A 144,179-nucleotide genomic window follows, 5' to 3' on the forward strand; every position below is an offset into this window, starting at 1 on the left:
TCACATTTGTCTTCTTATTCTGCCAGTCATTCGTGACGAGAGGTAAAAGTCCATGAACTGGAAAACACCAAATATTTAACCTGGTTCCAAACTCAGATACTAGTGATAGCATTTATTTTAATAGGTGAGAAAAAAACTAAAATCAAACTATAATACATACAAATACTTAGTAATGAAATTTTTAAAAAAATTTATGTTCATAATTTTAGAGATTTTAATCTCCAATATGGCGCTGTGAAATAGTTAAGAGGGCTAAGAGTCTGAGATCTACATTTGGTAGTGTCTTGAACAGGTGACAACAGAACTTAGAAAATCATATGGTCATAAATTTAGATGAATCCTAACAATAAAAAGTGAAAAGAAAAATACTGGGATTTAAAAATCTAAAACTTGGTTCTAAGTCCCAGTTGAAAGCTCAGAAGGTCAAAACTCCAACATAAAAGAAGGGCCACTTACCTGAACAGCTGCTAGCTTACTCCTTGAAGGTAGATCTGGGTTTATGCTTATATTACCATTCAGTTATGTCAGAAAGCCCTTAATCAATTCTAATCATTAACTGAGCAACCTAACCAGCACTTGTTTCTTAGTCTCAAGTTACCAAAACATAAACTTTTGTGACCCAAGATGGCCCTTTAATTGATAAATGTGTAACCCTAGTAAAGAAATACGGAAATGTAAAACACCAAAAAAAATTTAGTTCAAATTATTGTATTGATACTTTTGGGGCATCCTGTATTTATGCAAGTGTGGTATGGTAGCAAAGCATTCTAACATTTAGTTTTCTGTATGTTGCCTATTTTGAAGATGGTTGAAATGAATAAAAAGCTGATTTAATTTAAAGAGCGATTAATTAGATTTGCAAGAGTTGCTTAGATGCTTGGGAAGAAGCTATTCTTTAATTAAAAATTTTTTATAATTTATTATTCAATTACAGTTGACATACATTATATTAGTTTCAGGTGTACAACAGTGATGAGACATTTATATACCTCACAAAGTAATCAATTCAATATTTAGTACCCATCTGACACCATACACAGTTACTGCCTAAGTATTTGAGAAAATCAAATTTATTTGAAATTCTAAGAAAATTGGTAAGTACATAGTAGTATTAAATTTTTGGAAATAATTTATTATGTTGAATAAGCACATTATTCTGTACTTGAAAATAAAACTACTCACAATTATAGGGCCAGGTTTTTTCTTCATTTTTAATATGACCCACTCATTTCCATTTATCAATACTAAATAATGAAGAACTCATTTCAGTATACAACATGAAAGGTTGTCCTAAGTTATTAGTTCTTAAAGATTACTACTAATAATATTTTTCTTAAATGACAGCATTAAGAATTACATACATGTTATGAATAAAAAACAACTATTACCTTATAAGAATAGCTGATATAAAAATTTCCACCCAAGAATAAATTCTTTCATTTTGTTATATGTTCTTTCAGAAAAGAAAATTTTAAAAAGTCAATGTTGGCAATATAAAAAATACATTAAGCATTTATACTTTTAAAATAATTAATGCCTATTTATGATTACATAAAAATACAGTATATTTCATCAAATTCCCAGTACAATCAAGATGAAATATTGTATGACCAACAGGACAAAAAAAACAATGATAACAACCACTCTAAGAATTGTGTCCCAATAAGTGTTAGAACCACTAGCAATGTACTTGTCGTGTTATATTCTAGTTAGTTATATAAGGATCTATCTTCCTTCTACTAGACTATAAGATCTTACAGGGCTAAAATTGATAGCCATCCTCCTATCCAAAGAACCCATTACTTGAAACATAGTCATTAATATGTCTGTTAAATTAACTAATTCTAAAGTATTTTAATAATTAAAATAAAAATATTGGTTTAAGGTAGTTTGTGTCAATTTAAAGAAAGAGAATCTACAGCCTTTTATAAAAAACTGAAAAAAAATTAAAAGTCCAAAATATACACCTAATTATGTTTTTAATTGTTACCAACTGCTTGATTCCTAAGTGCTGCAGGCAGAGGTTGTCTTATTTGTTAGTAACTAGTCACTCAGTAAACTTCTGCCTTTACTCTACTTTTAAAATAGATCATAGATAGAAAATATAAACTAGGTGATTTTTTCCCAATTTTTGCCTAACATATGCATTTATATTTATTTGTGTTGCTATAGAAAAAAGTTTTGTAATTTAAGACATTTTAAAGTAAATATATCTTCATTAACATGAACAGTACACTGTAAATAAACATAGATGTCATATTTGACTTTCTGTCTTCTGAATAGGAAAAAATCTATTACTGTGAAAAAGAGAACAGAAATTCCTATAAGTAATTTAATTTATGATCAAAATATTCACTCTAGGCCCTGGCCGGTTAGCTCAGCAGTAGAGCGTTGGCCCAGCATGTGGGAGTCTCAGTTTCAATTCCCAGTCAGGGCACACAGGAGTGACCATCTGCTTCTCAACCCTCCCCACCCGTCTTTTCTTCCCTCAGCAAGGGCTTGAATGTTTCAAGCAAGTTGGCTCCAGGTACTGAGAATGGCTCCATGGCCTGGCCTCAGGTGCGAAAATAGTTTGGTTGCCAAGCAACGGAGCAGCAGCCCCAGATAAGCAGAGCATCGCCTGGTAGGTGGCTAGCCAGGTAGATCTTGTTTGGGGTGCATGCAGGAGTCTGTCTCTACCTCCCCACCTCTCACTTAATAAAAATAATAATAATGATTAACTCTAAGTATGTAAAAACTAAAAAAAAAAATTCAAATACCTTATTTTAAAATGCACAATAGTAGTAAAGAAACTGAACATACTAGAAAAGAACATGATTAGAACTAGTCAGCATAATCTTAACTTTTACATTGTAGGAAAAAAACTTTACTTCACTGATCACACATTCACAAATTTAAAGTGAACATGACCAACTCAATGCACAAAAGGAGGTCAAGTTCTATTTTAGTCAAGCTCTACTTTAAAATAATACATCTCTCTCAGTATGGTTAGGTTAAAAAAAAATATCTATTTAGTCAGCGCCCTAGTAAACTACAGATAGTTTTATTGTTTACATCAAGTTTAAGTGTTCAAAGTAATACACAGCTACAAAAACATATCCCAAAAGAGAAGACCCTGGGTATTTATATGACTATTAGATACTAAAAGATAGCTCTTTAAATTTATGACATCATTTAGCAATGACTTATTTAGAAAATGCAATGTGTTATTTATTAATTTATCTACAAAGGTGAAGATTTTCTTTCAAATGTGTCTGGAATTATCATGCAGTACACTTAAGTTTGGTACTAAAGACCTAAAGGTAAGACCCTCAGATGAAGAATATAAAAGTCTGATATCATGGGGCAAATGACTGTCACTTAATAATAAAAGATTAAAAACTAGTGCCAACTAAATCTTACAAGGAGAAATAACTTAGCTGTGGGTTGTTAAATCCAAGCAGAAACTGTAAGACAGCTCATTTAGATTATTTTTAATTGAATATATTGGGGTGATATTGCTAAAATTATATAATTTCAGGTGTAGAGTTGTATAATACAGGATCTGTATACTGTATGGTTTGTTCAGCACCCTATGTCAAGTTAGAAGACCGCTGAGACAGCTGGTAAAGTGGGCATCTTTAAGAATGTGGACAGCAGTTACCAAAGCAATGAGGAGACAGGGGGAATGTATCAGCCTTATCCTTTGCACTGAGACCAGAAAGAATACTATTTTAAATCAGCTGCTAGAGTCTAAGATCACAGATACTTTATTACATAGTAGAGCTAAAAGTTCATTAAGTTTTGTCTATTTTAAATAGGTAATGATTTCATTAAAGGGTTTGGCTATTTAAAGTAATTCAGTACCATATTTGTCTGGTTTTGCCATTACCACACTCCCAATATTTACTTTCTCAAAGTTAATATTTTCATTCACCTAGCTGAAATATAATATCAATTAGTATTATTTATAGTATATATTACCTATAGTCCATATGTGGGTTCTACAAGGAAGTATGGTTGACCCTTGAACAACATGGGTTTGAACTGCACCAGGTCCACATCTATGCAGATTTTTTTTCAATAAATACATACAGTACTATAAATGAATTTTCTCTTCCTTATGATTTTCTTTTATTCTTTTTTTAAACCATTCCATTGATCTGAGAGAGAGAGGAGGGAGATGGGGTAGGGAGGAGAAGCATCAACTCTGTTGTTCCATTCAGTTGTTCCATTCAGTTGTGCACTCACTGATTGCCCCTTGTACGTGCCCTGACTGGGGATTAAATTCACTATCTTTGCGCACCTGGACAATGCTTTATCCACTAAGTCACCTGGCCAGGACTCTTCCTTATGATTTTCTAAATAACAGTTTCTTTTCTCTAGCTTAATTTATTTTTAAGAATACAGTATATAATACATATAACATAAAACATGTATTAAATGACTGTTAATGTTATTAGTAAGGCTTCCAGTCAACAGTAGGTTCTTAGTTTTTTTTTTGAGGAATCAAAATTTACACACAAATTTTCAACTGCATGGTGGGGATGGTGTCAGCACTGTTAACTCCCACACTGCTCAAGAGTCAACTGTATTCTGTGAGATTACACTAACCATAACCTTACTTCAACTCAGAGTGATATTATATATGTATAAATTTTACTGCAAACAAAAGAAATGGAACATCAAATGCATAAGTTAGCTATGTCTAAAATCACCTAACAGAACAGGTGTCATTTATTATGATTCATGAGTGGGTGTCACTTCCCACAAACTTCTATCTGCAATGAGATTGTTTAGCTTTTAGGATGCCAACTTTCAGTTTCTTTTAGATACTGAAAAGGAGAAGCAAGAAACTTTTGATTTATGTCTTTTTTCTATGTATTATTTATGTGTTTGTTTTTTATTTACTTTGGGACATACTTATCTAACAAGATTATATAAACTAAAAATAAAGATAATTGCTTAAAATAAAATTATCACTGTATCTTTAAGTCATAAATTTAGAAGCACTGTTGTTGAAAGGTACAAAAGTCATTATTAAATTTCACATACAGACTACAGTTCAATATACTTCAGATATAAACATGCAGCTTCAATTAATTATACATGTTTTATTTGAAAAGAAAAACATACAACCACAGCTTTTAAATTAAGAAACTTAAAAAAATTCCAAATGCTTTCATTCTTCCTCAGTTACCATTCAAATAATATATTTTTAAACCAAAGTTAAAATAAAATGAAAGAGAAATTCAGTAAGCAGACTGAGCAATATAAATTCAAAACACGACTCTGTCTTCCTGTGTTCTTTCCCACCACAGTGTGTTGTTCAAAGTTCCACAGCTGTTATCTTCGTCCTCTTGTTCTTTCGTGAGTTCAATAAGAACCTAAATGAAAATAAATAAATGCAGTATTCTGTATCTCAATTACCTCAAAGACTTTTTAACTAAATCAGAAAGAGTATAAGGCTATATCTAATTATATTAACAATTCAAGTATCATGAGATTTATTACTAAGATATTTAAACAGAATAATCTCCATTAATCCACAAACAAAGATAAATATTTTGGAGAACTAATGGATTATTTTAATTACTATATTTAAGTAGCACTATCATAAAAAATAACAAATATTTAAGCAATGTAAATTGATGTGCTAATATAAAATACCATCATCATGACCTACTACTTTACTAAAAGTTGAGCTATTCAAAACAGATGGAGAACATAGAGTTGTTTAAAATTACACAAAGTTTAGGAATAATGTATAAGGATTTGTCTCTGGTTCACAAACTCCCTCCCTTTCCAATATAAATCTAGACAATTAGCTATTATACACTCTATTCTAAAAGAAATTTTTTAAAATTTAACTTTAAAGTACCTGTTCCAGTGTTGCTTGAGAAAAGCTATATTCTTCAATGGCAAAAGTATGTTTAGCTATTAAAATATGAAAACAATATTTTACATATTAATATTTTAAAGAATAAAAATTATTAAGTAACTACTAACTGGCTAACAATTTATCTTAAAAAACCCCTCTGTAATCAACTCATTTAAATTTGAAGCTACCAAAATACGTTATTCTCCTCTATCCCCTCATCTCGCCTTGTTTCTCTTCCACACCTCCACATCCTCACGGTCTCCTCCAAGCACAATATTCTTAATATTACTTGCCTCTTTTTGAAGCATCTCCTCATTCCTTTATCTTATTCCTCATTCTTCCTTTTTTCATTTCTTTTGATTTCTGCTCTCTCCCATTCCTCAATTCCAAAAGCCTGTTCTTGACTTCTTGAACTAGACTTCTCAAAGCATTCATATGTCCATACACTTTATTATATTTATTTCAGGTACTTTTGCAATCTAACGCCAAATTTTCTGGTTTTCTATTCATTCTTTTAATTTAATCCTCCCTAAGTAGTTCAGGTGTTCTCTTTAATCAGGAAATATAGGTGTTTCATAGTTATAAACACCATAAAATAATCTGCATCTGAATACATGCTCCATCCAAGAGCTTAACTCCCTCTTTAACCTACCTACCATTTATTTTTAAAATGACAAGATTCAATTAAGTTTCTTTAAAGCTTTTTGGAATACTAACCCTCCTGCGCTATGAATTTTCCTTTCCTCTCTACTGATGTGGCTTAACTCTTGCTAACTAACCGTTTCTACTTCCATGGTCCAATATGAAGAAAGGATTCAAGAAACTCAGTGCCCTCACTTCCAGACTGAACTAGTGAGGACTAATTAAACAGTTTTAACATAGACGTGATGAGAGAAACTGTAGTTATGCCTACCAAAATAGTAAAAGGTTTTACATTATAATATAGGTAATCTACCCAATCCCAACAATATTAGTCTTTACCTATATCAGATTAATAAAAGATTACCTTCCTATTTATCATAGTTTCTACAATACACTGAGTCAAAATTTTTAAACTTTTTATTTTTTAAACTTTTTAAATAAAATTCTTTTATAATTTGAAAGCTACTTTACCATATTCTTCAAACACTGCTTACCTTCTTCTAGCTTAGAAAAAGATTGTGAAAGGGACTGAACATCTTCCTTAGGAATTTTAAAAGCCATAATTGAAGAAAAACTGAAAATAGATAAAATACAGAAAAAAATTTGAAATCTTAAATTTTTTCCATGCACAATAACTATCATTACTACTAAATAAGAACGTTTAAAAAGTTTAAATAGTATCTAATACTAAATTAGATACAAAACTCCATTAGCTACATTAGACTACATTAATCCAATTGGTAACTATAAATACACCCCCAATACTTAACACAGCAACAATTTTTTTATGATTATTATTCTTCAAAGAATATAATTAAAATTTTAAAATCTTTACCTTTCCTGACGGGTTGCATTTGGGAAAATATACTGAATTTCTCTTTGAAGGCGGTCTACTTCTAAGTTTTCTATCCAGTCCTTTAATTTAATTTCCAAAAAGTAACCTTTTCCAAATTTACTCTTTAGATGTTGGACTGTCCCAATACATCTGTAGTAATTTTTAAAAGAAGGTTCAGATATAAAATTGACAGTTTCAAAAACTAATTTCCCAGCTAAAGAATGATTTAAATAAAATGTTTATGAGTGACACCCTGATGAACTTAGCTACCCAGACAGGGCAAATGTCCCCAATATTACCATCTTATATTTCTAGCACACTTGTCCAAATTAGGAGACCAGCACTGTATGTTACCATTACCTTTATTTGACTTTATTGGAATTTCACCAGTTTTGCGTCTAATGAATGTCCTTGTTTCGTTCCAGGATCTACCCAGGATACCACATTACACTTAGTTGTCAGGCGTCCTTAGTCTCCACTGGTCTGTACAGTTTCTTCCTGTTTCCTCCTTTTTTATGACTTTAGAAAGTTTTGAAAAGAACTGGTCAAGTGTTTTAGTAGAATGCCCCTTAATTTGAAGTAGTCTGATATTTTTCTCATGATTAGACTAGGGTTATGGTTTTTTGGAGAAAATAGCACACAGCTGAATGAAGTACCCTTTCTACCACATCATATCAGGTGGTATGTGATACCCACAAGCCACTGGTGAAATATAGAACAAAAGGCTTTTAGCAATAGGTGACTTTAAAAAGTTTAAACTCTTTAGCATAAATAGCTTCACTTAGCTTCTCTTCCATCTTACACTCTAAGTGACCCCAGGACTTACTTAGGTCTAAAACTCTCTACCCCCAGTGACGTGTCTGTCAGGGGTGGGTCGTAAATCCTAGAATATTCAGAAATGTTTTTGTTAGACATATGAAACATTTATCACTACTGTGTTATCATCTTCAAAGTTTATAGTCTTAATGTGTAGAAATATTTTTTTTTCCTTAAATCAATCCTATAAACACTGTAGTAAGATTTCATGAGCTTACTAGCGAGATTAATGAATACGTTTTACTAATTTTGTACCATGCTTCGCTGAGCACCCCCTCCTTCCCACCCCAACCAGTATGAGACTTCGTCTTTAAAAGCTAGCCCCAAAATGTGTTCGGGGCCACATGATTTGGATGACTTAGGTCTCCGTGTGATCACCAGCTTTAAAATAAAGACTCCTTAATTTGGCTACTTAATTGTGTGGCAAAACATCTGTTTCTCGCTGTTTCGATACAAAACTGTTTGGTTGAGGTAGTAGTCATTATCAGGTGTCTCCACTGCAAAGTCACCAGCCTCCCCTTTCCAAGTACATTAGAAAAGACTGGCTAAATCCTGATCACATTTGGGAGCTAAGGGATTAAGCTCCCCTCCTAGAGGAAGTCGTAGCTACATATTTATTTGAAATTTTTCTGTAAGAAAGAGGAAGAGTTGCCTCTTCTCTCTTATTTATTTATTTACTTTTAAGCCCCCCCCCCTTGATTTCAGAGAGAAGGGGCGAGGGAGGGAGGGAGGGAGAGGGAGAGAGAGGAATGAAGGGAGGGAGGGAGAGAGAGAAAGAGGGAGGGAGGGAGAGAGAGAAAGAGGGAGGGAGGGAGGGAGGGAGGGAGGGAGGGAGGGAGGAAGAAGCAGCAATTCACTGTTCCACTTAGTTGTGTGTTCATGGATTGCTTCTATTCAATATATGCGCTGACCAGGGATCAAACCTGTGACATCAGTGTGCCAGAACAGTGCTTCATTCACCGAGCACCCAGCCAGAGACCCCAACTTATTTATTCAATCATTTATATAAGTATGAATTCATGTATATTTATTTTATACTTTGGGTTATGATCCAATATATTGCCCATCAATTTAAAAAAATATATCATACTTGAAATAATCCTAATTGTTGATTAAGCCAATTTCAAATGCAAAGTAGCTAGCCATATTTTGGTAAAAAAATTACAAATTTCTGAGAAATCTATAGAAAGCAAACTGATTTCAAAACTCAAGAAAAAACTTTTTACCATTTAACTTAGTACGTGTTTTTTTTACATGATGACATTTAAAATTGCCGTCTCCCATCCCCCAAATGAATGTTCGGACATCTACCTTAATTGTCCAGATACCACGATAGCCACTCGGTCACAGACAGCCTCTGCTTCCTCCATATAATGAGTGGTCAGAAGAGCAGCCCGCTTTTTGTTTTTAAATGCAGTTCTAATTGCTCGCCTATAAAACATAAAATAAAGAGAGAAAATGATCTAAATGTTCATGAAAATACCTGGGTTTTTAAAAAATCCAACTATTTGGTTAATTAGGGTAATTAAAATATCAAATTCTGTTGCTGTAGTTATTCTATTTTACTCAACTATGATTTTTCTATTTTAATTTATTTACCTTTTCTTAAAAGCTTGTCAAATAGGAATTTCATAGTTTCAAATGTTTCTATGCTTTAAAAAATGAATTATAAAAACTGATGCCTTGCCCTGGCTAGTTGGCTCAGTGGTAGAGCGTTGGTCCAGCGTGTGGAAGTTTCGAGTTCGATTCCCAGCCAGGGCATACAGGAGAAGCGCCCATCTGCTTCTCCACTCTTCCCCCTCTCCTTTCTCTCTATCTCTCTCTTCCCCTCCCGCAGCCAAGGCTCCACTGGAGCAAAGTTGGCCCAGGCGCTGAGGACAGCTCCATGGCCTCCACCTCAGGCACATTAGAATGGCTCTGATTGAAGCAGAGCAATGCCCCAGAGGGGCCAAGCATCGCCCTATGGTGGGCATGCCGGGTGGATCCTGGTTGGGCACATGCAGGAGTTTGTCTGTCTGCCTCCCTTCCCTCCACCCCCATTTCTCACTTTGGAAAAATACAAAAAAAAATTTTTTTTTGATACTTTTTCATGTTATAACAAAAACAGCCATAAAATCATAGGAAAACCTTAACATGCAACCAAACCTTACATGCTATAGACATGTAAACCTAGGCTCGTAAATTTGGTCAACTAATTAGCACTGTGAATTCTAGAAAGTTCCAACATAACTTCAACACAATATTATGAGAATAAAATATAATTTATTTGTTAAATGACTAGGAAAAAAATTTTAAAACTATTCAGACAGAAATATTCTTTATTTTAATAATTCCATACTCATTTTTGTTCTGAAATATATATTAATATAATACTTCATGAAAAATATAATAAAGTTTAAAAAGTTTACAGGATTCTCTAGTAATCAAAATATTTCATTTTAATTATATTTTATTATTTGTGTAGGATTTAAATTCAATATGCATATGTAACTAATACAAAATATTTAGTTATAGTAAACTATTCTTTTGTTCTAAAGTAAAATATAGTATAACGTGTCTCAAGTGCCTTTAGTGTTCTACTCACCACATGTGCTGTTTGGCCTTAGGATCCATACCTGTAGATGGTTCATCTAGCAAAGTAATCTGAGGGTTCCCCAGCATGCTTAGCGCAAAACACAACTAGATGGAAGAAATGAGGGGCATTCAAAACAAGGAATTTTATCAGGACAGCATCAGGCACTAAACATACATGTTGTTTAATAAAAGTACCTTTCGTTTGATTCCTGCAGGTAGTTTCTTTATACTTTTTTGAAGATGTTCTTTCAAATCAAGTGCATTTGTTATTCTGCAAAACAGATAATAAAATATGAGTATACTACCACTCATTATCTGTGAACACTGACATTCTTTTTTCTAGAATACTAAGCTGAAGTCTCCTACTTAGACCTTCAATTTACATTTTAAACAAGTTAATTTCTTGATTTAAAAGGTTGACTTTTAATTAAAATAAGTTTCATGACAATTATAGGTAATTTATTCTATAATTAGAAATTGAAAAATTGCCTTTTTGTTTTCATAGCTATAATTCAGTAAAGAATATATGAAAAAGTAATGACCATTTTCTATGAAAATTATGATACATGAAAATGCTTATTATGAAATTTTTAAAATATGAAACTTTTCTCCAGGTAACAAAAATATTCTACATTTTACCCATTTGTGACTTCCTTTATGTCACTTGGACTCATTCCCTTCACAGCTCCATAAATTTCAAAATGTTCCTGCAATGTAATATCTGACCACAGTGGGTTTATCTGAGGACAGTATCCCATACACTTAATGGAATCATCATCTTCAGCTGGGTCTAAAGAATAATCTCCTAGAAATACCTACAGAAAGACAAACCAACTTTATATAATTATTTTTGCTTAATTAACATTGTGAAAGAAGTGGCATGTGAATTAATTCAAATTCCTTCCTAGAGATAGGGTAAGATTTTTACTCCTTTTGAAAAAGGAAGGACCTAACTAGCTAAGAGTTTAGTGACCCGGCCGGGAAAAGTAGTTAGGGATGTGGCACTGTTGGGAAAACAAGCCCCAGTTTCAACTAAGATGATGATCGAGGGCTTCGTTGGAAAGTGATAGATGAGCCAGGGAGGAAAGCACATTTGGTCATTGGAATTTCTACAGGGTTAAGAAATAGTCAACATAAATAATAAGGCAAAAGCCCAAAGGAAATAGTGGGCCTGGCATTTTCCAGGAAAGCAATGAGCCAGTGTGCTTCGTGGGAAGAGAAAAAGGGCGAGAGGTGGAGATAAGACCAGAACAATTTTGTGCAGTTTCCACAAAGTGCTAAATGATATTCTTATAATCAAAGACTGACTGATGGCAGTGTCAAGATTAGCTCCCATACCCCCTAAAGTTAATACTATTGTCTTCCATAAAGTTGGGGGAAAAATCACCCATCCATGTAATAATTATAAAAGCAAAAATACTATACATGTGTGTCATCTACATATAAGTACCAACATTTTACTATGTACATTATTTTTATAGCTAACCAAAAAAAATCAATTTTATATTAAAAATTTAATATTAAAACAATATTTAGCATCAAAGTCCGAATCTATCATTAAAAAATTTTAATGAAAAATACAAATTATAGTCAGCATAGCCCACACTGTTGTATATCATACCTGGCCTGAAGTTGGTTCAATATCACCAACCAGAATATTAATAATTGTGCTTTTGCCTGCACCATTTGGGCCCAACAGTCCCAAGATCTCACCTAAAGGAATTGAAAGAAAAATTATTACATGTAAATCAGATTTAAAATGGAAATGATTCTTCTGAAAACATTATTTAAGAAAAAAAACAATTAAATACCAGCCTTTTTTCACACAGAAAGAGATGTATTTAGTTGCCACTTTCTTTAATTTTCTTGTAAGAAAATCTTTCTTGTCATCGTATTCTTTATGCAAATTGCTGACCATAATGGCTGGTTTCTAACAAGGGAAACAGGATTTAAAAAAAACAACGTTATAAATCAGAAACGTGTTATGAAATAACAAGGCTGCACACAACTCACATCCATATCATAAGAACTATATTGCTAATAAAGGGTATTATATAAATAAATATCTGTTTGCCACTGAGATAGTGACTTATTCAAGTGTGAGTAGATAATCGCACAGTGGTGTCTGGAGCAGATGTGGGACAGTTGCACATCCCCAGCAGAGCAGAGGCAGGGCAGCCCATAAGACTCAGGAAGTTTCTGGTGCCATGAGAGATACAGCCGGTTGGTCAACAGTATTGTTTTAACATGCAGCTGAGTCCTGGTGAGCAGACAGGGAATCAAAGGGAGCCCTACAAAGTGTTGCTTACAAAGTTTTGACTGAATCTACGCTTCCTAAACCAGTTCAGAAACCACCCCAAAGTAATATTAATAATAGGCCAAGTAGTAGAAATCCCATTGTAAAACTGAATGGGCTTGCTATGGAAGGGGGAGAGCCTGCCATCTACAGGCCATTAGATCCAAAGTCTTTCCCAAATTATAGAGCTAATTACAACTTCAGGGCATGCACAATCAGAGAACTTCTCGGAACTCATGATATGCTTATACACATTATAAACCCTCTAGAAATGTATATAATATATAACATTTCCCATACTCATATAGCCTTGATCCTATTATGTTAATGAATCACGTGTGGATAAAGAACAGAATTAGGAACTAAATGCTGGTTCGAAACCATGAGGACGCCGGCTTGAGCGTGGGCTCACCAGTTGGAGCGCAGGGTTGCTGACTTGAGCGTGGGATCATAGATATGACCCATGGTCGCTGGCTTGAGCCCAAAAGTCACTGGCCTGAAGACCAAGGTTGCTGGCTTAAGCAAGGGGTCACTCTGCTGTAGCCCCCCAGTCAAGGCACTTATGAGAAAGCAATCAATGAACAACTAAGGTGCCACAACAAAAAATTGTTGCTTCTCATTTTTCTCCCTTCCTGTATGTCCCTCTCTCTCTCTCTCTCTCTCTCAAAAACAAAAGTCAATCAAGAAAAGGTTAGATTTTTTTTAAATTTTTCCACTGATTTGAGACAAATTGAAGGGAGAGAGAGAGAGAAAGCAGGGAGGGGAAAAAGAAGCATCAACTCATTGTTCTACTTGGCTGTTACACTTAGTTGTACATTCACTGGTTGCTTCTTATATGTGCCCTGACTGGGAATCAAACCTGTGACCTTGGTGCCCTGGGACAATGTTCTACCCACTGAACAACCTGGCCAGAGTCAAGTTTTCTTACTGTAGAATTTCTCCGACCTTGTACTTTATTTTTGTGTACTTTACATTTTTTATATTACTTTTATATAATTCAAGTATTTTTTCAATATGAAATTAATGTAAACATGCAACCCCTGTATTTCAGCACCCAATCTGGCCTTGCCAGTTTCATGCATATCCTTCCAGGATATTCTCTCGATGTGTGTGTATATTTGCTTTAAGAAAGTATCATTCTGTAACAATACTTTTTTAATTTGAAATATAACTAGCCTGACCAGACGGTGGCTGTTGCAGTAATATAATGTTATAGTAATTAAATATATAGAAATATAGAAAAATATGGAAGATATATAGAAATAATTAGGATATGATATTAAAAGCAATTAAGGAAATTAAATAAAGTTATGCCATCTGGATAGGAATTAATATGATAAACAGACTCTGATTTTCAAGCAGGGCCCAGTTAGTGTGTGTATGAAGTTATACATAGATAAGAAGTGGCTTGATGTCATAACTCTATAAGTTAACATAAACAAGAAGTTTCCCTAGGAACACCTTAAAAGTGGCTTGGCCTGACCTGTGGTGGCGCAGTGGATAAAACATCCACCTGGAATGCTGAGGTCACCAGTTCAAAACCCTGGGCTTGCCTGGTCAAGGCACATATGGGAGTTGATGCTTCCTGATAATTAGTTTAAATTTTTATTAAATAAAAAAAAAGTGGCTTGATGTAACATTTCAGTAGATTAACATAAAAAGGGCTCCCTGCGAGGACTGGGGGAGGGGGGTGAGGTGATAATCCTGTAGATTGACACCTGTTAGAAGGTGTTGGCCAGAAAAAGTACTAAAGCTAAGGGGCACCGCCCAGCCTCCAATTCTGAACATGGACTGTCTCCACGCTGCTCTGACCAAATACAGCCAAGAGGAGCACACTGACAGGGCCCCCGTAAGCTGTACCCAGGCACGCCAAAAGGATTTGTGAATAATCAACTGCCTGTGTAATTCTTGCAATTTACTTGTGTGTCGGTCGTGTCTTTCCTCTGGTGGCAGTTGGTCTCAGCACTGATAGTAAGGAGACCCCCCTTTAAATAAGATACTTCAAGAATATTTTATTATTTAGGCCAAGTGTTCAGAGAGATTTTGTAAATATAATTTTGTACTTGTGTAATTTACAAAATCTCAAGATCGTATTCCTGCTTAGGAAGGGCCGTGATAATTTAAATGAAGAGGTTTTCATACTTAGAAGGTTTTGTATAGATAGGAGGAGGAAGGCGGCTTGGACCCCCTCCCTTCTCTACACCTGGGTGAAAGAAGGTAAAACAGCCAGGAATATAGCAGGGGGAAGGGAGACTTGAGTAACTCTTCCCTCTTCCCCTTTCTTTCTCCTTAATGGGCGATCTACTAATGATTACCCTCTGGCATCCTGTAAGCCCCCTCCCATTCTGAAATCATGTAATTGAGGACAAAGGAATCACATGAACTTACATTCTGTAAAAGGTATATAAGATGTAAGAAATCTAATTTTGGGAGCATGTGTCTTTGGAGTTATAGCCCCATATGCTCCACTGGCTTAATAAATTCTCTTTTTTCCTCTTATAAGTTGTCCAAGTGTCAATCCTCCAAGGTTTTGCTCTCCTGCAACAGTAGATTCCTCTGAGTTGCCTGGAGACTAGTCTCAAAGAGGCTGCCAGCACTGCTGATAAGCAGGAGTGTCCCACTGCTGGGGAAGTTGAATCGGGGACGCCTGATCTACGCAGAGCTTGGGCTCTACTGGGACAGTGGCACAGTAGATACAGTGTCGATCTGGGATGCTGAGGACCCACGCTTGAAACCCTGAGGTCATGGGCTTGAGCACAGGCTCATCTGGCCTGAGCGTGGGGTTGCTGGCTTGAGCCAAAAGGTCACTGGCTTGAAGCCCTAGGTGGCTGGCTTGAGCAAGGGGTCACTGGCTCGGCTGGAGCCCTCAGGTCAAGGCACATATGAGAAAGCAATCAATGAACAACTAAACTGCTGCAACCAAGAATTAATGCTTCTCATCTCTCCCCTTCCTGTCTGTCTGTCCCTATCTGTTCCCCCCCCCCTCTCTCGCGCTAAAAAAAAAAAAAAAAATTTAAAGATCATTCCCCCCAAAAAAATGTAAGTAGACAAAAAAATTTTTTCAAAGACCTTTTTCAGATTGATTCATAGAGAAGGAAAATACTTTTCAGATTAATTCCTATGCATGGGAAACTGATCATTGCACATTTAACACGACTTAGCAAAAGGACTAAATTACCTCTTCACAACACTGGCAACTCATCAGCTCTCTGACCTTTAGTCTTTCTGCTCTGACATCTTCATCTTCATTCTCATTGTTGGGTGGTTCTGGAAACTTCCTATTTTTGGACTTTGTTGAAAGGGTCCTAAATATATCAAGATAGTATATTTTCAAATAATTAAAATAATAAGAAATTCAAGCACTGCATAGAGAAAAGAATGAAAAAAAATTACCAATATGAGAGCTATAGTTATCCCTAAAAGATGGAATTAAAGAACTATTTTTTCTTCACTTACACCATTTAGATATTATCTAATTTCATATCAATATTATTTATGACCAGTATGTGTTAGGCACTACTTCACAAAAAGACAAAAGGATAAAAAAACAGAAAACAATAATAGCGCGCCCCTCACTCAAAGAATTTCCAGTCTGTATGTCAGTGGGATTACCCTGATTAGATGTAGAGTGCTGATGTCTGAATCCACAGAAACACCACAGAGGTAGGCAGAGGAAAAAGTGCTTCCAAAGGAAAACCAGACTGTAAGTGGAAGTAAGGTAAAAAGGAGAATAGGAGTTGATATATGGAAAACAATGGAACAAAAGAAAAGTATAAGGAGTGATAGATATGTGTATTTCAAACTGCCCTCTTGATGTTCCACTTATCTGTCAGACCTCACCCTTACTGGACTATTGCCCCTGAGACAGAGGAATTCCAAAAAGCTGACAAGCCACCCCAAGGAGGGGCTCCGGACATACCAGGACTTTTGATTCAATACCCACAAGCTCAAAATTCTTCTTGACCCCATATAATTTGTCCCCCAAGCTTGTACTGGTGCACTTCTCCCAGAGGAGTGCCCCGGCAAGTCTTTCTCCTCTAATAAAGCCTGCACACCTGGTGATCGAGTGCCGTCTCATTCTTACATCTGGTGCCGAAACCCGGGACAAGGTACTAACTGCCTGGACGATCCCTCTTTGCCGTCCAAACTTACAACCAGGGAAGCAATGGGCAGCGGCAGCTCGTCCTGGGCTTACTCCATTCCGTTTAGTCGTGTAATTGTAGGTCGATTGGCTAGCAGTCTAACCCTGTCCTGAACCCCTGCTGGACCAGAAGCTAAGGAGTTTCTCCCTTCCCCTTCCCCGGTTGGCCTCTAAATTTCTCTCTAAAAACACCCCTTCCTGGTTGGACGGTTTTCTCTGACACGTCTCACATTTTGAGGGGTTTGACTTTCAGTCTCAGTGGACTGCACGGAAAACTAGGCACCTAGCCAAACCTCTCCACTCTCTCGGACTTCTCGTCCTCGGAGCTCCCTGACAGGTGGTGACGACCTCTATCAGGGATGACTCCCCCACACGGAGATTCTCTCCTCTTGGGACAGTGACAAAAAGAGGAGACGCCCCCTCTTGCTCACCTGTCTCCACTATGGGCTCTTTAGAGTCTAAGCCTTCCGACCAGACCTCTCTAGGATGTTTCATAAAAAAACCTCACCAAACTCGGTCTCTCAGACCTCAAACCGAAGAAATTAATCTTCTTCTGTAACACAGCATGGCCTCAGTACAGACTAGACAATGACTCCCATTGGCCTGAAAATGGGGCATTCGATTACAATATCCTAAGAGATCTTGACAATTTCTGCCACCAGATGGGGAGGGCATGAGAAATTCCTTACGTGAAGGCTTTTCTTCTCCCTTCTTTCCTGTTCTTAATTTCTGTACCTCTGTTCTACATGCAGGCTGTTTTTGGCCAAAAAAACCTCACCTAAAACCTCTGATCCTAATCTTTTCTTCTCCATGGACTCTCAACTCTCTCCTTCTCCTGTCTGACCCCTGAGGGCACCCCTTCTCTCGGGACCCCTCTCTGGTCTTTCTGAAAATCTTTTCCACTTGAGTCTCTCCCCTCCAGAAAGCCCCCTCCCTTTGCAGAAACCTGTTTTCTCATTCACCTACAATACCACACTCTCTCTTTCTCTTCCCCTGCTGGCCAGGGGCCCTTCCCTTCTCCACAGTGTTTTTAAACCCCTTCTCCCTCCTTACAGATGGACAACTCTGTCCCTTTTTCTTATTTGACCCATTCCCCCACCCCACCGGCTTCGGCTCTCTTTTTTTCTTCTTCGACCCATCCTTCCCCCTCCTCAGAGACTGACTGTGCCTTCCACTACCCCTCGTCCTCTCCCCTTTCCTCAGAGCTCTAAATCCTTTTGACTCCTCTGACCACATGGTGCCACACCAATACTTTAACCTCCTTCCTCCTCCTCCTGCAGATTCTGACCCTCATTCTTTTCCATCCAGCTGCTCACATTGTCCATCTGTCTGCTTTCTCTCTTCCTCCCCTCTATGCTGGCAACTCCCTGCCATCTCGAAAAACATAAAAATCAGAATTGTATATTAAGCTATGGGAGTAAGTAATCTGTCTTGTCTTTGTCAGAAAATACCTCTAGTATAATTTTAATTGAAACAAGTAAAGCGCGCTCATTTAAATTCCTTAATTCATAATACGTATGTGAAGTCTTTGTTTAATGTGTAAATGTGTCTGTTTCTAAGGCCTTAAACCAATAATTACCCACCTCTTAAATCAAGGCTTACCCATCCCCACGGACTCTCTCTGCAATACCCATACCCTTCCTGTTCAAAAACCTTCAGGAGCTTATTGCCTCGTACAAGCCTTACACCTAATCAATGAGGCAGTAATTCCCCTCTATCCAGTAGTCCCTAATCTCTACAAGTTAGTCACACATTTTCTCAAACACCACTCACTTCAGGGTCCTAGACCTCAAGAATGCCTTTTTTACCATTCCTTTACACCTTGATTCTTACTTTCTGTTTGCATTTACCTTTATTTAAACTGACCCAGACACTAATGCAGCCCAGCAATTTACATGGACTGTCTTACCCCAGGGGATCAAAAACAGCCCACACCTGTTTGGGCAGGCACTAGCTCAGGATTTAGCAGCGTGCAATCATAAAACTAGTACTCTCTTACAATATGTAAATAACCTACTCCTCTGCAGCCCCTCCCTGCCTGCCTCAAGGAGACACTGCCACCCTTCTTAACTTCCTCACTGTGAAGGGATATTGTGACTTCTCTGCTAAGACTCAACTTCACTCTTAGTTAGTCCATAGTCTATCTGGGCATCGCTTTAACCCCCACCACTTGAGGTCTCACCCTAGATCTAATTCAGACCCTCCACAGTCTACAAACACATACCACCTGCAGATAAAATCTTTTCTTTCCTCAGTCTAATAGAATTCTTTAGACACTGGATTCCCAATTTTTCTCTCTTAGGCAAACCCCTCAGTGAGATCTTCTGAGCATGGCTTTTAAGGTCTATAATGACCAAGGAAGTAACAGAAAAGGCAAATAAGGCCCAAAAGAAGTCAGGAAATACCAGCTTTTGGCATACACTCTTAAAGGCTCCAGTGCCCTAAAGGGCTTCATAGAATTCCATCAGGGCCCTACTTCAAGAGTGAAAAGAAAGGTCATTGAACTGAAGCCTGTCAGGCTTCCCGGAAACATCAAGGGACACACCTCTGCTGTGGAAAGAGGGAACATGAGAAGTTAAGCTGCCCCCTTGCTCCATGGAGGGAGGGTTCAGTCTCTTCTAGCCCTGCTCCAGCTACCTGTGACCTGACCTTGCCCAGCATGCTGGGAATTGCCACTGAAGACCCAAGGACATCGTTCAGGTGCCTAAGGTATTTCTTCCAAATAGCAGATAAGCTAATCTCATTTCTTGTAAACACAAGGGCCATCTACTATGCCTCACTTGAATATTTAAGTTTTATTTATCCCCAAAAATCTCTACTGTGGGTATTGACAGTTTGATTTTGTTACTTTATTTAATGTATAATATCTTCATTATTCCTCTTATCTCAATGCCCCATGCCTATTATAGGCTGGGACCTGCTGCTAATTCCAGCTAGAAGCAGTGGCCACTATGACTTAAACTCTAACTGCAAAGTGTAGAAATGTAACCACCCTTTCCCTAAGTACTTGCAGGATTTACAGGTCACTCAGCAAACTGTTCAAAGACTGTCCAAGAGATACTTCCAGTATTACATCACTCAAGGACTAACATTCACGTAGACAGGTCCACACACCGTGATCCTGACAACTCCCACTGTTGCTAAGGGCGACTCTTTCCTCCACCCTGACCATCTGGAGCTCAGAAACAGAGAAACGAAACTGACCCCTTGTCCTTCTATTCTCTATTCACCTCTCAGCCTGCCTCACCCAATCAGGGGCTCTCTACTTATATGGGACCAACAACTATATGTGTCTCCCTACTAATTGGACAGAAACCTGTACCCTAATCTATCTCACCGCAAATGTCAACCTAATCCCACCTCATGAGCCTCTTCCAGTTTCTAGTACACTACCCATCAATCTAAGGACCAAACGAGCTATACAGGTTATTTCACTTCTTGTTGCTTTAGTAATCTCTACAGAAGTAGGTCTAGGGGCAGGGGGACTGGCCACTTCCGTCTTATCCCCCCCCCCAAAGCCCTGTGAATTCATAAACATGGAATCAGTGGTTTCACACAAACTGGGTGTCTTGACTATTGCCTTTCATTAATCCACTCACTCTCCTATTTATTTTTCTAACTATTAGACCCTGCCTCTTACATTTGTTCACTAGTTTCTTACAGAACCGCACGCAGACCTTCGCCAATCAGAAAATTGGAAAAATCTACCTAACCCTACACACCAACCCTGAAACCTGCCCTTGCAAAACAGAAAAATCTGAAACCCTGTATCAGCAAACCTCCTAAATCCTATCTTTCAACCCCTACATGTCCCCTAACCCTAAAACTCTCCCATATCCCTGAAGAACTAGGAGAATAAATAGCAATCACCTCTTAATGCTTCTCAGTCTTTTTATCCTTCACATAGTAAGGGGACAAGATCGCTGGGTCTTCTTGGCTGAAGAAGAGCCTACAAATGGACATGAAACATTTCTTTTAACTCAAACTAACTGCTCTCTCCAGGGCTGCCAGGAAAGAATATCTCTAACTTTACCATGGAAGAACTTTCACCCCCGCTATACAACCCTCCTTATCTCTGCATTCCTAATCTCCATATACTTGCCCCCTTCTTTATCAAGTTCCTACAGGCCCAGATGAGAGAAATCTCTAGGATTACCTACAGTCAAATGCTCCTACACTCCTATTCTCCAATACCCCAAGGAGAACTTCACGAGAGAAATATCAAATAGGTAGGGATGACAGCAGGAAAAAGCCGCCCCTCAGCCCAAGAAGTTCCCTCCTGAATGTTCTCCAAACCCCCTTCCTTTTAAACCACACATATTCAGTCCTTCTAAAAACTTACACCAACAGGTTCCCTGTCTCTAAAAATCTCCACATTTCCTCCCACTCAAGAGGAACCAGACCAGCACGTCTCATGAGGCTCATCCAGGAGACCACGTATCACCATGTCACCCTGTTCAATCAGCACTCACAGCAAACAATTCACAATTATTACCTCGCAAGATTTTTTTTACTTCTTCACTCAGGTGTTCGAAGACATCGCCTGGTTCAGATCTGACAGCATGGAAACTGACGACCTCCTTAACTGGATGAGGGACTTGGCTTGGCAAGGTTCCCTTCTTGAGTTCTCTCCAGAAGAAGCAATAATTTTCCAATTTTTTCTCCTTTTTCTCCTCATCACTCTTCACCATATATTATAAAATAATAACTGCCTTTCTTTTATATGTAACCACAGAGTTGAGAAATGATAGATATGTGTATTCCAAACTGCCCTCTTGATGTTCCACTTATCTGTCAGACCTCACCCTTATTGGACTATCGCCCCTGAGACAGAGGAATTCCAAAAAGCTGACAAGCCACCCCAAGGAGGGGCTCCGGACATACCAGGACTTTTGATTCAACACCCACATGCTTGAAATTTTTCTTGACCCCATATAATTTGTCCCCCTAGCTTGTACTGGTGCACTTCTCCCAGAGGAGTGCCCCGGCAAGTCTTTCCCCTCTAATAAAGCCTGCACACCTGGTGATCAAGTGCCCTCTCATTCTTACAAGGAAAAGTCAATCAAATTAAAGGCTGCTTAGTTAAATAAATTGAGCCTACTTGACAAGACAAAGAGGAAGTCATTAGTTACCTTACTGAAAATACTATTAATAGAGAGGTAAGGGTAAAAACACATGAATCATCAGGGAAATGCAAATAAAAACCACAATGAGACACCACTTCAAATCCACTAGAATGGCTAAAATAAAAAAATAAACAATAACCCATATTGGCAAGAATTGGAGGAGACAGAACCCTCATACATCCCTAATAAGAATGTGCTGTGCACCCCCTTTTAAGCAGTTTTGCCAGTTTCAGTTACCTGAGGTCAACTGCAGTCCAAAAACATTAAATGTAGAATTCCAGAAATAAAAATTCCCAAGTTTTAAATTTCATGCTGTTCTGAGTAGCATGATGAAATCTCAGTGTCCCACTTTGTCCCACAGGGAACGTGAATCATCTCTTTGTTATCAAATCCCTCTGGGCTATCAAACTGACTATTTTAGAATCATAGCACTGTACTTTTGTTCAAGTCACCCTTATTTTAGTTAATAATGGCCACAAAGCACAAGAGTAGCAAAGCTGGCAATTTGGAATAGAAGCCATAAAGTGCTTCCTTTAAGTGAAAAGGTGTGTAGTTATAGGGAAAAAACACAGCATACACAGGGTTTGGCACTATTTATGATTTTAGGCATCCATTTGAGGTCTTGGAGAGTAACCCCCACAAATAAGGAGTAACTAAAGTAAAAAGGTGCAATCACTTTAGAAAACAACAGTCTGTCACTTCACCAAAAGGTTCAACATAGAGTACCATATGTCATCAATTCCATCACTAGGTATCCACCCAAGAGAAATGAAGACATATGTCCACCCAAATACTTGTACACAAATATTCATAGCAGCATTATTTGTAATAGCCAAAAGGTGGAAACAACTCAAATGTCCATCAACTAATACACATTACTCAGCATAGATAAAGAAACGAAGCACTGCTACATACTGCACCAAGTATGCACCTTTAAAACATTATGCTAAAGTAAAGGAAGTCAGACAAAAACAGACTCTGTATTGTACTCTGTATTCCACTTATATGAGTATGTTCAAAACTGGCAAATCTGTTATCTGGAGACAGAAAAGTAGATTAGTGAGTGCACAGGGCTAGGAAGCATGGGTGGAGGGGGGAAAGAGTGACAACTAAGGGGTACAGGATTTCTTTTGGGGGTGATAAAATGACCTAAAATAAGGTTATAGTAATAGCTGCACAACTCTGTAAATATGCTGAAAAACATTAAAACTTAAAAAGGAATTAACTGACCAGAAAAGGGGATCCTTTCTTATTGATCTGCCTCCATATTTTTTCTCATAGTACTGTAAGAGGAAAATCCATAGTATACACTGCAGGTAAGGCTGAAAGAAACCACACAGAACAGCTCATGATTGATAGAGAGAACAAAGACCACACACATCAGTTTCCTGACTGACACCAACAAATTAACCACAATTTTTCTTTGCATGTCATATCATTTAAGAATAGATTTTAATACAAACTAACGTAGATTTTTTATTTTTTTATTTTTTGCATTTTTCTGAAGCTGGAAACAGGGAGAGACAGTCAGACAGACTCCCGCATGCGCCCGACCGGGATCCACCCGGCACGCCCACCAGGGGCGATGCTCTGCCCACCAGGGGGTGATGCTCTGCCCATCCTGGGCATCGCCATGTTGCGACCAGAGCCACTCTAGCGCCTGAGGCAGAGGCCACAGAGCCATCCCCAGCGCCCAGGCTATCTTTGCTCCAATGGAGCCTTGGGTGCGGGAAGGGAAGAGAGAGACAGAGAGGAAGGCGCGGCGGAGGGGTGGAGAAGCAAATGGGCGCTTCTCCTGTGTGCCCTGGCTGGGAATCGTACCTGGGTCCTCCACACGCTCTACCACTGAGCCAACCGGCCAGGGCTAAACTAATGTAGATTTTTTTGTAAGATAATCTTTCATCTTTATTTCTATTTCTGTAAAGTTCACTGTTGTCAGTTTCATAAAATACAAAGGGAAAAAAAAGCTTTGTTTTTGATTCTAGAAAAACAGAATCATAATTAAATAGAATTGTTAACATAAAAAAAAGCCAAGAATATTAAAATGGACATATTCAATAAATGAAAGGTATTACCATCAAAACTCACATTAGCTAGTATTAACACACTTGACTTCTGATGCACCTTCATTTTATGCAACAGAATAAGAACTAAAATGAGGTAAAACCATACAACCAAACTATCCTTCAGGTACAAACTAACAGAGCATTTTTGTTATTTCTTACCGATATGACAGCCACGAAAAGCCTATCCCATGGATTATAGGTATCCTCATTTTTTCGAATATCCTTCCAAGAAACCTAAGATAAAAATTATTGAAAATATATATGCTGCTGTGATGTTTTAAGATGGCATTTGATCTTTGACCCTGGTTCCTGGTACATAGCTTCTAACACCCTTGGAATTTCCTACATGTCAGAGATGAAAACAGTATTTTTTGTTATTTAAAACGAGCCCCTTTCCACCAAAGCTGAGGTGACTGTAGGAGGAAGATGAGGGCAGGTTGTCAGAAGAACCAACCAAGTGATTAGAAGGTTGGAACTTTCAGCCCCATTCACCCACTGACCACTAGAGGGGGGAAAGGGGTTTAGAGATGAAGTCATCATGCCAAGTCATAGAACTTTATAATAACCCTAAATACAGGGTTTGAAGAGCTTTCAGGTTGAATACATGCATGTGCTAGGGAATGGTACACTCCAAACTCCACAACGACAAAAGTTTCTGCACCTGGGTCCATTCTGGATCTTGCTATGTATCTCCTAACCTAGCTGTTCATTTGTGCATCTGTTGTAGTAAGTTGGCAATAGGAAATAGTGCTTCCCTGAGCTCTATAAGCCATAATAGCAAATTACTGAACCTGAGAAGGCGTCACAGAATCCTTCTGTCTGATTTGGGTTTGAAGCCAAATCAGACAGAAGGATTAATAACAGCAGATCCACTACTTATAACTGGCATCTGAAGTGTGGGTGGGGAGGGAAGTCTTAGGGGATAAGGCCTTAAACTGTGGGTCAGCGCTAACACCAGGTAATGAAAGTATTGCTTTATTTGAGAAAAAAAACCCCACACATTTGGGGTCAGAAGTGTTGTAATTTTATTTTAGCTGCAACTTGTAGAAATATTTAGATTAAAATGAAAAATATGCATTTTGTTCAGCAAACATGTATTTTGTACAAAACGTTAGCCACTACTATTAATAGCTATGATTTGTATACATCCCAAAATATGGGACAGATAATATAAACATATTAAACTGAAACAAAAGGGACAGGGGAAAAGAGGTTAGTGAGTAGAATTAATCAGCAAACATCTTAAGCCAATAATTAATCATTTATCTTTTTAATCATATAGAAAAAATTTTTTTCAACTATCCAAGCTTAATAAAACTAATCTGTGGTTTTCTTCTTAGAAAAATCTCTACAATTTCTATTAACCCTTTATTGGACAATACATTATTTAATCCTTGAAAAACTCCCCCAAATAGTAACTGAAGTCAGATCATACTCATAATTTATGTACATATACCATTTGAGGCATCAAAGCGCTCATAATAAACATAGTCCTTCTCCTTTCAGAATTTAAGGTTTAAAACATGTTTTTAAAATTCCACAGTGATTTTAAACTGCTTCATTAATAATATTTAAATCAAGCAGCAGCAGCTAACATATGGGTTATTTCATTTTTTTACTATTTTCAGTATAACAACTAAAATCTCAAAGATTAGGTACTATTAATGAATTTTAGATATCAAAACACCTAGTATACCACACCTAGTATACCTACCTTTATGAAACAAATCAGACAACCTAGAAGTGGATAGATCGGAATGACGATGCAGAAGGTATAGTGGAGAATAGCTGTAACTGTATAGCCCAGAAAGAAAGTGATTTCGGTGATTACAATGCAGGCCAATGCTGTCTAGAGAAAAAAATAGGAAAACAAGTGAAAAAGTGGTTAGAATTTTCATAATCAACATTAAGTATGTTTTCAATCTTCTAGGAAAACATAGAACCAGAGATGATACTTCGCCAGGAAGCACCAGTACATGGTCCCAGTTGCTTTTAGCTGGCATTGCTGCCATGCAGTTGTTAAATGCTTTCACTATCATCCCTTCATGAAGTGGATAATGGAGAAGACAAAAACAGAGACAATAAGATGGTGCCAACTGTATGTATAAGGCCTGTGCTTAGAAAAGACACAGTGATATTTTTTAGTGTAATCCTGAAAGAGTACATGGCTCCCTTTTCTCCAGTGAAAACATGAAAGCGTTTCAACTAAGCTGCTATGAAAAGTAAAAATGAAATCATATAAAGTCTGACTTACCACAGAATAGATAAATGACCAAATTTCTTTGGTGTTTAAACATTTTTTAAAAGTGAAAGAAGTAATGTAGGTAAACAGAATAACTGACGGAACGTAACCAATAAGACAAAAAACCTGTAAAACAAAAATATGTAATTTCATATAAAAATATAAGTAACTAGCAATACATAGATATAAAATGGCAGTAGTATTAAAACATTAAGGAATAATTATTCTTCAAATTTTATTTCTCAAATCACTCCAAAAATTGAAACTATAGTTATTTAAGTTACCATTCTCATTGCTCCTAAACCAATGAAACTCATGCTTTTAACTAATTAACATAATCCTGAATAATTAATTTAAACCAAACAGTTTTCTTTGTCAACTTAAAATGCTGTCTGTTATTTTATTTATTATATAAACAGGTGTAGCTGGTTAAAACTTCTTCCAGTAATAGCTACCATTTCTTTTTAATCTTTTTTAAAATTTATTTATTCATTTTTAGAGAGGAAATGGGGGCGGGGGCAGAACACATCAACTCCCATATGTGCCTTGACCAGGCAAGCCCAGGGTTTTGAACCAGCAACCTCAGCATTCCAGGTCAAGGCCTCATCCACTGCACCACCAGAGGCCAGGCAAGTTACCACTTAACACATTTTGTACATATTTTAAGGAAAAACTTTCTTAATTTTAAGGCAGAAATTAAGTTACAACTTTTTCTCAATCAACTATTAGCTACCATTTTAATATACAGGACTTAATGCATTTTATAAATTTTTAAGGAAAGCATTTATTTATAAGGCAGAAGATATGTAAGATCAGTTCAATCTCTGGCTAAATAGAGAAATTTACTTTCAGCAATCCTGACTTCATCTAGCTCTGTTTTCCTTATATAATAAAAACATTGATATAAAAGGGTCTAGTTACAGTAATTTAAGTGTAAACATGAATGCAAATCATAGTCTTCTTTGGTATTTTAAACCATATTTTAAATTATTAAATAAAAGAGCTTCCTTGTGAAATTTTCAGACACAGAGACAAGGAAAAAAGTTTAAGGAAGACCTGTTTAAATATTTCTTTTATTTTTATTTATTTTTTTATTTTATTTATTCATTTTTAGAGAGGAGAGAGAGAGAGAAAGAGGAGAGAGAGACAGAGAGAGAGAGAAGGGGGGAGGAGCTGGAAGCATCAACTCCCATATGTGCCTTGACCAGGCAAGCCCAGGGTTTCGAACCAGCAACCTCAGCATTTCCAGGTCGACGTTTTATTCACTGTGCCACCACAGGTCAGGCTAAATATTTCTAATTACATATAAATAGGTAGTCTATAGAAAAATCTGCTTCAATTTCAAGGAATTATTTTATAATGGTAGTTATTGCTTTTAAATATTGGTTATAGTAATATGATTTGCACTGATTACAGATATCATAAATAATAATTAAATAGAAACTGGTTCTATTTACTCAATCAGCTAATTGTCAAATGTTTACAGACTTCATTTTTTAAAGTAGCATTTTATTTATAAATATAATAAATAAACAGATGGTAACTTACCACAGAAAGGAACTTTACAGGGTAAAAATATAATCCATAATGAAATGCAAATAAACTTCCTAGCATCAAAATCAGAACAACAAAAAATAAGGGAATATCAACAATAGCTTGTCCAATCCAATATGCAGACGGCAAAAGACCTGAAAGTTTCAGTTGAGTATAAGCTTTGATCTAAAAGAAAAAGAAAAACAATTGATTATAATTTTAAACATTTTGCAAACAAAAAACTAGCAAATTTGTTTAAAACTCTTAATATTACATCAACAAACAACAAAGTTCATATGCAAGGTCTATAAATAATAAAAGCCTTCCTTCCATCTAAATTCCTTTCAGCCTTTAATTTAGATAATTATTTAACAATTTAAATGAAATTTTCAGAATCAGATTACAGCAGTGCTGCTAAGAAACACCAAACTAAAATAAAACAAAAGGTTGGTTAATGGGGTTATAGCTGTGCAGGAGTGATTCTCTATCACTGTAGTCAAAACATGATTGTTTGTGAAACTGACCTTGCATGAAAACACTAATAAACTACCAAGTACCTTATAGGGCTTTCAGCTTAAGTGAAATTTTGTTCAGATAATGTATTTAAAAGCCTTTATATATTCATATGCAGTACGTAAATGTAAGCCGTTATTGCTACCACAGTAAATAGCATCTTCATGAGTACTAAGAAATAGCTTAATGATGATAGTTTCACTAACTCTAGTGCTCTCATTACTTAATTTGAAATTTAAAGCAATCTTTTGCAAATCCTGCCTGGCTTGGAGTGGCACAGTTGATAGTGACTCAATCTGTAGCACTGAGGTCGCCAGTTCCAAGCTTTCCTAGTCAAGGTACATACACAAAGCAATCTAATGAACAACTAAAGTGCAGCAACCATGAGATGAAACTTCTCACTCCTCATCCACCCCCCTTCCCCTCTCTCTGTAAAATAAAAAAATAAAATCTTTTAAAAGAATTAAAAAAACAAACTTTTACAAATCCAAATTCCTAACAATTTTATTCAGTTGATTCCTGTCATCTATGAAAACATCAATTATAATAATTAAAAGTATTATATGAAAGAATTAGCCATAGAGAGAGGTAAAGGAAGCATGGAATATAGAGTTAAGAAGAGGAGAAGTGCCCTGGCCGGTTGACTCAGTGGTAGAGCATCGGCCTGGCGGGCAGAAGTCCTGGGTTCGATTTCCGGCCAGGGCACACGGGAGAAGCGCCCATCTGCTTCTCCACCCCTCCCCCTCTCCTTCCTCTCTGTCTCTCTCTTCCCCTCCCGCAGCAGGCCGAGGCTCCATTGGAGCAAAGATGGCCCGGACGCTGGGGATGGCTCCTTGGCCTCTGTCCCAGGCGCTGGAGTGGCTCTGGTCGCAACAGAGCGACGCCCCGGAGGGGCAGAGTATCGCCCCCTGGTGGGCATGCCAGGTGGATCCCGGTCGGGCGCATGCAGGAGTCTGACTGTCTCTCCCCATTTCCAGCTTCAGAAAAATACAAAAAAAAAAAAGAAGAGGAGAAGTGATTTTAAAAAGGACAATTTTTGTGTTCAACAAAATATAAAAACACAAATATAAATTCCAATTAAGTATAAAAAATAAATTGAGTCAAATACAATTATTTTTAATAATTATTTTATTTCATAAAATAATAAGTAAATGCTTATGTTATTCAAACATTGCTGGTGGGGATGACAAACAGTATAACTACTCTGGAAAACAGTTCAACAAGTGTTTATAAAACTAAACTTTCAATCACCATACAGCATTGTACTCTTGGACATTTATCCCAGAGACATGAAAACTTATGTTCTTATAAAAACCTATATGCAAATGTTCACTATTAATTCATAATTTTCAAAAACTGGAAACCATCCAGACCCATACCATGAAATACTACCCAACAGTAAAGAGACTTAAGAACTGATACATACAAATTGGATGAATCTCTAAAGAAGTACAGTGAGAAAAGACAATATCAAAAGAAAATACAATTGGTTTCCTTTAATCATTCTTAAATAATCAAAATTACAGAAATGGAGAACAAATTAGTTGTTGCCAGAGGTAAGGAGGGGTGTAGGATGAGTATGTGGGCTTGAAAAGGGATATTTGTGGTCAAGTACTATCCCGTCTCTCGATGTCAATATCCTTGTTTTGCATTGTATGATAGTTTTGCAAGATGTTTTTATTAGGATAAACAGGATCTCACTGTACTTTTCTTTTCCTCTTAAAAAGTTGTTCTACTGATTTAAAAGCAAAGAAAGGAGAGAGAGGGGTAGAAGGAAGAGAGAGAAGCATCAACTTGTTACTCTACTCAGTTGTTCTATTTAGTTGTGCACTCATTGGTTGTTTCTCATATGTGCCCTGAGTGAGAAGCGAATGCACAACCTAGGCATGCCAGGACAATGCTCGATCCACAGAGCAACCCGTCCAAGTCCTCGCTGTATTATTTCTTACAACCTATCGTAATTCTACAATTACCTCAAAATAAAGTTTTGAATTAAAAATCATTTAAGTGGAAACAAAAGAGAAAAATACCAACTGTCTAGTAAGTTTTATCTTTGAGTGGCGAACATTATAAATCATTTTTATTTAATTTCCTATATTTTTAAAATTAGTACAATGAATATATATATATCAAAAAAATTAAATATATTTTAAAGTATCTCCTAAGACTTATGTATTAATTTAATATGAGGCTTAACCTCATTATTAATCATACTATATAAATTGATTTAGACAAATTTGCCTCCATTGGTAAGAACAGACATAGAGAGAATGGTAATTTTGATTAGAGGAATAAGAAAGAGACAATCTCAGCAGAGTCGAAGAGTGGAAGGTTTTTAACCGTCAAAAACTACATAAGCCTGACCAAGTGGTGGTGCTGAGGATCCAGGTTCGAAATCCTGAGGTCACTGGCCTAAGTGGGGGCTCACCAGCTTCAGCGCAGGGTTGCTGGTATGAGCATGTGATCATAGACATGACCCCATGGTCACTGGCTTAAAGCCAAGGTCGCTGGCTTGAGCAAGGGGTCACTGGCTCAGCTGGAGCCCCCTGGTCAAGGCACATATGAGAAAGCAATTAAAGAACAACTAAGGTGCTGCAACAAAGAATTGATGCTTCTCATCTCTCTCCCTTCCTGTCTGTCTGCCCCTGTGTGTCCCTGCCCCGACTAAAAACAAAACTGTATAAGATCATCTGCATATGCCTGGATGGAGGACATTAAAAAGAGAAAAGAACAGAAAAGAAGGTGAAAAAATACCAAAAAATCTCTGTACACACAGCAATTTTTCCTAGGCCCTGATGATGACAAACCATTTCCCACCTTTTTTTTCACTTAACATCAAGTGCCTTATACAATCAATACATTCCATTAAAGGTTAAAGGGGGCCCTGGCCGGTTGGCTCAGCGGTAGAGCGTCGGCCTAGCATGCGGAGGACCCGGGTTCGATTCCCAGCCAGGGCACACAGGAGAAGCGCCCATTTGCTTCTCCACCCCTCCGCCGCGCTTTCCCTCTCTGTCTCTCTCTTCCCCTCCCGCAGCCAAGGCTCCATTGGAGCAGAGATGGCCCGGGCGCTGGGGATGGCTCTGTGGCCTCTGCCCCAGGCGCTAGAATAGCTCTGGTCGCAACATGGCGACGCCCAGGATGGGTAGAGCATCGCCCCCTGGTGGGCAGAGCGTCGCCCCTGGTGGGCGTGCCGGGTGGATCCCGGTTGGGCGCATGCGGGAGTCTGTCTGACTGTCTCTCCCTGTTTCCAGCTTCAGAAAAATTAAAAAAAAAAAAAAAAAAAAAAAAAAAAGGTTAAAGGGGAGTGTATCAATTACAAACCTAAGGACCACTGTCAGTTTCCAGATTCACTACTTAAACAAGATGACTCAATCTGGACACATATGAATGCTCCCAATTCTCCGTTTCCTGACCTATCGAGTGAGTAACATAAAACTTACCTCACAATGTTGTAAGGATTAAAGGATGTAACTTTTAAGGAAATGGCAAGGCTTTGAGTAATAAATGATAGTTATTACTATAGGATGGGACAAATATAGGTTTACAGTTGTTCATATGGAAAATAATACAATAATAAATAATAATGCAAGAATAAACTTTCACATACTCACAATTGTAAACCTACTGTGCCTCACCCTGTATTACTATAAGAAATTATAATAAATTTATATTCCATTTACTTATTCCTGAAATAATAATTATACATAAGTCTTAAACTCAGTCAAAATAAATTATTTTTTAATGAGACTGATTAGAAAACTATATACCTTTAATTTTTTAAGCAAGTCATTCATTACCTTATGATTCTCTGCATTTTCCATGGCAAAGTAAGGTGGCATTGCAGTAACAATGATTCCAAGTAACGCTGCTTGAAAATACAGCTCAATTTTAAAAACTATGTCTGTAATTTCCTGAAAAACAACCAAAGAATAAGAAATGGAACTGAGAACCACCTGGTATCATCTTAGTACTTTCTAAAAGACTTAAAACCCCTGAATAAACACATTAGTTTTCCAAAACTAAATAACCATACTAGGCGTAGTCTATGTGAAAGAACAGGTAGCAAAGCTCGCTTTGCCACTTACAAAATAGCTATAGGATCCTGAGCAAATCACTGTACTTCCCTTTTCTTTTCTGCAATACAGACTAATATGGCATATAAAGTAAACATCATTTACTTAAAAGTAGTAACTACATGAAAAGCAATGAAGATATCCATCTCAGAATGACTTCTGATGCCTTCATTAGGTTGCCTGGACTATAAGCCAGCTGGGATCTTGGGGCCCTATTTTCCTCCAGATATAAACCCAGACAGAAACCATCCCCAACTCAAGTTTTAAGAAGAATAGGAGATGTCACATATGAATTTCTTCACATTTTGTTATCATTTGGCATTGGCTTTTAGTACTTATTTTACACACACACACACACACACACACACACACACACACACACACATTTTAACTTTGCTTACTTGAAAGAATGGAGTATTCCAGACCTGGATGCTTTCAGTCACATTTAAATGATAAAGGTAGTAGTTACTAATGATATTCATCAATACAGGTAAAGAATAAACCATGGTACTATTGAAAACAGCTGTAAAAACATAGTCCTACAATTTAGAAAAGAGAGACTTATTACATACCATATATAAATATAAATGGATATACCATTGCTAAGTACCAAGTTTTTCTCATCCACTAAACTAATTCTCACTAACTAGACTAAAAGCTAGTCAGTTAATCAAAGAAATCCTCAATGATAAAGACAACCTGGTTTGGAATCTACAGATATTTTGACATTTTAAACACAAATATAACATAAATTAAATTCCTTTAAGCTTTATTTTTTGGTCATCCATCAGTGCATAAACTTTATTATAAATAAACACAGCTACTATTTCCAAAACTAAATTCTAATTTCCAATTAATGAGGCCAAATCAGCAAATGATTAACTTTAGAGGAAATATCTTAATCTTTATAACTGTCAAATGGGTATTCATTTACATACATTACTCTTACCTTTTCTGAATCCATCACATTTAAAGCTGCACTATGGGGAGCAGCAGATACATAGTCACTGTCATTAAACATGGTCACCATTATGTTCTGGTTTGTGAAAAAGCTAATAAGATCACCGATATCTGACTCTGTTATTGAAAAATAAGCAAATAATAATGAATCAGTTTAAATGAGAAACAGATACAGGCAGTTAATAACATTAGAAAGAGCTCTCTCTTCTTTAAAGAGTTTTTCCTCTAGGCCCTGGCCGGTTGGCTCAATGGTAGAGTGTCGGCCTGGCGTGCAGAAGTCCCGGGTTCGATTCCCGGCCAGGGCACACAGGAGAAGCGCCCATCTGCTTCTCTACCACCCCCCTCCTTCCTCTCTGTCTCTCTCTTCCCCTCCCACAGCGAGGCTCCATTGGAGCAAAGATGGCCCAGGCGCTGGGGATGGCTCCTGGGCCTCTGCCCCAGGCGCTAGAGTGGCTCTGGTTGCAACAGAGCGACACCCCGGAGGGGCAGAGCATCGCCCCCTGGTGGGCAGAGCGTCGCCCCCTGGTGGGCGTGCCGGGTGGATGCCGGTGGGGTGCATGCGGGAGTCTGTCTGTCTCTTCCCATTTCCCGCTTCAGAAAAATACAGAAAAAAAAAAAGGCAAAAAAATAAATAAATAAAGAGTTTTTCCTCATTAGCTAGGGAATGATTAAGAACACTGGCTCTGGAGCCCGTAAGTCTGGATTCAAATCTTAAGTCAATACATAAATGGGCGTTAGAACAGAACCTGACAGTAACTGCAAATTTTAGCTATTGCTATTACTGCTATGACTATTACAAAAGTCTATTGGCAATTTGGCATTAGGTTTTACTACTTTGAAGAATACAATCCTATATTAGTTTTACTTGACAATTATGTAATAACAATAATAGCAAATCCAAAAATGCCCATTACAAATATATTTTGATTATAAATATTTACATCTTAGGCACCTTTGCTTTTTTTTTTTTTTTTTTTTTTTTGACAGAGAGTCAGAGAGGGACAGATAGGGACAGACAAAAAGGGAGAAATATGAGAAGCATCAATTCTTCATTGCGGCACCTCAGTTGTTCATTGATTGCTTTCTCATATGTGCCTTGATGGGCAGGGGGGCAAAAGCAGAGTGACCCCTTGCTCAAGCCAGCGACCATGGGGTCATGTCTATGATCCCACACTCAAGCAAGCAACCCCATGCTCAAGCCGCAAGCCCACACTCAAGCCAGTGAGCCCAAGCTCAAACTGGCAACCTCAGGGTTTCGAACCTGGGTCCTCTGTGTCCCAGTCTGATGCTCTATCCACTGCGCCACCGCCTGGTCAGGCTACAGCACCTTTTCTTAATTCTAACTTTTCAGATAGCCCTTGAAAATTTAAACATTTCTATGCATAAATATTATATGTGGTAAACTCTGATGATGGTTTTTTCAACTTCTGAAGTTTATTTTGCTCATGATAAACTTTGAGGTGAAACACACTCCTCTGAGAAAAATACTGCTACTATTTAAAAAGTAAATTTTATGATTATAAGCAATGTAAATTAGAATATTTTTTGTCATTTATACTTTAACCAAAATCATTTAATATATTGCTCAGCATTAATAAGGAGTTTTATTTAATTTAGATCTGTGCAGACAGAAAATGACTTTACCTTATCTAAAGTCCGTATCTCTGACCTACATTTACCCCTCATCCCCAAACCCCAGCCAACACACATTCACACACCTTCACACACTCTCACCAGTAGAATTTTGAAGAAGCAGACTTGTTTTATATTTATGAGGTTTATCTCCAGGTTTTAGGAAATATAAGTCTGGAACAAGTTTGATGGGAACCACAGCATTTTTGAAAGAACGATGCACCAAAAGCATAAAAATCTGAACAGCAAAAAATGTTAAAAGCAGAAGCAACCTGAAAGAGGAAAAAAATACAGCTCAAGGCACAGTAACATATAAATCTGTTTTTTAAATCTTTCTTCAAGTAACCATTAAAAGGTACTTACTTAAAAATATATATAAAAGAAAAAACTTGAAAAAAATAGCACTTGGGAATATAATTCCTATTCTCCACAATGATCTCATGACAATATTGGACAGAAAGTCAATATTCAATGGGAAAATTAAAAGTTATAAAAGTATATTTTAGATCAGAGTCACCCTAAAATTTTTATAGAGTAGCTGAACCCTTACTTACAACTTTTAAAGAACAAGATGCTATCACATTTATTTCTCTATTCTTTTTTTTTCTGGGGGTGGAAGAGACAGGGATGAACAGACAGACAGGAAGGGAGAGAGATGAGAAGCATCAACTCACAGTTGTAGCACTTTAGTTGTTCACTGATTGCTTCTCATATGTGCCTTGACCAGGGGTCTCCAACTGAGCCAGTGACCCATTGCTCAAGCCAGCGACCTTTGGGCTCAAGCCAACAACCATGGGATCATGTCTATGATCCCACCCTTAAGATAGGGACCTCGGGGTTTCAAACCTAGGACCTCAGCATCCCAGATTGATGTTCTATCCACTGTGCCACTACTGGTCAGGCCAAAACTCTTTTTCTTAAGTTTTGTTTCTACTGCCATTTTGGATCTAACAAGATAGGTAAATGGTGTATGAAAAGAACTTAACATTATTTCCAAATAATTCAATGTCTGCTACTCTGTGGGAACCTAAAAAAGGCAAAGCTAGAACAGTTTCATCATCTAATAAGTAGGGATAAACTTATTCTTCCTTCTGTTTACTCATAAATATTCGTAACAGATGCAAAACATTTGTGAAAAAATATGAATGCAGAATAAAATTTAAATAATTCAAAAATTACACATTAGAGAATATTGTCACTCCCTCATTTTATAAATATGATAAAAAAATGCTAGTTTAGCCCTTCGAGTAGTACAAACATTCATGTACGTCCTCGTGCCTCCTGACCATCCAGAGTACGACCGATTTATTTTTAAAATATGTAAGATAACATTAAAAAAAGGCAAATGTATGTTCTTGTTTCCATAAATTGGTTATCAAACAAACATGATTTTAAGTTAATAAAACTGTAACTGGAACTAATTTCATTTTTTGAAAAAATACTCACTCCTGGGGGTCAGCGAACATGAAAAAAACTCACTACCCCAAGGGTTAAAAAATGAGTAAGGCTGTAATAGTATTTGATGAAATTACCATAAGCATATTTTTTCTCTTAAGTGAAATCAAAGTTTATAGTTTTAATCTTTCAAAACTACAGAGATTACTTACATATATTGACATTTTAAGAAGTAAGATGGTAAACCAATATGTATCCTTAAAAAAAGAAACTCATTAGGTAGAAGAGTGATTATACTTACACCGATCTCACTGATTTACTTTCCCGTTTCAAGTTAAGGAAATGAAACTTTGCTATTGTATACACCTGCTGCTTCCAAAGGCTCATGGTGCTCATCAGAGAAGCCTTGGTTTCAGAAAAAATGAGTAAGCTCTGCTCCATTTCATCAAAAGATTTTGAACCCACTTCTTCCTCAAGTGGTTGCTGAGTAAATACACTATAATCTATTTACCAAAATAAAATAGAAAATTATAACATATTCCTTAAAAAGATGAAAATCTTTCTGAAGCAGGCAAATTTTAAAGAAGCAGAGATATAGGTCAAATGGTCATACACTTTGGCAATACAGGTAGTATTAAAACTGAACAGATGCACAGCTTACAACCCAGGAAATTCCATTAGGTATAAACCCAACAGAGACTGTACAGATGTTCACCAAACACACGCAGAAGAACATTCTTTTTCTTTTTCAATTTTTCTTTTATTATTTTTTTAGAGAAGAGAGAGAGAGAGAGAGAGAGAGAGAGAGAGAGAGAGGAGGGAGGAGCAGGAAGCATCAACTCCCATATGTGCCCTGACCAGGCAAGTCCAGGGTTCCGAACCGGCAACCTCAGCGTTCCAGGTCAATGCTTTATCCACTGAGCCACCACAGGTCAGGCTAGATTCTGGAAAGGGAGCTAGTTAAGAATGTTCTTCTATCGGCTAGAAGAACATTCTTAACTAGCTCCCTTTCCAGAACAGCCATAAAGTGGGAAGAACCCAAAAGGCTATCAGCAGGTGATAAATAAGTTGTGAAATATTCCTGTAATAAAATAGTATAAAACAATGAAAGTAAACAAACTACCAATGAAATACAATAGTATGAATTTTACAAACATAATATTAAGTAAAAGAAGCCAAACTCAAAAGAGACATGCTATGACTGATTCCATTAGACCAAACACAAACAAAATTAAACAATGAGGATAGAAATCAAGATGTTTTTATAATCGTGATTTAATTTCAAAGGTTAAAAGATAATGAAGAGAGATGAAAATTGACAAGTATGAGAGCCACAAAGAACACTTTTTAGATTTATGCAAAATATAAAAAATGAGTAAACATTAAATATTTTGAGTGGAATGGCATAATGCTTAAAATAGTATTTCCGTACAACCTGGTCATCCTACCACCCCACCAATTCACAGTTGAGATGAATGACTTAGTAAGATGAACTAGTGTCATCCCTCTCTTTCCCTGACACCGGGGACCAATCAAACTAAAAACAGGTGCTCAATATTGTATGTCACAATCACAGTGTTTAGAGAGCACCAGTTTACCTTTTACAAATTTGATATATATTAATCTTTAAAAAAAAATCAGCCAAACTAAAAGTAAAGCTGATGTTAGAAGTAAATTTATTTATTATGGTGGACTAAAGGTACTATAGAAAAAAATCAGAAATACCTAAATAGAGCACATCCACCCTTCTTAACTTTATTCCTACTACCCAAACTCTGCTAAAACTACTTTGTATACCTCAAAATATTTATGCACAAGGTCCTGGCGGGTTGGCTCAGTGATAGTGTTGGCCCAGAGTTTGGATGTTCCAGCTTCGATTCCCGGTCAGAACACACAGGAGAAGCGACCATCTGCTTCTCCACTCCTCCCCCTCTCACTTCTCCACCCTTCTCCCTCTCGCTACTCACTCTCTCTCTTTCCCTTCTGCAGTCATGGCTCAAAAGGATTGAGTAGGCCCATGGAGCTGAGGATGGCTCCACCGCCTCCACCTCAGGTGCTAAGAAGAGTTTAGTTGCTGAGCAACAGAGCAATGCCCTAGATGGGCAGAGTATCACCCCCATGGGTTTGCCCAGTGGATCCCAGTAGGGGTGCATGCAGGAGTCTGTCTCTCTGCCTGCTCTCCTATCACTGAATTAAAAAAATAAATTTAAAAAAATTTATATACAAGCATCACATGTACAAGCATCTTCTCCATGTAATTCTGTCTTCCATTATCCTATTACAAACATATTCGTTGATAATGCATTCTACATCCTGACCTCTAACTTTCATTATTTCCTCTATCCCTACACTTTTCTCTACTCAATTTTATCAAACTGAATGTATACCATAATTTAAGATCCTGTTCTTTCTCCAACTGTGTAAGATCCAAAATTTTTATGTGAACTTTCCCTCTGACTATAATCTGATATTATGTCCTCATCATAAACTTGACTTTTACATTGTCTCCGTGTTTGAGGGAGACATCCCTGTTTTCTTCTCTCTCCTGAATTACGACTGCAACCATCTTGCCACTTCGATCATAAGAAATTCTTCAACTCATATTCTCACTTTAAACTACACAGATTTAGCTCTGATCTTTACCACAGCATTAAAACAGCTCTTGTCAAGGTTACCAAAGGCTTACACTACTACAAAATGAGCTTAGTCGAATTTACTCATGCTCAGGGTGATGACAGCCTTAGCGGTACCTGCAATAATTCTATTTTCATTGGTCCTCAAGTGTAAAAAGGTTGAAAATCACTGATTGAACTTACCTGCCTCCCAAGAACACCCATTACTTCCTGCATAACACCTATCACTATCAGTAAATATCTCAATTACTTATTTACCTATTTGTTTAAGCCCTTTCTTACCCAAAACATAAATTTCACATGCTTATATAACTACTTGTCTTATTTGCCATATGTCCAGTTACTGCCTAAAATATTTTGCTACTTTTGTTTTTACCTGCTTGGTCTATTTCTGCTTCAACTTCTAGCTTTAAGAATACATCTTCCAAAGTCGTCATAGAAACACCGTAAGAAATAACACCCAAACTTGAATGAGTGTCTAAAGCAGAAAATAAACCTAAAAGAAAATATAAAAGAATACTGCATAGTTAACATACTATCATGAATTATTCTAAAATACCACTTAAAATATTTTAAAATAGAGTATGTCTAAATTTACTCTGCTGCCAGAGTAGTTCTCAAAGTTTTTGGTCTTAGAACCCTTTTAACATTCTTACAACTTATTAAGAACCCCAAAGAATGTTTGTTTATAGAAATATACCTGGTAGATATCTATCATATTATAAATTAAAAGAAATATTTTACAGACAGAATAGGCAGGTACATTAAGTTGGCATATGTACTTCAATCCAGTTAATTAATAATTTTATTTCTTGAAAGAAAACAATTAATACAAGATATTTCTGTCTGATTATGAGATAAATGCCATGGGAATTCTGCATGACAAATGTAGATTAGTAATATCCTTTTGATTCTTAAAGAGATCTCTAAATAAATACAGGAGAGACTGAGTTCGAGTTTCTCATTATAAAGTGGAAAACTAATACCACAATTAAAATAATTTAATCGCTTACAATAGAATGATAAATTTTATTATAAAATTATGAAAATGGAAAAAAACTTGAGTACACAATTATACATGTATGTATACATATATGTATATGTGTTATATATACATATATGTATGCATGTATATATATGTACATGTACACATGCACAAATCTTATTCTTAGGAAACCTACAAGCAAATGAAGCAATTTCTTTCTTGACAACAAAGAAAATACAATTATTTACTCAAGTTAACATGTTAGTTTCTTCCATGCTGTTTGTAAAAAAAAGAAATATGTTAACTAGTAGTATTTCCAATTTTCTAAAATAAAATAAAGCAGAAACAGATTATTACCTCTAGCTACCTGGGAGCAGGTGAATAGTACACAGAAAAGTAAAGTAAACCAAGAAAACCTATTCCCAATGCAAGATAACTGGTCAACAACCAAGCAACGGAAAGTAGACTGGCTGTACCTGCGAATTTGTCCATGTCCTTGAAAGGCAAGCTGTATACAAGCTGCTGGTCATTCTGTTGTAGCAAAGCAGCTCCAGGCACATGCTGTTTCACCAGAGAAGAAAGAGACTCTGTGGCACAGTATCTGTCTACGTACATGCTAGAGAAAACCAAAAACCATCATTCTTTGTCTGATTACTCAGTAAATAACCAAAAGTAAACTCCTAATGCTTTCAAGTGTCGTAAATACTGGCCAAAAAACATCATGGCAAGCCCCAAATACAGCAACATATCCAGAATATAATAAAGAACAGAGCCAATAAAGAATGAACAGGTACCTCAGGCGGTAGCCGATCCCCCATTTACTTTTGAGGAACATTGAGGAACCGACACATTTCAACATTCCTTGTGATATGACAGCTTTCCTATCTGCAAACAGATTGGCATTCCAATTGTTAGTAACAGCATTACTAAGTGGCATTCGTATTTTATGAATTACCATGAGAACCAATGTATTGGCTGATTAAATTATTACAACTTTATGAGACAGTACTAGATTATCATCATCTGTTTTTAGGTTGAGGCCACTGAGGCAATGAGAAAATAAACAATTTGCCTGTGTTTCACGTATGAAATGACAAAGCTAGGAACCGTACCCAGGCAGTCTAACTCTGTCTGTTTTCCTATACTGCTCCAAATATCTCATACTCTTCCTGAGACTTACTAATGCAAGCACTTCCACAATTTCCTTTATAACCAAAAGTAAAATCAATGACAAAAAAGGCAACAAAAACACAATGTGGTTTTTTTTAAAGAAGATACTACTGAAAATAATCAATTATATACCAAATTGATATATTATGTAAACAGAAAGAGGCTGCTCTAGAATTTCAAACTCTTGGATCTTGTCACAGTTATTAAAAATCATGTGTTGGATTTTTCCTATACATGTGTTTGTCTTGAGAATTGTGCAGAGAACAGTTAACACAGCAGACCTGAGACTGTTACTCTTAGAAAGCCCTGCTTACAATGTTGGCCCTTAACTAGTGTCCGGAAACCTGGATTTTAGGAGTGTTACCTCCACTCCCAGAACAGTTAAAGGTGGCTCACAGAAACGGAAGCATGGACACATGGAACAGACTGACAGTATGAGAGGGGAGGGGACTGAATGAAAGAAGGTGAAGGGATTAGCCAAAATATATATATATATATATGTAATACATAGATACAGACAGGAAAGTGGGGCGAGGTGGAGGTGGGCCCAGAGGGTGGGGGAAATGGGGATGAAAGACACTTTGCTTGGGGTGGAGGAGTGCACAATCACTGTGAAAATGGTGTTATATTGAATTGTGCACTTGAAACACATATGGTTTTGTAATCTAATGCCATCCCAATAAATTCAATTAACTTTAAAAGATGTAGATTATAGTTAACAGCTGCTTTTTTTCTGGGAGTCTGTAACTTGGGTATATGCTAGACGGAGGGTGCCTACATGACCAGCACCCAATGAACACCTTGGACACTGGGTCTCTAATGAACTTCCCTAGTAGACGTTCCACATGTGTTGTGAATCATTCACTGCTGGGCAAACTAAGCACATCCCGTGTGACCACACTACAGAAGATTTCTGGGAAGACTGCGTCCGGTTGTTGCCTCCAGACTTGGTCCCACGTGCCTTTTCTGTCTGCTGACTTTGCTTTATGCCTTTAAGTTTCACTGTAATAACTCATATGCATCAATATGACTATGCTGAGCCTATGTGTTCTTCTAGCAAATGACTAAACTTTTAGTCTGAGAACATCTCTGACACAAAAATGCATAAAAACAATTTTAAACCCTTTTAGTTAAGAGCACTAGCTTTTTTATTCCTCAAAATCTGACATCTCTTACGTCCAATCTCCCATTTAGCTCCACGACCTCATCCTTCAAATATAAAGTAAAAATCTCACCAGCAAGAATGTCAGCTTCATCCATGAAATGAGTACTAAACACTGTAACTCGATTAGATTTTCTGTATTTTAGAAGATTCCAAACAATACGACGAGAACAGGGGTCCATTCGAGCTGTTGGTTCATCTAGCAATAGTATCTGTGTGAAAAGAGGTAGGGAGAACAGGGAATCTTCGTGAAAACTAAAATATATAAAATTTATGTAAACTGAAAAGCTTCCCCATTTCAAGTTATTATTTCTGATAGGAAATCTACCAGATCTGAGTTTGTCACTCATATGTGAGAACAGACTTTAAAAATTATCAGTCTGGCATAGGCATGTACCTAGCAGTTTTCAATCACTCTGCAAAGCCTTGTATCAGCTAGCTCTCGCTTCCACAGGACAAAGAACAGCACAAAAAGGGCACATACAAAATTAAATTAGCAGGACAATGAAAATCTAAACTATTCCTTTGATTTTGTTTCTATTTTGGAAATTTTATTATGAACTATGACAAATATATAGAAAACTACAGAGAATAATAGAACAATACTGTTGTAGCCGCCAGTAAAATTTAACAGACCTTATTGCCGGCCATATTTTCCTCAGGTCATTTTTTAAAGAAATAAAACATTGCAGATACAACCACCGGCCATCCTTTCCATTCCTCTTCCTAGAAGTGGCCACTATCATAAAGACATTATGTGTCTTTCTGACTTCCCCTTATTCCTATAACTACATTTAAATAATATATTGTATTTTAGGTATATTTAAACTTTACATAATGTGTATATATCATTCTATAACCTGCTTTCTAATTTAAAAACTATCTCATCAGTGACACTAATAATACTTGTTTACCTTTGGGTTCCCAAGAACAGCAATTCCTAAAGACAGTTTTCTTTTTTGACCACCACTTAACTTTTTAGCTTGGTTATCTTTGATAGCTTGCATGTCTAAATCTAGTAAAACCTTCTGCACCTGTAAAGGTAAAGAGGGAACAATGTTATTTTTTAAACCACAATATTTACACAATTATCAATATTAGTTTTAAGTGTTCCAATTTTAATATCAACTTTTAAAATGGTACTTTAGTACCATTTTAAGTTTAACATATAGCCATATCTAATTTTGAAATAACAGATAAGAGATTACTGATGATAAAGTCTGCTTTACTTTTGTGTGACTTCCTGGGTAACGGGAAAGAAGATCAGTGCAAGGCTGTGTGTGCACGGTGAGCGGGGATGGGGGAGGTCTGTGAAAGTGCAAGGAAAGGAAAGGAAGAAGAGAAATACCTATACCGAGAAACTAGTAACCCCAAGATGAAACAAGGGCAATTTTGTACATGCAAAACTTTTACTCAAAATTCTAATTCTTTGTAATGATTTTGTTCACTGACTCAGAATAAGTTATATTTAGATTTTAAAGCATATTTTTATTACACAAGTTATTACCAAAAGCTATTAATTTACAGGGAATAAAAGTAGAGATTTCAATATGAATAACATACTTCTTGTATTATATTATTAGCTGGTATTCCTTTAATTGAAGCCAAAATGGACAAGTTTTCTTCTACTGTCAAAACATCAAAGTGTATATCTAACTGTGGGCAAATGCCAATCATTTTTCTTGCTTCAAACATTTCATCTATTTCTGAGACGCTGTGTCCATATATAGATGCAAACCCTAAAATAAAATAACATATCCCACATAAGAACTGTGAAATCAATGTAAAAATAGTGTGTAGAATAACAAAAATCACACACTCTTATATAAATATAAAATACACTGAGGAACAATTTTTTTTCATTTCCTATTGCATTAGGTTTTAGAACTTTTTCTATATATTTCTGCATCACTGATTTCAAATCTGAAATCCGTTTTTTGGTGCATGCTCTAGTTTTCATGCAATTTTAATTTCTTTTTGTTATAGTTAATGGCATGCATTGGTTTTTAAATTGGAGTTAAAGGGCAACGACTCTTGGATTGAACATAACCACAAGGCAATTAATGTTTTACAAACATCACTTTTACATAATTGTAGTTGTTTTTAAGTGCAAAAAATTATTATCTGATAAAAACACCCTCTTATTTTGTTTTAAGATTGAATCATGGCTTCTTCTAGTAGGCGTAAATGTAAGAATAGTCCTGACACCTTCTGTTATATATGTGGAACCGGACATTGACCATCTCATTAGCCAAAAGCAGGTCCATAGTTCCCATTGAAATACTAGTCAGTTTGTTGATTTGAATTTACTTGTTCTTTATTTTAAATATTATATTTGTTCTCGTTTTGTTTTTTTACTTTAAAATAAGATATGTGCAGTGTGCATAGGGATTTGTTCATAGTTTTTTTAATAGTCCGGCCCTCCAACAGTCTGAGGGACAGTGAACTGGCCCCCTATGTAAAAAGTTTGGGCACCCCTGGCCTAAATAGAATTTAAATAAGTTTTGCACACATTTTATGATTAAAATAAGTGTTTTAATATGTTCTAATTTGAAATTGTAGACAAATTCTGATGCAATCATATCTTTTAGTGTATTAGTGTATTTACTGCATTATATAAATTATTATATTTTCACAAAGATGATGCCCAAGAAGACATTCTACTTCATTATGTTAAACTAAATGTTGAAAATTTTACAATAAGATGAAAACCTAAAATCTTGAATTGCAAAAAAAACTGTAGCTTACAGAGAAAAACTAATGTCAGAATTGAGATCAGCACACTCGAATTAGGTAAGAACAAGTGTTTTTGTGGATGCAACAAAAATTTTGTTCCTCAGGATTATTAATACTACCATCAGAGTGACAGAATTATGGATAAACAACAAAGTTTTAAAATTTAAACATTTAAAAAGATGCAAGTTCAATACATGGAAATTTGGCCCACTGTTATTGTAGAAATATGGAAATGCCCATATATGATAATTACAGGTTTGAGGTATTATTCTTAAAATTCTGTTTTAGGAGATAGTCTTGACATTTATCACTCTTTCCCTTTAAACTACTGTCATATAGTTAGAAATCTGTATCTGTTTTCTCAATCTGAAGTATCTACAGGTCTCATTTAATATCCAACTAATTATTGATTTATCCTTCCTTGGAAATGAAAAATCAGCCTATTTCTGATAATAGGTACAAAATTAGAACCTTCTTACTTTATTAAACATGACTGAATCGGTTTTTATTTCCCATTGAAAAACAAATATGTGCAATCAGGAAAACATACCTTTAGAGATACAGAAGTTGGTCCAAAATCATTGACAAAAACCAATCAGTACATATTTTGAGGATAATTATGTTGTCACACTTTAGTTAATAATACAAATAAAACAAGTAAGGGATATTTTTCTTAAGTCAGAAAACTCTCACCATCAGAAGGTGGGCATAGTCCACAAAGAATATTCACCAATGTACTCTTTCCTGTCCCACTGTGGCCAAGTAATGCAGTAATCTGACCCTCATATATGTCGAATGACAAATCTAGTTCAGGAAAAATGGAAAAGATTCAGATATAATTTTTATTTTTGTTGAACTACACAAGATAATTCATAATACCTGAGTAATTCTGAAATCAATAAATATAGAGACAGATTTAAAGTTACCAGCATACTTAAGTGCATATTTAATATGCACAATAATACAGTATATTTAATATTATAACACAATATTACCGTATTTCCCCATGTATTAGACAGACCTTAATTTGGGGGCTCAAAATTTGAAAAAAAAAAAGTATTACATAAAGTTATTGAACTGAAGTTTTAGTCATCATAAAATTCATTCAAGTCCTCATCACCGACAAAACTCCCATCCATTAGCTTGTCCTCATCTGTGTCTGATGATGAATCAGTCTTCAACAATGAGCATAAAAACAAGCGTGAAAAAGCAGGAAATGAAAGTAAAAAAATCTACAACCACTGTATAAGATGCACCCAGTTTTTAGAACCCAAAATTTGGGGGGAAGGGTGAGTCTTACACATGGAGCAATACGGTAATTCTTTGTTGTAGATAATGGTATGAACCATAATAAAACAAACTTTCAGTTTTTGTTAAACTGATTTAGAAGGTGCACAAAATATTGAGGGGAAGTCTGTAATACCAATATTTCCAAGGGAATTAAAACAAGTAAACAAACATTTGTTCCCAAGGGTACTTATAGGATATTAAATATATTGGCAAAAAACTGGAAACTGACCAGTAGCATGGGACTAAGTTAATACCTGAAAGGTTCAATTTAAGTAAGAGAAAAATGGAACAAAGAAATGTCACTGGATGGATATGTCAATCATTAAAGGAAGACAGGAATTTAAAAACTCAGCTTCAATACAGACATGGGCAAAAGTAGGTAGGTATACAGCTATAAGTATGTGAGACACAGTTTATTCTTGCATTTTACTTTATTAAAGTGTAGTATTACTGATTTATATTACAACTGTAAACCCTATTTTTGCCCACCCGTGTATGTAGAGCCTTTCATTTAACAAAGGTGATCTGGAATTTAGTATACCTAGAGCTGCAGGCGTGAAGTAAAAATGAATCCTCTCTGGAAGATTACATTATCAAATGCATATAATTATCTATATAATTAGTCATATACAATATGTAAACAGTCAACCAAAATAACCAGGCAGGAGAAAGCAAGATAGGACCAAAACCAATAGAAAAGACAAACAAAAGAAATAGACCTAGAGAAAATGAAGACATTGGTATCATATGAGAAGATTTAAAAATAATTATGTTGCCTGACTAGGCAGTGTCGCAGTGGATAGAGCATCAGACTGGGATGCAGAGGACCCAGGATCGAAACCCCGTGGTCACCAGCTTGAACAAGGGCTCATCTGGTTGGAGCACAGCTCACCAGCTTGAGCCCAAAGGGTCACTTGGTCTGCTATAGCCCCCCGGTCAAGGCACATATGAGAAAGCAGTCAATGAACAACTAAGGTGCTGCAATGAAGAATTGATGCTTCTCATCTCTCTCCCTCCCTGTCTGTCCCTATCTACCCCTCTCTCTTCTCTCTCTATGTCACCAAAAAAAAAAAAAAATCATTATCTTTACAAGGAAATGTTGGCAAAGGACTAAAACTTATATAAAGAATCAAGTGGAAAGATAAAAACTGTAATAGATGAGTGAAAAAGATTTCAGTTATACCGAACTATAATATAAAGAAAATTAGTGAAAGACAAGAAAAGAAGAAAATACCTAGAGCACAGAGAAACAGAAGTATAAAACACTCAGGGGAGCATAAAAACAAACAGGACAGCCTGACCAGGCGGTGGCGCAGTGGATGGAGCATCGGACTGGGACACAGAGGACCTAGGCTCCAGACACTGACGTCGCCAGTTTGAGCATGCGCTCATCTTATTTGAGCAAGGCTCACCAGCTTGAGCCCAAGGTCGCTGGCTCGAGCAAGGGGTCACTCGGTCTGCTGTAGTCCCCTGGTCAGGGCACATGAAAAAGCAGTCAATGAACAACTAAGGTGCCACAACGAAGAATTGATGCTTCTCATCTCTCTCCCTTCCTATCTGTCTGTCCCTATCTGTCCCTCTCTGACTCTGTCTCTGTCATAAAAAAAAAGGATAAAGTGAAAAGTCATAGCATGTAATAATAAACATAGAGGGAGAGAAGAGAAAACAGGGCAGAAGCAATATTAAAAAGCAAATGGCTGAGAATTCTCTGAAACAGAAGACAGACATCAAGCCACAGACTTAAGAAGCACTACATAACCAAAACAGAATAAACATAAAAATATCACCAACACATATTATAGTAAAATTGCTGAAAACCAAAAATAGAGAGCTCTCAAATCAATAGCATTAGTTAGGTAAATGTAAATTAAACCAAATTAACAGCTAAAGTTAAAATCACTGACAATACCAAAGATTGGTGAGGATACCAACTTTAGAGAAATGTTGAAAGTATACTTACTAAAGTTAACATTTGACCTAGCAATTCCACCCATGAGTACTACTTATGACTTAGATATACTCTATTCAAGAATAGTCGTGCATTATTTAATATGGCCATACATTCTGAAAAATACATTGTTAGGCAATTTCATTATATGATCACAGAGTGTACTTAAAGAGCTGTCATACAATTGATAGTGCAGTAGGTTTGTTTACATAGCATCACCACAAACATGAGTAATGCTTTATACTATGTTATAACAGCTACTATGTCACTAGGTGACAGAAATTTATAATCTTATAGGACCACCTTCAGATATGTGGTCCATCAATAACCAAAACATCATGACTGTAAGGAAAAATGATTGGCCTGACCAGGTGGTGGTGCAGTGGATAGAGCATCGGTCTAGCATGCAGAAGACCCAGGTTCGAAACCCAAAGGGCGTAGGCTTGAGTGCGGGCTCACCAGCTTGAGCACAGGGTCACCGGCTTGAGTATGGGATCATAGACATGATCCCATGGTCGCTGGCCTGAGCCCAAAGGTCATTGGCTTAAAGTCCAAGGTCTCTGGCTTGAGCCCAAGGTCACTGGCTCAACTGGAACACCCCTCCCCGTCAAGGCACATATGTGAAAGCAATCAATGAATAACTAAGGTGCTGTAGCAAAGAATTAATGCCTCTCATTGCTCTCCCTTCCTGTCTGTCCTATCTGTCCCTTTTTCTGTCTCTGTCTCTCTAAAAACAGAAAAAATTATTGTATATTCACACAAAAGGAAACTGAACAGCAAAAATAGGGAAAAAAGTACTGTGACAGAAAGCATGATGGATAGAGCACTTAGACATAAAACTGACTCCACTAGTGGGATATTCAAGTATAGACCAAACTTATTCATACTGACAGACCTCAGAAGATTGGCTATATTGGGGTAGGATGACACTGATTGGAAAGGAACAAAAGCAAACCTTTAGAGGTAGACCAATTTTATCTGAGTGGTGGCTATATAGCTGAATACATTTGTAAAAGACTCATCAAGCCATATATTAAGTTGTAAATATACAATCAAAAAAGGCAAGGAAGGTAAAGAACAACTGTAAGACAGGGGAGACAAACAGTAACAAAGTAATTAGATAATTAAAATTCAAGTATAGTAATAATCTCATTAAATGAAAATGGACAAAACATTCTAATTAAAAGATAAAGATTTTCACATCAAATTTTGAAACTAACAGATTGAAAGAGGTGAGAAACATGTATCATGCAATCAATCACTAACCTAAAGGAAGCTATAACCCTGAATATATAGGTATTTCACTGCACGGTCTGAAAAATAAGTAAAGGATGACAGAAGTACAAAGAAAATAGATTTTGGCCCTGGCCGGTTAGCTCAGTTTTAGAGCGTCGGCCTGGCGTGCGGAAGTCCCGGGTTCGATTCCCAGCCAGGGCACACAGGAGAGGCGCCCATCTGCTTCTCCACCCCTCCCCCTCTCCTTCCCCTCTGTCTCTCTCTTCCCCTCCCGCAGCCGAGGCTCCACTGGAGCAAAAGATGGCCTGGGCGCTGGGGGTGGCTCCTTGGCCTCTGCCCCAGGCGCTAGAGTGGCTCTGGTCGCAACAGAGCGATGCCCTGGATGGGCAGAGCTTCGCCCCCTGGTGGGTGTGCCGGGTGGATCCCGGCTGGGCGTGTGCGGGAGTCTGTCTGACTGCCTCCCCGTTTCCAGCTTCAGAAAAATACAAAAAATAATAATAATAATAAATAGATTTTTATTTTTTATTTATCTCTCTCAATAAATGACAAAAACACTTTCACAAAAAATAAATCACTAAATATACAGAAAAGATTTCAAAAACACAACTAACCAACTTGACTTGTTATGGAACACAATACACAATAACTGCATAATATATATTTGTACAAGTGTACACAGAATATGTACAAAACTGAGCATATGCTGGACCATCTAATCTCAATAAATTTCAAAAGACTAAAATGAATTGTAAGATAATATTGTTTTACAGTAGAATTATGTTAAAATTTTACAACAAAAAAATTAACCACCATACAGTTAAAAATCAAAACATAAATAATCCACACAAAAAAAGAAACCATAGTAAAAATCAGGAATATTTAAAACTGAATAATAAAAAAAAACCTGTCAGGAATTGCACAATGCAGCAGAAGCCATGCTTAGAAGAAAATTTATGTATGTAAAATGCAACATTATAAAATGACCTATGCATCTAGCTCAGTCTTGCCCGGCTAGGGAGGAGAGGATGTACAAAAGTGGTCAAGCCCAGCTGCGGACCGCCTGCAATCCAGCCAGCAGGGGAAGGGAAGGAGCCCCAAAAGGGGTGGAGACCTGCCCTTGAGCAAGGGCGCAGGAGCACAGCCCTGCCCCACCCGCGGAACCAAGGTTTGTGGCCTGACTTGGGAGCTGGCTCCTCCTGCGGGGGTGGAGCCAAGAGCCCAGAACAGGCGGAGTCCCGCTACTGAGAGTGGGCACGCAGTCTCGCCCAGCTGTGGAGCCAAGGCTTGCAGCCATCCCACGAGTGGGTTCCTCCTGCAAGGGCAGGACGAAAGCCCGGAATCAGGCGGACACCCTCAACTGAGCAAAGGTGCTCAGAATGACACCCGCGGGGGTGGGGCGAAAGCCAAGGCCATTGTGCTTGGAATGCCACCCACGGGGGCGGGGTGGAAGCCAAGGCCACTGAGGCTTGTACACCCGAGCACGTGATCACAGCCACTCCCTGAAGGAGAGGCGGAAACCACAGCAACAGCACCAGAGGGCAGGCACCAGCAACAACCATACTGGAACACCCTAGGCAGCAACAGCAGAGGGGGTGGCGGGCCTGCAGAGAGACCACACGTAGAGAACACAGAGGCCACATCCAGTGGACTCCAGTAGCCAAAACCTTCTTTTACACAGACAAAATAAGAAGGCAGAGAAATGCAACACAAATGAATCGAGAAATCCCCAGAAAAGGACCTGAATGGGTCAGCTATAACCAAATTACCAGATGCAGAGTTTAAAATAACAATTATTAGGATGCTCAAAGATATTATAAAAACAACAGATGGACATTATGAACACCTAAATAAAGAGATAGCAAATATAAAAAAAGGACATAGAAATAATAAAAAAGAATCAGTCAGAAATGACAAATAAAATATCAGAAATGAAGAACACAATGGAAGGAATTAAAAGCAGGATGGATGAGGCTGAGAATCAAATCAGAGAGTTAGAGGACAAGATAAATAAAGGCACAGTAGCAGAGCAGAAAAAAGAAACGAGACTCAAAAAGTCTGAGGAAACTCTAAGAGAGCTCTGTGACAACATGAAGAGAAATAACATCCGCATCATAGAGGTTCCTGAAGAAGAAGAGAAAGAACAAGGGATAGAGCCTTTGTTCAAACATATCGTGGCTGAAAACTTACCTCAATTAAGGCAGGAAAACGTCTCACAAGTTCAAGAAGCACAGAAAACTCCATTAAAGAGAAATGCAAAGAAATCCACACCAAGACACATCATAATTAAAATATCAAAGCATAGTGAAAAAGAGAAAATATTAAAAGAAGCTAAAGACAAAAAGACTATCACACACAAAGGAGCCACCATAAGGATGACTTCTGACTTCTCAACAGAAACATTGAGGCCAGAAGGGAATGGCAGGAAATATTCAAAATAATGCCTACAACCAAGACTACTTTATCCAGCAAGGCTATCATTTAAAATTGAAGGAGAAATAAAAAGCTTTCCAGACCAAAAAAAAAAAAAAAAAAAAAAACTCAAGGAATTCACTACAACCAAACCAATGCTGCAAGAAATGCTAAAGGGCCTATTGTAAACAGATCAAAGGAGAAAAATAATAGAGCAAAAGAGGAATACAGTTTTAAAGAATAAAATGGCTATAAACAACTACATATCCATAACCTTAAATGTAAATGGATTAAATGATCTGACCAAAAGATATAGGGTAGCTGCATGGATAAGAAAACAGGACCCATACATATGCTGTCTAAAAGAGACACACCTTAAAACAAAAGATGCACATAGACTGAAGATAAAAGGATGGAAAAAAAAATTTTCATGCAAATGGAAATGAAAAAAAAGCTGGGGTAGCAATACTTATATCAGACAAAATGGACTTTAAAACAAAGGCTATAGTAAGAGATAAACAAGGTCACTACATAATGATAAAGGGAGCAATCCAATAGGAAGATATAACCGATATAAATATCTACGCACCTAATATAGGAGCACCTAAATATATAAAGCAGACTTTGATGGATTTAAAGGGCCAGATCAACAGCAATACTATAATAGTAGCGGATTTCAATACCCTACTAACATCACTAGATAGATCTTCAAGAAAGAAAATTAACAAAGAAACAGCAGACTTAAAGGACATACTACATCAACTCGATTTAATAGATATCTTCAGAACCTTTCATGCTAAAGCAGCAGAATATACATTCTTTTCAAGTGTTCATGGTGCATTCTCTAGGATAGACCACATGTTAGGGCACAAAAGCGGTCTCAAGAAATTTAAGAAGATTGAAATCATATCGAACACTTTCTCTGATCACAATGGCATGAAAATAGAAATCAACCACAACACAAAAACTGAAAAATACTCAAACACTTGGAAACTAAATAGCATGTTACTAAATAACAAATGGGTTAACAATGAGATCAAAGAAGAAATTAAAAAATTCCTAGAAATGAACGATACCGAGCATACATTAACTCAAAATTTATAGGACACAGCAAAAGCAGTCCTGAGATGGAAGTTCATAGCATTACAGGCATACCTTAAGAAGCTAGAAAAAGCTCAAATAAACAACTTGACCCTGCATCTAAAAGAACTAGAAAAAGAACAGCAAGTAAAGCCCAGAGGTAGTAGAAGGAAGGAAATGATAAAAATCAGAGCAGAAATAAATGACATAGAGGCTAAAGAAACAATACAGAGGATCAATGAAACCAGGAGCTGGTTCTTTGAAAAGGTAAACAAGATCGATGAACCTTTAACCAAACTCAACAAGAAAATAGAGGACTCAAATAAATAAAATTAGAAATGAGAGAAATAACAACTGACACATCAGAAATACAAAATATTGTAAAAAAATACTATGAAGAACTGTATGCCAAAAAATTAGACAACCTAGATGAAATGGACAAATTCCTTGAAACAAATAATCTTCCAAAACTTAATCTGGAAGAATCAGAAAACCTAAACAGACCAATTACAACAAATGAGATTGAAACAGTTATCAAAAATCTCCCAAAAAAGAAAAGTCCTGGGCCTGATGGCTTCACAAGAGAATTCTATCAAATATTTAAAGAAGAACTAACTCCTATCCTTCTCAAGATATTTTTAAAAAATTCAAGAGGAAGGAAGACTTCCAAGCTCTTTTTATGAGGAGAGTATAATTCTGACTCCAAAACCAGACAAAGACAACACAAAGAAAATTATAGGCCAATATCCCTGATGAATTTAGATGCTAAAATCGTCAACAAAATATTAGCAAACCGGATCCAGCACTATATGAAACAAATCGTACACCATGATCAACTGGGATTTATTCTTGGTAGGCAATGCTGGTACAATATTCGCAAATCAATCAATATGATTCATCACATAAACAAAAGGAAGGAGAAAAACCACGTAATAATTTCAATAGATGCAGAAAAAGCATTTGATAAGATCCAGCACCCATTCATGATCAAAACTCTCAGCAAAGAGGGAATACAGGGAACATACCTCAACATGATAAAGGCCATCTATGACAAACCCACAGCCAACATCATACTCAATGGGCAAAATTTAAAAGCAATCCCCTTAAGATCAGGAATAGGCAGGGGTGCCCCCTTTCACCACTCTTATTGAACATAGTTCTGGAAGTTCTAGCCACAGCAATCAGACAAAAAAAGAAATAAAGGCATCTAAATTGGAAAATAAGAAGTAAAACTATCATTATTTGCAGATGATATGATATTGTATATAGAAAACCCTAAAAGTCTCAGTCAAAAATCTACTGGGCCTGATAAATGAATTCAGCAAGGTGGCAGGATATAAAATTAATACTTATAAATCAGAGGCATTTTTATACATTAACAATGAACTATCAGAAAGAAAAATTAAGGAAGCAATCCCCGTCACCATTGCAACCAAAAAAATAAAGTACCTAGGAATCAATTTAACCAGGGAGATTAAAGACTTGTACTCGGAAAAATTATAAAACATTGATTAAAGAAATCAGGGAAGATACAAACAAGTGGAAGCATATACCGTGCTCATGGTAGGAAGAATAAACATCACTAAAATGTCTATATTACCCAAAACAATTTATAAATTCAATGCAATACCGATTAAAATACCAATGACTTACTTCAAAGATATAGAACACATATTCCAAAAATTTATACTGAACCATAAGAGAACACGAATAGCCTCAGCAATCTTAAAAAGGAAGAATAATGTGGGAGGTATCACAGTTCCGGATATCAAGTTATACTACAAGGCCATTGTACTCAAAACAGCCTTACTGGCATAAGAACAGGCATATAAATCAATGGAACAGAAGTGAGAACCCAGAAATAAACCCACACTTTTATGGACAACTGATATTTGACAAAGGAGGTAAGAGCATACAGTGGAGTAAAGACAGCCTCTTCAACAAATGGTGTTGGGAGAATTGAACAGCTACCTGCAAAAAAGTGAAACTAGACCACCAATTTACACCATTCACAAAAATAAACTCAAAATGGATAAAAGACTTAAATGTAAGCTGTAAAACCTTAAGCATCTTAGAAGAAAACATAGGCAGTAAGCTCTCTGACATTTCTCGCAGCAATATATTTGCCGATTTATCTCCACGGGCAAGTGAAATAAAAGACAGGATAAACAAATGGGACTATATCAAACTAAAAAGCTTCTGCACAGCTAAAGACAATAAGAATGGAATAGAAAGATAAACTACACAATAGGAGAATGTATTTGACAATACGTCTGATAAGGGTTTAATAACCAAAATTTATAAAGAACTTGTAAAACTCAATACCAGTAAGACAAAGAATCCAATCAAAAAATGGGCGAAAGAAATGAATAGACACTCCTCCAAAGAGGACATACAGATGGCCAATAGGCATATGAAAAAATGCTCAACATCACTAATCATTAGAGAAATGCAAATTAAAACCACAATGAGATATCATCTCACACCAGTCAGAATGGCGCTCTTCAACAAAACAACACAGAATAAGTGCTGGCGAGGACGTGGAGAAAAGGGAACCCTCCTGCACTGCTGGTGGGAATGCAGACTGGTGCAGCCTCTGTGGAAAACAGTATGGAGATTCCTGAAAAAATTAAAAATTGAATTGCCTTTTGACCTAGCTATACCACTGTTAGGAATATACCCCAAGAACACCATAGCACTGTTTGAAAAGAAGAAATGCACTCCCATGTTTATGGCAGCATTGTTCACAATAGTGAAGATCTGGAAACAGCCCAAGTGTCCGTCAGTGGACAAGTGGATTAAAAAGCTTTGGTACATATACACTATGGAATACTACTCAGCCATAAGAAATGATGACATTGGATCATTTACAACAACATGGATGAACCTTGGTTAACATTATACTGAGCGAAATAAGTAAATCAGAAAAAACTAAGAACTATATGCTTCCATACATAGGTGGGACATAAAAATGAGACTCAGAGACATGGACAAGAGTGTGGGGGTTACAGGGGGGGTAGAGGGAGGGGCTTGAGGAGGAGAGGGGCACAAAGAAAACCAGTTAGAAGGTGACAGAAGACAATTGGACTTTGGGTGATAAGAATGCAGCATAATCAAATGTCAAAATAACCTAGAGATGTTTTCTCTGAACATATGTACCCTGATTTATCAATGTCACCCCATTAAAATTAATTAAAAATAAAAAATAAAAATAAATTAAAAAAGAAAAAGAAGACTACAACTTCAACTCTTGCCTGAGTTTCCAAGCTGCCAGCCTGTCCTACAGATTTTAAGTTGTAAGGAACCTTAAATCATATGAACCAATTTTTTTTATTTTTTTTTAAGATTTTAATTTATTGATTTTTAGCGAGAGAGGAGAGAGAGAGAGAAAGAAAGGCGAGGTTGGAGAGAGGAGTGGGAAGCATCAACTTGTAGTGGCGCCTTGACTGGGCAAGCCCGGGGTTTCGAACCAGCGACCTCAGCATTCTAGGTTGATGCTTTATCCACTGCACCACCACAGGTCAGGCCCCAAATCCTTAAAGGTAAGCTCCCTTCTTCTCTCCTGCCCAATCCCATTCAGCTCTGTAAGTATGTGTGTATACAAGCATAGATACTCTGTTGGAACTAAAGATCCCAGACTTACACACTGCTATACATTCTCTGACTCTCAAGTCAACCCCTCACAAAAAAAGAATTATTAGGCCCAAAATGTCAGTCGTCGCAAGGTTGAAAACCCTGTGTTGTGCCAAAAAAAAAGCAACTAACCTGTATACACATGCATAAAAATAAAAGGAAAAAAGAACACAGATTTGTACAAATAATTGAATACTTTTTATCTTTAATAGATAAAACTTCTATTTTACTACTTTGATGTTAGTTTTATTATAAATATTAATCACATACATAAATGTAAGTATCCCTAAAGGAAAGAGAAAAAATTGTGATAAAAGTTTTAATTTCCCACAATTTATGCACATGATTTTTCCATTTGTACTATAATACCATAAACTGAATACTAAAAAAGCTACTTACTTCTCAGAGCCTCCACATTTTCACCTTTCTTTCTGTATGTCTTCTGAATACCACTGATTCTGAAAAACATCATTTTCTACTTTAAGTATTTAAAGCAGTTTATAAATGTATTTCCATGTACTTTTATCAAATATGTCATGTTTTATAGGAATAATAATAATGCACCTTCCTACTAACATAATTAACCAAAGAAAGTAGGCAATAATTATAAAAATATTTTAGAGACTACAGGAGAAAAATATAGCATTAGTCTTTATTTTAAACGTCATTCACTCATTTTTCATAAGCCAACTTCAAAAGACAAAGTGAAGCATTAGATGCAAGCATTTACAGATTTCCTTTTATCACTGCTATATTTGTTTGCAACTTATTATAACAGTTAAGGGAGATTAAAAACCAAATGTTATTTATTTCACATCAGTACACATTTCAAGCTCTCTATAAATGTGAAGTGATTCTTTCATTCCATTTTAAATACTTTATAAAATTTTTAAAAGAATTAATGGTTTTATTGACCTGCTTGAATTTTACCCTTAAAAACCAGCCACTGGCCCAATAATTACATCCTAAGTATTTCACTCTCCCCAGCTTTTATACATTTTTCTCAAATGTAAAAAACAAATTGTACTTCACTCTTTCTTTCACTTTTATTTTTCTCTTTCTCATTATTTTTTAATTTGGCTTTGACTGATCTAGCAAGATAGTGATTAATTTCTTTGGTACTTAGAAATTAAACTGATATTCATTTGTCACAATATATAATGGTCTATGAAATTAACAGAGGACAATTTAATTTTTATTTTTATTTTTTGTATTTTTCTGAAGCTGGAAACTGGGAGGCAGTCAGACAGACTCCCGCATGCACCAGACCAGGATCCACCCGGCATGCCCACCAGGGGGCAATGCTCTGCCCATCTGGGGCATTGCTCTGTCGCAACCACAGCCATTCTAGCACCTGAGGCAGAGGCCACAGAGCCAACCTCAGCGCCCGGGGCCAACTTTGCTCCAATGGAGCCTTGGCTGCAGGAGGGGAAGAGAGAGACAGAGAGAAAGGAGAGGGGGAGGGGTGGAGAAGCAGATGGGCGCTTCTCCTGTGTGCCCTGGCTGGGAATCGAACCTGGGACTCCTGCACGCCAGGCCGACGCTATACCACTGAGCCAACTGGCCAAGAAAGGACAATTTAATATTTTATATAACTTAGACAACAAATCCTAAATCAAATTACAAAAATAGCATTTATTCTGTTTTACTCTACATAACAGAGAAAGTTTAAAATATTGTAACTTAACTATGTAAATACCTGGTTTTATTAATTTAAAATGTTTTCCTTGAAACAAAATTTCAAACCTAGCAGCAATCTTATTCTAAATGGTTGCAAAGAAAATAAGAACTGGCCCTGGCCGGTTGGCTCAGCGGTAGAGCGTCGGCCTAGCGTGCGGAGGACCCGGGTTTGATTCCCGGCCAGGGCACACAGGAAAAGCGCCCATTTGCTTCTCCACCCCTCCGCCGTGCTTTCCTCTCTGTCTCTCTCTTCCCCTCCCGCAGCCAAGGCTCCATTGGAGCAAAGATGGCCCGGGCGCTGGGGATGGCTCTGTGGCCTCTGCCTCAGGCGCTAGAGTGGCTCTGGTCGCAACATGGCGACGCCCAGGATGGGCAGAGCATCGTCCCCTGGTGGGCAGAGCATCGCCCCATGGTGGGCGTGCCGGGTGGATCCCGGTCGGGCGCATGCGGGAGTCTGTCTGACTGTCTCTCCCTGTTTCCAGCTTCAGAAAAAAAAAAAAAAAAAAAATGCAAAAAAAAAAAGAAAATAAGAACTTAAAAGACAAAAGCTCTTGCCATGACCAGTTGGCTCAGTGGTAGAGCTTCAGCCCAGTATGTGGATGTCTGGGTTTGATTTCCAGTAAGGGCACACAGGAGAGGCACTCATCTGCTTATCCACCCTTTTCCCTCTAACGTCTCTCTCTCTCTCTCTCTCTCTCTCTCTCTCTCTCTCTCTCTCTCTTCCTCCTGCATCCATGGCTCAACTGGAACAAGTTGGCCCCAGGCACTGAGGATGACTTCATGGCCTCCACCTCAGGCACTAAGAAGAGTTTGGTTGCTGAGCAACGAAGCAATGCCTCAGATGGGCAGAATATCATCCTCTAGTGGGCTTGCCAGGTGGATCCCAGTCAGGGCACATGCAGGAATCTGTCTCTCTGACTTCCCTCCTCTTACTGAATTTAAAAACAGGGGGGGGGGGGGGGGGGGGAATAGCTCTTATTAACACTGTTTTAAAAATCATGAAATGTGTATCAAATCTTTTAAAATAAATTACTTACATAAGTTACTTAAAAAAATAGTATTTAAATGAGGCATGTTCCATAAGCACTTCTTATGACTAAATTGCCAAAGATTAAATCATACCGTATGGCTTCTTTTCCTATAAATTCTGAAGAAACAGGCTCAACAATTTCACTAAAACTAATATTCCCGTTATTGTTGCCCTCTGATAACTCCTTATAATTTCTTTTGTTCTTTGACCAATATGCTGGCTTCAGAAAATATAGAGATGATCTCCGTAAGCCAAATTCCCCTGAAAAATAAAAAACCTATGTTATCATAAATTATTTCTGAAAATGAGTTTTAAAATCATAAAGGCAGTATGTGAAATATTTAACCTAAATCTAAAGGTTAGATATAAAGTACTAAATCAATATTGTGTGGAAAATAAGTTTTATTAACAAATAACTCAGTCTGGAAATAGTTTCAGCGTTGCTGAGAGTACACAGGAATGTGAAGACGAATAAAGCATGTTTTCTGCACTAAAAAAACTTAAATCTTTATGAGTACACATATATACCAAGTAGCTAGAACACAATGTGTAGCAGGAGGCACATCCTCCATAATGCTAATAAGAGTCCAGAAGAGGGAAACTTTATGTCTAGAGAAGGGATATATCCTGAAAGCTTGAATGTATCCTCTTAGTCTTTGAAAATAGAAAGCATTTAGGAAAGTAAATATAGTTAATAGAGAAGAGATTTTAGAATTAGGAAAATCATACAACAACAGGACAGGAGATTTACATATGGTAGACAGTGATAGTTGTCCACATAGCATGTACCCATTTTCCCCTTTCCTCCCAAAATCCAACATTCGCATTTTTAAAAATATCTACTCTTCTAGAAGGCAATGTACTTCAAAGACACCTAATCCCAATTACACAGATTTTAATCAATCTAATCAGTTCTTGGCATGCTCTAGGGCTATTGTTGCTCCAGCCATCAGCATGTAACCAATCAGACAGAAGCAAAGGTCTTAGCTGGGAGCAAGGTTCACCAATCTTCCTCCACTGGCCATGAACAAAGAAGCGTAACACCCGGTGGCCATGAGGTGAGCAAATCTGCCAGACTCTAAGACAAAGATGGCAAAGAATGGAGAAAGCGGGTCCCAGCTGACACAGTTGAGCAAGTCAAACAACTTGGAGCCCATCTATCTCTAGAATTCCTTTTAAGTCAAACAACTGATTTCCTTCTTGTTTAATCCAATTAGAAAGATTTTGTTAGTAGCCAAAAACAATTTAGTTGATACCCTGGAAATGTGTTTAAATAAGTAAATAGGACTATACAACTGAACATTAAATACAATGAGGAAGGGGAGAGTGATAAGGAGAGACTAAGAATATAAAACTATTATAGAGGACTTTAATATATAATGAGTTTCTAATTAGATATACCTATTAGTAAGAATATGCCTACTAAGGCTTTTGAGCAGGTGATTAACTTTGATTAAAGAAAATGGTGAGCCCTGGCCGGTTGGCTCAGCGGTAGAGCGTCGGCCTAGCGTGCGGAGGACCCGGGTTTGATTCCCGGCCAGGGCACACAGGAGAAGCGCCCATTTGCTTCTCCACCCCTCCGCCGCGCTTTCCTCTCTGTCTCTCTCTTCCCCTCCCACAGCCAAGGCTCCATTGGAGCAAAGATGGCCCGGGCGCTGGGGATGGCTCTGTGGCCTCTGCCTCAGGCGCTAGAGTGGCTCTGGTCGCAACATGGCGACGCCCAGGATGGGCAGAGCATCGCCCCCTGGTGGGCAGAGCGTGGCCCCTGGTGGGCGTGCCGGGTGGATCCCGGTCGGGCGCATGCGGGAGTCTGTCTGACTGTCTCTCCCTGTTTCCAGCTTCAGAAAAATGAAAAAAAAAAGAAAATGGTGAAGTTCTTAGACTTAAGGTAGGTAATTAGGTGAGAAGTATTACAACAGTTTAGACTAGTGCTGCACAGTACAACTTTCTGCAGTGATGGAAATGTCCTATCTATACTGGACAATATGGTGATTAACAGCCATATATGGCTACTGAGCACTTGTAATGTGGCCTGTGCTATGAGGAAATGAATTACTTTATTTAATTCTAATGAATTTAAATTTAAAAAGCCACATGTGCTTAGTGGTTACCATATAAATCAGAGCAGGTCTAGAACACAGACAAAAGTAATGAGAAATTGAAGGGGAAAAGTAAAGAGGCTACTGGATATTTCAAATTTTGAATCTATAGGAGTTTGCTATAGATCAGTGATTTTCAACATTTCTATTTCATGGCAAACTTACTAAAATTCTGTGGTACACCAAAAAAATATACAAACACATATGTATGTATGTATATGTTTTGCTGATATGGAAAAAAATAGGTATAATTTTGATTCATTTACAACAGAAAGCTATTTTTGTGTTGGCTGCGATTTTTTTACTTGACCATCTAAGAGAAAAGAGGTCAGTGCCCCTGACTAAATATACAATGCTGCATGTTTTAAGATGGAAAGGTACTTGACTTGGGATGGTGAACAAACAATGCAATGTACAGATCATGTGTTGCAGAGTTGTACACCTGAAACCTGTATAATTCTGTTGACCAATGTCACCCCAATAAATTCAATGAAAAAATAAATTCCTGCAGCACACCAGTTGAAAATTACTGCTATAAACACAGGACAACAGCAGAGGAGAATTGAAGGAGATACAAAATTGCTTCAGAGTTTGGACCTTCAGTGCAAAAAATGCAACAATTTAGCCAAAGAAGATTGACATAAAGTTAAGAAGTTGAGTTAGGGACTTAAGGCTTTCAAAACAAACTGCTCTTTTTTTATAGAATCTTATATTCACTAGTGGTCAAGACATAAGGTACAAAATATACATATTTGAAATTAAATTAAAAGCTTTAACAATGAATACAAGTTGGGCACTCTGGCTAGAAAAAATTAAATTTGACCCAGTATGGACAAAAATACCCTAAAATCTTTAAAGTTAAATCCAGTAATTATCGGCTTACCTGGAATGACTTGATCAAGATAAACAGCCAACAGGCCATAGAATATACTATTAAGTGCTAACATGATAATAGTAATAATTAGAGGATGTGGACCTTCAGTCATATTAGAAAATAAAGCACCTTCATTAATATCTTCTAAATGCATGACCTGAAAAAATGAAACACGAACTTTATTATATAAAATTGATAAAAATAAGTAAAAGCTAACACTACTTAGAGTTACTCATATCCAGAGTAAGAGTAATCAAACTGAGCCTTGCAGGGGTCGTCCAACTTTCTAAAAACCTCCCACTTTTGCAGTGCTGGTCAACCTGGTCCCTACCGTGCAACCAAACAGCGCCGCGATTGGCCCATCATGAACGCTGGAACGCCCACTGGTGGGCGGTAGGGACCAGGTCTACCAGCACTGCAAAAGTGGGCGGTTTTTATAAAAAGTTTGACGACCCCTGGAAGTCTACCAAATTAGTAATATAAATTTATAAGAAAAACAGTAAGAACTTTATCAAACTATAAGCTTATCACAGCAATCCCTTTCAATCATGTTTTTAATGCTGTACTTCTAAAACTAGTATGCATTCACTCCTGGGCCATTTAATTCTAATATTATTACTATCAAATGAAATAAAAATAACGTTTGATTTTAATACTAACTAATGCAAACAAAAGATTTATGGTCCACATAGAAGGCAAACAAATTAAACACTAAAGGATAAAATGATGGTCAGCATCTTTTTCAATATTGAAAAGGAAGAAGTACCATACTTCATTTACATAGGCCTTGGCTGGTAGGCTCAGTGGTGGAGCATCAGCCTGGCATGTGGATGTCCAAGGTTCAATTCCCAGTCAGGGCACACAGAAGCTAGGAGAAGCACCCATCTGCTTCTCCACCCCTTTCCCTCTCTCTTCCCCTCCTGTAGCTTAGGCTCAGTTGGAGTAAGCTGACCCCAGACACTGAGGATGGCTCCATGCCTTCTACCTCAGGTGCTAAGAAGAGCTTGGTTGCTGAGCAATGGAGCAAAGCCACAGATGGGCAGAGCATCACCCCCTACTGGGCTTGCCAGGAAGATCACAGTCAGGGTGCATGCAAGAGTCTGTCTCTGCCTCCCTTTCTCTCACAAAATTGAAATTAAAAAATTAAAATGTAATTATTAACACAATTATTAAATTACTCATAGTAGATATATGTGATAGAACAGAAAGAAATGTACTAAAGTTTGAGCCTTCATTTAGGTCCTAGACTGTCATTAAGTGATTCAATTTTAATAACATTCTGAATTTCAGTTTCCTTATCTATAAAATAAAGGAGACAGGCTAAGTGACATGAAAAAATCCCTTCCACTCACAACAAAAACATATGAATCTATAATTCTAGCTTCCTATGTGAAAGGGACTCAGTGGATTTCTAAAATGTATAACAGCTCTTAGGATTTAAGTAATTAAAATCTGTTTAACTCAGTATTTCTAATCAATCGATCATTAAGTCTCACAAATCACAATATTCTACCCAGCTAACATAAATAATCTGTTAAACTATTTACCTTTCTTTCCATTACATTAACCAAACTAATGTTACTACATAAAAGTTTCTTATAAGAAGTTTTCCTTACAACTTGATAGCCTCTGTAAAGACTACTAAAAATTAAATCTATAAATCTAAGTATAAAATATTATTTAAGTGACTGATAATCCCATGAATCCTGGAGCAATAAAATCTACCAGTTCTACTTATTTTACTACTACAGTCATGAAAAATCTGTTCTCCTCCACACACAATTTTCTGCAGGCACTCATCTGAGAATATGTTACAACAGGTAGCAATGTAACCATAAAGCAATCTAAATTACCTGATGCTTAAACTTCTAATGACTCCTAACAATCTGAGTTATTACAATAACTAAATTGCTCAGGTACACTAAAGTAGAAAGCAGAGAACTTAACAGATGATATAATGAATGAATTAAAATTGAAGAAAATATAAATAAAACCAATACAAAATGTACTTCAGTATTCAAATATCATTCCCTCCTCATGTTGAAATTTTATTTTAAGATTTTATTTATTCATTTTTTGAGAGGGGAGAGAGAGAAAGAGAGAAGAGCAGGAAGCATCAACTCCCATAGGAGCCATGACCAAGCAAGCCCAGGGTTTTGAATCAGGGACCTCAGAGTTCCAGGTCAAGGCTTTACCCACTGCGCCATCACAGGTAAGGCTCATGTTGAAATTAATTTTTTTTCTTTTTTTGCAAATCAGAGGTAGTATTCACGGTATTATAACATGCTGCATGGAATTGGAAAGAAAAATATTTAGTGAAAGCAACATAAATATATTACCTACCTGTGCAATACCAATCAAAAAAGTACACTGACAGAAGGGACCTAAAAGCCACACTAATGATTTTGGAAAACTTTCCATGAGGACTATCAAGAGGCCAACAAATCCAAAAGCCACAGTAACTAAAAATTCAACTAATCCGACATGTTTTGACTTTTTAAAAAGAGGCGTCAGCATTAAAGCAAAAAATACCTATAAAATATAAATATTAAGGTTAATGCATTGTTCATATACATTGGTATTTAAACAAATACAATGAATTTCTAAATGCTATGGTAGAATATTTTATTTTCATACAAAGTTATATTTAAAGTGTTAAACTGACAAATTTAAAAACTACATTTTATCTATATAATAGGCAAATATGACCACTTCTACTCTATAGAAACCATAAACAGCTAGATATCTCTGCACTTAGCTATGTACATACATGAACAAAACAATCAATCAATAAGCTTTTTAATATAGACCCCATCTTTAAAATTTTATGTATTAATATGAAACAAAACCAGGCAGAAACCAGGCAATTATAAAGAGAAGTATATGAATTATATTTTAATTATTATGTTAAAGAAAAGAGGTAATAATAGTCAAAAATTTAATGACTGGTACAGCATGGGTGCGCATAAAACAGAATTCAAACTGGAACCACTTAAAACAAAGGCTGGTCATTAACAGCCAGCATTCAACCAATATATCAAAGAATATCAACACTTTCAAAGATCTGTATTTATATTATTATCAAAATAATATCAAAGACATGTTTTTATTAATCATCCTGTAATATAAATTAACTTGAAACAGGATTTTCTGAAAACAAAGGAATAAAGAATCCACTACACAAATCTTAATTATTCATATTATAAGAAGATGGTAATAGATAGACTCAGAGGATTTGTGTGTGAAATACATCATATGAAAAAAGTTAAATCTAAACTTTAGACTATTTTGTACTTCTTCTAAAACTATGGAGGTACAATGATGCTATATGTAAGTCATTCATCAATAACATCCTAACAATCTGTCCTTCCTGGAAAGTTGACTATAAATAAACCAAAGTATATATATAAGATTTTGCAGCCCTGGCCAGTTGGCTCAGTAGTAGAATGTCAGCCCAGCATGTGGATGTCCCAAGTTCAATTCCCAGTCAGGGCACACAGGAGAGGAGACCATTTGGCTCTCCACGTCTCCCCTCTTGCTTCTCTCTCTCTCTCTCTTCTCCTCCTGCAGCCATGGCTTGAATGGTTTGAGCAAACTGCCCCTGGCACTGTGGATGGCTCCATGGACCCCACCACAGGCACTAAGAAGAGCTCAGTTGCTGAGCAATGGAGGAATGCCTCAGATGGGCAGAGCATCACCCCCTAGTGGTCATGCGGGGTGGATGCCAGGTGGATCCCGGGTGGATCCTGGATGGGGTGCATACAGGAGTCTGTCTCTCTACCTCCCTTCCTCTCACTGAATAAAAAAATTAAAAAAAAAAAAAGATTTTGCTATATTAGTCAAATATTTTGGCAGTTCTTTATTCCCACTGCAAGTTGAAATACTTACAGATGATAACCCATACAGGAAAAAAAGTAGAAATATCACAAGGCAGCTGCTTTGCGGGAATAACGAGGAAGCTGTAGCAATGATTGCCATAAGAGTGGACATAAGAAAAATCAAACTGGTATAAAGAAGAACCCAGGAGAGCCTAAAATGAGAATACAAATACATTTATGGTTAAAAGCATAGGTCGTAACAGTTAAAAACAAGTATCTTTAAACAAAATTTCATCTTTATGCCAACCATTTTATTCTTAATCAATTTACCTATTTCGGTGAATGTTCATGTATTGAAAATTAATGCTCTTACAAGTAATTAAAAATATAGTACTGGTTAAATTATACTCTAATGTAGATATAAAATGGTAATTAACTTTGCAAGAGTCAAAAAACAAATAAATAGCAATTCATGATTAAATTAAATCTAGAATTTCAAAAGTTCAAAATATAAAACCTGATTTTCTTAAAATACAAGTTTAATGACTAACAATTTTCTTCATGGCATGTGCTATAATAAAACCTCTGATAACTTATAGTAATTTAAACAATAAAGACTACCTCACTAATCAACAACATAATTACTACATATTGACATATGTCCAATCAAGAAGATCAACAATAGGCCCTGGCCGGTTGGCTCAGTGGTAGAGCGTCGGCCTGGCGTGCAGAAGTCCCGGGTTCGATTCCCGGCCAGGGTACACAGGAGAGGCGCCCATCTGCCTCTCCACCCCTCCCCCTCTCCTTCCTCTCTGTCTCTCTCTTCCCCTCCCACAGCAAGGCTCCATTGGAGCAAAGATGGCCTGGGCACTGGGGATGGCTCCTTGGCCTCTGCCCCAGGCGCTAGAGTGACTCTGGTCGCGACAGAGCGACAACCCGGAGGGGCAGAACATCAACCCCTGGTGGGCATGCCAGGTGGATCCTGGTCAGGCGCATGCGGGAGTCTGTCTCTCCCCGTTTCCAGCTTCAGAAAAATACCAAAAAAAAATACAAAAAAAAAAAAATCAACAATAGAGTCACAACAATAGAGTCACTCTATTTGTTCAAAATTTCCCTCAAATCAGAGCTCAGTGGAATTTCTACAGTATTAAGTGTCATTTTAGTCTTTATTTTTCAAGTTAGTAGATCATGGTTTAATGTATGCTACCATAAAAGCACTGAAAAAGGGCTAAGATTTCTAATTTACTGAAATCGAATCCATCAGTTTACAAAGGTGAATCATGAAAGATTGATTTGCCTAAATTATTCCAGCTACTGTTTTTTCACAAAGTAATTTAATAACCCAGTGCTTCTTAAATACTGATCACTACTAAAATGAAACGAGGATAAAAACAAAGAAAATATGTTGTATGTAATGACAGCATTAGGTAAAGTAATAATTAATTATTATATCGCGCTAAATGAGACAAAATTTTGTAAAATGGACTGTAAGACCAATTTACATGCTTATTAACTAATTTTTCTCCCAAAATGAGGTCAAAATAAATTTTCTTATAACATAGTGTGAAAATTACAGAAAACACATCTACAATTACTAATAAAAATGCAGGCCTTTATAAAATTATCACTGCATAACAATGCTCACTTGTGAAACATTTGGTTCTCCATAAATTATTTATATATCATATTTTCATATTAATTTACATGAATAATCTTTTTATTTTTCCAGGAAAAATGCCTATAAACTATATACACAAACTTCAATCATTTTAACTAAATTTTTCATATTTCATAACATGTATATGCTGTGATATTGGAGAAGCACTATGCCAGGTGATTAATTTCTACATTTCCAAAACCTCACATATGCTATGAATTAAAAAATACACTGAAATACATGGAGCACATGCCATCAATTCAAACAAAATGTGAAAGAAAATTTAAACTTCTAATACCAATGTGCTTTGCAAATCCTACTTTCCTTATGTTAAAACAAGCCAATCAATTACTGAAGCTTGTTGAGTAGTCTCAAATTTCAAGACAAAGACAATCACTGTAAGAAAATAGTATCAGTAGGACCTCTCTTACCAAGTCAAAACAAAATAAGAATTCTGAAGATTTGTGTATTTAATATAATTATTAATCATACTGAATAAACTTTGAATAACATACCAAAAGGCAGTATCATGAAGTCCCATTATCTTTAAAAACTCTTTTAACTTTTTCTCTTTTTCTGCCACAATATGAATTGCCAAAAAGTATCCAAAGGGTGAAAATGCTATTACTAAGTATATTAAAATTACTCCTCGGGGAAAGATATCTATTTCTACAACCGCAGTTTCTCCCATAATAACAGCTTTAGTTGACTCCAGCTCCTTCCATACAGAAACATTGGTCTTCAACTATAATTGGAAAATATAAATACATTTGATTAATATAGTTCTGACAGTAGCCCCTAAGAAATGTGACACATATACACAAAATTTATATAACCTACTACAAATACTTTTCAAGAAGCTACACATCTGGAATAATGTGATTGACCCCAATACCATGATAGAGTAGAATATTGCTCTTATTCATTGTGGAAGCAGACTATAAAGTTTAAAGTCTAAGTTGGGAAGTATACAGACTTTGATAAAATAATTTGTCAAAAAATAATAAAATTTCACAATTATAATCTTAAGCAGACAATTATATATGTATATTAACAAAGATATGCATTTATAAAATTGAGGAATTAAAGAATGATTATTAGTATGATGAAACTCTCATTAAAATTATTTTAAATAATATTTTTTAAAAGTAAAAGGTATGTCCTTCAATTGTTTTATAAGATATATATATTTATATACAGCACGTATAGATAATCAAACTATGCCTTATGACACTTCTATCTAACATTCAACTGAATGTGTAAAATGAGATCAGCTTGGGCTATTCATCTTGGGTGGTCTGGGTTGTAGATGTCTAAGGTCTGTTGCCAAAACACAAATAAGTACTAAAACACCATCAAGGTGATATATCGGATATTTCACTGTTTTTATCTTAAACTTCTGTATTACTGAATTTGTATAATATCTATTACATGTCTGTTAATACATGTACCATGTGTGACAGCTTACAAGACAATTCTACATATGTCACTTCATTTGGTTTTATAACCCTGTCGAGTAAAGCACTATTGTAGTCATTTTACAACATATATAGCAGTCTAACAACTTAACAGAGATAGGTCTTCTGTTCAAGGCCTTCTGTTCATTTTTAGAAAAATGTGAAACACTAAGCATGGTTTAAAATATAATTGTAACATGTATATGCAATCTTAGTGGCAGGATAGTATTAAAACAGACTTGAGAGTCAAAAAGCTGAAGTTTGAACTAGTTTTGCCATTAACTAACTGAGTTTTTGAAAATCAATCTCCCTGTGCTTCAGTTTCATATGTAAAATGGATGTAACAGCACCAATCTCATAGAGTTGGTAAAGATTAAATATTAGTACACAACTTAGAATGTTTGGCAAATAAGTGATGTTAATTTAAAAAGTAAAATCTACTATAATTAGGATAAAGATACTCACTTTCATTAAGTTATTTTTATTCAAGGGGAAGTCTGCAAATAGAGACATTTCATAAATATACTTACTGCTCACAAAAATTAAGGAATATTTCAAACTGAATGAAAAGCAATGAAATATCCCCTAATTTTCGTGAGCAGATTATTATGGTCGGCCCAGATAAAATAATACAGATATATATTTAGAATGTTGAATCATATCTTTAAAACCATCCAATAAATGTGGGTTTCAAAATATTGAAACAAACAAAAAAAATATTGAAACAGAAAATATGACTTCTTCCTTATCCTTTTTTTTTTAAAGAAGTTGTAATAAGTAATGTATTTTGTACATTTGACAGCAGTCAAACCAAATACTATTGTAAAGACTTAGGACATAATTGTTAAAATACAGTTTGGCTTTATTTTTCTTCCTTTATCATATTTACCTGAATAATGGCAGCATCTATGGATGCCTGTAAAGCTGTGAACCCTGAGGACCAGTACTGAGCAGCCTCACATGATTTTGAACAGCCAGCTATGGGGATAAAATGTGAGATACAAAATTCTGCGTTTGTAAAAAAAGACTTGCAAATGTCTTCTTTGAAAGATAACATATGGAGGTCTACCAAAGTAGTATGATAACTCAGTCTCTACAGGACCAAAGAAAATAAGCAATTACCCTTCAAAGACAGTACCTATCACATTCCTAACTGTTTACTTGAAATTTCTGAAATAAATAAGTTACATGTAGTAGGATACTGAATAGTAAATGACTACAAATGGAAAGAAATTCATTGTAAACAGTCATCTAAAATAAGTCACTTTTCTGTTTTAAGGTAAGTTATTCTACAGTGACTTATCAGCTTCAAAGTACAGTCCAGTGTAAGACAATAGAAAAAAAAATTATTTAAGGGCTTTTTGGAATCAAGTCACAAATTCACTACTTAGCATAGTGACTTCAAAACTGCTCTACAGCCTGACCAGGTGGTGGCACAGTGGATAGAGCGTCGGACTGGGATGCGGAAGGACCCAGGTTCAAGACCCCGAGGTCGCCAGCTTGAGTGTGGGCTCATCTGGCTTGAGCAAAAAGCTCACCAGCTTGGACCCAAGGTCGCTGGCTCCAGCAAGGGGTTACTCGGTCTGCTGAAGGCCCACGGTCAGGGCACATATGAGAAAGCAATCAATGAACAACTAAGAAGTCGCAACGCGCAATGAAAAACTAATGATTGATGCTTTTCATCTCTCTCAGTTCCTGTCTGTCTGTCCCTGTCTATCTCTGCCTCTGTAAAAAACAAAAAAACTAAAAAAAAAAACAAAAAGAAACAACTGCTCTACAAACGAACGTGTGTAGTTAATGTCTCTTCACAGGTTTAAGCAATGAAGGCTGTTTTCCATGTTTCAAACATAAAATATAAAACGGTGATGGAAAGCCTTGAGATTTTTAAAAATACATAATATGCCATTTGTGAAAACTACCATATTCTCCATGTATAAGATGCACCTTTTCTCAAAATATTTGGGGTCTAAAAACTAGGTGTGTCTTATAGAGTGGTTGTAGATCTTTTTACTTGCATTTCCCACTTTTCTTGCACTTGTTTTTGCACTCATTGCTGAAGACAGTGATTCGTCATCAGACACAGATGAGGACAAGCTGATGGATGGGAGTTTTGACAGTGATAAGTTGTATGAATTTTATGGGGAATAAAACTTGAGTTCAATAACTTCATGTAATACATTTTTTTTCAAATTTCAGGCCCCAAAATTAAGATGTGTCTTATACATGGGAACGTCTTATAGATAGAGAAATACAGTACATGAAAAAAAATAGATTTAGGAAGTCATTAATTCAAGACACATTTTTGTTTTGTTATTGTAATTGATATGAAAATGTATTAAAATAAAAAATAATATATATTTTATATATGTAGATATAGGTATAGATAGGTAGTTATTTGAGTATACGTATATATTTTTATGCTATACTTGACAGTTTTCTTATTTGAACAATTAAGTATAATGAAAAATGCCAATGTTGGACCGTACTAAATTTTTGTATATGAACTAAAAGCAGCAAAAACATGCATTTAACTGATTTCAATTATTTTTTAGGGCTATTTACCTCTTGAATCCATATAAATAGAAGATACTGGAATCATATCAGGAAAAAAACGGAGTTCGTAGGACATGAGGTCTTTGAAAAACACACCTACAAAGTTGTTGGTCTTGAAAAGACTAGATGCTAGCAATTCTTTTTCATTTGTATATTCTTCGGTAATTATGACTATAAAATATTACAACAATATAGTTAACTCACAAATTAAAATAGTTTACCTAATACAATAGACCAAATTTACCACTGTATTTGATGAATGGCAATATTTTATAAGTACTTTTGTTTTATGCTCTAGCTTCCTAGAAAATAACAAGAACCCTTCTAAAAAAGATACTAAAAAAAAAATCAAATAGTAAAATTTTACACATGCTATTTCATTTAATTACATAAATTATGTCAGTATAATACTTAAGTTACTAGAATAAGAGTATACACTTTGTATGTATTACGTGGAATTTACTTATCTATCTCCAAGTAAAACTACAAATAACTCCTTGATAAATAAGTTGTATCTTATTTTCAAATATTTCTTCTCTTGCCTGACCAGGCAGTGGCAAGAGATAGAGCATCAGATGGGGTGCAGAGGCCACAGGTTCGAAACATCAAAGTGTCTAGCTTGAATGTGGGCTAAAGAGCTTGAGCGCAGGCTAATGAGCTTGAGCACAGGGTCACTGGCTTGAGTGTGGGATTACAGACATGACCCATGGTCGCTAGCTTAAGCCCAAGGTTGCTGGCTTGAAGCTCAAGGTCATTGGCTTGAACAAGGGGTCACTCGCTCCACTGTAGCCCTTCCCGCCTCGTCAAGGCACATGAGAAAGAAATCAATGAAATAAGATGCTGCAACAAAGAACTGATGCTTCTCATCTCTCTTCCTTCCTGTCTGTCCCACTCTCTGACTGTCTCTGTAAAAATATATATATATTATATATATATTTCTTCTCTTGTCCAACCTGGAGTGGCACAGTGGATAAAGCGCCAACCTGGAATTCTGAGGTTGCTAGTTCAAAACCCCGGGGCTTGCCCAGTAAAGGCACATACAAGAAGCTACTACTATGTGTTGATGTTTCCTGCTTCTCCTCTCCCCATTTCTCTCTTAAAAAAAAAAATTCTTCTTGAGAAAATACCACAGTCATCATTCAGCTGCTTTCACATCAGGAAAATCCTAATTTTTTAATATTTTCTTGAGGTTTTATATATTTACAAGCAACTGTATATAGTTTTCAGTCCAGAAGCTTTAGCACATGTGGTGAAATGGTAAGAAAATATGATTAGTATTTAACTCTATTACTTATTAGCTGTGAAAGCACAGATAAACAGTTCTCCAAACTTTAGTCTCCTCATCAACAGTAACTACCTGATTATACTGCATTGTTAAGATCAAATGTAGTCACAAATATGAAAATGCCTTGTAAATTATAAAATATTACTTAAATGTTAATCATCATGATTTTCCAGACCTTTAAGGTGGATGTGCAACTACAGGATTGACGTGAAAAAGGATGTCAGTTCAACTTCCTGTCAGTCACGTTACCATATATGTAAGTATATATATCCCACTTTCACATAATTCTTTTAAGAAGATAGAACTTTCAAAAATCTGTATATGTTTCTATTATTTTGACATCTAAGTTAATATACATTGACTTGAATTTCTTTGGCATATAAGTTTTTCCCCTACTTAAGACTTACCAGTGAATTTTGTTCTCAACATTTCTGATCAATTTTTTGAGCTGGCATGCTAAATTCTTATGGTTATCCATGCTACTTGTCCTTACCATGATAAATCAACAAACCAGTTATATACCAATAGGATATGTATTTGATAAAAATATTAAATAGCAATAAGCCAAAAAGAAACCAATGAGAGAAAAGTTGACTCCTGATTGTATCAACATCTTCTATTCAATGATACACCATATAAAAATGTGGTAACACTAGAAGTTAATTATAACTATCCTACATAAGACATGTGAATTGGTTATTATTTACAATTCAGCATGTCACTGAATCAATCCTCACAGTATGAACACTTCTATCACTTTCTGCAGCTTCGGCCTTAAGCTCTCTCACAGCTACTTCAGACTCATTAGTACCTCACTGCTTGCTCAGCTCTCTAGTCCATTTCCATGTGACAAGTACAAACTGAGAAACAAGGCTTCGGTACTTCGCCACAAAGTCTCCAAGCTAAGTACTTCTTCAGTTCACACTATACACCTCCAGAAATGAGAAGAGCAATCTGAAAAGAATACTGCTTTATAATCATGATCCTATATTTACAGCTTAATTATTACATGAGACAGAATCAAAATGAAATTTCCCTTCAAATTTCTTACTCTGTAGAAATATACTTATTTAATAAATGGCCTAAGAATTAAATATAAACAATTAAAACATAAAAAATGTTTCCTATTACCAAGAATATAAATAAAAATTTCACCAAAAAAAAATAAAGGAAAAGAATCAAATTATTTTAATCATTTGATATAGTTATATAACTATGCTTTGGTGAAGGGGCATGTCTCTAAGTGTTAAGACTGTATTTACTAGACCATGGCCAGTTAGCCCAGTTAGTATTGTCCCAAAACACCAAGGTTACAGGTTCAACACCTGGTCAGGGCACATATGGGAAGCAAACAAACAACACACAACTAAGTAGAATAACAAATGAATGCTTCTCTCTCTCTCTTTCCCTTCCTCTTCTGTACCTCTAAAATCAACCAAATTTAAAAAAAAACCACATTAGTTATGCAATAAAGCAAGCAGAAAAATGCTGAAGAGGTTTTCTGTAACAGATAGAATACATATATAAGCTCATAATACCATCAGAAAGGTGATCAGTAGAAACCTTTTGCATGATGTTTCTTGTAATATTAGTTGCTGGAGTATATCCAAGAATTAGATTAGAGAGAATAGATTTGTCCATAGATTTAAGTTCCATATCAGGCACTTCTTCATATTTCTTATTTGGATGCATCATGCTAATTAATATTAACCAAAATAAAAAAAATAGTGGAAAAAGAATTTCCTATAATAAAGGAAACAAAATGATTATGAAGTATAATAAGTTCATCAAGATTTCTATGCAAATAATATAATTACTACTACTAAAAAACATGAGAAATTTGGTTCTTCAGTGCAAAAAGTAAAAGCAATTTTATCCTAAAAGAAATCTTGTATTGAGCATTGTATTGAGCACCTCACCTAACCCAACAAGCATATTAATTTTCCTTGACATTAAGTTTTACTGTAATATTTTAAAATTCAAGTCTCATAATAAATTAAAAGAGAAATGTATTTAAACACCTTAGATTACTAATATATTTACTCATATATAACTTTATTTAAATAACTTACCAAATATCCCTAGTAGGGATCACCATAAAAATGTTTTTAATTCTAAAATAAAACTCATGTTTTAATTATACCTAAATTTCTATTTCTAAAACTACACTCAGTTAAATTCAATAGTCCACTTTAATAGGGATGAACTAGCTATATATTATTTCATCTTTTTTATTTAATTGTTCTGCTCGTTTCATAAGAAGATAAACATATTTTCATCCTTTAAAATTATTATTAACTGGTTAGCCAGAGTTCTTTCTTTTGCCTTTTAAAGTAATGTATGCTTTAAAACATTACTTTAAACAAATATATGACATCGTTATGGTAATGTTAGGCAATTCAATCCGGAGTCCAAAAGATGGGAGGTTACGGGGAATCAACTGTGAAATAATGTTCCACAAAGTTGTCTGTTCGATTTATTTTTCATGCCATGAAAGTTAGAAAATGCATGGCTTAAATTTCAAAATCAAGCACTGAAATCAGAAATTAATTAAATTTAGGAGTCATTAGAATTTTTAACATTTATAAAATAGATAATTTAGGTACTTTATTGTGGCTATTTTATTTCACAAGCAAATTAAAGAAACCTAAAAATGTAACATTAATAAAAATGTATCCAGCAAAATAAACACCTCTTAAAGATGGAACACAGAATAAACCGCAACAAGGCATAAGAAAAATATTTAACTTACCTGAACACTACTTTTTTTAGTCCTGCATTTAATTAGGTAATTCTTTAGTAGGAGTGTTCTGGTCTGTCTCCAGACTCCCACCTCCCTAATTGCAGTAGCCATGTTTTCAGGATCAGTCTGTTAAGAGTGGGGGAGGGGAGTTTAAAAACAAAATAAAAACTGAAACCACACAGTTAAGAACATGCCATTTTTAATGGCAAAACAGACAGATGTCTCTGTCTCATGCTAAGTGGATTTAGGCATACTCCAAGCTGTCTCTCCTACCTGGAGGGCATGCATGGAATGCAATTTAAAGACCCTGGAAAGCAAACAGTGGCATATGAAACAAGAGGGAACTAGAATTATAACTGCCACATGACCAAAGTGAGCTTACCACTTCTTCTCTGGCATGTACTGGAAGTAGGCACCAGGACATCAACCTTTATTTCTTTTCTACTTTTTCTTGTGTCCCTGTCTCCAAATAATCCTACAATAGTAGTGTCAAACTGCAATAACTAAAGTTTAATACAGCCAATGCCTGACCTGTGGTGGCACAGTGGATAAAGTGTCAACCTGGAAAACTGAGGTCCCTGGGTCGAAACCCTGGGCTTGCCTGGTCAAGGCACATATGGGAGTTGATGCTTCCTGTTCCTCCCCCCTTCTCTCTCTCTCTCTCTCTCCAAAAATGAATAAATAAAATCTAATTTTAAAAAGTTTAATACAGCCAAAACGCTGAGGCAGGGAAACCTTTCTCTCCACTAAGTGGAGCTATGGTTCCAAAAGAGTGGAGCCAAACCCCACTGCTTTCCTCTCTACTTCCCGCTACCAGGCCCTGGGTGCAGTGGATGTGGCTGCAGAAGTGTGTAACCCAATGATGCAAAAAAATTAGCTGGAGGATGGAAAAGAGGATAGTAGCAGGGAGAGCAAATAAAAAAGAGCTCAGGAAAGAAATACAGTCAAGTTATTTATTAACTCCTGGCCTAACCCCCAAAGTGGGCATACATGGATCTAATTCTATTCTGGGTACCACAGACTTGAAGAACTGAAGAGATGTCGTCAGACCACTGCCCAGATACAGACCTGACAACTATGTGTCCTGTGGCACACACAGGTCAGATCCAGACTGCATTGCAAAGGCTTTTGAAAACAACTGAAATTAGAACCACAGCTTAAAGAGTGTGAGTAGAAACCTGCAACCTGAACCTAACCAGCTTGATAGCAGGCTAAAAGAAAATATCAACACTCTCCATAGGGTTAAAACAAAACTCCAAGTCTCATACAATCCAAAATTACTTAGCAAATTAAGCATGTGGAAAATATCAACTCTTTTAAGAAGTGGGAATCAACAGAAGCCAAATGCCAAGATTTTGGAATTATTTGACAAAAACTTTAAAGCAGCTATTTAGAAAGTGTTCCAGTGCTCTGGCCAGACAGCTCAGTCGGTGGGAGTATCATCCTGATTCACCAACTTTGTGGGTTTGATCTGCAATTGGGGCACATGAAGAGTCAACCCATGTATACATAAATAAGTGGAGCAGCAGGCTGATGTTTCTCTCCCTCTCTCTCCCCCATTCCTCTCTCTCTCAAATCAATAAATACATTTACTTTTCTTTAAAGTGCTCTAGCAAGTGGGGGTGTTCAAAAGAATAAAAGGAAAAGGCAAGAAAGGATGCCTGGCCTGCCCCACATATGCAGACAATATCCAGGAGTCTGCTCACTAGTGAACTCAAGCACACAGTAGAGTTGAAAATGGTGGAGAGGACCATACAACATTAAAGAGCAGCTTTTTGAGTAGCCAACCTATATTAGACCTTCTCTTTTGCAACGCATGTTAGATGATTCTTGAAAGTACAAATTGACAGTTGAAATACAATACAACTTCCAATGGCATAATTTAACCTATCATAATTTTTGGAAAACTTATAATACTTGAGATAACTCAGACTCAAAAGTTTACCTTTAAACTCTTTAACAAACCCAATTCTGAACCACTGAAGAGCAATGACAAAGACACAGAAATAAGGGTACAAAATTTTTTTTAAATTGAAGTTACTTTCCACTGCTTCACAGCATACCTGGGAATTCATTAAGTTTACTATACAGCTTAAAATAATAATTAGGGCCTGACCTGTGGTGGCGCAGTGGATAAAGCGTCAACCTAGAAACACTGAGGTTGCCGGTTCAAAACCCTGGGCTTGCCTGGTCAAGGCACATATGGGAGTTGATGCTTCCTGCTCCTCCCCCTTCTCTCTCTCTCTCTCTCTCTCTCTCTCAATCTCTCTCTCTCTCTATCTCCCCCCTCCTCTCTAAAATGAATAAATAAATAAAAATTTAAAAAAAATAATAATAATAATTAGGTAAGTTTTAAACACCTAACATAATTAAAGCTATTAAATCAAATATTTAACATTCCTAGATGAATATTTTCCTAGATAAAATAGTTCATACTAAATTTAATAAATGCAAGAAAACTGAAAGCCCACTAAAGCCCACCATTCTTTTCTAATGTATTAATAATTGACTTAAAGATTAGAAGTTACATAATCTGAAATTCACTATCAAAATTTCATTTATTTATTAAAGAAATATTATTACATTAACATGCTATGAAACATATTTCAGCTTCCTCAAAACAATACAAAATGTATAAGACCTTTAGAAATAATTGTTAGAAAAAATCCTCTGTAATGTATTAATTTTTACTTCTCAGAATGTTTTATTTCTGAGAAACATGAATTCAGATTATATCCTATAAAATATAGAAACTGAATCATCCTGATGTTCACAACAACCTGGTAAAATCACCTTAGCAAGTTTTAAAGATTCTCAGAAAAGCTCTCAGCTGAAAATGTTCCCTATCTCCAACAGATGACTATCAGAGATTACTTCTTCTGGCCCACCCAAGCAAAGCTCAGGACCACTCCTTCGGTCCACACCTATATCCAGTAAATGAACTGTAATTGTAGTCACCAAACCCTATCATTATTTATTTGTTTACATGTTTTAATCTTGAATTTGACTATGAGATCCTTGACAAAAAAGACTGCTATACTTATCTTTGCTTTGCTATCCCAATGGTAGTAATACAACCAGTATCACCTTCCTACAAATTATTTTATTGAGGCCTGCTGAGAGTGCCTATAATTCAACGCTCTGCAAATCACAGAGGAGGAGGTGGTGGCTACATTCAGACTGTTCTGTACAGCCAAGTTAAGAGTGTTTTTTCACATTTTTTAATAACTGAGGGGAGAGGAATCAATAAATATTTTGTGACATGTTAACGTTAGGTCCGCCTAAGGAGGGATGCACAGCCCGATGAGTTTTATATGCATCAGAAGTTTATTTCCGCATCTGTAAAACAGATGAGCTGAGACCCTAGTGGTGCCAGTGGAGAGCTGAAGGAAGCGGGTGTCTGATACAGGGGTTGCTGCAGGCATTTGCTCGCATGGGGTTGGGTGCACCTGGACATGCTCAGATTAGCATATTTCAGTTTGTTGCCTTGATCATAGACTGTCTCCCTTTCCCAACCCTCATGTCCCTCCAGATGGCTTTGTCCCAAGGATGTTTCCTAGAACGTTGCCAGGGTTGAGGGGTAGCTGCTTACAGGGAGGGGGAGGTCGGGTGAGGGAGATCCTTAAATAAAGAAGGTTGCCCTAGTAGGAAGTTGGGTGAGGATAATTTGAATTTAAAGGGGCACTGGATTTAAAGGAGCCCTGAACCCAACCTAACAGTTAAAATGATATGAAATTCAAATTTCACATCTATAAATAAAATGTTATTGGAATGCAGCCATGCTCACTCATTTCTGTATTGTCTATGGCTGTTTCTGTGCTACAACAGCAGAGCTAAGTAACTGAAACAGGGACCAGATGGTGAAAAACCTAAAATATTTACTATCTGGCTCTTTACAGAAAAAGTCTACTGACCCCTGTTATAGATTAAAGGAATAAGAAAGAATAAAAGTGGCACATTCATTTAACATTTACTGAGATATTTACGCACTAAGCATAATGACAAAAATAAGTTAAACACTGTTAGTACTGACTTTACAGATAGACAAAATTTCATGTGATAAGTGCAACTGGGGGAAAGAGCTTGTAAAAGACTGGAATGGAAATTCCAGGCAGAGAAAAAAGAATGGAAAAGCTAGACTCCCAAAAGGGCTTACCTTGCATAAAGAATAAGTATACCTGCAATATGTCAGAGGCACCAGCAACGTGAATTAGGACAAAGGGTGCAGGTATCTGCTCCAGACAACACTGTGAAGACAGGCAACAGAAATGGGTTGTGAAGTACCTAGTATTGTGCAAAATCAAATTAGACACTCTATCTTGTGCACCCATATTTCCTCTACTGGGCTTTTCATACCTACGTGTGATTGTTCAATTGCTTGGCAATTGTGTATTTCACTAGTGCGCTCGCTCTCCCAAATCCCTAGCCCTCCCAAGGGTCCACCTGCAGCATCACCCTGGGATTATGATCTGATTCCTTCACTGAGAAAACTGAAACTATCAGAAATTTCCAGAATGTCCCATTCTCCCTTTTACCCACCTACCTGTATATATGTAGGTACACAGCTGTGCCGAATGTCATGTTATATTTCAACAACGTGCTATTTCAGTTCTAAACTGAAGACTGTGTTCACTAGAACGCTGAGCCATAAAAGCTTAAATGGAATCTGGTACTAATGGGGTAAAAGTAGGGTTACAGTTGTGAGTACACAAAAGTTTATTCTTGTATTATTTAATTGTTCTATTATTTTACGAACAACTGTAAAACCTAATTCTGCCCCACCCTGTACTTTTAACATTAATTTTCAGGAAGAGATTAAGAACATACTTGGCAGATGACTTTAAAAGAAAGCCTGCCCACATGGCTTCTCAACCAATAAAAGCAACATAAATCAAGCCTTGTAACTTAACTGGGAAGAGTAAGTGCTCTCTTCTCCACTATTTCAAAACTTACTGAAGGTCGTGTAATGACACAACAAAACAGTAATTTACCCATATGATTTAACCTAAATTTTACCGCAGTCCTCCTTGTTGAATGGGAACGGAACAAATCAACGCTCCCTGAGAAGTGATCCAACACCTCTTCTTAAATGGACCCTCAAAGCTTGCGCTTCAATCTATGTAAATCCCATCAATTCACACACCAGTGAAGAGGACCATTTAGTAAAACGTTACAAAACGCTTTCCATGAGACCATCTCAAACACCAGGGCTGTCTTCATCTCGGCGCACAGTTTAGCGTCTATCATGAGACGCCCTCAAACAATGTGGAAATGAACAGCTGTTTGTTTTTCCTCGGACGTACGAGGTCCCTATAGGAAACCCCGCGCTCAGGCAAACACGATTAAAACAGCCCCTCCTCAAGGAGGAGCGCCTTGTTGGTGACATTGGAACCCCAGGACCCCCATTGGAACCCCTAGCCTGACGCCGTGCTCCCGTACGGAGTCCCCTCCTAAGCATCCGGCACAGCGCTCCCCGGGCGCACAAGCAGTACCGAGAACCAGCTGCGAAGCGTGGCGTCCGCGGGGGACAAGCTCAGCCTGGCTCTCCCTTGCAGCTGTCCGCGCCCTTCCCGAGCGCCTTACCGCCCTCCTCCGCGGCCGCACCCGGGGAGCAACACCCCACCTCCCGGGGCGGCTGTCGCCATAAATGGATATGAACAACGAACCTGGCTCCCAGCTGCGAGAGCAGCATCGCCCCTCCTCCCCTTCAGTCCCCTCGGAACAGCCGGGAAGGAGAGCAAACGGGACCACCTTCCTTCTTTAAGGCTTCACGTATTTAAGATGGACACCGGCCCCCGCCGGACGGCTCGGCAGGCCAGAGCATCCTCCCGAAGCGCGGAGGTTGCCGGTTCGATCCCGGTCACGGTGCATACGGGAACGGATCAACGTCCCTTTCTTCCCTCTCTCTCCCGCCCTCTCTTTCTTTCTAAAATCAATACAATAAGTTTTTTAAAAAAATAAAATGTACACTTAAGCGGCAGGGGCCGGGACGGACCGTCCTCGGGCTGCTATCGCCTCGTACCGAGCCCCATGCTTTCCTGTAGGCGTGAAATGTTTGCACGCCTAGAGTTTTCCTTTATAAGAATCGGAGTATTTCGCCCTAAATCCTGTCCTGGGACGCGCGCACTCCCCCCCCACCCCCCAGCAGGCACGGCCCCGAGAGGCACGCGCCCCTAGGAAGGCGAGCAGACTCCCGAAGGGGCAGCCGCGCGCAGGCAAACGGACCTCCCCGCATCGCCCGCCCCCCACGACGCCCCGGGGGGACACCACCGCGTCCGCTGAGACGCGGCCTCGCGGTCGCCACGGCTGCTCGCGGGTCCCGGGGCCGCTCAGCGCGCGGCCTCCGCCCGATGCTCGCAGCCTGCACGCCTCCACCAGTCGAGCTGGCCCTCCCGCCGCTGCCTGCGGCCGCTGGGCTTGACCCCTCCATCACCCATGGACGGTGTCCCCCGGCTGAGCCTCGCACATCGCGGCCCTGGACGCCGTCCTCACCTCGAGCCGGGGCCGGGGCCGCAGCGTAGTCACGCCCGGGACGCTCTAGGTCTGTAGAGACCGCTCGGGTGGCAGAGCTACGAGAAGTCAGTGAGAGCGCGGCCCTGCACGCGCGTCCCCGCCGCGGGCCCCAGCGCGCCCCAGAGCCGCAGCAATGGCAGCGCTCCCGAGACAGAGGTGCCCGGCGCCGGAAGCCGGGCCCCGCCCCCGCCGAATGCACCTGTGGGCGGGGCTCCCACGGACGGGGCCGCGGACGCGCGCGCTCCCGCAGCTCCGCCGCGAGCACCCCACGGCACTCCAGCGGCCGGGCTCCGACGGGGCGGGGCGCGCTGTGACCCGGAGCCCGCATGCGCGCGCCGAGCTCTGGCGTCCTGGTGGCCCTGCGTCCTGTAACTCTGCTGCGGGGACGTCCCCGCGCTCCCCCGGGAGGCACAGGCACAAACCACAAGCTTGAATTCAGGAGCTCGGGCGTGAGTTTGATCCCGTGCGATGTTGCCCTGCGGCCCTCCCCGCAGCTGCTTCTCCGGGTCACCGCTCGTTTTCAGAATCCGTTCTTTTCTGTTTCCCGGCATTTGAACGGTTCTCGCCGGGACTGCATTCAGGTTCACGCCACAGCCCCTTCCGCAGTGTCTGGGGTGTAGTGACCTCGTTTTCCTGACTGCGGCCTCGGTGCACCATCAACAACCACCTGGGACATCTGGACGTTGAGGATGCTTTACGTTCCCCTGAGAGTCTGGGAAAGTGGCAGATTCTGAATTTCATAAACGACCTGAAGTGGATAATACCCTTGAGACGTTCTGTGCCACTCTTATTTTTGCTAAAAACATAAACTGGTATTTTGAGTTGTATTATCCTAAAGTGACCTAACTGTTCTTCAAAAGTTTCCGTAAAGGAAAGAAAAACAAACAAACAAAAAAACCAAAAAAAAAAAAGGAAAGAAAAACCCCCAACACTAGCATTCCAGGTTTTCCTCTAGATTTCTGTATGGTCACATTTCTTTTCTTTTTTTTTTTTTTTTTTTTACAATTTTGGTATTTGTTTTAAATTTTGTTATTTGGCTTAAGTAGAACATACATAAATTTTTTAAATAAATACTTTCGATGTGGGTGACTTTTAGCTTAAATAAAATACATATGATAAGAGTCCTCCAAAACTAGAGACTATCTGTCAATAGAAGAGACTATCACAGACAGTTTTTCGAAAAGAATATAAAGCTACGGGTGTTGTTGGGGTTAGAAAATAGTTAATTTGCTTGCTATTCTTGCTTAATAACTACCTGGCCTTCCTCTTTGAAATTTGGTAAGAAGTTTGTCTTTGCAGGAGGGCCTAGGAAGGCTCTTTATAAGCAAACATCTAGGAGGAGCCTGAAGATTAGGAGAGGAGGGATAAATCACAGTAGTTTCTTGTAAGGGTTTAGTCACAGAATTTTCTATAAAGAGTTAAGGCTCTAGCCTGACCAGGTGGTGGCACAGTGGATAGAGTGTCGGACTGGGACACCTGGAGGACCCGAGTTCGAAATCTCGAGGTCACTGGTTTGAGCGCAAGCCCCTCAGGCTTGAGCGCAGGCTCACCAGCTTGAGCCCATGGTCACTGGCTTGAGCAAGGGGTCATTCACTCTGCTGTACTCCCCTCCCCCCCATAAAGGCACATATGAGAAGGCAATCAATGAACAACTAAAGAGCTGCAACAAAGAATTAATGCTTCTCATCTCTCTCCCTTCCTGATTATCCCTAACTGTCCCCTCTGACTCTCTCTGTCTGTCAAAAAAAAAAAAAAGTTAAGGCTCTAGAGATAATTAGGACTCTTAGTTCATTACTCTTAAATCTTAACTTTGTCTCCCTAGGAGAGCAGGCAGTCTCCCTTGCAGATGGTCCCCAGAGACACAAATGGCTCTCAGAAGCACCAGGCCCCAGCTCTTCCTCCAAATGCACCACCAAATGGATTGCCAAACAGACCACTGATTGACCTGTGCTAATTGGATTTGTGCTAACATCAGAAGAATTGTCAGGGAGACATTCCTGCAAACTGGACTCCCACCTCCTGTGTGCTGCTGCATGACTGTGTGCTCTTCAATAAATCCCTAACCTTCCCCCAAAGTATGTTAACTGGTCAATCAGTGAAAACTATTAAGGCAGGATTTGAATGCATTCTAGGCTCCCTTCCCTCTCAGGTTGCTGTCCATTTGAATAAAAAACACTCTTATACCAATTGGATCCATCTCTGTGATTGATTAGCAGCAAGGACAACTCAAACCCTGGCTTGTTCCAATAACAGTATCAAAGCGGATAAATTTCATATGTATTACATGGAATTAAAAAAGGCAGATATAGTTACATAATTTTAAAACAGTTGAAATGCTATGTATTATAGACAAATGTAATTACATTGCATTGCAATGATAAAACTGAAGTTTGAAATATGGTTGTTTGTAGAAATGCAATTAAGGACAGAAAGAGTCCAGGGTTCCAACACTCCCTTAGTATTTTATGTAGTAAGCTAGATAGTAGACATATAGATGTTCATTGTTTTGTTTTTTATATTTTTCAGATGACTGAAACAGTCATTAAAAATAATGGCTTCCAATCACACCCCTAAGTAAGAGGGAGAGAATCATCAATAATCAATCATAAATGAGGAATAGAATGCATCAACATGTGATTCCTGTCTCTCTGCTATAGTTACACTCAAGGAAGAAACTAAGATAATGGTCCTGAAAGGGACTCTGACTCCATCAGCACTCTGGATAATTTCTGAGATGAGTTCTTTTAGTATAAGCTATATTTTTGTTTCTGGTTTCAGCTAGTAACTGGTATAAAATGTCCAACAGGAATGTCATTTCAAAAATATCATCCTTTTTCCCATTCAATTAGGATATTTTGGCACAATAAGTAAAAGCAACCGGGGTTGGAGAATTGGGGGGCAGTTTCCCAACCTCTTTCACATTATGGCCCTTGAGAAAATGACAGTATGTGTATGGGAACTGAGGTAATTGGATGAGGCTGCTTGCTGAAGGGATCAATACCGTGGCATCTTGTAAACCACTGAGGGCTATCAAGGTGCTATAGCACATTTATTGGAAAGCTCTGGGATATAGAATCTGAGAGCCATTGACACAAGTTAAATTAAGATTGCAAAGGCTGATTCTTGAAGCCTTGTGCAAAGAAAGGCAATTATATACTCCTGTTCTTAAAGATAATTCAAAAGGAAAAGAAAAAGATTTTCCAAATACCTACTTGAACCCATTCTACCATTTATCATATATGCTTGTGTTGGTATAAGAGGATAGGATAAACTTTCCCAACTGAGCCCGCCACCCACTGGAGAAGTAAAACACTTCTTGACCAGCAGCAATAATGTGTATGATTTAAATTCAAGATACTATTCTTACATAGTGAAATATGAGGGACAGTAGAGAACACTTCGATGCTGCTTTAATGTTTTATTTATTGAGCTAGGTAGTGGGTATATGAATGTTCAATATCTTATTTTCTATACCTGATCTGTCTGAAAGAGAGGGGAGAATAGGAGATTAAAACTGGATCTTGGTTCATATGTCAGACATCGGCTCCCAATGGCAAGTTTTTAACAGGGCCAGTCCCGAAATGCCATGAACACACTAATGGTCTTGCCTTTCTGGCCTAAGATACATACTTCTTCAATAACTTCTGTAATTTTGCACTTCAGATTTTCCAGTTCAATTGGTGATATTTTCTTTTCCTTCTGAACAAATACAGTATGATCTCAAAGTTCTTTGATTTGCTTCTTTTTTTTTTTTTTTTTGGCATGTGGGAGAGTCAGAGAGAGGGACAGACAGGAAGGGAGAGAGATGAGAAACATCAGTTCTTTGTTGTGGCTCCTTAGTTGTTCATTAATTGTTTCCTCATATGTTCTCATATGTGCCTTGATCAGGGATTTTAGCCGAGCCAGTGACACCTTGCTCAAAACAGTTTTGGGCTTCAAGCCAGTGACCATGGGGTCAAGTCTATGATCCCATGCTCAAGCTGGTGAGCCCACACTCAAGCTGGATGAGCCTGTGCCCAAGCTGGCAACCTTAGGGTTTCAAACCTGGGTCCTCTGTGTCCCAGGCCGATGCTCTATCCACTGCACCACCACCTGGTCAGGCTTTGATTTGCTTCTGATACTGTACTAAGACAATTCTCAGCAGTAACCTCTGGGTCTGTAACTGAATCTTCATTATCAATATTTCTCTTCAGTTGTTATATCAGGTTCCAGGTTGTTCATGTATAAGATGACCAATTTTTTTACAATGAAAAATAGGACAAAAATTAATTGAAGAAAACAATATTGTAAATAAAAGAAACATTTTATTTATTTATTGCAACAATAATAGATTATAAAATGATAAATGCATAATAACATTTGTAATATTTTATATTATAATTATGCTTATATGCCTATTAATTTTAATAGTAATTGTAAGAAAAAAGTACTCATTTAGATACAAATATGTCACATCACACGCAATGGATCGACTCTGCATTGATCGAATATGGACATTTATAGATTAGTCTTCCAATATCTAAAAGGAGGACACTTTTCAAGGGAGGACAGAACTTACAAAAGAAGGACTGTCCTCTCTAAAGGAGGATGATTGGTCACCTTACCATATATGACGTTGATTCTTTTCAATGTCTTATTTTCTTTATTTAGCTTTGTTGCCAAAGCTTCAGCACTTTCTTGACAAGTCTTCTCTATTTCAAAACGGTTCTGCATAAATTCAACTACCTCTATAACGATGTGAGAAATTTTCTGACATTCCTACAGTTTTCTAACAACTTCATCTTGTTCTTGCCTAATTTTGTCACTCTTCTTTGTTTTCTGGTTCTCTGCTCTAAGGTCTTCATATTCACCTATTGCTTGCTCCTTTAGGTTGGTGACGAAGTACAACTGCTTCTCCTCATCCCAGCTGTTCGTTTTGGCAGGTGAGGTGGGGGGATGTGAAGGATACAATAGGGGGACAGGGAGGAAAAAGGCTGTATGGTCATATTTATTTGCACAGTTCTTTACTTTGGGGAATTTAACTTAAAGAATCTTTTTTTTTTAATTTTTATTTATTGACTTTAGAGAGAGAGAAAGGAGGGAGGCATTGACTTGTTCCTGTATGTGCCCAGAATGGGGATAGAACCTGCAATCTCTGCACTTCCAGATAATGCTCTAATCAACTGAGCTATCCAGCTCAGGCTAAAGAATTTTTTAAAATTAATGTCAAGCCTATGTATGTCATGTATTCTTTAAAATTTTACTTTTATTTTTCTGTTCAAATTTAAGCCAGATTTCCCCAACAGTCTCAATGCTAAAAGAAAAAAATCAAGGAATTAAGTTTTATTTATCCTACCAAATATGGATTAAATAGGAAATACAAAACGGTTTAGCAGAATCCATGATGATTAAAAATCTGGTAGTAGAAGTTGGAGGAAGAGAAACAGACTGTTCTAGAAACTACACCAGAATACTGAAGGAGGCAAGTAATAAAAATTATTCATGACAGGCCCTGGCCGGTTGGCTCAGTGGTAGAGTGTCGGCCTGGCGTGCGGGAGTACTGGGTTAAATTCCCGGCCAGGGCACACAGGAGAAGCGCCCATCTGCTTCTCCACCACTCCCCCTCTCCTTCCTCTCTGTCTCTCTGTTCCCCTCCCGCAGCCGAGGCTCCATTGGAGCAAAGATGGCCCGGGTGCTGAGTATGGCTCTGTGGCCTCTGCCTCAGGCGCTAGAATGGCTCTGGTTGCAACAGAGCAACGCCCCAGATGGGTAGAGCATCGCCCCCTGGTGGGCATGCCGGATGGATTCCAGTCAGGTGCATGCGGGAGTCTGTCTGACTGCCTCCCCGTTTCCACCTTCAGAAAAATACAAAAAAAAAAAAATTATTCATGACATATTCTTTTCTCTTTTGAAATACCTAAAATATTTTTGTTATAAATTTGGAAGAAAGCGTTTTTTTATTTTGCATTATATTTATTAAAAAAAAATTTTTTTCAACCCCAGTTTACATTCACTACCATTTCATACCAGTTTCAGATGTATAGTAAAGTGACCAGAAAACCATGCACTCTGCAGAGTGGGCCTCTCGCTGCCCCAAATACCCCCTTAGCTCCATACTCCGTTATCTCAACATTATTATCAGAATGTATTCTTTTTTTTTTCTGAAATGAGAAGCAGGGAGACAGACAGACTCCCGCATACGCCCAACCAATATCCACCAGGCATGCCCGAGGGGGTGATGCTCGGCCCATCTGGGGCATTGTTCCTTTGCAACTGGAGCCATTCTAGCACCTGAGGCAGAGGCCATGGAGCCATCCTCAGCGCCCAGGCCAACTTTGCTCCAATCAAGCCTTGGCTGCAGGAGGGGAAGAGAGAAATAGAGAAAAGAGAGGGGGAAGGGTAGAGAAGCAAATAGGTGCTTCTGTGTGCCCTGACTGGGAATCGAACCCAGGACTTCCACACGCCAGGCTGATGCTTTACTATTGAGCCAACCAGCCGGGGCCTCAGAATGTATTCTTAATGGCTTAGAATTTGTGGGCGAATAAATAAATGTAGATCAAAGATAAACTTGGTAAAAATGTCTTACTTAATTATACATTCACTCCATTTCTCCAATTATACTACTGACTAGTAGCCTTAACCTGCTTTAATGTCAGAAGTTTACTCATCATTTCTATCACTATTTAAGGCAATTGTTTCCTGAGTTTCTTACTTTTGTGATGTTCTCTGTCATGTGTTGTCAGCTTATGCCTCTACTCTTGCTTCAAGATAACTTGACCAAAACCCAATTATTCTGTAAAACTCTCATTCTCCCAGACAAAATGATCTCACTTCACACCTGCTACCATCTTGTTCATATAGTTTTACTTACACGCTGTCTTCAATTACATTGTAAGTAATGTGGGGCTAAGAGCTTTTTCTCACACCAATTTAACTTTCCAGGTTTTTTGCATCATAGTGTGCAGTAAATGTTAATAGCACTACTGATGAGAAAACATATGTACAAGAGTATGCAAATATTGTTGTTGTTATTATCCCTACAAAATGTCCACTTATGCAACAAAATCTACCTTAAAAAGGAAGGGAAAATACTAAATTATTCTCATGAAATGAGTAACAAAATTATAATGATAATGTGGTTGTAGGAATAACAACAGAAAGAACAGTAAAAAAGATCTTTTCATAAAATGACTACACAGAGTAACGTACTGGCCATAATATATTTTGTCTTTTTTTTTTTTTCTTTTTTTTTTTTTTTTAATAAATTTTTATTAATGGTAATGGGATGACATTAATAAATCAGGGTACATATATTCAAAGAAAACATGTCTAGGTTATTTTGTCATCAAATTATGTTGCAAACCCCTCGCCCAAAGTCAGATTGTCCTCCGTCACCCTCTATCTAGTTCTCTGTGCCCCTCCCCCTCCACCTAACTCTCTCCCTCCCTCCCTCCCATGTCCTCCCTCCCCCCCCCACCCTTGGTAACCACCACACACTTGTCCATGTCTCTTAGTCTCATTTTTATGTTCCACCAATGTATGGAATCATGTAGTTCTTGTTTTTTTCTGATTTACTTATTTCACTCCATATAATGTTATCAAGATCCCACCATTTTGCTGTAAATGATCTGATGTCATCATTTCTTATGGCTGAGTAGTATTCCATAGTGTATATGTGCCACATCTTCTTTATCCAGTCTTCTATTGAAGGGCTTTTTGGTTGTTTCCATGTCTTGGCCACTGTGAACAGTGCTGCAATGAACATGGGGCTACATGTGTCTTCACGTATCAATGTTTCTGAGGTTTTGGGGTATATACCCAGTAGAGGGATTGCTGGGTCATAAGGTAGTTCTATTTGCAGTTTTTTGAGGAACCACCATACTTTCCTCCATAATGGTTGTTCTACTTTACAGTCCCACCAACAGTGAATGAGGGTTCCTTTTTCTCCACAGCCTCTCCAACATTTGCTATTACCCGTCTTGTTGATAATAGCTAATCTAACAGGAGTGAGGTGGTATCTCGTAGTTTTGATTTGCATTTCTCTAATAACTAATGAAGCTGAGCATCTTTTCATATATCTGTTGGCCATTTGTATCTCTTCCTGGGAGAAGTGTCTGTTCATGTCCTCTTCCCATTTTTTTATTGGATTGTTTGTTTGTTTGTTGTTGAGTTTTATGAGTTCTTTGTAAATTTTGGATATTAGGCCCTTATCTGAGCTGTCGTTTGAAAATATCAGTTCCCATATAGTTGGCTGTCTGTTTATTTTGATATCAGTTTCTCTTACTGAGCAAAAACTTTTAATTCTGATGTAGTCCCATTCATTTATCTTTGCCTTCACTTCTCTTGCCATTGGAGTCAAGTTCATAAAATGTTCTTTAAAACCCAGGTCCATGATTTTAGTACCTATGTCTTCTTCTATGTACTTTATTGTTTCAGGTCTTATATTTAGGTCTTTGATCATTTTGAATTAATTTTAGTACACGGGGACAGGCTGTAGTCGAGTTTCATTCTTTTGCATGTGGCTTTCCAGTTTTCCCAACACCATTTGTTGAAGAGGCTTTCTTTTCTCCATTGTGTGTTGTTGGCCCCTTTATCAAAGATTATTTGACCATATATATGTGGTTTTATTTCTGGGCTTTCTATTCTGTTCCATTGGTCTGAGTGTCTATTTTTTTGCCAATACCATGCTGTTTTGATTATCGTGGCCCTATAATATAGTTTAAAGTCAGGTATTGTAATGCCCCCAGCTTCATTCTTTTTCCTTAGGATTGTTTTGGCTATTCGGGGTTTTTTATAGTTCCATATAAATCTGATGATTTTTTGTTCCATTTCTTTAAAAAATCTCATAGGGATTTTGATGGGAATTGCATTAAATTTGTATATTGCTTTGGGTAATATGGCCATTTTGATTATATTTATTCTTCCTATCCAAGAACAAGGAATATTTTTCCATCTCATTGTATCTTTTTCGATTTCCCTTAACAATGCTTTGTAATTTTCATTATATAGGTCCTTTACGTTCTTTGTTATGTTTATTCCTAGGTATTTTATTTTTTTTGTTGCAATCGTGAAGGGGATTATTTTTTTGAGTTCGTTTTCTAATATTTCATTGTTGGCATATAGAAAGGCTATGGACTTTTGTATGTTAATTTTGTATCCTGCGACCTTACTGTATTGGTTTATTGTTTCTAATAATCTTTTTGTGGAGTCCTTCGGGTTTTCGATGTATAGGATCATATCATCAGCAAAAAGTGATAGCTTTACTTCTTCTTTTCCGATATGGATGCCTTTTATTTCTTTGTCTTGTCTGATTGCTCTGGCCAGAACTTCTAGCACCACGTTGAATAAGAGTGGAGAGAGTGGACAACCCTGTCTTGTTCCTGATTTAAGGTAGAAAGTCCTCAGTTTTATGCCATTTAATAGGATGTTGGCTGATGGTTTATCATATATGGCCTTTATCATGTTGAGATATTTTCCTTCTATACCCATTTTGTTGAGAGTCTTAAACATAAAATTGTGTTGTATTTTATCAAAAGCCTTTTCTGCATCTATTGATAAGATCATGTGGTTTTTGTTCTTTGTTTTGTTGATATGGTGTATTACGTTAACCGTTTTGCGTATGTTGAACCATCCTTGAGATTCTGGGATGAATCCCACTTGATCATGATGTATTATTTTTTAAATATGTTGTTGTATTCGGTTTGCCAGTATTTTGTTTAGTATTTTAGCATCTGTATTCCTTAGAGATATTGGTCTGTAGTTTTCTTTCTTTGTGCCATCCTTGCCAGGTTTTGGTATGAGGGTTATGTTGGCCTCATAAAATGTGTTTGGAAGTATTGCTTCTTCTTCAATTTTTTGGAAGACTTTGAGTAGAATAGGAACCAAGACTTCTTTGAATGTTTGATAGAATTCAACAGTATAACCGTCTGGGCCTGGACTTTTATTTTTGGGGAGATTTTTAATAGTTTTTTCTATTTCCTCCCTGCTGATTGGTCTGTTTAGGCTTTCTGCTTCTTCATGACTCAGTCTAGGAAGGTTGTATTGTTCTAGGAATTTATCCATTTCTTCTAGATTGTTGTATTTGGTGGCATATAATTTTTCATAGTATTCTACAATAATTCTTTGTATTTCTATGATGTCTGTGGTGATCTCTCCTCTTTCATTTTGGATTTTATTTATTTGAGTCCTGTGTCTTTTTTCCTTCGTGAGTCTTGCCAAGGGTTTGTCAATTTTGTTGATCTTTTCAAAGAACCAGCTCCTTGTTTTATTGATTTTTTCTATAGTTTTTCTGTTCTCTATTTCATTTATTTCTGCTCTGATTTTTATTATCTCCTTTCTTCGGCTGGTTTTGGGTTGTCTTTGTTCTTCTTTTTCTAGTTCCTTAAGGTGTGAAGTTAAGTGGTTTACTTCGGCTCTCTCTTGTTTGTTCATATAGGCCTGAAGTGATATGAACTTTCCTCTTATTACTGCTTTTGCTGCATCCCAGAGATTCTGATATGTCGTATTTTCATTTTCATTTGTCTGTATATATCTTTTGATTTCTGCGCTTATTTCTTCTTTGACCCATTCATTTTTTAGAAGTATGTTGTTTAGTTTCCACATTTCTGTGGGTTTTTCCCCCTCTTTTTTGCAGTTGAATTCTAGTTTCAAGGCTTTATGATCAGAAAATATGCTTGGTACAATTTCAATTTTTCTAAATTTGCTGATATTGTCTTTGTGGCCCAACATATGGTCAATTCTTGAGAATGTTCCATGTACACTAGAGAAAAATGTATACTCTGTCGCTTTGGGATGAAGTGTCCTGTAGATGTCTATCATATCCAGGTGTTCTAGTATTTCGTTTAAGGCCACTATGTCTTTATTGATTCTCTGTTTGGATGACCGATCTAGAGCCGTCAGCGGTGTATTGAGGTCTCCAAGTATGATTGTATTTTTGTTAGTTTTTGTTTTAAGGTCAATAAGTAGCTGTCTTATATATTTTGGTGCTCCTTGGTTTGGTGCATATATATTAAGGATTGTTATGTCTTCTTGATTCAACTTCCCCTTAATCATTATGAAATGACCATTTTTGTCTCTGAGTACTTTTTCTGTCTTGTAGTCAGCATTATTAGATATGAGTATTGCTACGCCTGCTTTTTTTTGGGTGTTGTTTGCTTGGAGTATTGTTTTCCAGCCTTTCACTTTGAATTTGTTTTTATCCTTGTTGCTTAGATGTGTTTCTTGTAGGCAGCATATAGTTGGATTTTCTTTTTTAATCCATTCTGCTACTCTGTGTCTTTTTATTGGTAAGTTTAATCCATTTACATTTAGTGTAATTATTGACACTTGTGGGTTCCCTACTGCCATTTTATAAATTGCTTTCTGTTAGTTTTGTATCTAGTTTGATTCTTCTCTTTTGTTTTTCTATCATTTGTTTTTGTTTGTTTGTGTTCCATACTTCTTTCCTCTGTTGCTACCTTTTTTAAGTCAAGTGTTTTTGTGGTGGTTTTTTTAAGGGTGGTTACCATTAAGTAATGAAAAGGGTACCTACCATATTCATTGTAGTACCCTATCTTATAAGTATTTCTGCACTTCATCATCCTTTGCTACTGTTAATCTCCATCCTCTCCCCCCTTTTTTTCCTTTGTTGTCACAGTTTAAGTTTGGTTTTATTGTGTTCTTGGTGGAGCTGTTACTTGTGGTGTTGTTTTCTTTTGTTCTTTGAATCTGGTTGGAAAACCCCCTTTAGTATTTCCTGGAGTGGGGGCTTTCTGTTGATAAATTCTCTCATCTTTTCTGTATTTGTGAATGTTTTTATATCTCCTTCATACTTGAAGGATAGCTGTGATGGGTATAGTATTCTTGGCTGAAAGTTCCTCTCTTTCAGGGCTTTAAATATTGGGGTCCACTCTCTTCTAGCTTGTAGAGTTTCTGCTGAGAAATCTGATGATAATCTAATAGGCCTTCCTTTATATGTTGTACTCTTCTTTTCCCTGGCTGCCTTGAGAATATTTTCTTTGTCATTGGTTTGTGTCATCTTTATTATGATGTGCCTTGGAGTGGGTTTGTTGGGGTTAAGAAAACTTGGTGTTCTGTTTGCTTCTTGAATTTGAGGCTTTAGTTCCTTCCACAGGCTTGGGAAGTTCTCGTCTATTATTTGTTTGAGTATATTCTCCATTCCATTTTCTTTCTCTTCTCCCTCTGATATACCTATTATTCTTATGTTATTCTTTCTGATGGAGTCAGACAATTCCTGTAGGGCTTTCTCGTTTTTTATTATTTTTGAGTCTCTTTCTTCTTCTCTCTGTTGTGCCTCAAGTTGTTTGTCTTCTATTTCACTAATCCTATCTTCAATCTGGGCTGTTCTGTTAGCTAAGCTTGTTACCTTGTTTTTCAGCTCGTGAATTGAGTTTTTCATTTCTGTTTGATTTGTTTTTATAGTTTCAATTTCCTTGGTAATATATTCTTTGTGTCCATTGAGTTGTTTTCTGATCTCCCTATATTGCCTTTCTGTGTTTTCTTGTATATCTCTGAGTATTTTTAAGATTTCTATTTTAAATTCTCTGTCATTTAGCTCCAAGGCTTCCAATATGTTAAGTCTTTTCTCCATAGATTTTTCCCCATCTATTTGTGTTACCTCTCTTTCTTTTGTATCCATAATATTCGATTTCCTCTTTCTTATCGGCATCTGAGGGTGGTCTTATTGATAGCACTAATTAGAATTAATAAAGAGTAAAAAGAAAAAAAAAAAAGGTAAAACACCCCACAAAAAAAAAACAGTAATAATTTATTATTTCCCCCTTTTTTTCTCTCTTCTCTTTCCCTCCTCTCCCCTCCTCAGGGAAATATTGTGCCTATGATGGAGGGCCTGATTTGGGGTGAAGAGTTCAAGGGGCAAAGAAAAGGAAGTAGGGACCTACTAAATGCAAAAAAAAAGGAAGAAAATCTTAGACAAGCATAAGATGATTTGCTTGTAAGTGATGGTCAACTAAGAGATATAATGAGAGGGATAAGAGGGAACCAGAAAAAAGGACCAAAAAAGAATAATAAAGAAGAAAAAATAAAAATAATAAGTAAAAATCTGTTGTATTAAGTGGAGCGAAGACTAAATACAATGGAGACCTTGGGTTGGGAGGACCCAAAATGCCACAAAAATAAACAAACAAGAAAAAAAATAAAAACAAAAGCAAAAAAGAGAAATAAAGCCAAAAAAAAGCCTTGAGTCCCAAATTAACTAATTAGTTTATGATTGAGGATTATATGAGAGGAAAGTAAAATGAGAAAAGAAAAAACGAATAAAAAGGAAAAAATAAGAAAAAGAGAAAAACAAAGGAAGAAATAAAATAGGAAGAGAAAAAAACAAAATAAACAAGACAAAAAAAAAAAACAAAAGAGGAGAGAGTGAGAGTTAAGTGTTTTGGAGTGTAACCTTAAAGGAGGGTGAGGATGAAGAAAAGAAATAAAATGCAACACTCATGAGTAGTGTAGTTCAAAAAAGGGGAAGCATAAGATGGACAGAGAATAGAAGGACCGAGGTGGAGGAAATAAAGGCAAAAAGATAGAAGAAACAAACAACAACAACAACAACAACAAAATTAGTGGATCAAGTTGTAAAGTCTGTGGGTTTTTCTTGATTTTGAGAGGTTAACTTCTTCCTTTTTCTTTTCTCTCCCTCTTCCTGGTCGGTGACTCTGTACCCCAGGCTCTGCCCCTGTGTCACTCTTAGGTAGGGATTTGCAGTTGATGGGATTCTATGGCAATATCATATAATTGGCTTTAGTCTTGCTGGAAGTAAAGGCTTGTTGGCGTTTGCAGGGTCCAACGATGAGAGAGTTTGCTTTCCTGGATTCTCTCTCCTAGTCCCCCCTTTCTGAATTAGCAGCCTGGTAATCCAGCTATAAGGCTGCAACTGCTTCTGCCTTGGGAGTAAGAGGCTCAAAGAGCTGGGAAATCCCCACTCTATCCCCACTCAGTGCAAGGCTTTGGGAAAGGCTCTGACAGTCAGGGCCTCCAGTGTAATCAGGCGGGGGTGGGAGTCAATTGTTGTCAAGGTGACTGTTCAGCGCCTATCATTTAGTTGGACCTCTCAACCCAGGCTTTCCACACTTTGTAGCCTGTTTTTGCAGGGAAGAAGAGGCACTAGTCTCTGCTTACGACTAGTGTAGTATAGACCTTATTATCTGCCAAGTCCTTCTTGTTAGCGTTTATCCCTGAATATGGAGGCTCTATCAATCAGAAGTTGCCCCCGCCCCTTTAGCGAGAGGCACTAAAAAATATCACGCCTCTTGTCTTGGATCGCTGAACTGAGAGAGATCTTATCAAATAGAACCGAGGGTGTGCAGATTTCATGGGTTAAGCTAATTTCAGTGATTGGGACGCAGCTGTGCTTCCGAAGGTATTTTAGGCTGCCTGCGCGCGCCCCTCCCCCAAGGCTTGATTGTTAGCTTGAATGGCTGGGTGAGGTGCCCCGCCCACGGAGAGAATCTCCCAAGCCTCTCCTGCTCGCCCTGCCGCTGGCGGCTGGACCGCACCAGGCGCAGGATAATGGAGCCCCCTGGGTGTGCGGGCCAGCAGGGCGCCCTGGGCATGTGGAATGCCCAAGGCACACACGCGAATGGTGCGCTCCGGGCACCGGTGGCCGGCGACCTTCACTCGCAGTGTGCGGGCCGCTGGGAACGTCAGCGGTGCTCAACCGGACCGGGCGCGCGCGGCGGCCGCTCGCGGTGGTGGTTCGCGGCGGCCGCTCGCGGCGGCGTCTGGCGGGGGCTCGCGGCGGCTCGCGGTGGCGGCTCGCGGTTCCCAAGTATATGGGCTGACTCACCACAGGCGCACTTCCTTGCGGTTTGAAAGAACGTCCCTGTGGTAGATTCCTCCACACCCTCGTCTCTCAGATTCAAGTGATAACAGTCCTTTCGCTATCAGTTTGTGTGGAACTCCGGAATGCTCCGAGGATAAATTTTTCTGTTTCTAGTTGATAAATTTGTTGTGATTTAGGGGAGAGCTGTCGGACGCGCTGCTCACGGCGCCATTTCCGTCATATTTTGTCTTTGAGTGTGGGATGCTTATCACCTCACATGTACCTTGTAGACAATTTAGCCATGTACTCTTACTCTACATTGCCATAGTTACCAGGTCCATGTATTAAATAAGCATCCACAGGGGAGATTTTACTTTACAAGCCTCTGTATCCAGGAAATAGCAAACAAACCGTACAGCTTGGTTGTCATGGTAGCAACCTAAATCCCCATATCTCATTAATAGATTCTTAGACAAATAAATCACATGGGAATACATAGATCATAGACGTCATAGATTGAGATTTAACAAGCTGCCTATCTGAAATAAAATAAACAGTGAAGCAAAATTTTGAGAGGGTTTAATATAAAAAAAGAGACTCAGGCTTGCTACCCTAAACACTAACCTATACCATAACCTTCTGTTAGTGAACAATGGATTCTATTTGTGTTGATTTTGTATGTGCCAGTAACCAAAGCTTTATTAATGGATTTCTCATGGAGTTTTTTAGTCAAAACTAAAAACAACGTTTCTAAACTGTTAGGGCAATTTTTTTGATGTCTTATCAGTATATTATTTTGTATGATATCACTATATTAAAAATTCCATATACCATTATTTCAATCTATTACTATTAAACGCTATTATTGTTTGTTTTTAAACATTTGCCATTCCTACAAGCTAAAAAATAAAATGCCAAGAGAGTGATGTGGTTTCTAAATTCAAGGTTTAAACTAGGAATAATTTGAAAGAATTCAAATTGGTACTTTTTCCTAGAACAGGACAAGACAAGTAAAAAAACATAGGCTTGACTGAGAAAGTAGAAAAAGAATCCTACATCTTTAACAATAGAATTCCAAACTATCATTTCAAATGTGGTTGGGATTGTTATTAAATTGCCTAAGGAAATGAATAATTAATAACTGGTGGAAAGTTGGAGAAGGAAACGACTTCTGAAAGTAGCTGTAGTTTGGCTTTTATTACTACTACTGATATTGTTGTTGTTCTTGTTACATTTAAAAGAATTCCAAGTATTATATTCTTTCTTTGTGTTTCTCCAAACAGAAACATGATTCAAGGACATTAATATTTGGAGAATATCTTGCTAAAACTTATTAATTGATTGATTTTTAGAGAGATAGAAGAATGGAAAGAGAGAGATTGAAACATCAACTTGCTTCACTTATTTATGCATTCATGGGTTTGATTCTCATATGTGCCCTGAACAGGAATCAAACCCTCAGCCTTGATGTACCCAGCCAGGGCCACCTAATTTGATGTTTAAAAACTCAACCAGGCCCTGGCCAGTTGGCTCAGTGGTGGAGCATCGGCCTGGCATTCGGGAGTCCTGGGTTCGATTCCCGGCCAGGGCACACAGGAGAAGCACCCATCTGCTTCTCCACCCCTCCCCCTCTCCTTCCTCTCTGTCTCTCTCTTCCCCTCCTGCAGCTGAGGCTCCATTGGAGCAAAGATGGCCCGGGCGCTGGGGATGGCTCTGTGGCCTCTGCCTCAGGCACTAGGGTGGCTCTGGATGCAACAGAGCGACGCCCCAGAGGGGCAGAACATTGCCCCCTGGTGGGCATGCCAGGTGGATCCCGGTCGGGCGCATGCGGGAGTCTGTCTGACTGCCTTCCAGTTTCCAGCTTCGGAAAAATGCAAAAAAAAAAAAAACCCAAACTCAACCAATCAACAAGTATATACTGAGTGCCTAGTATTTTTGCTTAACAAGAACGTCAACTTGCAGCTGAACCAGAAAAGGTAAAGAAATCAACCATGCCTGACCAGGTGGTGGCGCAGTGGATAGAATGTCAGACTAGGATGCAGAGGACCCAGGTTCAAGACCTCGAGGTTGCCAGCTTGGGCTTCATCTGGTTTGAGCAAAGCTCACCATTTTGGACCCAAGGTTGCTGACTCAAGCAAGGGGTTACTCTGTCTGCTGCAGCCCCATGGTCAAGGCACATATGAGAAAGCAATCAATGAACAACTAAGGGGTTGCAACAAAAAACTGATAATTGATGCTTCTCATCTCTCTCCTTTCCTGTCTTTCTGTCCCTATCTATCCCTCTCTCTGACTCTCTGTCTCTGTAAAAAAAAAAAAAAAAAGAAAGAAAGAAAAAGAAAAGAAATCAACTATTATTCTGAGAGGCCAAAAAAAAAAATTAAAAGAGTATCAGATAGAAGATAATACCATTTCCCCATGTATAAAACACACCCTTTCCCCCCGAAAACTCTGGGGTCTAAAAACTGTGTGAGTCTTATACAGTGGTTGTGGCATTTCAAATGCCATAGATGGAACTGAAGATGAGGCAATATATTAAGAAAGTGATTTGTCATCAGACACAGATGAGGACAAGGTAATGGATGGGAGTTTTGATGAGGACTTGTATGAATTTTATGATGAATAAAACTTGAGTTCAATAACTTTATGTAATACATTTATTCTCTAATTTTGGGCCCTTAAGTAAGGTGTGTCTTATATGTGGGAACGTCTTATACATGGGGAAATATGGTATTTGTTTCACTGTTAAACTATATGGTACAAACTATAAAATAATATAGAGAAATCACTGATGACTGGAATTATCTGGTACTTTCAAGAATAGTTGGGGAGATTGGTTAAACCATAGGGAATATATTATAGTTAAAGATAAGTAAGCCTGCATAGGTTTTTATAAACACAAAATTATCAGTGTACCAAAGATATAATGCAAAGGCTAAAAAAGAGACTTGACTCTATTTGTATGTTCTTTCCCTACTCAGTAAGAAAAATTGACTTGAAAGTGGCAAAGGGGAAACAATATAGAAAGAGAACTGAAACTTGAGGTAGGTGAAGAGACAGTAAGCAAACACCTATCTATTTCAAGTCAGTTCAGGTGTTCCAGGCACAAATTACATCCCACAGCTGTTTATTGGTAACCTAAGACCCATTGTTGTTAAGTTCAAGGAAACTAAAAAAAAATTTAAGGATGATAGATCATCTGCTTTTAAAAATTGTTTGAAAGGTAGACACTAAAAACTTTAAAACAGAAAAGTAAAATTTCAGAGTACATAATTAAATATATTTTATGAACATTTATAAGAAAGTTTGGAGGTCACCAGAAACCAAACTACCTAAAGATAAGTCATATGATACTTCTTTTTAGATTTTATTTTTGAATTAAAATGGGAATTGTATAGTCATTATATAAATTAATTTCAGTAATGCATTTAATCCAGTCGTTCATAATATTTGTGGATAAGACTCTAAAAGTAGAGCTTGATATAATTAGGTAAAGTCAAAGTGAGTTGGATAACTGTAGCCAAAATTTTATTTATAATTTTTCACAAATTATATAGATTAAGCCACAGTGATCATTCTGGTCAAATCAGAGGATGAAAAAACCTATATGACATAGAAAAATATTGTCGAAGACAGAATCAGGACACAAAAGTATATTATCAATTTAAACTCTCACCTAAAATCTAAAGGTAAAGTTTAATGAAAATATGGAGAAATTCCTATGTTTGTTCAAATCGAAAATAAAACTGCAGAAGTATAAAATAGGATAGATTTCAGTTTGGCTATGTAAAAAACATCTGGAGGTTCTAGTGTCTGCCAAGATCAATGTGAGTTAATAATATATATAAGTAGCTTGCAATGATCCCTCTAACACTTTCATTTGAAAAGCTGTGCCCACAAGCACCTGCCTCTTCCTTTCATTTGGGAGATCTCTTTCTTAATATTCCCCCATAGACACCACTATTCCTCTAGAATAGGTAGAATAACGACCTGGGTCCACTCAGAGATGTCTACATCCTGATCCCTGGAGTCTATGAATCTGTTATCTTACATGGAAAAAGAGGATGAAGTTTGCTAATCAGCTGACTTTACTTTTTTTTAAGATTTTACTTTTTGAGTTTAGAAGAAAGAGAGAAAAGGGGTAGAAGCGGGAAGCATCAACTCTGAAGTTGCTTCTCATTTGTGCCTTGAACAGGCAAGCCCCAGGTTTCGAACTGGCGATCTCAGCATTCCAAGTCAACACTCCATCCACTGCGCCACCACAGGTCAGGCAAGCTGACTTTATTTTTATATTTTTCAAAATGTTTATTGTTTTGATTTGAGAGAGAGAGAGAGAGAAAGGAAGGGAGAGAGGGAGAAAGAGACAAGAAGATCCATCTGCTCCTGTATGTGCCCTGACTGGGAATTGAATCGGCAACCTCTTGCACTTCAGGAAGAATCTCTACCAACTGATCTATCCTGCCAGGGTGGGCAAACTGATTTTAAAAAAGGGAGATTATCCTGGATTATCTGGGTGGGTACAATGTAATCACAATGTCCTTAAAAGTAGAAGAGGGAAGCAGAAGAGAAAGTCAGAGGAATGTGATGTGTGAAGAACTCAACCCACCATTGCTGGCTATGAATGTGGAGGAATGAATGCAGGTGGCCTTTAGAGATGCTGGAAAAAGCAAGCAAACATTCTCCCCTAGAGCCTCCAGAAACAAGGCAACCCTGATTGACTGTATCCTAGAAAGACCTGTGTGTTGGAAGTCTAACCTACTGAACTATAAGGTAAGAAATTTGTGTTCCTTAGATTGTGGTAGTTTGTTAGAGCAGTAGTAGAAACATAACACAGCTCTTACAACTTGTTTTCATTTCTGCAATGTAGATGTTATTATTTGGCATCCAGATGTCCGTAATTTTCTTCTCTCCCTGTAGGTAAACAACATAATGCCATAGAAAGGACAATGAGCTATTACTTAGTTATTGAGGATTAAGAAATTTAATAACTGATGAGATTGCATAATCACATATGCATAATTAGCTTCTATAATCACTAGTTTTCTAATTTGTGAAATAAGATTTTAAAAATACCTTCTTTGACTCTCTGGGTTGCTTCACAGAGTTTTTAAGGTGAAGTATGTACCATAAAATAATAAAAGCCATCTAATAAAGACATGTGCTACACATTTTTCTGTATGCTTTATATGTAGTCTTTTATTTAATCTCTACAATGACAATGTGAGCTGTGTACTATTGTTTTTCCTCCATTGAATTAGAGAGAAGTTAAGTACTCTGAAAACTATAAGCACCAGAGATTACAAATAAATTGGCATCGTGTAGAAAATATCGTTTTGTGTGCATATATATATATACACACACAATGAATAACAAAAGGTTTTTTTCTACTTGTAATTTTCCTAAAAATATTTTCTATTTTCATTTAAGCTTTACTGATATTAACTTTCAATATTTCTTCTTTGCACATTTTCATCACAGTTATTCTCTTCATTAATCCACTCATTCTGTAAATAATATTTGTGGAGTGCCTATTATGCTACATCAGGCACTATCCCAAGCATTAGGGATAAAACAGCAGATAAAACAGACATGGTACTAGCTGTTAAGGAGTTTAAACTGTACTGAAGGCTACGGATAAAGACAGGAAGTGACAATGGAATGCGCTCAGCAGCATCCTGGGGACTGCAGTTGGCAGGAGGACATAATTGACTCATCTAACACAGACCTGAGAGGCCAAGGAACATCGTGCAGAGGAAGTCATATCTTTATTAAGATCTGAATGCTAAGCAGGAGTTAGGTAAAGAGGAAGAAGAGAGGATTCTGGTAGAACACTGTTACCTTCAGGATTTCAGCCTCTTCCTCATTTACAACTCTCAGCTGTCTCTAAAAACATGAATAAAACCTGCTTCAATGTTCATTCCGAAATACAATTTGATGGTAAGTCCCTGGTATGAAATTTTCAAATGTTTCATATTTAATAAAACCTTTGTCTATGATCTATTTTTATCTGATCCCACATTTTCTTAATCCAATGATCAAGCAATATTTTCTTAGACTACTTTATCTGTCAATTTAGTTAGAACATGGCCCACTTTTATTAGCTAATCATAATATAAATAACAAGTGACAAATAAGCAAGAAAATGTTTTCTGTATAGAGTAGTGGTAGTCAGTCAACCTGGTCCCTACCGCCCACTAGTAGGCATTCCAGCTTTCATGGTGGGTGGTAGTGGAGCAACCAAAGTATAAATAAAAAGTTAGATTTAACTATAGTAAGTTGTTTTATAAAGATTTATTCTGCCAAACTTAGCGAAAATCTGACATAAACTACTTGGTAAGTAATTATTATTATATGCTTTAACTTGCTATAACTTGCTTTATAAATTTTATAAAGTAAAGTTACTTCCCTACTTTATAAATCACCATTACTGTGGAACCGGTGGGCGGTTAGAAAATTTTACTACTAACAGAGATACAAAAGTGGGCGGTAGGAATAGAAAGGTTGACTACCCCTGGTATAGAGAATATCATTCTGGTGATAGCCTTCTTTTTCCACTAGATGGCACTTGCAAACCTGAAAGACAAAAAATGGTGATCTCATTTATCTTCCTGGAAATCAGTGAAACTAACCAATCAGGATCAGGACATTGAGAAGCAGAAGATCTCTGAACTAGAATTTACGTGATCCTGCTTCTTGCATTTAACTAGAATTTATGTGATCCTGCTTCTTCCATTTAACTTTAACAAATAAATCCAGCTTCTTCCTTTCTTTGGATATATAAGACAGTAAGAAATTTAAAATAAAATCACCTTTACATGCTTGCCCATCTTGTACTTCCTCATCCCCACCCATGCTTTATTTTCATTTATTTTTACATTCTAATAATCTGTCGTTCTAACATCTCAATCTGGTAAATTGGATTATTTGTTCTCTATTTATGCCCTCTACCCTCGCATCTTCTTATTTAAGCTTATGATTTTCCCTCAACTTGGAAAAATCACTCCCTCTTCTTTTTTTCAGTTTTCTTTTGTTTCGTTTATTAATTTTTTCTTCTTTTCCAAGTGAGAGGAGGGGCAATAGAGAGACAGACTCCCGCATGGGCCCCAACCAGGATCCATCGAGCAACCGCTGTCTGGGGTAGATGCTCTGCCCATCTGGGGCCATGCTCGCAACCGAGCTATCCTTAGCACCTGAGGCAGAGGCTCCATGGAGCCATCCTCAGTGCTGGGGGTGATGCACTCGAACCAATTGAGCCATGAATGCAGAAGGGGGAAGAGAGAGAGAGAGATAGAGAAGTGTGAGGGTGAGAGGGTGAGAAGCACATGGTCTCTTCTCCTGTGTGCCCTGACTGGGAATTGAACCAGGACATCCACATGCCAGGCCAATGCTCTACCACTGAGCCAACTGGCCAGGGTCCACTCCTCCTTTTCTAAAACTTACCCCTCTACATTACTTTTAGAAATCTCACTCATTCTTCAAGACACATTTCAACTTACAGTTTCCATGGAGTTTTTTCTATCACTACCACAAGAAGGTGCCTTATTTATATTCCCTTTTTGTTCTTATCAGAAGCTTAGTATTTTACTTAATAATAAATATAGCATATATTATTCTAAGCCTATATGCATCCGTGTAGCACTTAAAGACTTTCTATCTGTGTGGCCAGTAGGCACGGCCACCATCACAGCTGCCTGGCCCATGCAGGTTCACATTGGATTCGAACAGACAGTAATGAAACAATGGAGCCAAGAACTGGTGGGCCATCATCTTTAATCCTAGCTTGCACCCAGTGGGCAAGTAAAAACACACACTGGGCTCCAAAACCTACTCATTCAGTGCTCACAAAGCTACTGACTTATCCGAGTTTCCTAAAATCAAAGGTTTCTAGCTCACCAGACTTATTCACCTCTGTTCCCCATCTCCTTCCTTCTCCCTGCACAAACTCTGCACAAACTGGCTTCTCACTCAGCACTCCACCATCTTGGCTGCTTCTCCTGGCCTCCTCCACAAGGCCTTCTCTGCTCTCCTCTCTAATGCTAATCTCAGGAACCGAGAGAGCAAGCTCCCAGTCTGCCCCACTTTCTGTACTTTATAGTGCAGAAATCAAAACCTTTAGCCCAATATACAAAATAGGGAAGTCTCTAATACAAAGTCACTTATCTGAGGCATGATGGGATTGCACCACCCCACATCAAAAAAGGGTGGGAAAGGCTTAGTCCTAAAACCAAACCCCAGGCTACAAGGATCCTGCCTGCCCACAGCCCGCCCCCAACACACATTAATATCACCTGGGTGACCAGCTTCCATGTGGGCAGCGCCATCTTTAACAAAGTGAGCATAATATATTTTATCTGCCCGACACTGTCTTATGATTATACAGTGTGTCCGTAAAGTCATGGTGCACTTTTGACTGGTCACAGGAAAGCAACAAAAGATGATAGAAATGTGAAATCTGCACCAAATAAAAGGAAAACCCTCCCAGTTTCTGTAGGATGATGTGGCAGCATGTGCACATGTGCAAATGATGACGTAACACCGTGTATACAGCGGAGCAGCCCACGGCTATGCCAGTAGAGATGTGGAGGGTACAGAGGAAAGTTCAGTGTGTTCTGTGGCTCGCTAAATTCGAATCTGTGACCAAAGTGCAACATGAATATCAGCGCATTTATAATGAAGCATCACCACATAGAAATAACATTACTCGGTGGGATAAGCAGTTGAAGGAAACCAGCAATTTGGTGGAGAAACCTCGTTCTGGTAGGCCATCAGTCAGTGATGAGTCTGTAGAGGCTATACGGGATAGCTACCTAAGGAGCCCTAGAAAATCTGTGCGTAAGCCCATATTGAACTGCACTGAATAGGTATGAAACTGGGAGAGTTTTCCTTTTATTTGGTGCAGATTTCACATTTCTATGGTCTTTTGTTGCTTTCCTGTGACCGGTCAAAAGTGCACCATGACTTTACAGACACACTGTACATGAACATTTCTTAATCTCTGTCCTAAATAATATTTGCCTCTGGAGTGCAGAGACTATCTTAGTCATTTTTCTATTTCCTAAAATATTTAGCACAGTATTATTTATTAAACTGATTTGAATGTTAACATCCATAAGAACATTGCCAGAACCCAAAGAATCAAAAACGAGATGATGATTTTTAGTGATTGGCTCTTGGATAATTTGGATAAAATAAAATAGCAAAACCTGTGGAACCAAAATCATCTTTCTACGTAGAAATAATGTAAGGTATTTTTCGCCGCCAAGAAGGAAGGAACAGCCGGAGCCACGAATTGTGGAATAGTAAAAGGCTTTATTGAGTACAGAGTGCACATCCCGCCCAGCAAGGTTCCCTGGCCCAGAGGTAAGATGGAGGCCAGGGAAGTTGCACAGATTAAAGCACGTGGGAGATATTTAAAGGGGTCCCCCTAGGGAAGTGGAGCTAACATGACGTGGTGAAATCTCACTGGCTGGCAGATGGTAGCTTTTTTCCAAAGGGTTCCTGCGAAGCCTCCTTTGGCGCACTTGGCTGTGAGCGGTCCTAGCCAAAGTTCGTGGGTCTGAGTTCCCCACATGACCATCCCCCATTATCCACCGACCTTACAAATAAGTTATGGCATGAGACTCCCACCCCCTCCAAATTTATAGTTATGATAAATAGAGTATACTTATTTTAAAGTTTAAATCTGAGCTCAAAATTGAGAAAGCAAAGTTTCAGATACCAGATATGAAGAAGACATTCACAGTCACAGTAGTAGTGAGGAAGGATAGTAAGAAGCTAGGAAAATTCCTTGACAAGTGGAATGGTGAAACTGAGAGATAGCTGAACAAACTGGCTGAGCAATTTACAGCCAGATACAGGTGACCAAGTAGAAAGTCCCAGTGCCAAGCAATGCACAAAACTGATGCTGGACACCCCTCCCCCAGGGTGGCCATTTCTCCCCTGGCCTATCGCTGGTCATGTGCTTTAGACCTAACTTTTCATATTCCCGGTCATGCAGTTTGGATCCCCTGACCTTTCCTTCCCAGAGATAACATTTGGGCCTCAGTTGTATTTTAGCCCCAGGCCTGCAAAAGCAGCAAAACCAGGCCAGTGAGACCAGGACCAGCTGCAGTGACTAATGACTCCCTGCCCCTGGTGCTGACCAATCAGTAGAGACCACAGCCCTACAGGGCATACCTGGAAAAGCTGATGAATATTCTATTCAGACTCTCCCCTAAATCCTCCCTTAAACTCCCAGCTTTTTTTTTTTTTTTTTTTTTTGTATTTTTCTGAAGCTGGAAATGGGGAGAGACAGTCAGACAGACTCCCGCATGTGCCTGACCGGGATCCACCCAGCACGCCCACCAGGGGCGATGCTCTGCCCACCAGGGGGCGATGCTCTGCCCCTCCGGGGCTTCGCCCTGCCGCGACCAGAGCCACTCTAGCGTCTGGGGCCAAGGCCAAGGAGCCATCCCCAGCGCCCGGGCCATCTTTGCTCGGGAGCCTTGGCTGCGGGAGGGGAAGAGAGAGACAGAGAGGAAGGAGGGGGTGGGGGTGGAGAAGCAAATGGGCACTTCTCCTATGTGCCCTAGCCGGGAATCGAACCCAGGTCCCCCGCATGCCAGGCCGACGCTCTACCGCTGAGCCAACCGGCCAGGGCCTAAATTCCCAGCCTTTAAAAAGCCTCAAAACAAAGATCCCAGAGCCTCTCTCCTTGCCAAGAGCACACCTTTCCCTCCCCCCTTTTCCTTTCCCACAGGCGACAATCTCTTAAAGTCTAAGGGTCCCTAGGAGACTTGCAATCAGAGGAGAAATGGGCAGTGGCAGCATCCTGGGCTAAGTTCCTGAACCTGTCGCCAAGGCCCTCTTTCCACTGACTCTCCAGTGAGCTGCCAGCAGCCCTGCCTAGTCTCTCTCCTCTGGCTTCTTCTATCCTAGTCCTTTTCTTGTTTCACTGTCCCCAGCTTTAATAAACATACTCTCAAAATCACCTGGACTTGTTTTTTGAAAGCTTTCCTGCAGGAAGTCAAGAACCCACACATGTTAAGCCAACCTTAGGCAGACCCACTCTGGGCCTGATTCCTGGCTGGTAACAGTAAGGGCCAGGAATTGAGATTTTAACCCCATGTAGGACCAACACTTGTGGCCTTAGAGCCACCTAATGAGGAGCTGAAACTGAAATTCCTGTGTAAATTAGAACTCTAAAAAGCTTTCACATATTGAAGGCTAACGAAGTTGCCAATCTTATCTTCTACCCAGTAGTCTAGGTTGGGTAGGTGTGGAGGGTAACGGTTCACATGAAAATTGAAAGTCCAGTTTATGGAAATCCAAATTTACATGATCACTTGGAAACAGAATCCCAAGCTTAGAAACAGAGAAAACTGCTCAGCCCCTAGAGAACCAAATACAAAAATCCCCCAAAAGGACATTTGCACAACTTAGGGTACAAACAATCCCCACAGAATAGACAACCTTCACTGAAGATGAACTCTAAAATTTGCATACCAGGTAAGGGAACAATCCACCACAAGGAAGAGATAGCAGATCTATTAAATTGAAAAATATTTGTACCCAGTACTTCAGTTAATAAAACAACCTGAAATGACTGCAAAAGAATAAAATGGTTAAAGATATAAAATAAAAGAACACGATTAGATTTAAAAAAATAGAAATCTTTAAAAAAGAATAGAACTTTATTGTGTGTGTGTGTGTGTGTGTGTGTGTGTGTGTGTGTGTGTGTGTGTCAGAGACAGAGACAGAGAGAGGGACAGATGGGGACAGACCGGAAGGGAGAGAGATGAGAAGCATCAATTCTTTGTTGTAGCACCTTAGTTGTTCATTGATTGCTTTGTCATTTGTGCCTTAATGCGGGGGGGGGGGGCTTCAGCAGAGTAAGTGACCCCTTGCTCAAGCCAGCAACCTTTGGGCTCAAGCCAGCAGCCAGGGGGTCATGTCTACGATCCCACACTCAAGCCAGCAGCCAGGGGGTCATGTCTACGATCCCACACTCAAGCCAGCAGCCAGGGGGTCATGTCTACGATCCCACACTCAAGCCAGCAGCCCTGCACTCAAGCTGGTGAGCCCACACGCAAGCCGGATGAGCCCATGCTCAAACCAGTGACCTTGGGGTTTTGAACCTGGGTCTTCTGCGTCCCAGTCTAATGCTCTGTTCACTGCGACACTGCCTGGTCAGCCTGATTCATTAATTTTTTAAACATGTACAGTATTTATTGAACGTCCACAAAGTTCTAGCACTATTTTAGGTGGTGGAGATAAAATAGTGAAGACATATAAATTCTCTATCATCGTAGAGCTTATATTCTATTAGAAAAAACAAAAAAACTAAAAACAAACCCTCAACAGATGGGTTAAACAGACAGGCTAGAAACACCAGAAGAGATGATTATTAAACCAAAAAATAAATCTGAGGTAATTACCCACAAACAGAAGATTTTTTGAAAATGGAAAATATAAAAGCAAAATTAAGCAATATGGAAGACAGAATAAGAAGATCCAACACACATGTAGTAGGAGTTTCAAAGAGAGAAAAAGAGATAACAAAGGGAGGCACTATTCAAAGAGAAAATGACAGAGAATTCCTCAGAAACAAAGAAAAATACAGCCTATGGAATAATATGAGTCCTCAACAGGATAAGTTTTTAAAAGGAAACCAGTATCAGCCTGATCAGGCGGTAGCACAGTGTATAGAGCATAGGCCTGGGATGCTGAGGACCCAATTTGGAAACCCCAAGGTTTCTGGCTTGAGCGTGGGGTCACAGACATGACCCATGGTCGCTGGCTTGAGCCCAAAGGTTACTGGTTTGAAGTCCAAGGTTGCTAGCTTGAGCCCAAAGTCGCTGGCTTGAGCAAGGGGTTATTGGCTCAGCTGCAGCACATACTCCCCACTCCTTTCCAGTCAAGGAACATATGAGAAAGCAATCAATAAACAATTCAGGTGCTGCAACAACAAATTGATGCTTTTTATCTCTCCCCTTCCTGTCTGTCTGTGTCTCTCTCTCTGACACACACACACACACACACACACACACACAAAAAAAAAAAAAAAAAAAAAAAAAGAAAGAAAGAGAAAGAAATCAATTATCTGGATACTTCAAGTTAAAACTGAAGAGAACCAAATGTTCGTGAAAGCCTTGGGCAGTATTTTTAGCAGCAGCAAGCCAGAATCCAAGTGCACACATTCTTCCAGAGCCCATGCAACCCACGCAGACCCAGCCCAGCTCCGTTGCCTGAGAACAGGAACATGGTGCCCAGGAGCGAGACACCCTCCAAGGCTGCAACAGAAGCGCCTACGAAGACCACGATAAGGTGGCCCATATCCACTTCAGCAACGTCTCCATGGCCAAAGCTGTTGCTGATGCTATTAAGACAAGCCTTGGACCACAAGGAATGGATGAAATGATTCAACGTAGGAAAGGTGATGTGACCATTACAAACGATGGTGCTACCATTCTGAAACAAATGCCCATGTTTCATCCAGCAAGCCAAAATGCTGGTGAAATTGTCTAAGGCACAAGATATAGAAGCGGGAGATTGTACCACGCCAGTGGCCATCATTGCTGGCTCTCTGTTAGATTACTGTATCAAGCTTCTTCAGAAAGGATTTCATACAACCATCATTTCCAAGGCATTCCAGAAGGCTTTGGGAAAGGGTACTGAAATCTTGACTGACATGTCTGGACCTGTGGAACTGAGTGACAGAGAAACATTGTTAAATAGTGCAACCAGTTCATTGAACTCCAAGGTTGCCTCCCACTATTTAAGTCTGCTTTTTCTAATGAGTGTCAATGCGGTGATGAAAGTGACTGGTCCAGACACAGTGACTAACATAGATCTTAGAGATATTGAAATAGTTAAGAAACTTGGTGGGACAATTGATGACTATGAGTTGATGGAAGGCTGGTTCTCACTCAAAAGGTGGCAAATTCCATTCTGTAGATACTGTACTTACATAACAAGAGAGAACACAAATTTGTGTAATTTTTCATTGATGGAATTTAAAATATAGTACTAATAATTGAATGGGATTTTTTATAGTACTACAGAGCTGGATTAGGGAGGAGGCAAAATGTAGACAGCTAGGGGTTGGCCGGCAGAGATGAGTGAAACAGAGATAGTTCTTTGGGAGAGGAAACAGCACCAGGAACAAAACCAGACAGCAGCTGTTGCTGGTAGCCCCACCCACACCTCCAGTCCTGGTGGGGTTCTCAAGTGTTTTGCTGAGTTCAGAGAGCTAAGGTAACTTCAGAATGCTTTCAGTTAAACCTGACCAGGTGGTGGCGCAGTGGATAGAGCGTCGGACTGGGATGCGGAAGGACCCAGGTTCGAGACCCCGAGGTCTCCAGCTTGAGCGCGGGCTCATCTGGCTTGAGCAAAGAGCTCACCAGCTTGGACCCAAGGTCACTGGCCCCAGCAGGGGGTTACTCGGTCTGCTGAAGGCCCTCAGTCAAGGCACATGTGAGAAAGCAATCAATGAACAACTAAGAAGTCGCAACGAGAAACTGATGATTGATGCTTCTCATCTCTCTCCGTTCCTTTCTATCTCTGCCTCTGTAAAAATAATAATAAAAAAAGAATGCTTTCAGTTAGGGTGAGTCTGGTGAGGGGGCAGATCTAGGAAAGAGTCAAAAATATATAGATGAGTAGGGAGGAAGAAAAAGGGCAGGAACGTTAAACCTGGTCTCAGTAGTGACTACTCAACTCTGCTGTTGTAGCAGGAAGGCCACCAGAGACAAAAGATACATGAATTGGCATGGCTGTTCTAATCAGACTGTATTTGTAGACACTACATTTAAGTTTTGTACAATTTTTATACATGCCACAAATTTTTTTTATCACTAAAATTGTAAACATCACTCTTAGCTAGCGGGGCCAGACAAAAACAGAATTTGGGCTGGATTTGGCCCCTATATTAGATACTCAAGTGGAAGAAAGAAATAAAGGAAGTGTTAAAAGGAAAAAAATGTAATGGTGCACTCATGAGCCATATACAAATACACAATGGACAGATGTCAAAGATTTTATTTAATTCATTATTAAATAATGGTGGGATCAGTAAGATGTTACAACTGGTTAAAAAGAGAACTCAAGGCACACAGATACACAATCATGAATGCTGAAGTAAATTTACTCATGGATATAAAATTGGTTGATACCCATGGGGATATTGATCATTTGTACCCCTTTGGACAAAATTCTTTTGCATTTTTAGAGATGAGAACCATCAGCATTATCCTAACTTTTCTATAATTTACAGAATTGTAAAACAGTTCAAAGGCAACAAGAGACCCTCGCTTTTACATTCACAGCTACATTAGGGAAACGAAGACTACTTTCCAGTTAAAAAATCAGTCCTGATGAAAACTTTAAGCATGTTTTCACTTCAAAATATCAAATTTACACCTTGTGTTCCTTTATAGAGAATGTTAAAATTTTATTTGTATCTAGTTTGTATATAAAATATCATAACTGTTACTAATATGGGCATCACAGAAACATTATATTTCAACTCCTCCATTACAAGAGTACTGTCTGTAGCCAGTGGACTGTGTGTAGGATCAGGGGCAATTAAATGGCTTTCAAAATATAGATTCAAATCACAGTTCTAACACCTACTGGCTGATTGACCTTGGGGAAATAAATCAACATCTCTTAGTCTCAGCTTCTTCGTCTGTTAAATGGAAATAATAATAGTAATTATTTCATCATGTTGTTATGACAATGAAATGATATAAGTGACACATGTAGCATAGACCCTGGCACAGAGTAATTCCACATGATGGTTGTTACTCGTCTTTTAGTTAAGGGCTTGATAGCTTCTAATTTGTCTAAGGCACATATTGTTTTGATCGGTCTTGATAAAGCTGTGAGGTACTATTTTATGGCACGTTCATATATTATTAGACAAAGTTTCCTTTTCTGAGGGAAAGGGAATCCCAGTACACTAATTCTCCAGCTCCTAGCTGGTATGGAGTGATGTGTAATTGCTGTAGCTTGCCTTGGTTACCCTTCTATCAGAAGTATACCTGTCAACAGAAGGAGGAGAACCATTATCTGATTTTTCAGAAGAATCAAATGTTCTTTGAATTCGACACATATCTTTTCTAAAAGTCTCCACTGAAACTGTGTGACTATTATTTCCCAGCATGAATTCCATTGTATTAGTTCCTGATATAGGGAAACATTATTTGTCTATTTTATACACACACACACACACACACACACACACACACACGTATATGGAATATAAAAATATAAGGAGAAATCATTTTTCTATTTTTTTAAAAAATGGCATTTTCCCACACTACAATAGGCACAGAGGAAGAAGGAAATCTGAACCTAGTTTCATTCCAAGTCAATTATACACACCTAATTACATATTTTTTGTTCAATTTATAGAGCATTAGACATTTGAGAAATTAGAATTGCTATACCTGCACTGCTAAATTGATCAAAACAAGGAACACTGAAATGACTTTTTTTAGATCCACAGAAGTTTTGTTTTTCTGAAATAGAACATTTTTCTATATGAAGAACTGGTGTTTTTATTCTATACCCTACCCACTCATCACTCTGTTCAAATTATCACTCCAATTCCACAACTCAGTGGTTTGCTGGTACTTCCCTCTATTTATGGCCACTGAAAACCAACATAGATGCTATAAAAATAACCTCAGGATGCAAACTCAGAGCCCATAAGAACAATTTTGCTGGGCTAAGGGCATTTCTGGCTGAGTTTTCTATAAAACAAACATCCGTTAAGATGGTTTTGAAATAGCCTTTGTTTGACATTGGATTGTCCTTGTCTGTCACTTGGCCAGCACAGGTGAAGTTAAATTACTCTTCTCTTTCTTCGATTATCAACTCCACAGGCACCTCTTCCATAGAAACCCAACAAGCTTTGTGGGGACAGAACTGCTGTTGAAATGCTGAAATAGGGAAAACAGCTTGAGAATGTTGTGAGGCAAGACAGACTGATGTGAAAGATATTTTCATTTCCACCCACTTGGTGTCAACTCAGGGCAGAGTTAGGAAAACAGTGCATGATGTGCTGTAAAGTAATACTGAACAGAACAGGTGAGTTAAGAATGGATCAAGAATGGAAAAGTGAGTCAGACATAAAGTCACAACACTGAATTTGTCCTCAAGATAATTGTCAGTGGCAATGATGGTCAAATTTCTGTTACTGTTTAATAGCAAATTAATTTATGCTATAAATATTTGCATACTCTGCAGAGCACAGTAGAATGTATAAAAGTAGACAGGGAAGTGGAATTTAGTTCTTAATTCCATTCTATCTTTTAAGTCAGTCACTGATTTCTGTTGCAAGCTGAAGGAGAGAAAATTATTGTACACAGACACAACAATTTAGCATGCATATTGGGGGAAGAGTGTTCTGTTAGTATGGCTTTATTTAAAAGCATGATGAAAAGTTACTGAGGGAGAGTATACTTTGTTTCTATAGCAATTTTCCTGTATTATTGTTTTCTAATAAAAATGGCGTCTTTTTTTGCAAAATAGGTGAGGGCTTTAAATGGAAAAGAATCTGTACCATAGGTCTTTGAGTGTTGATTCTATTCATAAATGGCACTAAAACCTCCTCAGATTCTTAGTTCTAAGCTTTTCTTTCCTATAAACATAAAGATTGAGACAATGAAGCGATGGAAAGTCTTAAATGTTTTTCAAATGTGTTTGTTTGCTTTGTTTTGGGATTCCTGAGAGGATTAGCTGGAAACGGGGAGGCAGTCAGACAGACTCCCGCATGCGCCCGACCAGGATCCACCCGGCACGCCCACCAGGGGGCGATGCTCTGCCCATCCGGGGCGTCGCTCTGGTGTGACCAGAGTCAGTCTAGCACCTGAGGCAGAGGCCATGGAGCCATCCCCAGCGCCCGGGCCATCTTTGCTCCAAAGGAGCTTTGGCTGCGGGAAGGGAAGAGAGAGACAGAGAGGAAGGAGAGGGGGAGGGGTGGAGAAACAGATGGGCACGTCTCCTGTGTGCCCTGGCCGGGAATCGAACCCAGGACTTCCGCACACCAGGCCGATGCTCTACCACTGAGCCAACCGGCCAGGGCCGAGGATATTTTTATCTCTATGAAATATACCGACACTGAGAATTTCAAAATATAGTGGCACATCCATGAAGCAATGTCATGGAAGCTAAATCTAATTTGATGAGATAGAACTTTAAAAGAATGAGCTTTAAAAAACTTTAAGAGGATAGAAGATAATAGGTAGTCAAGCAGATAGGTGATAGATAGATAGGTGATGGATAGATAGATAGATAGATAGATGATAGATAGATGATGATAGAAGATAGATAGATAGATAGATAGATAGATAGATATTTGAGTAGCTTTATCTTAAAAGTTTTAAATATGCTGGTGAGGGTTCCGAACAATTGGGCTCCATACATTAAGAAATATATAACACCAACACTGAGGTGTTATATAATCAACACTTAATGATTTTCTCTATGCATCTAAATATCTGTTTTACATAGTTGGCATCGCAGTACATAACTAATTCTTTTTTTTTAAGCGAGAGGGGAAGGGAGAGAGAGACAGTAGTACAACCATTATGGAAGAAAGTATGGTGGTTCCTCAAAAAACTGAAAATAGAACTACCTTATGACCCAGCAATCCCTCTACTGGGTATATACCCCAAAAACTCAGAAACATTGATACGTAAAGACACATGCAGCCCCATGTTCATTGCAGCATTGTTCACAGTGGCCAGAACATGGAAACAACCAAAAAGCCCATCAATAGATGACTGGATAAAAAAGATGTGGCACATATACACTATGGAATACTACTCAGCCATAAGAAATGATGACATCGGATCATTTACAGCAAAATGGTGGGGTCTTGATAACATTATATGTAGTGAAATAAGTAAATCAGAAAAAACCAGGAACTGCATTATTCCATACGTAGGTGGGACATAAAAGTGAAACTAAGAGACATTGGTAAGAGTGTGGTGGTTATGGGGGAAGGGGGGAGAAGGAAAGGGGGAGGGGAAGAGGCACAAAGAAAACTAGATAGAAGGTGACAGAGGACAATCTGACTTTGGGTGATGGGTATGCAACATAATTGAATGACAAGATAACCTGGACTTGTTATCTTTGAATATATGTATCCTGATTTATTGATGTCACCCCATTAAAAAAATAAAATTATTTTAAAAAAAAGAAAAAGAAATATATAACAAAATATTAGCAGTGACTATGTCTGGGTAACAGGATTATACTTCAAATTTTCTACAAGAACAAATATTAACTTATTTAATCTTCATAACCCTTGTAGGAGGCAGTGAGCATTATTATCCCCATTTTACAAAAGGGGAAACTAAGGAACATAACTCCCCAAGTTCTCACAGCTACTAGAAAGCAAATTTAAATCTACAAAGAGGCACTTTCTTTTCAATTATTGCAACAATGTAGAAAAGCTTTGGGACAATAAGAAGCCTTATGATCTTTACCAACCACATGTGGGACCCAGAACTCAGGAGGTTTCTGTGCTTACTGATTCACTAATTCAGGACTTAAAAGTCATTTTACCCTTCTCAAAAATAAATCACCACTTATTTATTTATATACTTTTAAAATTTTTATTTATTCACTTTAGAGAGAAAAAAAGAGACAGTGGGGAGGAGCAGGAAGCATTAACTCACATATGTGCCTTGACCAAGGACATCAGGGCTTTGAACTGGTAACCTCAGTGTTCCAGGTTGATGACTACACCATCACAGGTCAGGCTAAATCTCCATTTAATTAACCTCTATGTTCTATATTCTAAGGTGACCAATCGTTCTTTAGGGAGGACAGTCCTTCTTTTGTAAGTTTTATCCTCCCTCGCAAAGTGTCCTCCTACACATCCTCCTTTTTGATATTGGAAGACTAATCTGTAAATGTCCGTATTTGATTGATTCAGAGTCAATCCATTGCGTGTGAAGTGACGTATTTGTATTTGACAGGATGATTTGTCAAGGATCAGGACAGTGCGGCCGAGATGCGATTATGAGACACATGCACTCCACACGTGAGACCTTGAGAGAGTGTGCGATAGAGCGTGCAAATGGCTTTATGTACTTCTTACTGAAATACAACACAGCACATACAACATTGTAGACTCACGATTATTTCTTTCTAAGTGAGTATTCACTCCTAGACAAGTAAGCACAATTCATGTTTTATTAATTCATTATCTATTTAATAATTTTCAAATACATATAATTTTATTTACAAGTATTTTCCCAAAATTCAAGTTTTAAAGTGGAAATATAACCTTGAACCATATCTATTCATAACGCATTTTGATTAAATAGTTGCATAAAACAGACTTTTTTAACTAGAAAATGATACACCCAAATATCACTCCAAATTAGTGGTTTTGTTTGATATTTAGTTTTACTAAATGAGTACTTTTTTCTTACGATTGTTATTAAAAATTAATTGGCATGTAAGCATATTTACAATATAAAATATTACAAATGTTTTTATTGTACATTTATCATATTATAGTGTATTATTATTGCAATGAATAAAATGTTTCTTTTATTTATGATATTGTTTTCTTCAATTTATTTTTGTCCTCCTTTTCACTGTGAAAAAGTTGGTAACCTTATATATTCTCAAATCCTAGTTTGCAATTTTAATGATAGTTTTTCCCAAGACCCAAAGTTTTCAATATAACATTCAAACTGTAGTATCTAAAATTCAATGGTACTGTAAGGAAGACCATCAAAATTACAAATACAGTAAGTCCTCACTTAATGTTCCTACAACATCTCATCAACATTATAATGAAACCATTATTCCAGGACCTGCTGCCCTGTGAGAAGATTTTACAGCAGTACTTTCTACTTTTAAATTTTTTCCAAATGCAAGTTATACCTGGAAAGAAAATCTCTTTGTTTGGAAAGGCTGTGCCCTTGCCAACACAAGTGATTTTCTAAAAATCACTTAAAGCCAAGCATATATTAGCACAGGACAGGCAATTTTTATTCCAAAACGAGGTTGCAACACTCCTTTTCCTTGTTCGCCAGATGTGTGCAAGCCTTTAGGTCCTGTATAAGTGAAAGTTTTTTTCCAGTTTGATCAGTTGCTACTATGATCAAAGAAAAAATGCTTTCTCGAAGTCACAGTAAATGGCTTTGGAGAGGCACAGGGTATACATTGGATGAGTGCAAAGAACAGAGCTATTTGACTCCATCATGGGAGCCTTTGCTTATTTCCCTCAACAGGAAGTTATACTTGCTGAAGTATGTTAAATGAAGCTGTGTTGATTATCTATATTGGCCTTACAGTAGCCTAAGAATTGTTCTTAGCCTAGCTAAGAACAACAATTCTAACAAATTGATTTGTTTTTGTATATACATAAATCAAACTTGACTTGATTTTTGATTTAAATATTGCAGCGCTCAGGGTTAGCTATCTGTTGGATTAAATGTCAGGCACATCCTTAATTTACTAAATCAGTGTTCAAGTCTGTAATTGAAGTAACCGCTTTGCTAATGTATCCTTAAGGCAAGGGAATACTTGAATTTAATTAAAAGGAGAATGGCACTTGATGAGTATGTCTTCTCAGAGAATGTCTCCATGCAGATTTGCTGAATCAAACAATAATCCGTTCAGTGACAATTTACACATAGAGAACATATTGGTAATTTTTAAATGAATATACTATTTGTGTAATTGAGCAATGTGAATTTGTCACATTAGCCCTGCTGGGAAAAAATAGGATTTCCGATACTAACACAGTCTCTGATCTTACCTTGAATTCTGATATTAGGGAATTTTCCTAACTGATGTTTGCTGATTCATTTGTATCTTAGAGGGAAAATTCATTAAGTGTAATATACAAGAGTGGGCAAAAAGTAGGTTAATAATTGTAATAAATAATACAATTATTAAGTAAATAATAGAATAAACTTACATACTCACAACTGCAAACCTACTTTTGCTCATCCCTGCCTTTAAAGGTACAAGGGGTCCTCAAGTTACGACACAGTTCCATTCCTACTACAGTGGTGTAACCCAATTTTCAATTACCTATCATAACACAGTTGTAAAATCATAATCTATTGTAGAACATAAAAACACAACTAGGCCACAGAAAGAGAAAAGGACATAAATATACTGCACTGTACATGGTACCGCATATTCTTTTCGCTGCACACAACCAACCTAGTTCACCCACATAGTCCATAAGTATGACGCTAATGGCAGTGTAAGCTGAAACACTCATGTCTCAATTTTTTAAAATTTTTATGGGAGTGAGTATTGTAAACTCAAAATGTTGTATGTCTAGATGTCGGGAACCTTTTTGGCTGAGAGAGCTATGAACGCCACATATTTTATTTATTTATTTATTTATTTATTTTTATTTATTTATTTTTTTGTGTGTATTTTTCCGAAGCTGGAAACAGGGAGGCAGTCAGACAGACTTCCACATGCGCCCGACTGGGATCCATCCGGCATGCCCACCAGGGGGCGATGCTCTGCCCATCTTGGGGCGTCGCTCTGCCATAATCAGAGCCATTCTAGCGCCTGAGGCAGAGGCCACATAGCCATCCTCAGCGCCCGGGCAAACTTTGCTCCAGTGGAACCTTGGCTGCGGGAGGGGAAGAGAGAGACCGAGAGAAAGGAGAGGGGGAGGGGTGGAGAAGCAGATGGGCGCTTCTCCTGTGTGCCCTGGCCAAGAATCGAACCTGGGACTCCTGCATGCCAGGCCGATGCTGTACCACTGAGCCAACTGGCCAGGGCCTCACATATTTTAAAATAATTCCATAAGAGCCATACAACGACCCGTGTACGTTATGCATTATCCAATAAAAATTTGGTGTTGTCCTGCAGGACAGCTGTGATTGGCTCCAGCCACCATCAACCATGAACATGAGTGGTAGGAAATGAATGGATTGTAATACATGAGAATGTTTTATATTTTTAACGTTATTATTATTTTTATTAAAGATTTGTCTGTGAGCCAGTTGCAGCCATCAAATAAGCCACATCTGGTTTGCGAGCCATAGGTTCCTGACCCCTGGTCTAGACTGTCATAACCCAAGTACTCCCTATAATTTTAACACACAAGGTTTTTAAAATTTTTGTATCTGTCTACTGTCATAATACTCTAGGACAGAGGCTTCGTTTTTCTGTTCTTTCCTTGCTCTGACAACAGCTAGCTTTATGCTATTTTGCAAATTATTTAACTTCGAGTTCTTATGTCTATAATATGCGAAGTTTGATCTGCAGTGTTTGATCTAAATCTAATAGTCTGTGATTATTTGCTTTATTTAGAAATCTTAATTTGTTTTTCTTTTTTTTTTTTTTTTTCTTTTCATTTTTTCTGAAGCTGGAAACAGGGAGAGACAGTCAGACAGACTCCCGCATGCGCCCGACCGGGATCCACCCGGCACGCCCACCAGGGGCGACGCTCTGCCCACCAGGGGGCGATGCTCTGCCCATCCTGGGCGTCGCCATGTTGCGACCAGAGCCACTCTAGCGCCTGGGGCAGAGGCCAAGGAGCCATCCCCAGCGCCCGGGCCATCTTTGCTCCAATGGAGCCTTGGCTGCGAGAGGGGAAGAGAGAGACAGAGAGGAAAGCGTGGCGGAGGGGTGGAGAAGCAAATGGGCGCTTCTCCTCTGTGCCCTGGCTGGGAATCAAACCCGGGTCCTCCGCACGCTAGGCCGATGCTCTACCGCTGAGCCAACCGGCCAGGGCTTTTAATTTGTTTTTCAAAAGTTGAAGATCGCCTGACCAGGTGGTGGCGCAGTGGATAGAGTGTCGGACTGGGATGCAGAAGAACCCAGGTTTGAGACCCCGAGGTCGCCAGCTTGAGCACGGGCTCATCTGGCTTGAGCAAGGAGCTCACCAGCTTAGACCCAAGGTCCCTGGCTCCAGCAGGGGGTTACTTGGTCTGCTGAAGGCCCGCGGTCAAGGCACATGTGAGAAAGTAATCAATGAACAACTAAGAAGTTGCAACGCGCAACAAAAAACTGATGATTGATGCTTCTCATCTCTCTCCGTTCCTGTCTGTCTTTCCCTGTCTATCTCTGCCTCTGAAAAAAAAAAAAATAGTTGAAGATCTTATATACTTATTATGCTGATTTTTTCTTCCTATGTGTTGAGTGCTAAAGTCTATGAAGTTGGAATAATACTGCCAGGAAAACACTGAATCAACACAATGAAAGACTTTGAACTGGACACAGTATGTACTGGGTGTCCTGTTTAGAACTCCCTTCTGGGTTATCTCCACCTTTTGTCTTTGAACTATTTTATAACTCTAGAAGATGTAAACTATTGATTGTAATTCAAATGATCCATGTCCCTAGATATGCAAATTGTGACCACTGAAGTGCAATTGCCTCTGGATATTAATCTGTGTTACATTTATTTGTATATTCGTTTCAGCAATCCTAATTCTCTCAACATGTGTGGTTCTTTGAATTCTCCTGTAAATCAGTTATAACATCTTATTGGTTTCCTCATTAATTAATAAGTTAAACTTTTGGACATGTGTTGAGGTTACATTTGTATTAATTAGGTCATGGTTTTAACATATATATATATATATATATATATATATATAGTATATTACATTTTTCCAAAATGAGAAGCGGGAGGAGGGGGGAGGCAGACAGATAAACTCCCCCATGTGCCCAACCAGGATCCACCTAGCATGCCTACCAAGGGGCAATGCTCAGTGCATCTGGGGTGTTTCGTTGCTGCAACTGGAGCCATTCTAGCACCAGAGGTGGAGGCCATGGAGCCATCCTCAGCGCCTGGGCCAACTTTGCTATAGTAGAGCCTTGGCTGTGGGAGGGGAAGAGAGAGACAGAGTGAGAGGAGGAGGGAAGGGTGGAGAAGCAGATGGGTGCTTCTCCTGTGTGCCCTGGCCGGGAATTGAACCAGGGACTTCCACACAGCGGGCCAACTCTCTACCACTGAGCCAACCAGCCAGGGCCCATGATTTTAACCTTTAAAAAATTATACTTTAATTTACTTAAATCATTAGCTTACTGTGGGGATTGAATAAGGTGATGCATGTTAAGAACTGGGAAAAAACCCTGAGACGTAACAATAATAGTAATTTATACAAATTCTACAGACCAAATAAGTTTTGATTATAGTTTATAAGTGTCCTCTTCACAGCTAACTGGTAAGAATTCAAAATAACATAAAAATTAACTGAGACAGTTTGAAGATAATTAAGACTACAGTATACTTAAGAGGACGGCTTATGAATCATTGAGCTATATTTTGGTATAAACTTTCAAATATTCATGTCACTTAAAATCCTGTTTTGATTTCATATTAATTACTTCTGCAATCTGTGAAGGTTTTAGCAGAAATTTAGTTACTACCTGAACCCCCTAAAGATGCAGATGGTTAAGAAAACTACCTGCAAAAGCAAGCAATAGATTTTGAAGGGAACCAACTTCACTCTGCTCAGAGCCCTGCCACTTACAGATGTTACCCACTTGCTGATTAGTAGTTAACCTAATAGCTTTTATCACCATAAGGGAAATATAAAAAAAAGTAACAAATAAAAGAATGAAAATAAGGCCTGACTGGTGGTGGCACAGTGGGTGGAACATCAACCTGAGACACTGAGGTCCCGGGTTTGAAACCCCGAAGTCACCGGCTTGAGCTCAGGCTCATCTGGCTGGAATTCAGGTTCACCAGCTTGAGTGCGATATCACTGGCTTGAGTGTGGGATCAGTGCCATGATCCCATGGTCACTGGCTTGAGCCTAAAGGTCACTGGCTTGATGGCCAAGGTTGCTAGCTTGAGCAGGGGTTACTGGCTGGGCTGAACCCCACTCCTCATCAAGGCACATATAAGAAGCTATCAGGGAAGAAGTAAAGTGTGGCGATTACAAATTGATGCTTCTCATCTCTCTTCTTTCCTGTCTCTCTCTCGCACATGCACATGAGCATTAGTAAATAAATAAATAAATAGTCAAAATAACTTCCAACTGCCCTTTATTCCCCTTCCCCCATCCTATCTTACCACCTTGCAATGCAAAGGAGTGAAGGATTTTATTTTTGTGTGTGTGACAGAGAGAGAGAGAGAAAAGGGGGGGGCAGATAGGAAGGGAGAGATATGAGAAGCATCAATTCTTCTCATCTGTTGCAGCTTGTTGGTTGTTCATTGATCGCTGTCTCATATGTGCCTTGACGGGGCAGGGGTGTGCTCCAGCAGAGCAAGTGACCCCTTGCTCAAAACAGCAACCTTGGGCTCAAGCCAGTGACCGTGGGCTTTAAGCCAGCAACCTCTGGGCTCAAGCTAGCAACCATGGGGTCATATCTATGATCACACACCGTATGGCCAGTAGCCACAGCCACCGACACAGCCATATGGCTTTTGCAGGTTCACATTTAATTTGGGCAGACAGTAATGAAACTGTGGAGCCAAGAACTGGTGGGCCATTACCTTTATTCCTAGCTTGCACTGGGCAAGTAAGTAAACACAAACACTGGGCTCCAAAATCTACTCATTCTGCACTCACAAAGCTATTGACCCATCCAAGTTTTTCTAGAATCAAAGGCCCCCACTAGTCTTATCTCCTCTGGTTCCCCATCTCCCTTCTCCTCTCTGCACAAACTGGCTTCTCCTTCAGCACCTAGCCATCTTGACTGCCTCTCTTCTCCAACCACGTGTTCTCTCTTCCTTGGAACAACATGGTCTTCTCCTCACTCTACAACAATGTGGTCTCTTCTCCAAAATGGCCTTCTAGCTCCTCCTTTTAAAACCTTTTGGCATGAAAGCCCTCCCCCAGCACACATTAGCATAACCAAGCCCCTTCCCAAGCAAGAATGTACCACATGAGAGCATCATCACGTGAGCAGCGACCACTTTTAACAATCAAAGTGAGCAAAACCAAATAATACAAATTTTACAACTCATTTGCCCAATACATGCTCAAGCCAGCGTCCCCGCACTCAAGCTGGTGAGCCCACACTCAAGTTGGTGAGCCCACACACAAGCTGAATGAGCCGAGGACAACCTCGGAGTTTCAAAACTGGGTCCTCTGCATCCAGTCTGACAATCTCTCCACTGCACCACCTTCTGGTCAAGCTATTTTATTTACATATGTATTTCTATGTTACTGCACTGAACAAAGAAACTGAGCTGGCTATGGTTAAAGATGTAGTTAGAATAAATAGGAAAGAACTCTGATTACTAGCTTATTACACATTGAAGGAGGATTCCTAGGAACAAGACTGACCTTTATCACAATATATTAAGTAGATTGTACAGAAGATTAGGTGAGAAGAGTTAAAGGGGCAGGAGGAACGACCTTAAAGGCCTTCTCTCCCTTGATTGCATGATGTTGGGCAGATAAAATATATTATGCACACTTGGTTAAAGATGGCGCTGCCCACATGGAAGCCCATCTCCCAGGTGATATTAATGTGTGTTGGGGGCGGGCTGTGGGCAGGCAGGATCCTTGTAGCCTGGGATTTCGTTTTAGGACTAAGCCTTTCCCACCCTTTATGATGTGGGGTGGTGCAATCCCATCATGCCTCAGATAAATGACTTTGTATCAGAGACTCCCCTATTTTGTATATTGGATTAAAGGTTTTGATTTCTGCACTATAAAGTGGGGCAGACTGGGAGCTTGCTCTCTCGGTTCCTGAGATTAGTATTAGAGAGGAGAGCAGAGAAGGCCTTGTGGAGGAGGCCAGGAGAAGCAGCCAAGATGGCAGAGTGCTGAAGGAAAAGCCAGTTTGTGCAGGGAGAAGGAAGGAGATGGCAAACAGAGGTGAATAAGTCTGGTGAGCTAGAAACCTTTGATTCTAGGAAACTCAGATAAGTCAGTAGTTTTGTGAGCACTGAATGAGTAGGTTTTGGAGCCCAGTGTGTGTTTTTACTTGCCTACCGGGTGCAAGCTAGGATTAAAGATGATGGACTGCCAGTTTTTGGCTCTGTTGTTTCATTACCATATGTCCGATTCTAATGTGAACCTGCATGGGCCGGGCTGCTGTGATGGTGGACATGGATACTGGCCTTACACATGACAAGCAAAATAAACACCAAATGCATAAATTCAACCAACGTTAAATATACCCCCTGTGCCAGCTACTATTATGGCCAGGAAAAACACTGCCCTCATGAAGCTCATTTTGGGAAGGAGCACAGAGCAGAGCAGGACAGTCAGTTAGTAAAAGGAAGAAATAAAAGATACAGCGTATTAGGAAGTGATGGCTGCTACGGAGAAAAGTGAAAACAGCCAGAAGGGAAGGGACTAAAGGGCTGTAGCTCTAGATAGTTTGGACAGAGAAGGTCACTCTGAAGGGATATTTGAACAAAGGTTTTTAAAGATAAAGAAAGAGCAAACCCTTAGGATATAGGTGGGGTTGGGGAGGGGAGAATATTCCAGGTAGAAGACCCCGAGGCAGGTAAACACCTGGTGTGCTTGAGGAATGACAAGGCCAGCTGGCCTCAGCAGAAAGAGCAGCATGAGAATGGCCAAGGGCACGGAGGAAATGGGAGTGCGGATGGAGGCAGATCCTTCTGGGTCCAGTGAGCCAGGGGAAGGTCTCCTGCTTTTGCTCTCATAGATCAGGAGTCAGTGGAGAATTTTAAATAACGAAGTGAAAGTGATATGACCTGACTTAAATTTTAAAAGGATCACAGGAAAAAAAAATCAGCAGTTTTAATCAACAGTGAAAGGGGCCACAATAAATAGAAGAGTCTACAGAGGAAAACCAAGAAGTACTTGGCTTTAAACCACTCCTATGACCCCCCCCCCCCCCCAGAGCTCCAAAAGCCAGTGAAACATTTTCTCTGCAATTCTGGAAACCACTAAACTGAGTTAGCTCCTTACTTTTCTTTTTCTCCTTGAATTGAGGATTAGTAAAATGGTTAATTTTGGATTTTGCATTCAGTTCCAATGTATGTATGTGTGTCTGTGTGTGAGTGTTGGGCAGATAAAATGTATTATGCTCACTTTGTTGAGGATGGCGGTGCCCACGTGAGGCCATTGCCCAGGTGATATTAATGTGTGTTGAGAATCCTTGTAGCCTGGGGCTTGGTTTTGGGATTAAGCCTTTCCCATCCTTTTTGATGTGAGGTGGTACAATCCAATCATGCCTCAGAGAAGTGACTTTGTATTAGAGACTTCCCTATTTTGTATATTGGATTAAGAGTTTGGATTTCTACACTATAAAATGGGGATGGAGCGGGAGCTTGCGCTCTTGGTTCCTGGGATGATTAGCATGAGAGAGCAGAGGGAGCAGAGCAGAGAGCAGAAAGAGGCCATGTGGCCAGGAGAAGCAGCCAAGATGGCAGAGTGCTGAGTGAGATGCCAGTTTGTGCAGAGTTTGTATCTGGGATAAGGAAGGAGATGGGGAACTGAGGAGAATAAGTCTGGTGAGCTAGAAACCTTTGATTCTAGGAAACTCGGATAAGTCAGTGGCTTTGTGAGCACTGAATGTGACTGGGTTTTGGAGCCCAGTGTGTGTTTGTACTTGCCCGCCAGGTGCAAGCTAGGATTAAAGACTATGGCCCACCAGTTTGTGGCTCCGTTGTTTCTTTACCCACTGTCCGAATCCAATGCGAACCTGCATGGGCTGGGCGGCTGTGATAGTGGCCCTGGCCTTAGATACTGGCTTTACAGTGAGCGTGCACGTGCATGCGTGTGTGTGCATATATAGTGTTTTCCACTACACCACCAATCAATAGGACACCAGCTGGGTGTTTTAGAATTCATCTCAATTCTGACACTGTCTACCAGAGATAACATCAGATCTTACAGGTAAAGGGCTTGGTCCCACAAGACTGCCCTCCACTTTGGACGCCAATTCCAAGTCCAAGCTGTTTGTTACCTGTGCTACTGACCAAGTGGCTACAGATCGAAGGATCCCAGAAACCCTGTCTTGGACTTCAGCCTCCAGTCACAAGTCCAGGTTGTTACCTGTACGTACTTCTGACCTTCTGGCTATGAATCAGTTTCCCACGACCCCCTCCTTGGTTTGATCAATTTGTTAGAGCAGCTCACAGGAGATCTCTTGACACACTAGATTACCGATTACCAAGGATATTAAAGGATACTAGTCAACAGCCAGATGAGGAGATACAGAGGCAAGGTCTTGATCAAAGAAGCACTTGTCTACATGGAGGTTTGGGCCTGTTGGTCAAATAGGTTTTTAAATATGATATATATGTTTGCTCGCTTATAGTTTGTATTGGATGTGTGTGGGGGGGACAGGCTGTAAGCAGGCAGGATTCTTATAGCCTAACGCTTGGTTTTAGGACTAAGCCTTTCCCACCCTTTTTGATGTAGGGTGGTGCACTCTCATGAGAAATCCCATTATGCCCCAGATAAGTGACTTTGTATCAGAGACTTCCTTGTCTGTATATTGGATTAAAGGTTTTGGTTTCTACACTATAAAGTGGGGCAGATCGGGAGTTTGCTCTTTCGGTTCCTGAGATTAGCATTAGAGAGGAGAGCAGAGAAAGGCCATGTGGAGGAGGCCAGGAGAAGCAGCCAAGATGGTGGAGTGTTGAGTGAGAAGCCAGTTTGTGCAGAATTTGTGCAGGGAGAGGGAAAGGAGATGGGGAACAGAGGTGAATAAATCTAGTGAGCTAGAAACCTTTGATTCTAGGAAACTCGAATAAGTCAGTAGCTTTGTGAGCACTGAATGAGTGGGTTTTGGAGTCCAGTGTGTGTTTTTACTTGCCCGCTGGGTGCAAGCTAAAATTAAAGATGATGGCCCACCAGTTTTTGACTCCGTTGTTTCTTTACTGACTGTCCAATCCAATGCGAACCTGCATGGGCCAGGTGGATGTGATGGTGGCCCTGGCTACTGGCTTTCTAGGGCCCAACACAGTGGCATGTAGAAGCACTCTGGTTTCCCAACCTGGAAGCTCTATGAACTTTGTCTTTTGGGGGTGTTTATGGAGGCTTCATTACATAGGCATAATCGATTATATTATTAACCATTGGTCATTGGCTCCTGCAGCCCCTCTCCTCTCCCCAAAATCAGGGGGTAGGACTGAAAATTCCAACCTTGTATTCTCTGGAATTCTTTGGTTCCAGTGGCAACTGGTCCCCATTTTCAGTCGCTGTCTAAAAGTCACGTCATTAATATAAACCAGGGGTCCTCAAACTTTTTACACAGGGGGCCAGTTCACTGTCCCTCAGACTGTTGTAGGGCCGGACTATAAAAAAAACCGATGAACAAATCCCTGTGCACACTGCACATATCTTATTTTAAAGTAAAAAAAAAGGGGGGGAACAAATACAATATTTAAAATAAAGAACAAGTAAATTTCAATCAACAAACTGACCAGTATTTCAATGGGAACTATGCTCCTCTCACTGACCACCAATGAAAGAGGTGCCCCTTCCGGAAGTGTGGCAGGGGCTGGATAAATGGCCTCAGGGGGCCGCATGTGGCCCGCGGGCCATAGTTTGGGGACTCCTGATATAAACCCAGTCTTGGTGGAAAGGGGCATAAGTAACAAGACACCCATTTTACCTGTATGATTCTGAAGCATTTGCAGAAACTGAGGACAAAAGACAAAAATTATAAGAAAAGATGCTCCCATTGCTCTAGTCGCGTAGGAAATTTCAAGGATGATTTTGGGAGCTGTGAGCCAGGGACTGTGGATGGAGACCAAATAAATATATACCGATGAGAGAAATCTGTTTGGTCACCTGAATGACCAAATTTATGTATTTTCCATAAAGCATAACCTTGCACTGTTGTTGGGGATGAGGGAGCGAGATAGAGAAATGAACAGTGAGACTCACTCTCTATGATCAGACTCCAGGACCTCACCCTGATTTGAAGAAAACGGTCCAAAATCTGAATAAGCAGGTGTAACGTGCACTGTGAGAAAAGTTGTCAAGGACTTACTGCATTGTATCAGGTAAAACAGAGGCACTCAAGCCTTAGCAAAAGCAGTAGCTTGGTAACCATGCAAATAAGTGGGGGAAGAAGGAATGCAGCATACAAGAGGCACAGAGCACCTCAGAGGAAAGTATAGCTCAAGAACAGAATAAAAAGGGACGATATTGACCCAAGGAAAAATATCACAAGGTCCAATACAATGTAATTACAAAACTAAGTAAACCAATTAAAAATAACAATTAATAAAGTAGACATTACTGATAATTGAATTTCTGACATAGAAGAGCTTTGGATAATCTGGTGAATGCATGCATATAAAAAAATACAGAGAATAAAGCAATGTAAATGAGGCTAGAGACCCAGAACACAGACCAAGATAATTCAATAAGAATAATTTCTCTCCATGAATTAGTGACCCCCATAAGATGATACAGATGTATTTAAAAATATAATTCAAGAAGAATATTCTATAAATTAAGAACACATCTCCAAATTAACAAAGAACACATTTTTCCCCCTAGTTAATCTGATAGAGAATCCTCAAATCCAATACAATGACTGAATCTCAAGGGCGAAGAATTTTTCAGGCTTTCAACCAGAAAAAGCAAGTCATCTTCAAGAGTAGAGAAATAAAGCTAGTGTTAGATTTTGTTATAGCATCATCTGGGATTCCAAAACAATAAAGGAAAGTCCACAAAGGTGCTACTCAAAGCGGCACTTACAGGCGAGCAGCATGGACACGTGTCAGAAGTGCAGCATCTCAGGCCCAATGCCACGCCTCCTGACTCGCAGTTCTATGCATAGGAGATTTATGTATGTTAAAGTATGAGAACTAGTCATCTACAAAACTGTCACCGAAAGACAGGGTCCTCAGGAATAGTCCATTTCAGTTGGTAAGTCATTTTATTTAAAAGGTCCTAATTTCAATCATGAAATGACTTAGGGAAATCGTACCCATGAGCCCTTTGGGAGGCTTTATAACAAAATTCAGATGTTCAAAGAATTCAGGAACAGAGAATCAAGAAGTGAAAGCATGGTGTTAACTTTGAATCTATTTGAACAGAGAACGAAACAACTATGAGAATTAGAGTTAAAGAACTGAATGTGCTTGCAGTAACCTGGATGGTGTAAAAATGATCTAATTCACAAGAGGGCAGATGGAGGAAGAACATCCCTATCCCTCACAGCAGACCGCACACAAATACTTTCTAAATTTGAAGCATGTAATCTTTTAAGATAGCATAATGACTCCAATATCTTAATGGTTGTAATGCTTACACCTGTGCTTTGTTTTTATTAACCCTAGAGATGTATTTTAGGAAATGAGGTTTTCTGCAATAAACTCCCTCAATTTCACTTCCTTTTATTTATTTTTTTCTTATATTAAATTTGAGAAAATTTCATATCCGAATGACAGGTGCACTTACAGTTACCATTTTTTTTTAAAACGTATATTCATTCTAGCTCTCCATCCACCGACAACATTTTATCAGTCCATATACCAAAAATGTTGCAGAATGCATCAGTGGTGTCTAGAATGTTGTTTAATGTTGTCAACACAAAATTTTAACTGCTGATAGTTTTAGATTTCTTTCTTCTCTAAATTAGTTCAAAATAGCATGAGTAATTTTAAAAGAGCAATAAATTAAAAAATAATAATATAGCAAAAACACACATGAGAGGATACAAATAGCAGTTACTTGTAGGTGATAGAAAGTTTTTTTCCTTTGGATTTTTTAAAAAATATTTTATATATATTTTTTAATTTTTTATTTTTTATTCATTTTAGAAAGGAGAGAGAGAGAGGAGAGAGAGAGAGAGAGAGAAGGGGGAGGAGCAAGAAGCATCAACTCCCATATGTGCCTTGACCAGGCAAGCCCAGGGTTTTGAACCGGCGACCTCAGCATTTCCAGGTCGACGCTTTATCCACTGCGCCACCACAGGTCAGGCCTTCCTTTGGATTTTAATGTATTTTCTTATTTAAAAAAAAAAAAAACAACTTTAGACAAGCTTTACACTAGAACATCAAAGGTATTTTTGACCTAGAGGAGATATGGGCTGGTCCCTCATACCTGGGCTTCAGTTCCACTGCCTTAGCTAGGTTAGGGGCAGAAGCCAAGGGGCAGAGCACATCTAAAGTCAAGGGCTTTAGAAAGAACCCTTCCTCCCTATACCTGCTCCCTCGCTTCTTCTTAGCTTCTGGGAACTGTCAGAGATCCTTGGCACTCCTTTGCTTGTAGATGCCTTACTCTGATCTCTGCTTTTGTTCTCACACAGGGTTCTTCTCCCTGTGTATCTTCTGTACACCCAAATTTCCCTACTTTATAAAGATACCATTCGGCTAAGGCCTGTATTAGTCCAAAAAGGAACTAGTCTTAACTTGATTGTTATCTGCAAAGACCCTATTTCCCAGTAAAATTAAATTCAGGTGAGGACTTGAACATTTCTTTTTTGGAACATCCTACAATAGGTAGTTTGCCCTCAACAGATAATATTGGGAGTAGAGGGAGTGGGAATAATATGTAAGCTAGGTTTGTTTTTTGGTTTTTAAATTTTTTTATTTTTCCAAAGTTAAAAGCTGGGAGGCGGTCAGACAGACTCCTGCATGCGCTGGACCGGGATCCAATCAGCATGCCCACCAGGGGGCGATGCTCTGCCCATTTGGGGTGTTCCTCTGTTGAGGCCAAATCCATTCTAGCACCTGAGGTGGAGGCCATAGAGCCATCCTCAGTGCCTGGGCCAACTCTGCTCCAACGGAGCCTTGGCTGTGCGAGGGGAAGAGAGATAGAGAGGAAGGATTGGGGGAAGTGTGGAGAAGCAGATGGGTGCTTCTCCTGTGTGCCTTGGCCGAGAATTGAACCTGGACTTCCACACGCTGGGCCGATGCTCTACCGCTGAGCCAACTGGCCAGGGCCATAACCTAGTTTTTTTTATAGAGGTCATTCATGAATCTTTGGTCTGCTTTCCTAGTTGTATTTTTTTTTTTTTTTTTTTTTTTGGTCAGGAAATTTGGGGAGATTTGTAAAAGGTGAATACAATAGACACTGAAGTGAGAGTAAGTTGCACAGGTTTTATGATAGGAGAAGGCAAAGGGGCAAAGAATAAAAAAACAGATGTAGGGAATAAAAGCAAGTTTGCCTTTAGCATAAGTACCATCCAAGACGCAAATTATAGTCCCACTTCAAACAGGCTGGAAATGCCTATTTGAAAATTAGCAAGAGAGTGCCTGACCTGTGGTGGCGCAGTGGATCCAGCGTCAACCTGGAATGCTGAGGTTGCCGGTTCAAAACCCTGGGCTTGCTCAGTCCAGGCACGTATGGGAGTTGATTCTTCCTGCTCCTCCTCCCCTTCTCTCTCTCTCTCTCTCTCTCTCTCTATCTCTATATCTGTCTCTATTCTCTAAAATGAATAAATAAATAAAATAAAATAAAAACAGAAAATTAGCAAGAGAGAGCCTGACCTGTGGTGGCGTAGTGGATAAAGCATCGACCTGGAACAATACGGTTGCCAGTTTGAAACCCCAGGCTTGCCTGGTCAAGGTACATATGGGAGTTGATGCTTCCTGTTCCTCCCTCCTTTCTCTTTCTCTGTCTTTTTCTCTCTCTCTAAAAATGAATATATAAAATATAAAAAAATAAAAGATTAAGGCAAAACATTCAAAATATATATTTTAGGATAAAAATTTCTAATTATATTTTATACACAGTAAAATATTCTAAATGTATAGAATTAAGTGACTTGTCTAATATCCCATTATGTTCTTCTATGCATTCAATAGTAAATAGATTTTACATTTCTTTCTTTTAAAAATGGGACACCACTAAAACTATAATGCTGAACATTTCTTAAAGTGGGAAAAAACGTCACCCTAGCTTTCTTACTATCCTAAGAGCAAAGCTATTTTCATTTTTTGCATATCATCTGCACCTTTTTCCATTTGCACCAATATTTTCATGTATTTGCAAGAAATCAAGGTTGTTAACTTTTAAATAAAAGTAAATAAGTAATAGAAATCATGTATACTTAAGGAATCCAGTTACAAAAAGGTTAATTGCTCTGTATTTTCACTTAAAATGCAATCCATAACACCCAGGGGGATTTTCTAGGTCTTGTCAGCTGCTTTTTGGAATCTTCCTTCAGAAATTGCTGATTCTGTTCTTACAGCTGTCTGTTTTCACAAAGGCACATTATGTGATTCAGTACCAAGCCTGTGGTGCAACTGCCTAGGCTAACACATCAGCTCGCAGACACTATTACACTGGGGAACATTTTTTTATTCATTTTCTGTTGCATGAGGTTTTAGAACTTTTTCTATATATTTCTGCACCGCTGATTTCAAATCTGAAATCTGTTTTTGGGTGCACGCTTTCGTTTTTATGCAATTTTAATGTCTTTTTGTTACAGTTAATGGCATGCATTGGTTTTTAAATTGGAGTTAAAGGGCAATGACTCTTAGATTGAACATAACCACAAGGCAATTAATGCTTTACAAATATCACTTTTACATAATTATAGTTGTTTTTAAATGTAAAAATTATTATCTGATAAAAACACTCTTATTTTGTTTTAAGATTGAATCATGGCTTCTTCGAGTAGGCGTAAATGTAAGAATAGTCCTGACACCTTCTGTTATATATGTGGCTTTTACACACTTCAACATCAAAGGCACAATATTTCATCATTTGTGACACGTGCATATATTGCCTATTTTCAAATTCCCCTTGGCGATCAAGACAAGAATTGGGCTCTTCATATTGTGTGTCATAATTGTGAGGAAATGCTTTGTGACTAGACAAAAGGAAAACGCAAAGGAATGCCTTTTGGTATTCCCATGATTTGGTGTGAACCTAAGGACCACAGCAGTGACTGTTATTTCTGTCTGATCCATACAAAGGGCATCAGCAAGAAAAAACGGCATATGATCGCATATCCTAATATTCCTTTAGCAATACGACCTATCCCACACTCTGAGACACTCCCGGTTCCAGTTTTCAGTGGTTTTATTTCTTCTAAGGACGAAGAAAGTGAACATGGTGATTAATTGTATTTTGATAAGATGCATGAGGAAATGGTTGTAGAATCTGAAAGGTCTTCTTCTGATGCCAAGCAGTCATTAACTCCTCAGCAGTTTAGCCAACCCAAATTGAATGACTTAGTAAGAGATTTGGGCCTATCAAAGAAAGCAGCTGAGTTATTAGCCTCCAGCCTTCAAGAAAAGATTGTACTTCACCGGTCAGCTAAAGTATCCCATTTCAGGAAGCGTAAACAAATTTTTGTAAACTTTTTTTCCGAAGACAAACACTTTGTTTACTGTCATGATATCAGTAGTCTTCTCAGCCAGCTAGGTGTTACCACTTACAGTCCAACAGAATGGTGGCTATTTTTTGACAGCTCTAAACAGAGTCTGAAATGTGTTCTCCTACACAACAGTAATGTTTATGCAGCGGTTCCAATTGGTTATTCAACTCAACTGCGAGAAGATTATAATGACATAAAAATTGTCCTCGACTTTCTAAAGTATGAGGAGCATAACTGGATCATTTGTGTGGATCTGAAAATGGTAAATTTCTTGCTAGGACAACAGAGAGGTTTCACGAAGTATTCTTGCTTTCTGTGTTTGTGAGACAGCCGAGCTTGGGAGAAACACTGGACACAGAAGGAGTGGCCGAAACGTGAAGCCTGGAAGTAGGGATGCAAAATATTGTGAATGAACCAGTAGTTAATAGAGACAGAATCATTTTCCTCCCACTTCACATCAAACTTGGTTTAATGAAGCAGTTTGTTCAGGCTTTGAATAGAGAAAGTGAATGATTTCCACATATTATTTCTGTTTTTCTTGACTTGTCTTTCAAGAAGATAAAAGCAGGTGTATTCGATGGACCTCAAATTTGAACACTCGCACGTGATGAAGAATTTGCCAGGAAGATGAATGAGGAGGAGAAAGCAGCATGGCAGTCTTTTCTGGCAGTTACAAAGAACTTCCTTGGCAACAAAACAGAAAACTATGAACTTCTGGTTCAAAGGATGCTGTTGGTTTTCCACGACATTGGATTTAACATGAGCGTTAAGATTCAGTTTCTGAACAGTCACCTTGATAAGTTTCCTGAAAATCTTGGAGCTGTTAGTGATGAGCAGACTACTGCTGGAGCATCAAATGAGATTGTCCTCAACAAGTACACAAACGCAAGAGCTACAAATGCAAATTTTTGCCTGAATAGAATTTAAATAAGTTTTGTGCAAATTTTATGATTAAAATAAGTGTTTTAATATATTCTATTTCAAAATTGTAGACATATTCTTATGCAATCATATCTTTTAGTGTATTTACTGCATTATATAAATTATATTTTCACAAAGATGATGCCCAAGAAGACATTCTACTTCATTATGTTAAACTAAATGTTGAAAATTTTACAATAAGATAAAAACCTAAAATCTTGAATTGCAAAAAAACTGTAGCTTACAGAGAAAAACTAATGTCAGATTTGAAATCAGCACACTCAAATTAGGTAAGAACAAGTGTTTTTGTGGATGCAACAAAAATTTTGTTCCCCAGTGTTATCAGCCATTTCACTGATCTCAATGAATTGAAGGTGTAACAATTACAGATTGAATAAATAACTTCTGTAACTAAACATGACCCATGATACATAGATTACCATCAAGCTATATATAAATTTGATGGGAAAATATATTACCCTTAATTCAGATACAAATGCCCCCAAATGAAGTCATCCAAGGTGTTTCACAGTGGCAGACATGCTTAGCAGTTAAGAATGAGCTTTGACTTTGGAGTGAACTGGGTTTGGATCTAGAGTCCTGTTCTTGCTGACTGGTGAAGATGTTTCAGTAATAAAAGTACAACTTAATTCATAGGTCTGAGAGAGTTATAAGATCAAAACAATGCCTGCCATTTAGGCCTCCAGTTATTGAGTTATTCAGTTAAACATATAATTGAATATTGAAATCTTCAATTGTTGAATAAATATTCAAAGAGTGGCAGGTACTACAGAGATACCATTCCATAAAGAATGCTGTTGGCCCAACTGGTCAGATGCTGGTCATCTGACTCTTGATTGTAATCACTGCTCTGCTCTACCTGATCATTACATTTACCTTTGAAAATATGCAGATGGGCACTTTTGACCTACAACTTTATCATGATAATAGGAATTTCTTTTTTTCTTTTTAATTTTAATTTTTATTGATTTCATTGAGAGAGAGAGAGAGAGAGGAGAGTGAGACAGGAACATCGAGCTGTTCCTATATGTGCCCTGATTGGGCACTGAACCAGCAACCTCTGCACTTCAGGACGATGCTCTAACTAACCAAGCTGTCCAGCCAGGGTGATAATAGGAATTAATAGCTGTAAATCATAAAACTCAAAACATGAAATAAACTTTAGTTTACTAGACATTTCACTTCAGTATACAGGTGTTTGTGTAGATAAATACACACACATATAATATATATATAATATATATATAATAACCACAATAGATACGTAGTCATATATATGCACAGTGTCTGTCATCCAGAAGTTAATTCCAGTCCTGCCAGTTTAAACTTCAGGCAGATGAGGGAAATGTTTTGATGCGGTACCCAATGTTCCTCTTCTGTTATTGCCAAGGCTCTGGCCCTGTTCTGTCTCCTTGTTTACCTTGATCTATGATGGGTTTGTCCCTTGTGTACTCTGGGAACATGGATCTCAGACTATAATTACTCAAAGTTCATGCAAGTCTTGATAGATGGGATTTATTTTGTTGACTGCTTTCTCGAAGCTTCACAATAGGTTTTCTTCAGAAATACATAACTCTTCCAAGCTGTCTGATGCAGCTGCCTCCTGCCTTTAGTGTGATAATTCATCCATGTGGAGGGTGATGGCAAGGGAGGTTTCAAAAGGCTAATGCATTTCAGCCAAATCTTGAAACATGTCAGGTCGACCATGCTGTGCAGGGGGGTATTCCAGGACAAGGAATAGCTTGAAAGTGTTGAGAATACATCTTGTGTCCACCTTTCTGGTTAGGAGGAAAGTAGCAACAGGTAAATGTGAGAGGGGGCCCGATTATGATAAGCCTTACATACCATGCTAAAGAGTTAGTATCCCACACTGCAGGCGTAGGCGTATGGGATAAGGAGCCACAGGCATACGCACTGGTATTCTACTGCTATTCATGCTACATTGGCACTGCAGATAATGACTGGAACTGCGTGGCAAGAAAGGGTATCTTAAGTATTATCCCTTCACTCCCTCCTCTTCCTCTGCAACACCCTGCAATCACCTGTGCCCCACCAGCCCCTTCTACACGACAGCCATGTGTTCTTCTCTTCATTGCGGGTGTCTCTCATGCATCAGCACTTTTTTACTTATACACATGTATCCTCTACTAGATCCTGAGCTCCTTGAGTGCTGGGACAGTATTGACTCACTTATGAACACTCAGTATACAGCCTAGAAGAAAGTATTCAATAAATTCTTTCATGCACTCATTCAATATTTATTGAGTGCCTACTTTGTGTTTCCTGGGAAAACTGCTAATGGCACTGAGTATGGGACAGTGAACAGAGAGAAGAAGTCCTGCTCGCATGATGTCTGCATCCTGAATCTAAGAGTCACACAATAAATCAGGAAGGAAATAAATGAGTAAAATGCTAGTATCAGATAGTGATAAGGGGTATGGTAAAAAAAAATGGGGGAGATAAATTGAGTGTATGGTTTTAAGTAGGGTGATCAGAGAAGGCATCGCTGTGAGGATAATATTAGAGCAAGATTTGAAAAATGAAGGAGTGCCTGACCAGGTGGTGGCTCAGTGGACAGAACATCAGACTGAAATTCAAAAAACCCAGATTCGAAGCCCTGAGGTTGCCAGCTTGAGTGTTGACTCATCTGGCTTGAGCACAGGCTCACCAGCTTGGGCCCAAGGTCGCTGGCTTGAGCAAGGGGTTACTCGGTCTGCTGTAGCTCCTGGTCAAGGCACATATGAGAAATCAATCAATGAACTAAGGAAACTAAGGAGCCACAATGAAGAATTGATGCTTCTTATCTCTCCCTTCCTGTCTGTCTGTCCCTATCAGTCCCTCCATGTCTCTCTCTGTCTCTGTCACAAAAAGAAAAGAAAAATGAGGGAGCAAGCTATGTGTATATCTAGAGTGGGAGGGGAGAGAGAAATTTGTAGGAAGGAGGAACTGGTGGACGAAAGCCTTAAAACAGTATGTGCCAGGTGTCCAAAGAATAGCAGAGGCCAGGATAGCTGGGACAGTGAGCCCAAAAGGACAGAGAGGTTACTTAGGGGCTAACTGGAGTGAGAAGGGTGATGGTGGTTAGGTAGATCCTGTAAGGCTACTTATAGGCCATTGTAATTACCTTGGCTTGCTTTTACTTTGAGTGGAATGGAAAGCCATTGAAGGGTTGTGAGCAGAGGAATGGCATGATTCGTCTTGCTAACTAAACTTAACTTCAGCAGCTGTGCTGAAAACAGCACGAAGAGGGACACATATTCTTCTGGGGGAGAGAAGAGGTGGCTTGAATCAGTGTGGCATTTGCAGATGTAGAGGGAAGTGCTGGAGACTGCACACTGTTTGAAGTTGGTTTTATTCAACTGGATTTGCTAATGGTGGAGCAGGCATAAGAGAGAATCAGAGGAATTAAGAACATATTAAAGCCTGACCAGGCAGTGGTGCAGTGAATAGAATGTCAGACTGGGACACAAAGGACCCAGGTTTGAAACCGAGGTCGCTGGCTTGGCTTGAGCACAGTTCACCAGCATAAGCAAGGGGTCGCTGGCTTGAACGTGGCATCATAGACATGACCTTATGGTTGCTGGCTTTGAGCCCAACAGTCTCTGGCTTGAGGCCAAGGTCGCTGGCTTGAGCAAGGAGTCATTTGTTCTGCTGGAGGCCCCCTACCTCCCATCAAGACACATATGAGAAAGAAAGCAATCAATGAACAACAAAGCAACTGCAACAAAGAATCGATGCTGCTTCTCATCTCTCACCCTTTCTGTCTGTTTGTCCCTATCTATCCCTCTCTCTGTCTGTCAAAAAAAAAAAAAAAAGGAATGTATTCAAAGTTTCAGCATGAGCAACTGAAAACATGGAGTTGCTTACTGAGATACGTTGGGTGATCATTTAATTCTCTGTCCAAATCATGACACTTTTGAGAGTGAAAGGGAATGCTATACACTTGAGAAAACATGTGTAAAATGGTACTATCTTAGAAAACCTGTTCATCCTGGAGCAGTGGTAATCAGGGACAATTTCACCTTAAGGGGACATTTGGCAGTGTCTGGAGACATTCTTTGTCATCATGTCTAGCTGCCTGCTACTAGCACCCAGTGGGTAGAGGTCACATCTATGACATGGGTCGCATCCCATGACAAAGAGTTGTCTGGTCCAAAATGTCAATAGTACTAAGGTCAAGAAATCCTGCCCTAGAGATGGGGAAGAGAATGAGAAGGCCAGGTTTGTTGATATGAATTTAAAGATCAGTGCAACTGAAGAAATAAATGATGAGAATGCTTATTTTATTTGCTATCATTTCTATCCAGGCTACTTCTCAAAAAATATCCAAGGCTATTTGCTAAAAAAAGGCATATACCCTTGAACACAGCAGGGAATTAAGAAATTATACAAAGGAAAGAAATCTACCCAACTAGCCAGCCTTAATTAATCTACCCAACTACAGAGTTAGACCAGGGTTTTATTGGGACCCTCACCCACTCCTCAGCTATCCTTTTCTTTACCAAAGGCTGAATTCAAAAACAACATTATGGTGATGTGGTCTCTTGGATTTTCAAAGTATATATATATATATATAAGAAAAGAAAGATCAAATGCAACTTTAAGAAAAATGAGTGTCATGATTGGAACCCTCCTAAATATGGTTAGCTGAAATGGATTTTACAAGCAAAGTTCTTTCTATTCACAACAGATAGGTAAATCTCTTGGGAAGAACAAGATTGTCAAGTGAGATGCCGAACTCACTCTTATCACTTCTCTATCTTCTCTCCCAAGGAGAATGAATGAACAAATAAATGAAAACATCATTAGAATAAATGGCAGAACTCAAGAGGCAGACTGCCTGATCTCCCTAGCCATCCAATTTCCTCTTCATCTGTTTGAACCACCTGTGAGGTTATAACTGAAATCTCATACTAGCTGACCTAAAAGCACTCTTTTATTCCTAGTATAGGTTCTTGAAGTTTTGTTCTTCCCCTTTTTTCCAACAAATTTAGTCACTAAATGAGGCGACTCCAATAGTTGGAAAAATCTGAATAAGCCTGTTGCTTTCTGAGCTGCAGAAATCTAGGATTAACAGTCCAACTATTAAGCTAATAAAGCACATGAAAACTTTCAAACCAGCCCTGACTTTCTGTAGTCAGTTCTGACAGACCAGGTTTAATAAACTAAAACCCTTCCCTCCCTCGATTTTCCTCTGGGGTTTTCCAATTGGGTCCTAAGCTTTAGCAAAATGGGCAAAAGTGTCTTTCGGCTTGTGCCTAACTTCTGAGAGGTGCCTGCAAAGTTTTCTTTTCGGTAGACATTATATGAGGGCTTCGGTTTGCATTGTTCCCCTCCTTCTCGTGGTTTTTACACAGACACACAAGAGCATTGACAGCTATTACATAACATGAACCTGGGCAAGGGTAGTGTGTGTACAGAGAACTCTGCCCTCTGTGTGGAATGTGACAGAAACAAGTTTAGGCAAGACTGTGCCCCCAAAGATGGGGCAATGGGGGAGTTTAGGGGGAGTGTGTGGAGAGAAAAATATCTGTGTTCTGTTCATTCAGGTTAGATAGAGTTCATGCAAATGGAGGGGAAGCTGTAAAGTATCCCTTAATTCTTGCAATCCACAGATTTCCACATTGGATTATTTGTCAGATAGTTAGGAATGCTGAAATGCGAACACTGTTTCTCTGTGTGTTGCGAGTGAAATAGTTTTCTCCCTCAAGGCACTAGTGGTACAATTAAAGATCAAATAAAACTATGTAAACATTCAAGAAAGAACAGGCGAGCAAAGAAACAGGGCTACTTGCGAACTCTGGGATCTTCTATGTTGCTAACGTGTGCTCAAATGCATGCCATGGTCATGGGCAGGATCCCAGGAGGGGTCCAAATATGAGGCATTTCTATTCTCAGCCCTCCCTACACATCTCCCCAAAGTAAAACAGAACAAGCAAAAGGGCTATAACATGCCAAAAGGGTTAATATGTTGTCCTCACTCGACCTTTTCTTCACTTTTACAGGTGGTTTATTTTGCTCACAAAGAGATTCATGTCCCGATCCTGAAATCTAGACTAAGGATCATTAACACATCAATTGGATACCTATTTCCCCAAGAGTTACAGATAACCTCTTCTTCAAAGCCTATGCCCAAATCCTTTCAGCCCTGTGCCGTCTACAACACACACAGTTAATTACTACTTGTCAATGCTTGTTAAGAACTGTCTCCAACCACTTTCTGCATGTACACAGTGGGTAGACTTTCTCATCACAGAGGATCCGTAAATCAAGCACACTTCATTATCTAAATGTGACAACATGAAAATAAATCCCCCTTTTTTTTGCATTTGTAAAATTCAGGAGTGCTCATAACCTTCAGGGAAATTGGTCTTTGTTCTTGGAATATTACAAGCACATTGCATAAATTGTCTGTTCCAATGAATACAGAAATAGAACAAAGAGTGTGCACATATAGCATCCTGAGAAATGATTTCATATTACTTGTTGTTCTGCTTCTAAAACATTCTATAAAATTGATTGCAGAGATAACGGGAATATCATCTACCCCAGCTCAGCTCTCCATTTCCCTTATGACTTATGACTTATTTTAACAAGGCTGTTTTTAAGACACGAGGTTCAATTCATTTTTTTGGAAGGTACCCTGATAGCTATTTGCTCTGCTCTCGTGATAGAAATGTTTTTTCTTTGAAGGATTTTCAGTCACTGTGAACATGAAATCTTTTTTTTTTGTATTTTTTTTTTGTATTTTTCCGAAGCTAGAAACGGGGAGAGACAGTCAGACAGACTCCCGCATGCGCCCGACCTGGATCCACCAGGCACGCCCACCAGGGGGCGACGCTCTGCCCACCAGGGGGCGACGCTCTGCCCCTCCGGGGCGTGGCTCTGCCTCCACCAGAGCCACTCTAGCGCCTGGGGCAGAGGCCAAGGAGCCATCCCCAGTGCCCGGGCCATCTCTGCTCCAATGGAGCCTCGGCTGCGGGAGGGTAAGAGAGAGACAGAGAGGAAGGAGAGGGGGAGGGGTGGAGAAGCAGATGGGCGCCTCTCCTGTGTACCCTGGCCGGGAATCGAACCCGGGACTTCTGCACGCCAGGCCGACGCTCTACCACTGAGCCAACCGGCCAGGGCTTGAACATGAAATCTTAAATGTACTTTTAATTGCCTCACTTATTATCTACTCAAAATTAGCACTGGTCATAAGTTCCTAAAGTAATTCATTCACATGAATTATAGTGAAAAGTTTAATGTACAGGGTTGGGCAAAAGTCGGTTCACAGTTGTTCATATGGAAAATAATACAGTAGTTAATAAATAATACAAGAATAAACTGTTTCACATACTTACAACTTTAAACCTAATTTTGCCCCACTTGTATACATTTTTAGTTAAGTCAAATTTAGCTTTAGGATCCATAGTAACTGGAGAAAATAGTAACATTGTGGAAAGAAAGTAACAGAACATGCTTTCTATGGGCTGGCTTTTATTGAATACATATTCAAATTTCAATGTGATCCTATCCTTTTGAAATTCTGAAGCTTCTTACAGGACGATTTTCAGGTATGGACTTCTCAGCATTGACAAAGGAAGATTACTTTCTATGTAAGTTTTTAAAACACATTACAATGGAAAGTAAAATATTTTAGATAAAAAATTATCTAATTTTTTTCTGGTTCTGGTGGCTCATTAGGCATAGATATAGAATCAAGCAATAAAGCTTGATAAGAACTTCTCTATTTTTAAATAACAATAAAATAGCTCCAATACCTGCCTAAACCCTCTTACTGTTGAGTTATCAGGTTAACTGGGGTATTGGAAAAATATATTTTGGTGATTTTTAAAAATACAGTAGACCTAATATAAATTTTTAAATTGAGCTATTCAATGAGTTAAAAAAAAAAAGCAGCAACTACTAGTAGTGGTTATAAGACTAAAGTTAATACAAAGGCCACAAATATAAGATATATATATATAGATAGATACAATAAAATGGAAGGATTTAGAATATAAAGGTACTAACGCATTCAAATGATTAGAGAGAACCAATATGATGTTATCAGTGTATTTCGTTAATAAGGAAAACCATGTAAAAACTGATCTTTGAAGCCTGACAACTCTTTCCACCTCTCATTTACTACCACCATACTCCCTGCTGTTTGCTGTGTTCATCTATGACATTAGATGGCCAAAGGCCTACATAATTCATGCTGTAGCTATTCAGCTGTCCTTTAAAACCATTCTACACTGTGGAATAGAATTGTTTTCTCCAGATGGCCTCCACTTCCTCTTAACAAGCATCCCACAGTGTTTTGACTTGCTACAATAATAAAATATTTCTTCTCCTTTTTCCTTCCATTAAACTAAGCATTTCTATTCCTATTTCCTTGTAATGGTGTTAATATTCTTCTAATTTCAAAGCTTCCTTTTCTCTCATCTCAATAGGTTTCTTTTTCTTATCACTTAGTAAGACACATTCTCTTACATCCTAGGTTCTTCTATTTCCAATACAGTATCTTCATTCTCAAGAAGCCAATGCCTGCAAACTTAATAGAAATAGTAATAACCAAAACTCTCAATAGTTAATGGTCATTGAGCAGATATCATAGACCAGGCACTCATCTTAGAGCTTG

At 38.4% G+C, this 144,179-nt stretch overlaps 1 protein-coding gene across 8 annotated transcripts; it reads right to left on the minus strand.

Moving 5' to 3' along the window:
- Positions 1-1,111: 1,111 nt before the first annotated feature.
- Positions 1,112-82,974, minus strand: ABCA5 (ATP binding cassette subfamily A member 5). 8 transcript variants are annotated; one of them, XM_066238016.1, is made up of 41 exons: positions 82,675-82,974; positions 80,361-80,429; positions 76,192-76,308; positions 74,978-75,182; positions 72,164-72,325; positions 70,491-70,579; positions 68,660-68,889; positions 66,558-66,699; positions 65,013-65,201; positions 62,679-62,826; positions 59,789-59,957; positions 57,386-57,444; positions 46,084-46,194; positions 44,218-44,393; positions 43,569-43,688; positions 42,728-42,866; positions 41,117-41,207; positions 40,799-40,938; positions 39,714-39,833; positions 37,006-37,207; positions 35,412-35,581; positions 33,667-33,794; positions 33,119-33,256; positions 32,442-32,555; positions 28,147-28,317; positions 26,611-26,724; positions 26,071-26,205; positions 24,516-24,590; positions 23,521-23,612; positions 16,202-16,328; positions 12,543-12,657; positions 12,349-12,440; positions 11,367-11,542; positions 10,923-10,998; positions 10,738-10,832; positions 9,465-9,584; positions 8,164-8,220; positions 7,338-7,487; positions 6,997-7,076; positions 5,861-5,916; positions 1,112-5,366 (listed from the first exon to the last, which is right to left on the minus strand). In XM_066238016.1, the coding sequence occupies exons 3-41, from the start codon at positions 76,291-76,293 to the stop codon at positions 5,259-5,261; spliced, it is 4,983 nt and encodes a 1,660-aa protein (XP_066094113.1). In that variant the 5' UTR covers positions 76,294-76,308; positions 80,361-80,429; positions 82,675-82,974; the 3' UTR covers positions 1,112-5,258. The 8 variants fall into 8 exon arrangements, 6 of the variants coding, with proteins under 6 accessions (XP_066094113.1, XP_066094111.1, XP_066094112.1 ...); XM_066238014.1 differs by having other exon boundaries at positions 80,339-80,429; positions 82,675-82,973; XM_066238015.1 differs by lacking the exon at positions 82,675-82,974 and adding an exon at positions 81,849-81,869 and having other exon boundaries at positions 80,339-80,429.
- Positions 82,975-144,179: the final 61,205 nt, after the last annotated feature.

Source organism: Saccopteryx bilineata, chromosome 6 (genome assembly GCF_036850765.1).
Source record: "Saccopteryx bilineata isolate mSacBil1 chromosome 6, mSacBil1_pri_phased_curated, whole genome shotgun sequence".
Classification (NCBI taxonomy): Eukaryota; Metazoa; Chordata; class Mammalia; order Chiroptera; family Emballonuridae; genus Saccopteryx; species Saccopteryx bilineata.

Bases quoted from the DNA above. Each gene is read 5' to 3' on its own strand.
- ABCA5 (XM_066238016.1), bottom strand. From the start codon at position 76,293: ATGGCTACTGCAATTAGGGAGGTGGGAGTCTGGAGACAGACCAGAACA. The intron at 46,195-57,385 runs GTAAGTAGCTTT...TTCCTGAACTAG, and splicing joins AAATGTGGAGGCTCTGAGAA to ATTTGTCATTCGACATATAT. The intron at 44,394-46,083 runs GTGAGAGTTTTC...ATTTTATTTTAG, and splicing joins ACTATGCCCACCTTCTGATG to GGTTTGCATCTATATATGGA.